The sequence below is a fragment of the Rhinoraja longicauda genome, chromosome 2, assembly GCF_053455715.1.
Source record: "Rhinoraja longicauda isolate Sanriku21f chromosome 2, sRhiLon1.1, whole genome shotgun sequence".
NCBI lineage: Eukaryota > Metazoa > Chordata > Chondrichthyes > Rajiformes > Arhynchobatidae > Rhinoraja > Rhinoraja longicauda.
The window spans coordinates 33,767,733-33,882,289 of record NC_135954.1 but is presented as its reverse complement, the minus strand read 5'-3'; the positions used below and the strand labels follow the sequence as shown (position 1 = coordinate 33,882,289).

Genomic DNA, 114,557 nt, shown 5'->3' with positions numbered 1-114,557 from the left:
TATTTTCTGATTTTCAGTTTTCTACCTTATGTAAACGTAGATCTTGTAACACCGAGTCGTCACATTATTAAGTGACATTTTACTTTCCACAGTTTGGAATCCCTATAAACAATTGTCTGGTTCAGGCTAAACGCACTGCAAGATGAGATTCTGGTTCTGCATGTTCCCTTAACACATATCTATTGTATTTGAGACAACAGTGCACAGAAAGCCAAGAAGAAAATTATGATTACGTTTATAATTAGGACTGTGATTAGAATTATGATATGATAAAGGTTAAAGCTACCCTCCAATTGAGAAGCACAAAGTATGCGAGGCATTTTGAGTGTGGTGGTGGTGGGGGGGGGGAGGGGGGGGGATAGAAGTGTTGGCTGAGGCAACTTTGGTCCCGCCGAATGTTTACTTTATGGGTGGTGGGGGGGGGGGGGTGTAATTGCTCATTTATTACGGATTTCCACAACAGTAGCTATAGTTTTGAATTGACAGCCGATGACGGAACTGAGTTTTTAAAAGGTTACAACTAGTTTTTACATCAACAAAGAACAAACAAATATTAAATAACACCTCACGGTTAAATCTCATGCACTTACATTTGTGAGATCATTCGCTGCCAATCTCCAAGGGTTGAGAATAATTGGGATTCGATGTCTCGCCTTTGATTGCTATCTGAGGGTGTTTAGTCTTGTCCGTGTATCATCCCTCCAGAGGAGGTCTGCTTTGTGAGACAGTGTCAACGCTGGGGTAGATATCCAGTATCAACGCTGGTGTAAGTGTCCAGCAGTGTAGTTTCTGCTACTTTCCGAAGGTCTCATTATCTGTCTGTGGGTTGTAATATCATTTTGAATGATCGGCACAGCGGCAGCACACACCAAAAGTAGCTCGTTCGTTTCCATGTGTTGCTTTCCAATGTTTGATATAACGAGATGCCAGTTACTAAACCAACCACTTTCTTTTCCGTTGTCAGTCCCTGTAGAGTATGCAGCGTGTGGGTGGCAGCTTGTGTTTGATGCTGGTGTGGATCGGTGCCACGGTGGTTATGGGTCAGAACAGGAACACAGACCCGATGAATCTGGGCGAGATCGACCCCCAGTGCTGGGAGAGCTCGTCCCTGGCCCTGGTCGAGCTCAGGAAGCTGCGAGTCGCCGAAACAGTCAGCGACCTCTGGGACTTCATGATCTTTCTGAAAGTCTCGGAGAAACCTAAGCACGCTGCCCTGTTCATCGATCTGGCTCAGCTCTTCTGGGATATCTACGTGGATTGTGTGTTGTCGCGATCTCATGGGCTGGGCAGGAGGCAGATCGTAGCCGGATATACCTTGCGGTATCCGCAGTACTCGGCAGGTAAAGGCGCTGCTGTGAAACATTTAAGAGTCAGTCTAATGTTATCAGTCTGAAGAAGGGTGCTGATGCAAAATGTCATCTATCCATGTCCTCCGCGGATGCTGCCAGACCGACTGAATTACTCCAGCACTTTGTGTGTGTTTTTTTTAAATAAACCAGCATCTTGCAGTCCCTCGTGTCTAATGTTATCAGTGTTGGTTACCTTTCCTTTCAAATAGTCGTGTCCGACCTGTCATTTTGACAGTGGAGTCCAGAAATGACTATCCACGGTAAAGCTATCATGTTAATCGGGGTTAGTTTAAAAAAAGCATGTATTGGTTATCGAATTGTGCTGAGCCTGAGTTGCATGTCAAGGCTAACAGGAATCATTACGAGTAAGAATTTGGATGCAATTATATTGAGAGTCGTCTCCCAGTCTATTCATTATTGCCCGCTCATTCTGTTGCTTTATTTATTGCAGGCTTGGCGCGTTCAAGCGATAAGGATTTGAAGTTTTAAACATCGCGGAAGAACTCTAGTCCCGAACTATCAGCGAAAAGCAAGGCTGTCCGTTCCCCCCACCGTGACAATGAGCGAAGAGAAAAGAAAATATTTCAAATTACAACTGAAACAGCCTCTCTTTAAAAATAACCTATAATCTTATATTCAAAAGAAAATTAACGGAGAAGGTTTGTTTCTTTATTGGATCCGTGTACAGAAAATAGCCGAAAGCTCCAGGGATAGTAAAACATAAAATTGCTTACTTCAAACTTCACAATGTCACTGTTCCCAAAGCATAAATATAATTCCCAACCAAAGTATCTATTGCACATGGGTTATTCGACATTTGTTGATTATTTCTCTTTGGTGGGATCTGGTTTTCACAGCTCTTTTGGGTTTTCTCATGTCTGCGGAAGGATGTTATCCAGTCATAATAAAAATCTCTCAGACAAATTTCTATAAAGTTAAATATTAAACCTATGTTTACTTAATCTCCAACGCCAGGACAACATAGTTACCGTTTGAAAAGGTATAAAAGTGTTTGCAGGTTCATCTCACACAGTGGACCCTGCAGTCTCAAGGAGAATATATGAGATAAATGGGATGTTAAGTATCCTTATGGAAATCTAATAAAAAAATGATGAAGTTGAGCGTACACTATCTGATCCACCGAGTTCCTCCAGCACTTTGTGTTTGATGAAACCACAAAGAGCCTTGACGATATCTTACGTGTGTGTTAATTACAAGTACACTCTCCATGTTCTTTGCTAATCTTTAACCTGTAAGCATTAGGAAGTAGCAGAAGTTGCCCTGGAGTGTTCCCTCCAGAAAAGAAGGAAAATTCCCATCCAGCCAATGTCCATCGCTTCAGGCTGCACGAATCATTAGCAATGTGATGAAAAGAATCATTAATGTTCCTATCAACGAGCTCTTATTCACCAATAACAACAAACGTGGTGATGCAGTTAGGCACTCTCCTGTTAGATGTCAGAGCCTTTAGACAGTCATAACCTTTTTCTCAGGAAGGAAAAATCAAATACTACAGAGCAACACTTTAAGGTAAGAGAGGCAAAGTTTAAAGAAAAAGTATACGGCAAGTATTTTACTCAGAGGGTGGTGAGTGCCTGAAATGTGGTACCAGGGTTGGTGATTAAGGCAGATATGATACTGGCATTTAAGAGACTTTTGGATAGGCATATGGATATGCAGGGAATGGAGGGATATGGGTTACGTGCAGGCAGATAAGAGGTGGTCTCGGCATCATGATCCACACAGATATTGTCGGCCGAAGGGCCTGCTGTTGTGCTGTACTTTTCTATGTTTAACTCAACTTTGCTCAGTTTTGTACCTACTAGAACCAATCATCTCCAGACCAAATTACAATCTTGGACACGTGACTAGTAAATATAGGGACAGAAGAGTTGAATTCTATGGTTGAGATGAAATTGAGCATAATCGAGCTCAAGAAAAAAAATTAACATGATAGAGTAGTACAACATAGAAACAAGCCATTCGACAAATGAGGCACAAAGGAACTTAATAATTTGAAGATGATCAGTGGGAAAACATTACACCAAGGAAGTTAGTTATTGTAGTTAGAAGCTAGTCATCTCAGTCTCAATTTATTGACCATCAATGGCCTTTGCTCTATCATAGGGTCAGAAGTAAGGCTGTTGCTGATGACTACAGTGATCAGTCCCATCAGCAATTCCATCCATTAACAAAGCTTTCCATAGCCGATGGCTTGAACGATGAGTGACAGGTAAGAATTACAACAGACATTTTGAGCAGTAGAGTGCCTAACTACATCCAAACAGCATTTGTCGAGTTTTGCAAGATTAATAGACAATAGCAGGAGTAGGCCATTCGGCCCTTTGAGCCAGCACCGCCATTCAATGTGATCATGGCTAAACATTCACAATCAGTGCCCCGATCCTGCCCTCTCCCCATACCCCCTGACTCCGCTATCATTAAGAGCTCTATCTAACTCTCTCTTGAAAGCATCCAGAGAAATGGCCTCCACTGCCTTCTGAGGCAGAGAATTCCACAGATTTACAACTCTGAGTGAAAATGTTTTTCCTCATCTCCGTTCTAAATAGCCTGCCCCTTATTCTTAAACCGTGGCCCCTGGTTCTAGACTCCCCCAACACTGGAGACCAAAACTGCACACAGTACTCCAGGTGTGGTCTCACTAGGGCCCTGTCCAACTGCAGACGGACCTCTTTGCTCTTATACTCAACTCCTCTTGTCATGAAGGACAACATGCCATTAGCTTCCTTCACTGCCTGCTGTACCTGCATGCTTTCTTTCAGGGATTGATGAACAATGACACCCAGATTTCTTTGTACTTCCCCTTTTCCTAACTTGACACCATTCAGATAATAATCTGCCTTCCTGTTCTTACCACCAAAGTGGACAACCTCACATTTATCCACATTAAACAGCATCTGCCATGCATCTGCCCACTCACACAGCCTGGCCAAGTCACCCTGTATCCTCATAGCCTCCTCCTCACAGTTCACACTGCCACCCAGCTTTGTATCATCTGCAAATTTGCTAATATTACTTTTAATCCCTTCATCTAAGTCATTAATGTATATTGTAAATAACTGTAGTCCCAGCACAGAGCCTTGCGGTACCTTACAAGTCACTACCTGCCATTCTGAAAGGGACCCGTTAATCCCTACTCTTTGTTTCCTGTCTGCCAACCAATTTTCTATCCATGTCAGTACCCTACCCCCAATACCATGTGCTCTAATTTTGCCCACTAATCTCCTATGTGGGACCTTATCAAAGGCTTTCTGAAAGTCCAGGTACACTACATCCACTGGCTCTCCCTTGTCCATTTTCCTAGTTACATTCTCAAAAATTCCAGAAGATTAGTCAAGCATGATTTCCCCTTCGTTAATCCATGCTGACTCGGAACGATCCTGTTACTGCTATCCAAATGTTCTGCAATTTCTTCCTTTATAATTGACTCCAGCATCTTCCTCACCACTGATGTCAGGCTAACTGGTCTATAATTTCCCGTTTTCTCTCTCCCTCCTTTCCTAAAAAGTGGGATAACATTAGCTACCCTGCAATCCACGGGACCTGATCCCGAATCTATAGAACATTGGAAAATGATCACCAATGCGTCCACGATTTCTCGAGCCACTTCCTTAAGTACCCTGGGATGCAGACCATCAGGCCCTGGGGATTTATTAGCCTTCAATCCCATCAGTCTACCCAACACAATTTCCTGCCTAATGTGAATTTCCTTCAGTTCCTCCGTCACCTTAGGACCTCTGTCCACTAGTACATCTGGGAGATTGTTTGTGTCTTCCTTAGTGAAGACAGATCCAAAGTAACTGTTCAACTCATCTGCCATTTCCTTGTTCTCCGTATTAAATTCATCTGCTTCTGTCTTCAAGGGACCCACATTTGTCTTAACTATTTCTTTCCTCTTCACATACCTAAAGAAGCTTTTACTGTCCTCCTTTATATTCATGGGTAGCTTACCTTTGTACCTCATCTTTTCTCCCCGTATTGCCTTTTTAGTTATCTTCTGTTGCTCTTTAAAAGAGTCTCAATCCTCTGACTTCCCGCTCATCTTTGTTATGTTATACTCTTCTCTTTTATTTTAAACTGTCCTTGACTTCCCTTGTCAGCCACAGTCGCCTCTTACTCCCCTTAGAATCTTTCTTCCTCTTTGGAATGAACTGATCCTGCACCTTCTGTATTATTCCCAGAAATACCTGCCATTGTTGTTCCACCGTCTTCCCTGCTAGTGTTTCTTTCCAATCAACTCTGGCCAGCTCCTCCCTCATGCCTCTATAGTCCCCCTTGCTCAACTGCAATAATGACACTTCCGATTTTCCCTTCTCCCTCTCAAATTGTAGATTAAAACTTATCATATTATGATCGATCACTACCTCCTAATGGCTCTTTTACCTTGAGTTCCCTTATCAAATCCAGTTCATCACACAACACTTAATCCAGAATTGCCTTCTCCCTGGTAGGCTCCAGTACAAGCTGCTCTAAGAATCCATCTCAGAGGCACTCCACAAACTCCCTCTTGGGGTCCATTACCAAGCTGATTTTGCCAGTCTACCTGCATGTTGAAATCTCCCCAAACCACCTTTGCGACATACCAATTTTAACTCTTGATTCAACTTACACCCTATATCCAGGCTACTGTATGGGGGCATGTAGATAACTCCCATTAGGATCTTTTTACCCGTACAATTCCTCAGTTCTATCCATACTGACTCTACATCTCCTGATTCTATGTCACCCCTTGCAAGGGACTGAATATCATTCCTTACCAACAGAACGACTCCACCCCCTCTGCCCACCTGTCTGTCTTTTCGATAGGTCATATACCCCTGAATATTCAGCCCCAGTCCTGGTCCTCTTGCAGCCATGTCTCTGCAATTCCCACAACATCATACTTGCCAATATCTAACTGAGTCTCAAGCTCATCCACTTTATTTTTTATACTTCGCGCATTCAAATACAATATTTTAACTTCGGTATTCACCTCCCTTCTCACATTATTGGCCCTGTCCTTACTCTCTTATCCCTTCTCGAACTTTCCATCCCATTAATTCAGTAGTCTTTTGCAATTTTTCCTATATTCGCTTCCCCTTTAACTCCATCTTTATACTCCCAATTTGTCAACCCCTCCCCCCCTCTAAGTTTAAACCCACACGTGAAGCACTAGCAAACCTGCCTGCCAGAACGTTGGTCCCCCTCCAGTTAAGGTGTAACCCGTCCCTTTTGTACAGGTCACCCCTACCCCAGAAGAGGTCCCAGTCTATAAATCTAAATATCTGCTCCCTGCACCAGCACCACAGCCATACATTCACATCCCCTATCTCCCTGTTCCTACCCTCACTAACACGAGGTACAGGAAGCAAGCCAGAGATAACCACCCGAGAATTCCTGCTTTTCAGTCTTCTTCCTAACTCTCTAAACTCACTTTGCAGAACCTCCTTACTCTTCTTCCTGACGTCGTTCGTGCCCACATGCACAACTACTTCTGGCTGCTCACCTTCCCTCTCGAGGATGTTCTGAAGTCGGTCCGTGACATCTTGAACCCTGGCACCAGGGAGGCAACAGACCATCCTCAAGTCTCGCCTGCCACCACAGAATCTCCTGTCCACACCTCGGACAATGGAGTCACCCACTACTATGGCTCTGCCTGACGTCAGTCTCCCCAGTCTAGTCTCATTGCCAGGGTTGGAGCCACCGACCTGTCCGCTGCTTGGACTGGAAGTGTCTTCTGCCCCAACAGCTCACAAAAGGGCGTACCTGTTTTCAATAGGCACAGCCACCGGGGTCTCCTGCTCTGCACATTTGCTCCCTTTTCTCCCAGTCACCCACCTTCTCTCTTCCTGCGTCCTTGGCGTGACAACCTCACTGTAGGTCCTGTCCAGGAAGCTCTTGTTTTCCCGGATGGCCCTGAGGACATCCAGCTGCTTCTCCAGTTCCCCAACACGTTCACTCAGGAGCTGCACCTGGACACAATTCCTGCAGGTTGTGTCTCCAGAAGCTCCATCGGTGTCCCCAACCGCCCACATCCTGCAGGAAACACACTGCACCAACCTGCCCGCCATTTCTTTAGTGGACAAAAAAATCACAAGTTTCAAATCAGGTGTAGCCTCCTCGCCGAAGACTCTTGAGCCAAGGTCTCGCACTTTACTCACAAGGCACTCGGCCGCTCCCCTTGAGCAAGCCTTGCTTATATTAACTGTTAAATTTTCTAATCGGCCAATTTACTAATCTTCTAATTTAATTGCTCAGCAACTATAATTTGAGATTAATGTGGATGAGGGACTTAGTTTGACAGCTGCTTAATTATTGTGAATTCCAGGCAGGTCAAAGGCAAGCTGGAATGACTGGCTCATCCATTGGCTTCCCACAACAAACTTAAAGCCCTTGGAGTGGACAATGGTGGAATATCTCCAGTTGTCTATTTGTGGCTTGGACAACACTTAGAAAGTTGTTCACTATCTTGGGCAAGTCAGGTGGCTTATCTACTGGTTATACTAGTCAGCATAATCTTATTGCAAAATCCACTCTCAATAGGGTACACTGCGAGAGGTATCTTTGGTTCTACTTACCGTGCAATCTTGCTTTTCGCTGATAACAAGCTTTCAAGTTCAAATGCTTTGCAATGTAATCACCTGCAAAATCACCTTCAGACCATTCACCAATGCACTCGAATATGCACTGTTGTTCCTTCATCGGCAATGGAACAAAATCCTGGAACAACCCACACAGGAACATACAGGGATACCTTAAATCCAACGGAGTTCATTTTTTTAAAGAAAAAAAGTCTACCAGCACCTTCTTGAGATCAATTAGCTAAGTGCAATGAGATGCTTTCCTATTTAGTGATATCCATATCCAAAAGAATAAGTATTTATTAAAAAATCTGATTCCAGAGGATAAAGGCACAACCTTCTGCAGGAGAACATCTCACATCACTCTTCAGCTCCTGCTTCACTCCTTCCACTCACCTCTTTATAGGCTATCTTCTCATGCTCTGAATCCTGACCCAAAATGTTGACTCTCGCTTTGTCTTCACAGATGCTACGTGGCCCACTGCATTCCTCCAGCAGATAATTTTCTGCTCCAGATTCATGGCATTTGCAGTCCCATGTCCGACAGCCATACATTGTTAGGCTTTGACACAAGGAAGTATTTTCTTTTGAAAAAGTGCGTAATTCAGGGATTCAAATGTAAGGTAGAGTAATGGGGAGAACATCCTTCGAATCATTTAAGAAAGTGCTTGATCTGATGAGTCTTATTAAATGGATAATCTAATAATAGGCCATGTAGTCTTTATCGTTTGTATTTGTCACGTGTTCTTGTGACACCATTCCAGTGTCGTGTCAACTTTGGTTTTAAAAGGTTGGATTTTTAAAACTCTTTAGTTCATGCTACATTTAGACATTTGCACTGGTAAAGCAGCTAAGCTCTGTTTATCCTTATAATATACAGTCAGCATCAGGTAATAGAAGTAAGGCATTGTCTACATGGAATCTGTAATCTTTCAATATAAACTCATCCATAACTGATATTAAAAAGCAACCTTATAGAATTGGTCCTAGAGAAGTGTTTTACGGACAGCCTTACTTTAAAACAAAATAAGTTAATAACATAAGTTAATAAGTCAATAATTCAAATGCATATCAAATGGTAATGTTATTTTTATAGACACTGGAAAGACTACAAGTATATTTTGTTATTGTGTTTGTTCACTGGACTGAGCTGGAATTTCCTCATCTACATTTAAGCGCCTGTCATTTTTGGGGTTGTGTTAAAGATTCTTCAGTGAGTCATTTAATTGTTACTTGAACGTAGAACAGTGAAAATAATGTGTTTATTTCTGTAAAAATGAGACTGAATGTCCAAAATTGTCCTTTATTGTGAATAAATTGTATTCATCATTGAACATACATGACTTATTGCTTTTTATTCTTAATTTTTTTATAGCTTGTTATTGAAATTACACTAGATCTACACACTTCAAGCATTCGGTCTGCTAAAGCAATAAATTATTCCATAATTTCTGTAAATTAATGTACAAAAATGTCTAAGATAGAAAGGTTAATTATATCAAAAACATAATTAAAAAAATTGAAACAAACTATTATATATAATAAATGATATTCTGAGTTTTACAGTTTACTTTCTTAGTTGACAGCAAAAGCATTTCATTTTTATCATCATGCAAATAAATAAGTGGTACACACTTTTCTTTTAATGATATCAACTCAAAGACAGCGACTCGGAAATTATAATCAACTTTCCACATACTGAACTACAAGTTCTTATTTGTCACAGAAATTAAAAGGCTAAATAGATAATAACAACTTTATTAGAAAGATAACAATTTTAGATAGTTCCTCTGTCCCTCTCTTCCCCTCCCCCTTCCCAGATCTCCCACTGTCTTCCTGTCTCCACCTATATCCTTCCTTTGTCCTGCCCCCCTGACATCAGTCTGAAGAAGGGTCTCGACCCGAAACGTCACCCATTCCTTCTCTCCTGAGATGCTGGCTGACCTGCTGAGTTACTTCAGCATTTTGAGAATAAATAGATAATAAAAATAAATCTGCGTTCACCCTATTTGGCACAAAAAGTTACAACTTCCTTTAATCTATTTTCAATAAAATTGATAGAAAACAAACGTAACAGATGGATTTGCATATTTAAACAAATACCTTTTCACTTATAGAATGCAATTATATATGTATAATAATCCTGTTATTTTGATAAAAATCTATCAAATACTTTCAGTGAGATAGTTTGGATGCCATTGGTTGAAAAACCTCATGAATAATGCACAGAAATTATTCCATATTAATTAGATTTTAAATTTTTTTTTTTTTTTTAAGAGGCATGGATTAATTTTCAGCTTCAATTCTCTAACAATTATAGCATATTCATATTATTTATGAACCATCAATATTGAAGTCATCAATACCAAGTTACAATGGAGCTCTTTTCACTGAGCAAATGTGCAGTACCATGTAATGTCTTTCCACATATTAATCTTTTAACTTCAATCTGTATGTTAGTTTTAAAATTTGATTTTGCACAATAGAAGTTGTATTGGAACTGGTGCCGAACCAAATCTATTAACCGTTTCTACTTGAAACTCTAGAATTGTGATTCTGTGATTCTATAGAATATCTGAATTGTTTCTAGTTCATTACTGGGAAACTGCACGTGTGCACTACAATATGTTACTCTTTAAAAAAAAAAATCTACGTCTATAGGGATTAGTAAATATGACACAAAATGCTGGAGTAACTCAGCGGGACAGGAGGCATCTCTGGAGAGAAGGAATGGATGAAGTTTATGGGTCGAGACCCTTCTTTAGACTCGACCCAAAACGTCACCCATTCCTTCTCTCCCGAGATGCTGCCTGTCTCGCTGAGTTACTCCAGCATTTTGTGTTTACCTTCGATTTAAACCAGCATCTGCAGTTCTTACTTACACAGTAAATATGACATCATGGAGGTCAGCCCATACAATATTTTTTTATAAAGAAATGTGCGAACAATTTTTATAATTTCAGTTAGTTTTTTCACAGGGCCAAAAAAGTGCACCATATTTTTGCAGTTTAATGTCCAAATAAGAGTAAAGAACATTACATAATCAGGGACAGTGGGTAATGATGGAGTGTGAGTAAAGTATTGGAATAAAAGTTTAAAAAAATGCTGTAAACACTCAACAGGTCAGGCAGCAACCAAGGAAAGAGAAACAAAGTTAATATTTCAGGTTGCTAACTTTAAATCACAACTCAAGTCTTACATAGCTAGAGGTATGAAGGTTTTGTGAAGATTTTTCTTAAATGGTTTCAGTTTGTTGATTTAAGCTAAGTGGTATTGTTGGTTCATTCATGACTTGTAGTTTGTGCGAAAGAACTGTCGTATAATGTTATATATCATACATAAAAACGAAATGTACTAAGAAACAGTATTGTTGGGGCGGTGGGGGTGGGGGTTGATACAGGTAGATGGCAAATAAGAGGGCGGTGGGAAATGGAAACCTATCGGATTATCAGAAGTTTTTGAAGAGATTGGGGAAAGAATTTTGATTTTGACAGCAATTTTGATTTTGAATGAAATAATCTTGAAATGGTATGTCAGTTTAGAGACAAACGATAAATTGACAGAGGTATCTCAAACCTTCTTTGTGTTGAAATGTCATTATGCAACCCTCCCTTGACTTCTGTTAAGGTTATGTTGAGGGCAAGGTTATGACAGTCAGTGTGTTCTGCTCTTTTAAGGATGTTATAATGGAGGATATCTCTCCTGAACAGATATCCTACGAAACGTCTACGAAAAGAAATAATGCCCCTTTCCTCATTCTACAATTTTATATAAAATTTGTATCAGCAGTGTAAGCCCAAAATGTGTAATATATTTGCACAGTAGTCAGTTCCAAGTGATGAAAATGTTTATCTCTGCCCTGCACATAATGCATGCAAACTACTGTTCACAAAGGACTTAATTAGCAACTCCTACTAATTATCATAAAAAATTGCCATATGAAATATTGAATTTCTTGTATCGTTGATGAACGTCATATCGATGATTGTGTTATCGTTTTTGATTTGATAAAATCAATGTTTTATAAGTTTTATCTTTGTTATCAAGATGAAAAGAATTTAGTGAATTAAGTATTAAGATTGTTTATATAACCTATAATTTTGTTAATTAGTTATCTAAAATTTGCAAACATTTAGAGTTTGACATTTGAAAGATTTTATCATTTTAATCAACTTAAAGAGGGATGACAAATCAGATGCGTTTGTGACTACGGAGTTTGATTACGTTATTCTAAGCTAATCAAAATTACAGGCTATAAAAATAAATCTGCCATTCCCTACCTTCAAGAACTAAAATTAAATGACTCAAACTGATTTGAATAATATTTTATATATGTTTTCTTTGTCCTCTACTAGTCTTCATTTTCAGATTTGGTGGAACAGCACTCTATGATTTTATTATTATCAATCCAGTCATGGTCAAATAACCAACAGTAATGGCTTTACCTCCATCACCGACAATGTTATCTCTGGCATTCTCCAAGGATCCATTCTTATTTTCATCTCTTCTTCTTTTCATCTATTAGCTGCTTCCTAAAATTACAACCAAAAACACCTGCATTTTCTCCAGGTACAATGATAACACCTCGGCCATTTCTAAATTACCAGGTTGTTTTGTTTATTTAACATACATTACTGTCAATAAACACTAGGCAGACAGAAACCTATGCATGTCCTCCAATGACATTGCCAATAGACAATAGGTGCAGGAATAGGCCATTCGACCCTTCGCGCCAGCACTACCATTCAATGTGATTATGGCTGATCATTCTCAATCAGTACCCCGTTCCTGCCTTCTCCCCATACCCCCTGACTCCGCTATCCTTAAGAGCTCTATCTAGTTCTCTCTTGAATGCATTAAAGACATTGCCTGACCTGCTGAGTTACTCCAGCACTTTGTGTTCTAGGAAGACAGAAGCCATTGTTTCATTCCACATCATAAATCTTTTGGTAGCCGATGTCCACCCATCTCAATAGACAATAGACAATAGGTGCAGGAGTAGGCCATTCAGCCCTTCGAGCGAGCACCGCCATTCAATGCGATCATGGCTGATCACTCTCAATCAGTACCCCGTTCCTGCCTTTTCCCCATACCCCCTCACTCCGCTATCCTTAAGAGCTCTATCCAGCTCTCTCTTGAAAGCATCCAACGAACTGGCCTCCACTGCCTTCTGAGGCAGAGAATTCCACACCTTCACCACTCTCTGACTGAAAAAGTTCTTCCTCATCTCCGTTCTAAATGGCCTACCCCTTATTCTTAAACTGTGGCCCCTTGTTCTGGACTCCCCCAACATTGGGAACATGTTTCCTGCCTCTAATGTGTCTAATCTTATATGTTTCAATAAGATCCCCCCTCATCCTTCTAAATTCCAGTGTATATAAGCCTAATTGCTCCAGCCTTTCAACATCTCCTTGGAAACTTTTGAAAATAAAACAAATTGTTCATAAACGTGCTACTATATTAGACCACATTGAAATGGACCTCAGATTTGTGTCCTGAATGAGACCACTTCTGTATAATTGCCTCCCTTCACCCCATCCACAGCTTGCTCCAGAAGCCCTCAATCATGACCTTCTTACCCCCAGGTAGACACAAAATGCTGGAGTAACTCAGCGGGACAGGCAGCATCTTTGGAGCGAGGGAATGGGTGATGTTTCAGATTGAGATCCTTCAGACTTCTTAACCTTAGATTTGTCTATATCAATACACTCTTAGCTGAGCATTTTTGATACAACTCTCCATAAATTTGAGGTAATCTAAATCCCTGCTAATTCCCCCATCACACCTGTGCTTTCTGAGCAACACCCACACCTGGTTAAATGAGATCTCCATTTAAAAAATCATCCTTTTTTAAATTTCTCCACAGATTAACCCTTCCCTACCTTTGAAATCTTCGTGCGTGCCTCAACATCATTTTCTGTTTAATAGTACTCACATGAAACACCTTTTCTTAAATTTACACTGAAGACGCTAGACAGATGGTCACTGTTATTGTGATTGTAAACTAAAATATATTTACTGATGATGGTTATCATCTTGTCCTAGATCCATTTGAAACTTTAATTGTACATTGTACCACCTTTACAATGGAAATGTGGAGTGAATATTAAAAAAATAACACATTTTACGTCATTGTGAATGGAAAGTTTGTCACTATCATTCATCGAGTTATTAGTACCTTATGTGGGAATTACTTGCCACACTTTAATTCACTATTTCATCCCCTCCCTAACCTTCTGTCAGTGGCCTCCTGCACTGTTACAACAAAGCCCAACCCAAGATCAAGGAAGTGTCTCATTTTCCATCTGAGCAGCTTGCAGCTTGCAGGAATCAATATTGAATTCTTCAACACTGTACTCTTGATTTTGGATCACCTAATTTCACCCTATTCACAGATGCTGTCAAACCTGCTGAGTATTCCCAATATTTTTTGTTGTTATTTCAAACTTCCAATATCTGCAGTTCTTTTTGTTGATTTTCAGACCTAGTCGATTGATACCTAACAGATCCAGATATAATGGATGAAAATCTCTAACTTAATGATCTTTGGGCTACACCTGTTAAATATAAAGATAGGCACCCTAATTGCTGTTATTCTGTTTAATGCTAATACTTTTCATATGTAGTGTATCACCAGTGCTGTTTGGAGTGGTAAATTGTGTGGTGAAAGTATGGTGCTCAGGAATATCTTCTGTTGTTACCTTACTTAGTGTTTGGAAACATTTGTGTTCATAAAACTATAGAATAGATTTTGAACCTCTAGATTTGCAGACTGACAGCCATCACATAACTACTTGCTTTTCATTTCTATTAATACCAAAGAAAATTTTAAAAAACAAGCACTGTCAGTTCCGGGTACTTTGTACCATAGGTACAATTCCAGGATAGGACCTTGCAAATCCATCTCTGTGTATTCAACATATTTCCCAGTGGAGGAAACCTCCAATCTAAATTTATGTTGCTTCAAAATATTTCCTTAGCACAGAGAACAGTGCAGCCTTTTGACCCACCATGTCTGCATCAACCATGATGCCAATTAAAATAATCGCATCTGACTGCACATGGTCTGTATCACTCTATTCCCTATTTGTTCATGTGTTCTCTAATGCTTCTTAAATGTTGCTACCATATCTCCTACCACCTCCTATGGCAGTGAGTTCCAGGCACCTATCGCTCTCTGTTAAAAACTTGCCTTGCATAGGTAGGAGCAGAATTAGGCCATTCAGCCCATTAAGTACTCCGCCATTGAATCATGGCTGATCTATCTGATTGCACATTTTCTTTAAACTTTTGCTCTCTCATTTTAAACCTATGTCCCCTAGTATTTGACATTTCCATCCATAAAAAGGCTAAATATTTACCTTATCTATACCTCTCACAATTTTACATACTTTTATCAGGTTGCCCCTCAGTCTCTGATACTCCAGCGAACACAATCCAAATTAGTCCAATCTCTCCTCATAGTTAATTCCCTCCAATTCAAGCAAAAAATAAACAACAAAAAAGGAATTAGAAAAATGCAAGGACACAGAAAATAATGTGGTGTAAAAGGTGAAGATGTTGTTAGGAGTTGTTATGATGTCTTGTTTGTGGGCCTTAAGTTATTATTTTACCTTGGGTGCCACTCAATCACCGTCATGCTTTTTACATTTTACAATTTATATTAATTACCTCAAGGAAATGAAAGTATAGATGTTAACCTTTCTGATGAAACAAGATATTAAATAAAAAGGAAACTGTGAAAAGGAGGCCACAAAGGAGGTTGAGTGATTGAGAAATGACATGCGAAATGGAGTATAATGTGAGATGACATGCCATTGTCCATATTTCCAGAGAACTAAAGAAAACATATCAAAATAGTGCGACAGTGGAGAACTCTGAGGTGCATTGCTTATAGCGCAGGTGAATGAGGAAAATCTTGGAGAGGTGTACAACATCATGAATGAAATAGATCGGGTAAATGCGCAGAGTCTTTTCCCCAGAGTAGGGCACTTGCGAACCAGATGACATAGATTTAAGGTGAGGTGGGGGAAAGATTTAATAGGATCCTGAGGGGTAACTTTTTCACACAAAGGGTTGTGGGTGTATGGAACAAGCTGCTAGAGGAGGGAGTTAAGGCAGAAACTATTGCAACATTTAAGAAACATTTAGACAGGTATATGAATAGGATAGGTTTAGATGGATATGGGGCAAACATAGGCAGGTGGGGCTAGTTTAGATGGAACATAGACACAAAATGCTGGAGTAACTCAGCGGGTCAGGCAGCATCTCGGGAGAGAAGGAATGGGTGATGTTTCGGATAGAGACCCTTTTTGGATGGAACATGTTGGTCAGTGTGAACAAGTTGAGCCGAAGGGCCTGTTTCCATGGTGTATGGCGTTATGTATCTGGGTATCCATGCTGGTAAAGTGAGTGATTGGAAAGCTCAGAATGCTATTATATATTGAGGATTTAGTTGAGATCCAGATATAGAAGAGCAGGTATTATGTTGTACAGAAGTCATGGCTTTGTTTCCTGGCAATACTTCCTTAATGATTAACAACTTTTGATGTGTGTCTGACATGGAAATCATATCAGATATGAAAACAGAACTCAAACTGGGAAATGATCGATATTGCCCTTTGCTACTGGAATAGTTGTTTTCAATAGTGTATTGCTGAAATATACAGCACATTGCCATAGAATTTTAGGGTTGACATTTTTCCACATTGTTCTCGTGAAAATTATTGCTGATACGTGTTGACTCTCCACTAACACCCTTGTTTTACAAACAAAATAGAATTACAAATGTCACGGAAGAAGCCAAATTATCTTTCCAATTCAACTTGTATTCTTTATGGTACAGTGGATCATGAATTTATGCCTCTACCGCCTTGTCAGGCAGTGAGTTCCATACCCCACAATAAAAAAGCATGGTTTAAAAATAAAGTTACATTGAACAATTATGGTGTATCACTAGATCTGGATGAATCTTTTGATCACAAAGTGCTGGAGTAACTCAGGGGTCAGGCAGCATATCTGGAAGACATGGATAGTAACATTTTGGTTGGGGACCCTGCATTAAAGAAGAGTCCCAAATTGAAACATCACCTATCCATGTCCTCCAGAGTTGCTGCATGACTCCCGAGTTAATCCAGATCTTAGTGGTTCTTTTTTGGAAACCAGCATCTGCAGTTCCTTGTGTCTTCATCTGATTTAAAGCATCCTTAAAAAAACCCTGGCATTAAATGGAATTCAAATTAATTTGTTCTCAGTAATGAATTAAAACAAAACATACTTGAATCACTGAACTCTTCAACCAAGTTCTTGCATATAGACTTTTCAACAGAACCAGAATATTAAATTGACCTGTTCTTACTACAGATGTTGTATGGCCTACTTAGTTCTTCATTTCCTTTCTGTTTCTTTCACTTTGCTGCATTATGGTCTTTCACTGTTTTATAAATCACTTATACTCTAAGCAAATGCACTTAAATGACTGGTTAACCATATGTTGTTCAGAATTTGTTTTAACCTAAAAGTCAAATGCAATGAAATCACCAAGCTATACCCTGAATTGATTTATTGTAATTGATATTGTGCACTTATTTTACAGAAACAGGACATGTCTTAACTCTCCCATTCTTTGCAGCATCTGCATTTTTCTGTGATTCATCTCCTTGGGAAGCTTCAAGATTTTCAGAGGATAATGATTCTTCTAAAAACTGCGGTGGTGTACTTTCCATTGAGATCAAACGGCCCCAGAAACCCTGATGCAAAAGTAAAACACAAATATTAATCACTGAGCTTTCAGTGTACTCTGATAATGATAAAACCCAATTATCGAATGAAACTAAACTTTGGTTTAACTACTTAGTTGTGCCCATGTTGGAGAGACATACAGCGATAGAACAGAGTAAATTGTATGATTACATTTCTTGAATAAAATTAACCAAAGTATCATGGTGATTTTTTAATTATTCATGGTAAATTCACCCATTGGGTTTGATCCTATATATTTTTCAAAGTAGTAGTGTTAATTTAAAAAAAAATTGCTATCTTATATAAATCAAAAATACAGGACAATCTGAAAACATGCAGTAGGTTTGATGGTATTCATGGAAAGAAGACCGATTAGCTATTCTTTTATGGGCACTTTTTCTGAACTTTAATAGCTAACGAATCAATAAAGGGTTCTTCTATTGCACTTGAAAGAGAAACAAAATACATTTAGTCTGAGATTTACTGTGGAATTGGACTAACTGATGCCAATTAATGCGGAAAAATATAGTTCATCCACATTTAAAAGGTGTTGGCTGCTTTTTGCTGAGTTGTTTAGCAACTGCCATAATTTAGTATTCAATGCATTCCCAGGGGGCAACCATTCACATGGCCTGATTTGACCTTCCAAAATACACCACCTCCTACTAATCTAAATTAAACACCATTAGCCATTCCTTGGTCCAGCAATTCCCATTATAATCATACTCAGCCAATTCCTACTATAATTCTTAACTATCTTACCCCTCTCTTCTCAACACAATTTACGATACCACCTATTTTAGTGCCATCTGTGAACTCATTAAGCATTGTTCAGGAAAGCTTTCTCAGGCAATATGTAGAGGGCTCTATAAGGATAAGAGCAAAGCTAGATCTATTCTTAGAAAATTAGGAAGGGCAAGTGACTGAAGTGTCCCTGGTGGGATATGAGCCAAACATGGGACTAGTGTAGATGGGGCATGTTGGCCAGTGTGGGCAAGTTGGGCTGAATAGCCTGTTTCCACGCTGCAAGACACGATGACTCTATAACAGTTGCAAGTCAAGAGCCTGTAAAAGTTCAAACCGTACCAAGGTGCTCTTTAAATATCATTTCATAAAATACACTTTTGGAAATTGCGGAACCATTTTAGCTGGCGGGATAAAAGTGAATCTCTATTTTGACATAAACACTAGGATTTTGTATTAATTTGAAACAGTCAATGAATGGATGATTTTAATATTCTTATCTACAAACAGGTGGGCATTCGGAACAAAACATGATTAAGGGACGAGATAGATGGAAATGTAATATGAAGACATTATTTCTAATAATTAGTCAATGGTATTATTTAAGCATATCTCACGAGAAGATATCTTTACTACCCCACCGTCGCCAGTAGAATTACTGAATAGCAAGAGATAATGTATTACTATATTGGTACTTAAACTTAAGTTGATAACTGATAATAGTTTGTCGCATATGAAATAGAGAATGTTGAAAATACTTAGCACATTGGCAACATCTATGTAGAGAGAAACAGAATTAATGTTTCAGATAAATTAGTGTTCTCATGTGATAATTACTTACAGTTGTGCGTACACCTGTAATTTCAGGCTGGTGGAAAATGTAGCCATGTTGTTTTTCCTTGGACCGCGAAGATTGGATAGACTGTTGTTGATTTTTTTTAGCTTTCTAAAACCAGAAAGATAATCTGAAAGTTATCTGATAGAAGTTGTAAGAAAAGGCAGAATTATCTTCTTAAATGTAACCAATTGTTGTATCAATAAATAATTGGTCACACAAGATTTCTTTAAATTTGAAGATAAATCTACAATAGAAATTTGCAAACTAATATATTAAAAGGCTTTAAATGATAGATTCACGGTGACACAGACTTGAATTCCAAGTTAAGATGCTAAAAAAGGGTTAATGTAGCCAAATACATATTTGAGACTAACTTTGACATAATTCAGTACATAAAATAATAAGCAGGCAATCCAAATGAGAGATCGATTCTTAAATATATTATGATTTAATTTACCAAATCAAACGATACTTGCCTTCAAAATGTCATAGTTTGATGTCCTAGCAACAAGCTCATCCCATGATTTCGCGAATAATTCTTTTTGTTTGAAGTTATGTTGTATCTTTGAAAAACAAAAGTTAAACACCACCACAAAAATAGGGACTGAAGAGATGAGAAATTATATTTGTTCATATGGTCCTATTAATATAATAAACTAGTGTGCTGGTAGGTTAATTGACTACAGTAATGACAAAAGGAATCAAAGGGAAATAATGGATATGTTGAGAGACAATGTTGCAAGAATACTTGGAAAGAAAGAAACTACTGAAATTGGTCTCCTACAAGCTGGCATGAACCGAATCTGTCACGTGGCCTTCTTCTGTTTTGTATTCAGGATAACCATAAGAATTAAGAGTAGATTACAGGCTAAATATTTTTTGCAATTTTTTAATTTTCTGATCCCTTTGGCCCACAATGTCGATGCTGAACATGATGCCATGATAAACTAATCTTATCTGCCTGCACATGTTCCATATCACTCCATTCCCTGCATATCCAAGTGCCTATCTAAAAGCCTCTTAAACAGCACCATAATATCTGCCATCCCTAGCAGCTCATTCCAGGCACTGACCACCCTCTGTGCAAAAAACATGCCCCACACATCTCCTTTAAACTTTGCTTCTTTCACCTTAAAACTATGTACTTTAGTCTGACATTTCCACCCTCGGAAAAAGGTTCTGACTGTTAATCCTATTTATACTTCTTATAATTTTATATACTTCCATAAGGTCTCTCCGGGTTTCCAGAGAAAATAATCCAAGTCTGTCTGACCTCTCCTTATAGCTAATATCCTCTCATCCAGGACAAGGGGCCACAGTTTAAGAATAAGGGGTAGGCCATTTAGAACTGAGATGAGGAAAAACATTTTCAGTCAGAGAGTTGTGAATCTCTGGAATTCTCTGCCTCAGAAGGCAGTGGAGGCCAATTCTCTGAATGCATTCAAGAAAGAGCTGGATAGAGCTCTTAAGGATAGCGGAGTCAGGGGGTATGGGGAGAAGGCAGGAACGGGGTACTGATTGAGAATGATCAGCCATGATCACATTGAATGGCGGTGCTGGCTCTAAGGGTCGAATGGCCTCCTCCTGCACCTATTGTCTATTGTATTCTGGTAAACTGCTTCAGCACCCTCTCCAAAGCCTCCACATACTTCTTGTAAAACCCTGACCCCGAACTCCAAATATGCCTAACCAAAGCCCTAAAAAGCTGCATCATGACCTCTTGACTCCTGCAGTTAAAGCCCTGACCAACAAAGGCAAGCATACTGCATGCCTTCAGCAACCGAACAACAACTATGCTCTGGGTATTCACGATGCACTGTGATTCATCAGTAGCAGCATTAATGTGCACTACCACAATCTAACATTATGACTCAGCATATCCATCACTCTATCATTATTATTAAACCAGAGGTTTAAAGAGTTCAGGAGGCCATGTCAAAGGCTCAACCAGGCACACCTAAAAAAGAGTTGTCAGTTGTCGAAGAAATCTCAGAATCAACAATTCAGAGCTCTACAGATTTGCCACATTAGTGGTGGGGTATAATTGAACCACCTATAGAAGAACAATGCTCACTGTAGAGGTGGCTTCAAGAACATCCCATTCAGGATAGCAAGCACAGCATGTGAGTACTACAGATAAGATTTGAGCACACACAACCATATCTAGCTGTAATTCCAACTGGATAATGCATGGCCTTTCTACCATCTACATTGCCCTCCATAATGTTTGGGACAAAGACCCATCATTTATTTATTTACCTCTGTACTCCACAATTTGAGATTTGTAATAGAAAAACAAAATCACGTGGTTAAAGTGCACATTGTCAGATTTTAATAAAGGGTATTTTTATACATTTTGGTTTCACCATGTAGAAATTACAGCAGTATTTATACATAGTCCCCCCTATTTCAGGGCATCATAATGTTTGGGACACATGGCTTCACAGATGTTTGTAATTGCTCAGGGGTGTTTAAATGCCTCCTTAATGCAGGTATAAGAGAGCTCTCAGCACTTAGTCTTTCCTCCAGTCTTTCCATCACCTTTGGAAACTTTTATTGCTGTTTATCAACATGAGGACCAAAGTTGTCCCAATGAAAGTCAAAGAAGCCATTATGAGACTGAGGAACAAGAATAAAACTGTTAGAGACATCAGCCAAGCTTTAGGCTTTCCAAAATGAACTGTTTGGAACATCATTAAGAAGAAAGAGAGCAATGATGAGCTTACTAATCGCAAAGGGACTGGCAGGCCAAGAAGACCTCCACAGCTGACGACAGAAGAATTCTCTCTATAATAAAGAAAAATCTCCAAACACCTGTGCGACAGGTCAGAAACACTCTTCAGGAGTCAGGTATGGAATTGTCAATGACCACTGTCCACAGAAGACTTCATGAACAGAAATAGAGGCTACATTGCAAGATGCAAACCACTGGTTAGCTGCAAAAATAGGATGGCCAGGTTACATTTTACCAAGAAGTACTTAAAAGAGCAACCACAGTTCTGGAAAAAGGTCTTGTGGACAGATGAGACAAAGATGACCTTATATCAGAGTAATGGCAAGAGCAAAGTATGGAGGAGAGAAGGAACTGCCCAAGATCCAAAGCATACCACCTCATTCGTGAAACACGGTGGTGGGGGTGTTATGGCCTGGGCATGTATGGCTGCTGAAGGTACTGGCTCACTTATCTTCATTGATGATACAACTGCTGATGGTAGTAGCATAATGAATTCTGAAGTGTATAGACACATCCTATCTGCTCAAGTTCAAACAAATGCCTCAAAACTCATTGGCCGGCGGTTCATTCTACAGCAACACAGTGATCCCAAACATACTGCTAAAGCAACAAACTAGTTTTTCAAAGCTAAAAAAAATGGTCAATTCCTGATCTGAACCCATTTGAGCATGCCTTTTATATGCTGAAGAGAAAAGTGAAGGGGACTAGCCCCCAAAACTAGCATGCTAAAGATGGCTGTAACACAGGCCTGGCAGAGCATCACCAGAGAGGACACCCAACAACTGGTGATGTCCATGAATTGCAGACTTCAAGCAGTCATTACATGCAAAGGATATGCAACAAAATACTAAACATGAGTTCTTTCATTTGCATGACATTGCTGTGTCCCAAACGTTACGGTGCTCTGAAATGGGGGGACTATGTATAAACACTGCTGTAATTTCTACATGGTAAAACCAAAATGTATAAAAATGGCCTTTATTAAAATCATACAATGTGCACTTTAACCACGTGTTTTTTCTTATTACAAATCTCAAATTGTGGAGTACAGAGGCAAATAAATAAATGATGGACCTTTGTCCCAAACATTATGGAGGGCACTGTACAATGCACCACGGGAGTGTGATGGAATATCCACCACATGCCTGGATTAATGCTGCTGCAACAGCACCCTGGGATATCACACCAGCAAGGATAAAGCAGTCCATTTGATTATGTGCATCACATAAAATGCATTGCAATAACTTGCTTATGCTTCCAAACAGCACCTCCCTAATACACAAATTCTACTATCAGGGAGGACAAGGGATTCAGATGCAGGGAAACACAAGGATTCCCAATGGAGGTGAGCACCATCCTGATTTGGAAAAATATAACATTGGAGATAGAACAGTATAGCACAGGAATGGCCCTTCAGCCCTCACTGTTTGTGCCAAAGATGATGTCTAGCTGAACTGAACTCATCTGCCTCTACATTATCCATTTTCCTCTATTCCTTGCACTTCCATGTTCAATGGTTCAATGATTCCTTTATTATCATTGGTACCAAGGTATAGTGAGATACCTTTTTTGCATACAGATCAGTAAGATTATTGCCACACATAAGTGCAATCCCCGGTTAAGTACATAATGCACTGGAACAGCCCACTGTGTCTATATGCAAGAGTGACCAGGTTTTGGCACCAATTCACAGTCCCAACTGCAGCTGGCAATAAAGGCCTGATGCAGCAGTTGCCTCTGTCTGGATGTCCCATGGACTGTCGTCTCTCTCCTTGCACAGCCACCTTCAACCTTCATACCCCGGGAGCTCCTCCTGCAGCCGACCTTGAGGTCACAGAAGGTATACCCCTTGGTTCTTCTTATCAGCCCTTGTCCAGCGTCCGCCGCTGCCACCGACCCCCTCCACCGCCCAGTCTTTGGGGGCGAGCAAGGGCCAGGCTATGCATCTTCCCCCTCTTGGTTCCATAGCAGACCTGCTGTTGGGGTATGGCAGCGTTTCGCCGGGACCTTCTGCCGCGCATGGCTCACCAGAACATTCATGTGCCTAACTAAAACACCACTATGATAACTACCTCTACTACCACCCTCTGTGTAAAACATCTGCCCTACCTATCTCAATTAAACTATCCCCCTCTCACCTTGCAACTGGGGAAAAGGTTCTGAATGTCCACCCTATTTATATCCCTCATAACTTCATATGCTTCTATCAAGTCTCCTCACAGCCTCTAACATTCCAGAGAAAACAATCCAATTCATCCAACCTCTGGGCACCTCTGGTGGTGCAGTGGTAGAGTTGCTGCCTTACAGCGCCAGAGACATGGGATCGATCTTGACCAGGGGTGCTGTCTGTGCGGAGTTTGTAAGTTTTCCCCGTGACCTGCATGGATTTTCTCCAGAATCTCCGGTTTCTTCCCATACTCCAAAGACGTACAGGTTTGTAGGCTAATTGGCTTGGTAAAATAGTAAATGGTCCCATGTATGTGTGTAGGATAGTGTTAGTGTACAGGGATCGCTGGTCCCGGTGGGTCGAAGGACCTGTTTCCACACTGTTTCACTAAACTAAACTCTCTCTCTAGCTAAAGCCCTCTAATCCAGGCAACCATTCCTTTGCCATCACTGAATCTAAGTCCTCGGACTCCCTTCCAAACCTAATTCTTAGAGTATTTTATCTGATAGGACTGCACCATCACCTTCTGAAGAACAATTAAGGGTAGGCAATAGGAGACAAAGTGCTGGAGTAATTAAGCAGTCAGGCGTTATCGCTGGAAAACATGGATAGGTGACGTTTTGGGTTTCGGGTTGAGACCTTCCTTCAGACTTCTATGCTAAGGGTGGGCAATAATGGCTGTCAGCAATACCCAGATTCAAAAAAAAAAATATATATATAGAATGTCATTTAACACAACTTTATATGGACTAGTTAACTATATTTCAGGATCATGGGATAGAGCATTGTAAGTGCACTTACAAGAATTCATCCTTCTCCATGCAAAATAATATTTATCTGATCAAATTTCCAAGGAAATTGAAACAAATATTTATAAAAATGATTTAAAATAACCAATGTGTTTATATAACCCCCATATAACCATGGGGCGGCACGGTGGCGCAACGGTAGAGTTGCTGCTTTACAGCGAATGCAGCGCCGGAGACTCAGGTTCAATCCTGACTACGGGTGCTGTACTGTAAGGAGTTTGTACGTTCTCCCCGTGACCTGCGTGGGTTTTCTCCGAGATCTTCGGTTTCCTCCCACACTCCAAAGACGTACAGGTATGTAGGTTAATTGACTGGGTAAAATGTAAAAATTGTCCCTAGTGTGTGTAAGATAGTGTTAGTGTGCGGGGATCGCTGGGCGGCGCGGACTTGGTGGGCCGAAAAGACCTGTTTCCGCGCTGTATCTGAAATATGAAATATGAAATATAATAATAGGTACATGCACTTTATTCTAAAACCCATACAAAATCAGCTTACCACGTTATACATTTCCTGTTCATCCAGTAGATCATGTTTTTTCTGCTCTTCAAGAGTGTTGGTTTGTTGCAGTGCCACTTGTCTGCTAACATTCTCATAATGCTTTGTTATCGTGTGCAAGCCATCCATATCTCTAGTGACAGGATGGATCGCTTCCAGCTTAAGTTCCATTTCAATTTCATTCCATATACCTCCCACCTGTTATTAAAAAATGTTATGCATTTCTTCAACAAAATAAAATGTTTCATAATCTCCTGCTAGCCAGGTTACATTCCTATTACATTCTGGTCAATCAAACCATCAATTGCTTACACAAAAGCAAAATACCACAGACAATGGAAATCTGAAAAAAAAAAAATTGAAAATACTAAGCAGGCCACGATGTAGGCATAGCTGTCAGGTGAGAGGGACAAAGTTTAACGGAGATGTGCGGGGCAACTATTTTTACACTGAAAGCTGGTGAGTGCCCAGAACGTGGTGGTTGAGGCAGATATGATAATGGCATTTAAGAGACTTTTGTATAGATAAATGGATGTGCAGAGAATGGAGGTGTATGGATTATGTGCAGGTAAATAAATAAATGGACTTGGCATCATGTTCGACACAGACATTGTGGAACGTGGGGCCTGTTCTTGTGCTGGACTGTTCTATGTTCTGTGTTCATGTATCTAAGCAGGTTGACATTTCAGATTTATTTCTTCCTTTAGAATTGTAAATAAAAAATGAAAAAAGTTACCTCTGTAAAGCCAGGGTACAAGTAAGAGATAATAGGGGCAAGATGGTCCGTGGGTGCGGGGGGAGGAGAAGGGAAGTTTTGTTGCCTCCATCACAGTGAGGGGGTGTTTGGAGTCACTGTGATGGATGTTTGTGTTGGGGTCGTGTGTCCTGTGTTCTTTTCTTTTTTTGCTGTGACTGCTGAAATTTCGTTCGGTGTTGTGCCGAGTGACAATAAAGTGTTGTTATGTTATGTTATGTTATGTTATGATATAAAAGATGATGGTGTAAGTTAAAAAATCTGATTAATTGGAAAAGGTAAGAAAGAAAAGACATATGGCAGAAGATAATTTTACAGGACTTGCAGTCTGAGAAACAAGAGGAGCAATTGTGATATGAATGAATGAGTGAATGAATGAATGAATATGTTTATTGGCCAAGTATGCAGGTACAAGGAATGTGCCTTGGTGCTCCGCTCACAAATGACAACACAAACATACAGTTAACAATTAAGAATAAAGCATAAACACATCAAAACAATAAGGATACACCATTACGGTCTAAACATGTGGGTGAAAATAAACCAGAGCAAAAAAGAGACTCCAGACTTTGGTTATTGAGTAGAACTATCACTCGTGGAAAAAAAGCTGTTTTTATGTCTGGCTGTGGCTGCTTTGACAGACCGGAGTCGCCTTCCAGAGAGAAGTGCTTCAAAGAGTTTGTGGCCAGGGTGAGAGGGGTCAGAGATGATCTTGCCCGCTCGCTTCCTAGTCCTTGCAGTGTACAGTTCGTCAATGGGGGGAAGGTTGCAGCCAACATCCTTAGCGAACGATCCGTTGCAGCCTCCGGATGTCGTGCTTGGTGGCTGAGCTAAACCAGACCATGATGGAGAAGGTGAGGACGGACTCAATGATAGCAGTATAGAATTGGACCATCGTTGCCTGTGGCAGATTGTGTTTCTTCAGTTGCCGCAGGAAGTACGTCCTCTGTTGGGCCTTTTTGACTGTGGAGTCGATGGTGGCCCCCCATTTAAGGTCCCTGGAGATGATGGTTCCAAGGGACTTAAATGACTCCACAGATGTGACTATGGTGTTGTTGATGGTGAGTGGGGGGAGGGGAGGGGGATCTCTTCGAAAGTCTACAATTAGTTCCACTGTCTTAAGAGCATTGAGCTCCAAGTAGTAGAGATGGCACCAGGACGCCAGCTGTGTCACTTCCCATCTGTAGGCAGATTTCTCCCCATCCTGGATCAGTCCAATCAGGGTAGTGTCATCTGCAAACTTGAGGAGCTTGACAGAGGAGTCTGTGGAGGTGCAGTCATTGGTGTAGAGAGAGTAAAGGAAAGGGGAGAGTACGCAGCCTTGCAGTGCTCCTATGCTGAGGGTCTGCGGGTCCGAGATGTGCTTTCCCAGCCTCACATGCTGCTTCCGGTCCGTCAGGAAGTTGATGATCCACTGACAGAGGGGTTCAGGCACAGTCAGCTGGGAGAGTTTGTAGTGTAGTAGCTCTGGTACAATGGTGTTAAAAGCAGAGCTAAAGTCCACAAACAGAATCCTGGCAAAGGTCCCCTTGTGGTCTAGGTGCTGGAGGATGAAGTGCAGGCCTAGATTGACTGTGTCGTCCACCAATCTACTGGCCCTATATGCAAACTGCAGGGGGTCCAGCAGGGGGGTTGTGATGTTTTTCAGCTGGGCCAGCACAAATCTTTCAAAGGTCTTCATGACTACAGAGGTAAGTGCGACTGTAGTCATTAAGACCAGTGATCCTTGTCTTTTTGGGTACAGGGACAATAGTGGAGACCTTGAAGCAGACAGGGACAGTGCAGGTTTGCAGGGACTGGTTGAAAATGTCTGTGTAGATCAGTGCCAGTTGTTCGGCACAGAGCTTGAGGGTAGAGGGGGAAACATTGTCCGGTCCTGGAGATTTCCGGCTTTTCTGTTTTCTGAATAGCCTCTCCACCTCTGCAATTATATAGTTAAACTGGAGTCATTCTGTGAGGATGTGCACATTGGTGATTGCAGAGGGGTGGGCAGCCTTTGCAAACTCCAGCCAGTGCTGTTGGGGAGGAGTGGGTGGGGACGGATCCAGTCTTTGCAAACTGGAGTCAGTCTTTGAGTACGTGTGAAGTGGTGATTGGGGGTGGGGGGAGGGGGTCCCAGGGTTATGTAAGAAAATAACTGCAGATGCTGGTACAAATCGAAGGTATTTATTCACAAAATGCTGGAGTAACTCAGCAGGTCAGGTAGCATCTCAGGAGAGAAGGAATGGGCGACATTTCGGGTCGAGATCCTTCGGGTCCCAGGGTTATGTTTCTCGAACCTGCAGTAGAACTGCATATGAAACAGCTAAACTCAGGATTTACATCACAAGGGTTGCAGTGCCCATTCAAACAGATGTCATTAAACTGGAAAGGGTGCAGAAAAGATTCACCAGGTTTTACCTGGACTTAAGTGGTTGAATTATAAGGAGAGGCTGTATAGACTGGAACATTTTTAGGAGGAGTGTAGGCGTGTAGGAGAGAGGCTGGATAGACTGGGATTTTTGGGATACCAAGATGTGACCTAATAGAGGTATGCAAAATTATGAAAGGTGTAGAATGGCCATATTATTTTTCCCCAGGGTAGAGGAGTCCAGAACAAATGGGCATAGCTTTAAGGTGAGATGGGAAAGATTTAAAAGGGACCTGAATGGCAATTTCTTCACGCTTATATGGTGCTTATATGGAATGAGCTGTCAGAGGAAGCTGTTGAGGCCTGTACTATGGTGATGTTTAAAAGACATTTAAGCAGGTAGATGGACAGAAAAGGTTTAGATGGCTATGTGTCAAATGCAGGCAAATGGGATGAGTTTAGATATAAAAACTGGTCAGCACTGGTGAATTAAGCCAAAGGGCCTGTCCAAGATATAATCACTTTATGACAAAAGAGATATTGCTCCCAGAGATGGCATTCAGCTTTTCGAGATTGCATCGGAAAACAAAGTCAGTGTGGTAATTAAGGTGATGAGAAGCTCAGCTCATAGAATGAGCCGAGGAGATTAACAAAGCAATCTAATCTGCTTTTGGCCTCCCGACTGTAAAGAAAACGACATCACAAACATTGAAGACAGAATATCAAGTTTGAAGAAGTATAAGCAAAACATTATTTTACCTGGAAAGGGTGCTTAATGGTCTGGAGTATGGGATGGGGAGAAAATGAATATGACCTGGGAAAATGAATGTAACTAGTCATCTTATCTGTCCCTCTTGGTATTTAGTATACCTCTATTAAGTCACACTCGGCCTCCTACATTCCAGGGAAAAAGGACCCAGTCTATCCAGCCTCTCATTATTCAATCCCTCAAGTCCAGTTGACTTCCTGGTAATAGTGAATCTTTTCTGCACCATTTTGAGCATAATGATATCCATTTGTTTGGGCACTTCACAGTCTTGGCACATAAACCCTGAGTTTAGCAGTTTCAAATCCTGTGGTTACATTTGTAGGTTATAGTGGACAAGAAGCAGGTGTTGAATGAGATTAAGTGCAAAACAGGATGCTGCAGATTTAATATACTCCCTCAACATTCTATCCCTGCAACAATATAGAGATATTACTATTTGTAATCGCCACCAAGGCTCGTAAAACTGAAAGTATGGCTCGTTAATGTATTCTTATCTATTCAACATCTATTCTTAATGTTGACCTTTCTATAGGACCCATTTTCATTTTATCCTATTCCAATCCATTACTTATGGCTCGATGAAGTCTTGTGCACTGACAACATTTTCACGCCTTTTTTGGTTTAATTTACATGGGGTTTGAAAAAGCAGTGAAATATTGTATTCATAAAGACTGCTTCCTGGGATGTTGGGTCTGCCAAATGAGGAATAGAATATTTGACAAAATTCTTCATGCCCATTTCCCCTCAATACCACTTCTCCCCCTCCCCACCATCATCAGTAATTCAGTAATTTCCTAAACAAGTAATTCCTTAATATTGTGTTCAGCAATGTGATGTTGAATATGTGAAGTTGCAGAGATCCCCCCCTTTATGGGAACTGCACAAAGATCCCATGCCCAAGAGGACATTTCATTTCCAATGGGGAGTGAAACTGTCATGAGAATTTTATCAGATATTTGATTGTTTAAATGTTTTAAGTTTAAAAAAATGTTTTTTGCCTATTTGCATTGCATATAAAAGGTACAATAATGTTTTTGTTATTGTTTTTGAATGTATTTCAATGTCAGAAATAATCAGACCTTGATAGTCCTAGACAGGTGTGGCGACATAGGTTAGTTAGCTATCCATGTTTCTGATCGGGGTTTTATTTCAGCCCGTCCACAAAAACCTTTTCATTGCATGAGGCCACATCATGAGGAAACAAGTTGCCTTGCTCTCACAATTGAGACCAATCTTCAAAATAATGCAAATATTACAGGGCATTAATGACCTGTGAATGGAGTAACTCAGAAAGCATATTGAAAAATTATTAATCAGTAGCAGAAAGTGTGATCCAGGAATTCAATATCAAGATAGAAATAGAAAGCAAAATAAAAAGAGGGATAGGAAACAGTTGAGAAATTGATTTAAAAAAAACGATTTCAAACACTGACTTAGAAACATAGAAAATAGGTGCAGTAGTAAGCCATTTGGTCCAATGCGCCAACACCGCCGTTCAATATGATCATGGCTGTTCATCCAGAATCAGTGCCCGGTTCCTACTATCTCCCATATCCCTTGATTCTGTTAGCCCTCAGAGCTATATCCAACTCTCTCTCGAATACAGTGCCCACAATAATGTTTGGGCCAAAGACCCATCATTTATTTATTTGCCTCTGGTAGTAGCATAATGAATTCTGAAGTGTATAGACAAATCCTATCTGCTCAAGTTCAAACAAATGCCTCAAAATTCATTGGCCAGCAGTTCATTCTACAGCAAGACAATGATCCCAAACATACTGCTAAAGCAACAAAGGAGTTTTTCAAAGCTAAAAAATGGTCAATTCTTGAGTGAACAAAGTCAATCTCCTGATTTGAACCCAATTGAGCATGCCTTTTATATGCTGAAGAGAAAACTGAAGAGGACAAGCCCCCAAAACAAGCATAAGCTAAAGATGGCTGCAATACAGGCCTGGCAGAGCATCACCCAGCAACTAGTGATGGCTATGAATCGCAGACTTCAAGCAGTCATTGCATGCGAAGGATATGCAACAAAATACTAAACATGACTACTTTCATTTACATGACATTGCTGTGTCCCAAATATTATGGTGCCCTGAAATGGGGGGGGGGGGGGGGGGGGGGGGACTATGTATAAACACTGCTGTAATTTGGACATGGTGAAACAAAATGTATAAAAATACCCTTTATTAAAATCTGACAATGTGCACTTTAACCACATGTGATTTTTTTTCTATTACAAATCTCAAATTGTGAAGTACAGAGGCAAATAAATAAATATTGGGTCTTTGTCCCTAACATTATGGAGGGCACTGTATTTGGCCTCCACTGCCTTCTGTGGCAGAGAATTCCACAAATTCACAACTCTTTGGGTGAAAAGGTTTTTCACCCTAATTCTTAAATTGTGACCCCTGGTTCTGGACTCCCCCAACATCGGGAACATTTTTCCTGCATCTAGCTTGTCCAATCCCTTAATAATTTTATATGTTTCTATAAGATCCCCATTTCATCCTTCTAAATTCCAGTGAATATAAATAAGCCCAGTCGATCCATTCTTTCACCATGGATCATGGACTTCTGGCATGACAGAATTTCATGCATTGCAATACATTAGAATGGAAAACCTGACACTGAGAGACTATTTTTATGAAGGTTCTGGAGGAATAGTGCATCACAAACAGCAACTTTATATATTTAACCTAAGAACATATGGAAATTGCTGTCCAATTTACATATAAATAATGGTGAATGCATTTAGCCTCACCATTACAAGACAAGTCAAGTTAACTGTCATATGCGCAGACACGGTGAGCTACAGCTGCAATGAACATTTTGCTTAGAGCAGCATCGCAGGCACATAGACTCAGACAACAAACTGAAACAAATATTAAACATGAATTACACATAAATTCTATGACAGTGAAAAGAAAACAAGATATTAGTGCAAAACACAGTTTGAAAACATGTCTGTGGTAGTCAAAAGGTGGTCCTTAGTGCTACGTTGCAAGGTAGGGGTAATGTTGTGTGGGCACAGAATTCTTCTACTGCCATAGGAAAATCCTTCCAAAAATGTCAATTGATATCAATGAGTCTAACTCAAGAAGGGTCTCGACCCAAAATGTCATCCATTCCTTCTCTCCTGAGATGCTGCCTGACCCGCTGAGTTACACCAGCATTTTGTGATACCTTTGATTTGTACCAGCATCTGCAGTTATTTTATTACACAGTCTAATGGGTAATATTGCAAGATATATTTCTGACATGGAGCAGGCCCCATTACCAACTGGAAACTTAATTAAGTACTGGCCACAGTTTTTGTTTCTATTTTAATTAATATGGCTAACAAATGAAACAAAAAAATAATTTTATTTTCTAACACCAATGAAATGCAGAAAACCTATGGAATACCATTACTTTAAGAATCCAGTTCCTGTCTAATATAATTTCCAAGCCATTTGTTATTTGTATCAATCATATTTTTTGTGGTTGTGTATTCCTCTTCAGTAAATTTTCAGTAACTGAAAATTACTTACCTTCAAATCTAAATAATGCTGTACAATGGCAAGTGTGACATGATCATGTGCGGATAATCCAGGAAGATCTTCAAAACCTTGTGAAATATATTTGCAAAAAATCATAAATGATGAATTGAAAAAAGAACTAAGATAGACTTTACATGATGTTATTGGAAAGATGTGGTCAAGCTGGGAAGGGTGCAAGGATGGTGCCAGGACTAGAGGGTCTGAGCTATAGGTAGAGGTTAAGTCGGCTGCGACTCTATTCATTGGAGCGCAGGAGGATGAAGGGTGATCTTATAGAGGTGTATAAAATCATGAGAGGAATAGATCGGGTAGATGCACAGTCTCTTGCCAGGAGTAGGTGAACCGAGGACCAGAAGATAAAGGTTTAAGGTGAAGAGGAAAAGATTTAATAGGAATCTGAGGGGTAACTTTTTCACACAAAGGGTGGTTGGTGTATGGAGTTTGGAAGGATATGGACCAAACATGGGGAGGTGAGACTAGTGTAGCTGGGACATGTTGACCAGTGTGGGCAAGTTGGGCCGAAGGGCCTGTTACCACGCTGTATCACTCTATGACTCTGAGGCAAATTTCATAAACTAATGTGTTAATGAAAAGACGACAGTTACATATTTATGATTTGCAGTTTAGAATGTTTTAAAAAATCAATTTACTTTCATTTATATTGAACACACTTAATGAACCTGTAATAGGCTGACTGCCTTCTTACCTAATTTACAGAAAATTGAATAAATCTTCACCCTTGGATTTTCATAAATGTCTATCACTGCAGGACTTTGGTAATTGGCTGGCAAAGTGTTTTTTTCGTGTTGTTCCTGGAAAATCATAGATAGAGGTTTCTTGGCATCTAAATGAGTTAAAAAATATAGGCTGAAACATGTAATGTATTTTCCCCCCAAAATATTATATATATTTTACATTAAATAAACAATAGAGTAATGGCATGAATGCTGAATTAGAGTCAGAGTCATAAAGTATGAAAACAGGCCCTTCAATAGACAATAGACGATAGGTGCAGAAGTAGGCCACTCGGCCCTTCGAGCCAGCACCGCCATTCAATGTGATTATGGCTGATCATTCTGAATCAGAATGATTGGGCCTTTGGCCCAACTTGCCCCATCTACATGAGTCCCACCTATCCGTGTTAGTCCCATATCCTTCTAAACCTTTCCTATCCACATACCTGTCCAAATGTCTTTTAAATCTTGTTTATAAACCAGCCTCAACTACCTCTTCTGGCAGCTCATTCCATATGTCCACCACACTGTGTGAAAAAGTTACCCCTTAGGTTTCTATTAAATCTTTCCCTCTCACCTTCGAGTCAAGAGTTAAGAGTGTTTTATTGTCATGTGCCCCAAAACAGAACAATTAAATTCTTACTTGTAACAGCATAAGAGATATGTAAACATAGTACACTGTGAAACCCATAATAAACACAAAAAAGTTCAGTATTTATATAAAAAACAGATACAAAAGCTGGAGCAACTCAACGGGTCAGGCAGCATCTCTGGAGAAAAGGAATAGGCGATGTTTCGGGTCGAGACCTTTCTTCAGACTGAGTCAGGTGAAAGGGGAGTGAGAGATATAGAATGAGAGGTATCAGTATTTATATGACAAACAAACAATAACAGTGCAAAGACAAAAACAGTGCCCCCAGGTCTATGAAGTTCAGAGCTTATTTGGAGGTTGTAGTGTTTAATAGCCTGATGGTAGTGGGGAAGAAGCTGCTCCCAAACATTACAGTTTTAAGGCTCCCATATCTTCTTCCCGATGGGAGGAGTGAAATGAAAGTGTGGCCAAGGTGCTGTTGCATCTGGTGATGCTGGATGCCTTTTGAGACAGTGACTCTTGCAGATTCCTTTGATGGTGGAGGTCAGTACCTGTGATGGATTGGGTAGTGTTCACCACTTTGGCAATCTTCTTCATTACTGGGCATTAAAGTTGTTGAACCAGGCCATGATGCAACAAGTCAATATGCTCTCTACTGTACACCTATGTCCTCTGGTTTTTGACTCCCCTACTCTGGGTTAAGGTCTCTGTGCATTTACCCTGTCTATTCCCCCCATGATCAAATATACCTCTATTAAATCACCCCTCATCCTCCTGTGATCCAAGGAATAAAGTTCTTGCCTGCCCAACACCTTGCCATAGATCAGGACTTTGAGTCCAGGCAACATCCTAGTAAATCTTCTCGGCACTCTTCCCAGCTTAACAATATAAGTCCTACAGAAGAGTAACCAAAACTGAACACAATACTCCAAATGCAGACTCGTCAATGTCTTGTACAACTGTTATATAATGTCCCAACTTCGATACTCAATACCCTTACCGAAGAAGGCCAATGTACTGAAAGTCTTCTTGACCACCCTATCTACCTGTGACACCTCTTTCAAGGAACTACGTACTTGCACTCCTAGATCCCTCAGGTGCATGGTATATATGATCTGTTTGGAATAGCGTGCAAAACAGAGCATTTCACTCTATCTCAGTACACATGACAACAATAAACCTAAAACTAAACGTAAATCTGGATGTTCTTGTAAATACATTGTCATGTCCAGGTTTGATTCTTTTCTCATCAAAATAGCATGCCAATATACCTTGAAAGATCAGCAATTTGAGAGTTTACTATAAAAGGGAAGGTCAGTAAATTTCAATTGGGATTAGGGCAGAAAGTCAGGGAGTTTGCAGTTTGAAGTTTACAAAATAGTTAAAAAAAGATCAGAATCTATTTCTTGTGATAGTGGAATCAAAAACAAGAGGGCATGAGGTGAGAAGTATGAGTTTTACAGGGAGTTTAAAGGGACCTTTTTTACACAGACAGTGATGAATAAATAGAACTCTTCACAAGAGAAAAATGTGGTCAGATACATTTATGTGACATTTAGCAGGTACTTAAATAGGAAAGGCATAGAATGATACGGACAATACCAGACATAAATATTGACATGGACATAGTGGGCTGAAGGGCCCGTTTCTATTCTGTAAGACTCTAATTAAGGTCTAATATTTTGATACAAAATACTTAAATTATAAGAAGCTTTGGATTAGATAGCTTGGAGAAGACAATCACTGTCACCTGTCACTTGTAGAGTTCCTCCAAGATGGATTCTTAGAGCAGCTTGTACTCGAGGGAAGGCAATTCTGGATTTAGTGTTGTCCAATGAACCAGATTTAATAAGGGAACTCAAGGTAAAGGAGGAAGCTTGGAGGTAGTGACCATAACATGATTAGTTTTAATCTGCAATTTGAGAGGGAGAAGGTTAAGCCAGGAATGTCAGTGTTGCAGTTGAACAAAGGGGACTATGAAGGCATGAGAGAGGAGCTGACCAAGGTCGAATAGAAAAGGATCCAAGCAGGAATGACGGTGGAGCATATTGACTTGTTGCATCATGGCCTGGTTCAACAACTTTAATGCAGGTATTTCTGGGCATAATCCAGAAGGTGCAGGATAATTTCATTCCAAAGAGAAAGAAAGATTCTAAGGGGAGTAACAGGCAACCGTGGCTAACAAGGGAAGTTTGAGATGGAATAAAACCAAAAGAAAAGATGTTTAATATAGCAAAGAGTAGCAGGAAACCAGAGGATTGGGCAACTTTCAAAGGACAACAGAAGGTAGCAAAAAGGGCAATACGGGCTGAAAAGATGTGGTACGAAGCGAAGCTCGCCAAGAATATAAAGAAGCTTCTTTAGGTATGTTAAGAGAGGTAGTGACCATAACATGATTAGTTTTAATTCAAGTACTTTCCCTCGATTATTTTTGACAAAGTAAATTATTGGTTTGGAAAGTCCTGAGGACATAATAATGTGACACAGAATAGAAATACTTCTTTGTGCTTCAAGGATATCTGAAATAAAATTGAATTCCTAAAATGCTATGAACAAAAACAAGCTTATTTAAATGGTTATTAGTCTAAAATTGACACGAGACCACATCTGAGGTGTTATAAGCAAGCTACATATCGTGGAGAACAATAGCAAATCTATGATTGAAAATTTGAAATAAAGTACATTTTATAGAAACATAGAAAATAGGTGCAGGAGGAGGCCATTTGCACCACCATTCCTTGTGATCATGGCTGATCGTCCACAATCAATAACCCGTGCTTGCCTTCTCCCCATATCCCTCGATTCCACTAGCCCCTAGAGCTCTATCTAACTCATAATATAACATATAATGGGATAAATGAGATAAGACAATCTAAAGGCAAATTAATTGAATTAATCTAATTGAAAATAATCAGATTTTTGCAAATTAGATAACGTAACAGATGGAGCAGTTTAAAGAAGTTCTGGCCCAAAACTTTCAATTTGACATAAATATATCACATCTAAATTACGAGCAAGATATAGTTGAGTTGCACTCTGCTGCTAAAAGACAGTTCCATTGACTTTTGGACTGAATTTTGGAAGGATTGTGCAATGCACAGCTGCTACCTTATGGTGTTTATTTCCAATCAGAGATGAATTTCAAAGCAATAGAGTTAATACTTCTTTACAAGGTGAATGTACTAAACATTTAGATCTGGCAGCACACTAAACAATGAGTCTATTTTATAATTTGTTTGCTTTCAAAATTGATGGTTTTAAAATATTTGAGTATTCTATTCCCATTAAATTCCTGTGCTAATTCTTGTTCAGTCATTTAATCTTTGTGGTATTTATTTCAATAGAACAGCTTGTATTTATTACATTAACAAAATTAAAAAGAAAAAAGTGTAAGAATTCAGAAAAGAGAGGTATTTGGAGTTCAGGGCCAGAATATTTGAGTAAGTATCAAAGGCAAAGATGGCAAGATTTGGGAATCATGGATGACAAAGGATATTGAAAATTTGATCGTAAAAAAGTATTGATGAAGGAGTCAGAAGGTTCTTATCCCAGTGGTGTGTTGCATGGATTGGTGCTGGGCCCACTGTTGTTTGCCATGTACATTAGTGATTTGGATGACAATGAGGTCAACATAGTTTGTAAATTTGCAGATGACACCGATAATGGGGGTATGGTGGATAGTGAGGGAGGCTATCTAAGTTTACAAAATGATTTTGATAAACTATGGAAGAGGATCAAAGAATGACAGATGGAATTTAATGCTGACAAGTGCATGGTGATACATTTTGGTAAGTCAAACCATTGTAGGACTTACATAGTAAGTAGAGTCCAGGACAATGTTGCAGAACAGAGAGAACAATGGGTAAAGGTCCACAGTTCCCTGAAAGTGGCAATTCAAGTAGATGGGGTAATGAAGAAATTGTTAGGCACACTTTCTTTCATCGGTCAGGGTATCAAATGTAGGAGTTGGGATGTCATGCTACAGCTATAAAAGATATTGGTGAGACATTGCATGCAATTCTGGTCACTCTGCTGTAGAAAAAATTTCATTCAACTGGAAAGGGTGCAGAAAAGAATCACCAGAATGTCACCAAGACTCCAGGACTTGAGTTATAAGGAGAGGTTGGATAGTATGGGACTTCTTTCCTTAAATAAGGTGGATGGTTACTCTTTCCCCAGAGTATGGGAATCTGACACTAGAGAACATAGATTTAAAGTAAAGGAGGGAAAATTAAAAAGGGCCCAAGAAACATTTTTCACACTGAGTTATGGCTTTCTGAAATGAGCTAACAGTGGAGGCTACAATTACAATACTTTAGATTACTTTAGAGAATGAGCATGAAAGCAGGCCCTTTGGCCCACCAAGTCCATGCCGACCAGCAATCACCCATTCACACTAGTTCTATCCTACACATTAGGGACAATTTACAATTTGCAGAAGCCAATTAGCCTATAAACCTGCACGTCTTGTGAGTGTGGGAGGAAATCAGAGTACCCAGGGGAAACCCATGCGGTCATAGGGAGAACGTACAAATTCCATACAAACAGCACCCAAGTCACTACCGCTGAAACATTGTGCATAAAATAAATTTGGATATGTGCATAAATTTAAAAAGAGATTCATAGGGATATAGGCCAAATGCATGAAATGGGACCAGCTTGGATAGACATTTTGGATAGCATGAAAAGTTGGGCGTAAAGGCTTATTTCCATGCAGAATATTCAATAACTTGAAAGACAGTAAAATCATCAAAATAACAATATAATCCCTCAAACTTTTAAAACCAAAAATAAGTAATGTTAATGGTGATGTTTAAAACTCTAGACACATACATGCATCAGAGTTTTAGAGGGATATGGGCCAAATGCTGGCAAATGATACTACCTCATTTAGAAAACCTGGCCGGCACAGATGAGCTTGGTTGAAGAACTATTTTCTGTGCTATGTGACTCAATGACTCTATATATTCAGGCCAAGGTTAGCCAGGGGATGAGTGTGTCTACTTAGGGACCAAACAAGTAATCTGTGTGTGAACCCAGGTGATATGGGTGATGTCTGAAATGAATACTTCTCATTTGCATTTACCAATTAGAAGGAAATGGAAGATAGGGAGTTCAGGGAGGGGTATACAGATAATCTGGAGTAGGTCAATAATAATAAGAGGAGGCATTAAATGTTATGGGATGCATAAAGGTTGATAAATCCACAGGGCCAGATGTGATTACCCTATGGGAGGCAATGGAGAAGATAGCTGGGGCCCTGATGGAAAATTTTGCATTTTTATTAACCACAAGTGAAGACTAAAAGATAACTAACATTGTTCTTTTACTGAAGTATGGCAGAAGGGATAAGTCAGGTGATTGCAGGCTGGTGAGCACTACATTAATTGTAAGGAAATTATTGCAGAAAGCTTACAGCATTGGATTTATGTACATTTAGAAAGGCTGGGGAAGATCAGGGGGAGTCAGCATAGTTTTGTGCAGAATGAATCATGTTCTGCCTTTACTAATTTGATTGGGATTTTTGAGAAGATAGTTAATAAAGCTGATCAAGGTAGAGTGGTTGAAATTGTGTTTATAACTTTATTAAGGCATTTGACAAGATCTCAGGTGGTAGGCTGGTCCAGAAGGTATAAGCACATGAAAGTCAAGGTGAGTTGTCGAAGTGGATCCAAAATTGGCTTGCTGATAGGAGTTAAAGGTTAGTTGTGACTTGATGTTTTACCGATTGGAAGCATGTGATCAGTGGTTGTACCACAGGGATCAGTTCTGAGGCTTTTGTTGTTTGGGATCAATATTGACGACTTGGATGAAAATATATGAAGTATCATAAATAAGTTTGTGGATGACACAAAGTTTGGTGTTGTTATTGACAGCAATAAAGGCTGTTCCCAAAGTTCTCCATCATTTTTGTTCTGTCATTTCTGAGCCAACTGTAATTTTTTGACAGAGGTAGGTTAGTATGAGTATTAGTATTGGAGAGAACAACTCTGTTTTCATTGTTACAAGACTATTAAAGTGGCAGAATGTGAATAAGCTCAAGCATGATTTTTTTCCCCCTGATAAATCATATTCTCAGATAAATATTGAAAAACAATGTTAAAATAACTATATGAAAGACTGGTTCAAGATATCAATTTAATGTCCTGTTTTCATGGTTATTATTTATATCACTGCTGAAAAATGTTAGAAAACTATAATAAAATTTTCTATGACAATACAGATTATTTTTCAAACACATTTACCTAGAATCCTTCCAAAATCATCCCGTTTGACTCGCATTTCTTGCTCGATGTGCCTCCAGAGATACAGTAGAAGGGAGGGTGCTGTCAGGTCATTTTTCCCACGCCACACTCTAACGTGATAGACTGTTTTGGTATTGTCACATATCTCAAGCAGTGTCCCGAGTATCAAATTGTGCATGCACCCTGAGCCTGACTTTACAGGAAAATATAAAAATTCCACTTGAAACAGTTCAAAGAGAAATATTTAACAACAAATTAGCATTCTCCCCAAATACTAAGCATATTATTTTACGAACAGTTTTAATTGTCTGATCATATTGAATTTATAAAAAAACACCTATATAATCTACTTTCTTCATAAAGCAAAACTTTTCTAGTTTATGGTCAATATTGTTGTCTATGTGGACTTTGATAAACCCTTTGACAAAGTCTTACTTAGAAATCTGCCATGTGCTATTAATTCACCTCATTTGGTTATTTCTTTAGTTCTTTCTACATGAAATAGAATCTTCAGTATTCTTTTTGCATTACTTTGCAGAGCTCCTGAGATCCAAGGCAAATTGCCTAATCGGATCCAACATTAGCTCCAACATGTTTTATACATTTGATTGCTTTATTTATTTCACTAAATTTAAATTACTATATCTTAATTTACCAACTCCATTTATATACAGATTCCTTTAAATAGTATCTGCAACACAGATAATGAGAGAGCCAAGCATATTATTAACAACAAAGTATATATTAGCAGATACAACAAACACAAATTAAATATTTTAAAAAACAGAAGAGGCACAAGAGGGCGCTGAGTTACAGCAGTTTGTGTAAAGGTTGGCCTGTATCAATGCTGTTAAAAGACGTGAAATGCTGTAAACATTATGCAGGTCAGGCAGCATGTGTGGAATGATCTTCAACTTGAAATGTTAACTCTGCTCCTCTTTCCATCTGTGCTGTCTGGCCTACATATTCTGTTTTTATTTCAGATTTCCAGCATCAGCAGTTGATTTGGAAAAAAACCTCAAACTGTGATGGACCTTTATGAAAGATCCTCTCAACTGTGTCTCCTTTGTGTCTCATAGTTCTGTCTCGCTCCCCCTTCCCCCAGATGGGACAAGGCATCATCATTTCCATTACTTCCAAAGTGGTCCAACCAACATTCACATCTTCCCATCCCTACCCCTTTCCACCTTTTGCACAGACCACTTCCTCCGCAATTTCTTGGTTCACTCATACTATCCCACCTCCTCTAATATCATCAACTGCAACCCGATGTGGCCTCCTGTCCATCAGTGACACCAAATGTAGACTCAGCGATCGTATCGCTGGACACATGCTCAGTCCGCCAAGACTGTAGTGTCTCCTGTTGCTATCCATTTAAACACTTCTTCCCATTGCCACACCGACCTCTCTGCCATGGGCAACCTCTATTGCCAGAGTGAGGCCACATGCAAACTGGAGGAACAACACCTTATATTCAGCTTGAGTAGCTTACAACAAACGGTATGAACAGTGAATTATCCAATAACTACATAACCTTCCTCCTCTCCCTTCTTCCCCTATATAACCCCCTCCCCTTCTTTTCCCCTCTCTTCTCTCCCCCGTACCTCACCTGGACTCGTACTTATTTCTCCCATCACCTTCCCCTTCCACCCACATTCCTTCCACTAGCTTTTACAACACCAATCTGTTTGTCTCACATTTTCTGTATTTTCATCTCTGGCCTTTATCCAACCATAGGCTTAACATATAAGCCTCCTCATCTGTGTTGGACTATTGCCTGCCAGGCATTGTCCTACCCCTCCTCTCTTCCAGCTTTCTCTCCCCCCGCCCCAACCTCACAATCAGTCTGAAGAAAGGTCCCAACCCGAAACATCACCAGCCCACGTTCTCCTGAGATGTTGCCTGTCCCGCTCAGCTACTCCTGCATTCTGTGCCTTCCTTTATGAAAGTCGGTTTGGTCACGACTGGAATATTAGTGTTTTTCTGATCACTGCACTTTTAAAGTGAAGGTCTTTACGGAGAAGCAAAAAATATTTTAGAATATTCTGGGAATGAGAGGATTTGGTACATGCAAAAGCAGGAAGAGCAGTACATTTTCTTTTTAGAGCGGAGGGTTAAAAGCTCTTCCTGAATCTGGTCTGATTTGATTATTTTGGCTACTTTCTCGAGGCAGTGTGAAGTTTAGATGGAGCCAATGATGGGGAGTCTGGTCTGTAGGCAATTTTAAGGCGACTGCCGGCGACTAGGCTGTCGCCGACAGGTCGCCGGGGTGTCGCGGGCATGATTGTGAGGAGTCTTCAAAGAATCGTAGTGCATCTCGACGCGTCGCTGAGAAATCTTCCGGATAGAAATTTCTCGGCGACAGCTGGCTTGTCACCAGGTCATAGAGTCAGAGTCATAGAGTCCTACAGCACAGAAAGAGGCCCTTCGGCCCATCGTGTCCGCGCCGCCCGTTACCAAACACAGTCTAATTTTAATCCCATTTTCCGCATTTGGCCCGTAGCCCTGAATGTTGTAGCATTTCAAGTGCCCATCCAAATGCCTCTTAAACGTTGTGAGTGTTCCCGCCTCCACCACCACCCCAGGCAGTGAGTTCCAGACTCCAACCACCCTCTGGGTGAAAAAGTTCTTTCTCACATCCCCCCGAAACCTCCCTCCCCTTACCCTGTATCTATGTCCCCTCGTTGTTGAACCTTCCACCAGTGGAAGAAGTTCCCCGCCATCTACCTTATCTATGCCCCTCATGATCTTGTACACCTCGATCATGTCCCCTCTCAGCCTTCTCTGCTCCAGGGAAAACAACCCCAGTCTGCTCAGTCTCTCCTCATAGCCGAGGCCCCTCATCCCTGGCAGCATCCTGGTGAATCTCCTCTGCACCCTCTCCAAAGCTATCACATCCTTTCTATAATGTGGTGACCAGAACTGTACACAATACTCCAGCTGCAGCCTCACCAGTGTTCTGTACAATTCCATCATTACCCCCCTACTTTTATATTCGATACCCCGGCTAATGAAGGCCAGTAACCCATATGCCTTTTTGACCGCCCTGTCCACCTTTCCTGCTGCCTTCAAGGACTTGTGTACCTCTACTCCAAGGTCCCTCTGTACCCCTGTCTTCCCTAGGGTCCTTCCATTCATGGTGTACTCCCTCTCCAAGTTATTTCTGCCAAAGTGCATCACCTCGCACTTTTCAGGATTAAATTCCATCTGCCACTGCTCCGCCCATCTGACCATCTCATCTATATCTTCCTACAGCTAGCAGATCCCTTCCTCGCTATTCACCACCCCCCCTAACTTTGTGTCATCTGCAAACTTGCTGATCATGCCCTGTACGTTGACATCCAGATCATTAATGTAGATTACAAACAGTAAGGGACCCAACACCGATCCCTGCGGCACCCCACTGGACACCGGCCTCCAGTCACAGAAGCAACCTTCTACCATCACCCTCTGCCTTCTGTCACTAAGCCAGTTTTTTATCCATTTTGCCAAGGTGCCCTGGATCCCATGGGCTCTTACCTTCTTGACTAGTCTCCTGTGTGGGACCTTGTCAAAAGCCTTACTGAAATCTATGTATACCACATCCACTGCACTACCCCCATCTACCTCCTTGGTCACCCCTTCAAAAAATTCAATCAAGTTAGTCAGACACGACCTTCCATTAACAAAGCCATGTTGACTATCCTTAATTAACCCTCGATCCTCCAAGTGAAGACTGATTCTGTCCCTCAGAATCTTTTCTAGCAGCTTCCCCACCACCGATGTCAGACTCACCGGTCTGTAGTTCCCAGGTTTATCCCTACTGCCCTTTTTAAATAATGGCACCACATTAGCTATCCTCCAGTCCTCCGGAACATCCCCTGTTGCAAGAGAGGCTCTGAAAATTTGTGCCAGAGCCCCCGCAATCTCCTCCCTTGCCTCTCTCAGCATCCTGGGATACATCTCGTCAGGGCCCGGAGACGTATCCACTTTTAAGCCTGCCAGAGCCTCTAGCACCGCCTCCCTGTCAATAGCAATATGCTCAAGAACATCACAACCCTCCTGCTCCATTTCTAAGTCCGCATCACCCCCTCCTCCCTCGTAAAAACAGATGCAAAAAAATCATTTAAAACATCTCCTACATCCTCTGGCTCCACACACAGCTTTCCACTATGGTCCCTGATGGGCCCCACTCTTTCCCTCTTACCCTTGATATGCTTATAGAACACTTTGGGATTTTCTTTTATTTTGCCCGCTAGTGCTATCTCATGGCCCCTTTTTGCTCTCCTAATTTCTTTTTTAAGAACCGCCCTACACCTTCTGTATTCCTCTAATGATGCCTGTGCCTTAAGTTCTTTATGCCTTCCAAAAGCCCCCCTTTTTTTTCGAATCAATCCTACTATATCGTTCGACATTGGACAGGTAGATTGGAGGCGACAGTTTGACGGTCAGGTAAGCGTGGGATGACAAACATGGGTTTCATCATGCCTTCAAAGGTGACTTGACAGGCAAAACAGATAAAGATCACACTTCACGATCCGTTCCTGCCTTTCAACTTAAGAATATAAATTGGCTTACAGGGCCAGATTTCCTCTACAAGCCATCCACATATCACCTTACCACACAAGCCTCCTTCGAACTGGTAAGTCCAGAGATCGACTGAGATTCGCCCTCAGCCCCAAGTCACCACATCTTCCACCAGTGTGAAAGACAGACAACTTGGTTCAGAACGCTTTGAGCGTTTCTCCACATGGGACAGTTTGCTGAAGGGAATCGCTTCACTTATCCATGTAGCCCGCTCTTTCAAGTCCTTCGCTGTCAATCGATCACACAGATGCACTGGTTGGCACCAGTGTGAACAACCGCATCCTCAAGAGGAGCTAGTTCAAGCCAAGACTGTAGCCATCCTCTCTGTTCAAAGGTCAGTTTTCCCCGAGGAATACAACATTCCCATGGAAAAGAGAAACATTCCCAAGAATAGTGCTCTGGCTATGTTGAATCCTGTCCTCGATGAGAATGGACTAATAAGAGTTGGCGGTCGTCTGGCACATGCACAACTGAACAGTGAAGAAAGGAATCCTGTTGTCTTACCAGGCCGCCACCACATCTCCACCTTATTGATACGTCACTATCATAACCGAGTCCAGCACCAGGGCCGCCTGTTCACTGAGGGAGCTGTGCGCACCGCGGGATTCTGGCTGATCGGTGGTAAGACATGTGTCAGCAGTGTTCTTCACAAATGCCTCGTATGCAGGAAGCTCCGTGGGAAAAACCAACACCAGGTGATGGCCAACCTACCAGAGGAACGAGTAAGCACATCTCCTCCATTCTCATATGTCGGCCTGGATGTGTTTGGTCCTTTCACAGTCATCGCACGCAGAACTAGAGGAGGGCATGCTCATGGCAAGCGCTGGGCTGTGCTTTTCTCTTGTATGAGCACCAGAGCAGTCCATATTGAAGTTATCGAGTTATTGAGTTATCTCAGGATATTGGGAAATAGACTATCTAGAGAAAACACTGGCAGTGAATGTCATCCATAAAATGAAAGGCCAGTTCGCAAGATATGGAATACCAGATCAGCTCATCACAGATAATGGGCCACAGTTCACAGCTGAGGAGTTCAACAGTTTTACCAAGAAGTGGCAGTTTGAACATACGAGCACATCACCCTATTATCCACAGAGTAATGGAAAGGCGGAGAGCAGTGTGAAAGTTGCGAAGTCATTGCTGAGGAAGGCTAAGGCTGCCGGAGCTGACCCTTAGCTGAGCCTACTAGCTTTTCGCAACACACCAACACCTGGCATGAGTAGCAGTCCAGTTCAAAGATTGATGAACAGACGTACCAGGACCATTCTACCGACTACTCAGAGGCTGCTCAAACCTGAAATTCCGAAAAAAGTAAGAGATGAGTTGAGAGCAGCTAGAGACAGACAAGCAGACTACTACAACAGAGGATCTCAAGATCCGATTCCCCTGAAAGCTGGCGATCCAGTTCTAGTGAAGCCGACCGATAATCGACATCAGTCCTGGAGGAAGGCTGTGGTTGTAGGCCGTGTTGCGCAACCCAGATCTTATGAAGTCAGAACCGAGGACGGCGTCATCTATCGTCGGAATCGGCGCCATCTGAGGAAGACCAACGAGCCATTTCATCGCGTTGATGTTGACCTAGATGACCTGGTGACGTTGCCTGAACCGGAGCGAGAAAATCGACCTATGAGCCGACCACCGGTCCCCAGGGAGCATCAAACCCTGACAACAAGATCTGGTAGATGCGTTCGAAAACCACGCTATCTGCAGGATTATGTGCCCACATAAGGATAGGGCCTGTACATGTAGTTGAATATAGATGTAAAGGATATTAGGTTATGTTTAAAAAGTTAATGTTATATTTTTGGTTATAGTTTGATATGCATTGTTTTATGTAGAAGTAGTGGTAATGGCTAATAAAATTGAATAAATAAAAAGGGAAAGGGAATGAGGAACCAGACATGTGTTGTTCAAAGTTTAGATAATTCCGAGCACTGAACTAAGATGCCATGGAAGAATTTAATTTATGGCTATACATGTAAAGTTCCTGTACATATCTGTTTTGTAAATAAAGGGGGATGTTATGGGAATAGCACACCCGGTGGTGCAGTACCGGGGATATATTACCCACGAGGCTGTAGCGAGAGTGATCCTGGATTAAAATGGCTGAACCCAAGACTCGAGTGTAAAGCCTCTGTTAATTAGTTGTGTAGCTGTACTGTAGCAGGTTACAGAAAGGAAACACACTAACAAAACACTTTTCTCTTGTATGAGCACCAGAGCAGTCCATATTGAAGTTATCGAGACGATGGAGACTTCAAGCTGCATTAATGCTCTCCGAAGGTTCTTTGCTATTCGAGGACCTGCAAGACAGTTGCGCTCTGACTGTGGGACAAACTTCGTAGGAGCAAGCAAAGAACTGGGATTCCACAAGATGGCGAAGGAACCAGTGGTTCAGGAATACCTGAGGGACCACACTTGCACATGGGAATTCAATCCGCCCCATGCCTCCCACATGGGAGGGGCCTGGGAGCGAATGATAGGGATTGTCCGAAGGATACTGGACTCTATGTTGATGCAGGTCAAGTCACAACCTCTCTCTCATGAGGTTCTCTGCACATTCATGGCAGAAATCTCTGCGATAATCAATGCAAGACCATTGACTCCTGTGCCTACCGACCCAGATTCACCCTTGATACTTACCCCAGCCATGCTACTTACCCAAAAGGTTGGATTACCTCCTCCAATGGGAGTGTTCTCAGAAGGCAACCACTTCAGACAGAAATGGAAATGGGTGCAGAGTCTTGCTGACCAGTTCTGGTATTGCTGGAGACGTGAATATCTTCCCACTCTGCAGACCCTCCGCAAATGGAAGTCAACACAACCGGATATTCAGAAGGGAGACCTTGTTCTAATGAGAGACGCTCAAGTAGCACGCAATGAGTGGCCGATGGCACTTGTCTCCGATGTCTTTAAAAGTCCAGATGAGATGGTACGCAAGATACAAATCAAGATTTCCAAGGAAGGATCGTGCAAGACATACCTCAGACCGGTCACGGAAGTCACGGAAGTCGTACTTCTGTTGTCAAGGAAAGACCAAGATAGCTAAGTAGTTATGACATCTTATAGATGCCAGGCCAGGCGGGGAGTGTTCTGTCCCAGGCTTTTGAGTTCTTTTGGCACTGTTTTAGCGCCCCTAGTGGTGATTTGTTTGATCAGGAAGTGGGTCTCTTGTGACCTCTTGTGACCTCAAAGCGTGACCTCAAAGCAGCCATTTTCTCCTCAGGCAGTCCAAGAAGCAAACTTGTATATCTGCAGCCATCCTTTCCTTTAAGCTTGTGAAAGCATCATCTGTAAGTTTCTGTGTTATGTAACCCTATATTCTAATTGTATTTGGTGATATTTGTGAGGAGAACGCTTTTGGCAACTTTGTAAGATTTATGCTGTAATTGCTGAAATGTTACATGTGCCTGGATGGTGTGGAGCCGAAATGGGTTGAAACAGAAAGTAGGCCGTTCTGAAAATTACGTTGTATTTAAAGTGCATTCTTGTAATTTAATATACATTTATAGTAATAATTCAGACATTTTTGGATTATTTAAAATTCATGTAGTATGTAGCAGCAAGCCATAGCTACCTTGGCATTACACTTGTTCTAACACTATTGAATCGCTTATGTATTTTGTTGTGTTATTCTACAGTTTCACTCTTGATTCATGAATGCACCTACAACGGCATCTTAATAAAAGGCACAACTAAGATGATCCCTGACTCTTATGCATTTATTGTACGGAGTTTGGCTGGCTGTTAAATTGTGTCGCCACATAATGAGAACAGTACAGAAACACTTTTGTATAATAATGTTTAAAAATCAAATGAAATGAGTTATTTAATGAAAATGGACTGGCTCGCTAAATTGGCCAATTAATGGGTTCATAACAAATAAAATGACGAAGATACAATCAAAATGAAGGTGGGGGAGTGAAGGGAGAAGGAGTTGCAAACTTGATTATGTGCAGGAAGAGATGCAAGGTGGCCCATTTATTTGATCTAATGGAGTAAAAGAGTGCAGCTTATTGCTGTTCTACAATCCATTTAATTGCACATGGCTGAACCATTGACAAGATTAGTTTGAGAAGAATTCTTGACTGTTTAAGGATAGGTGGTCCAGAGATACTTCTCTGTGCATTGTCACCTTGCCGTGGTGGAGAAGCTTGTGTGGGGCTGAGATCCTGAGAGCAATGCCATCTGGAGCCATGCTCCTGGTGGGGTCACCCATGGTGGTAAGGTCAAGGAGGAGGTCCCTGACAAAGAGCAATCCAACCAAGACCTCAACGGTGAAGCAGGCGGTGGATGATGGCTGACTTTAGTGGAGTGTCACAATGGCTGGGAAGGTGGATGAAAGCTGCAGTGGGCAGGTGCTATAGACGGGAAGGTGGACGCTCCCACTCCCACGACTATCAGGCAGATGAGGCTCGTCAGCCTGGGAAGGTAGTCCATCTAGGAGAGGGAAAACTCTAATCTAAAACCTCCACTGCCTAGTGGCCATATCCAGTCATGGAAAAGGCTCCAGAAGTAAACCAAGATCCTGAAAATGACAATTGGAAACCAAAAGACCCAGCCCTGAAGCAGGGACTCGACCCAAAGCTTTGATTATCCCTCTGCCCCACCAGATGGTGCTTGACACACTAAAAACTATCAGCAGTTTGTTTATGTTTTGCTCCAGATTCCAGTACCTGTAGACCCTTGTGTGTTCAGTGAATCATGGCACCAGGCATCAAATGCTCCCCTCGTACTTTGCTATCTGATGATGGTGATGGACTTCTCTCAACCTTCTCAAGCTCATGTTACCAATGTTAGGCTAACTAGGCTGCAGATTTTCTATCTAGCTTCTTCTCTTTTAAACAACTTGTTGATAATTTATGACATTTAACACCTTCATTGTCACACTGACAAAACCACGTTTAATTTCACAGATACATTTACACTATTTAAAAATTTTAATTCTTAAATTGTAATGGAGTTATTGGAACTCATTGGATTACTATTACAGAATCAGAAATACAAAAGTAACATTAAAGTTGAATTCTTACTTCAAGCAAATCCAGGAGAAGAAAAATGCCTCCCATTTCAAGAAAAGCGTCCTCAGCAATATAGCATCCAACAACGCAGCACCTGCAACAAATATAAAAAGTGAATTTCTTAACTTTATTATTATTGATTAGTTTGCTTTTATCCACTGCAAAGTGAGCATTTGAAATTGCCATGTGCAAATATAATTATCCCACTGTTTGCTGTCATTTTGGGGAAAAAAATCCTTGATAATTTCTTTTAAATTAGTGGCTAAATTTTAATGTATTATGTAGAACCTTAGATAAATTTGTGAAGGTTATTATATAAATCTTTCTCAATGTTTCCCTCTTTCTGAGTCTGTCTCTCTCTCTGTCTCTCACTCAATAAATAAAAAAAACTCGGATCTTGTATATATATAAGGTCCTCCTTGACCTTACCACCATATATATATATATATATATATATAAATATATCCGTATGTATCTATCTATGTATTTCTGTGATTTCGCCTATAACGGTATACCATAGCGCCACAATGGTGGGAGGAAGAGAGAGTGGGGTGGGGGGGAAGGGGACAGAGGCGATGGGGAAGAGGGGTGAGGGGGTGGGGCAGGTGGGGGTGGGGGGGTGGGGGGAAAGGGGGGTGGGGGGAAAGGGAGAGTGGGGGTGAGAGAAGGGCTGGGGAGGAGGGCAGGGTGGGATGGGGAGGAGGGAAGAGTGGGGGTGGGGAGAAAGGCAGGGTGGGGAGGAGGAAAGAGTGGGGGTGGGGTAGAGTGAGGGTGGGGAGGAGGGTAGATTGGGGTGGGGGTAGATTGGGGTGGGGAGAGAGTGGGGTGCGGGCCGGGAGAATGGGGGTGGGGAGGGAGGTGGGGGTAAGGGGAAGGGGAGGGGGGAATTAGGTGTGGGGAGGGGGGAAGTGGGGTGGAGGCAAGGCTGCAGGGAGTGGGGTTGGAGGCAGGGGAGGTGCAAGTGGAGGTGAGGTAGGGGGGGGATGGAGTGGGTCAGTGGGGGGAGGAGGGGGAGGATAAGGGGGATTGAGTGGGGGCTTCAGGGTGCTACACCAATGCAGGAGAGGTTTTGGTTGCAGGGCTCAATCACTGACACCCTCCCCCCTTGCCTCTTCCCCCTCTACGCGGAATGGGCCCAACTTGGTCTAGTATATTACTATAACTCTGTCCGTGTGTATGTGTGTTTGTGCACACCATAACTTTGGTGCTTCGCACAGCCAAAACGGTACAGCATAGCACCACAATTTTTGCACCACGTTATTCACCATTATCCTGGGCATAATCTCTAATTGAAATTGAAATCTCTCATTCAAATTGAAGCTACATTTTTAAATCTACAGACATTAAAGTTTCAAAAATTCACTTTCTAACCCATTTCCTGAAACTCCACAGCGTATGTCACAATGCTCCACGTTCGACTTCATTTGCTCCTCACTCGCCAAAACAAGATGGCCGCCGCTAGCGCCACCGCCCGCCCGGCTTCAGTCGCTCCCTCGTCCCTCGCACCCCCTCGCCTCTCACACCGCCCTCCTCTCCCCTCTCCCCTCGCCTCTTGCCCGGCCCCGCCCCGGCAGAGACTCGCACGTCGGAAGTCAGCGTTGAACGCACGGGCACTGGTAAGTGCCTTTCGCAGCCAACGACTCCACGGAGGGGAGTGGGCATGGCGGCCGAGTGGGTGGAGGGGAGGGAGGGTGGGGGGAGTGGGGGTGGGGGAGGAGAGAATGGGGGTGGGGGGAGCAGAGAGAGTGGGGGTGGGGGGAGGAGGGGGAGAGTGGAGGTGGGGGGAGGAGGGGGAGAGTGGGGGTCGGGGAGAGTGGAGGTGGGAGGAGGGGGTCGGGGAGAGTGGGGGTGTGGGGAGGGGGCAGTGGGGGTGGGGGGAACAGTGGGGAAGGGGGACAGTGGGGGTGGGGGGAACAGTGGGGGTGGGGGGAAGGGGGACAGTGGGGGGCAGGAGAGAGTGGGGGTCAGGAGAGGGGGAGGGGGGAATCGGGGTGGGGAGGGGGGAATAACGGTGGAGGCAGGGCTGGGGGAGTGGGGATGCGGACGGGATGGACAAGTGGGGTAGGGAGAATGGAGTGGGTCAGTGAGGGGAGGAGGGGGGGATAAGGGGGATTGAGTGGGGGGGGGGGGTTGAGGGTGCTACACCAATGCAGGAGAGGCTTTGAGACCAGGGCTCACTCAGTGACGACACCCTCTCCCCTTCCCTGTTCCCCCCTCTACGAGGAATGGACCCAAATAGCGCCACAATTTTCACACCACGTTACTCACCATTATCCTGGGCATAATCTCTAGCAACTCTCATTCAAATTGAAGCTACATTTTTAAAGCTAGAGAGATTTTAAAATGAAAAAAAATCCTTTCTAACCCATTTCTTGAAGGTTGTCAGCGTGTGACGTCACAATGGGACCCGTGCGACTGAGATGAGCTTGCGCTCCCGCCCCCCCTTCCCCCACCGCCGGTATTCAGCGAGTGAGGTCACAATGCGATCCGCACGTCTTCAAGAGATCAGCTCGCTCTCGCCCCTCCCCCCCCCTATAACCTTTAAATAAATGCGCTCCCCCGAGAGTGGGGGTGGGGGGGAAGGGGGACAGTGCGGGGCAGAGTGGGGGTGGGGAAGAGGGGAGAATGGGGGACGGGGTGGGGGGAGGAGAGAGTGGGGGTGGGGGGGGAGAGTGGGGGCAGGGAGGAGGGCAGGATGGGGGTGGGGAGAACGGGAAGACTGGGGGTGGGGAGGAGGGAAGTTTGGGGTGGGGGGAGAGTGGGGTGCGGGCAGAGAGAATGGGGGTGGGGAGGAGGGCAGGGTGGGGGTGGGGAGAAGGGAAGAGTCGGGGTGGGGGAGAGTGGGGATGGGGAGGAGGGAAGATTGGGGTGGGGAGAGGGGTATGGGCAGGGAGAGTGGGGGTAGGGGAGGGAGATGGGGATGAGGGGAGGGGGAATAGGGCTGGGGATGGGGAAATGGGGGTGGAGGCAGGGCTGGGGGAGTGGGGGTAGGGGAGGGGCAAGTGGGGGTGGGTAGGGGGGGTGGAGTGGGTCAGTGGGGGGGAGGAGGGGGGGATAAAGGGGATTGAGTGGGGGGGTTGAGGGTGCTACAATACAGGAGAGGCTTTGCCAGGGCTCACTCACTCACACCCTTTCCCCTTCCCTGTCCGCCCTCTACGAGGAATGGGCCCAACGGGTCCACTTGGTCTAGTAATTTCTAAAGCCATTAAAAATACCAGTGCCTGAGATTTGAGTCCTAATAATTTATTTCACCAAGTTAAATCACATCATTTCAATTTCTTCAACCGTAATGACCATTAATTCAAACCACAGTGTCATTACAAGCCATTGGCCCTTTGAGCCTATTGCTGTTCTTGCAAGAAAAATCAAGTCTGTCTCATTCCTCGACTTCTATTCCATAGCTTATTTTTAAATATCAACCCAGCTCAATTTCAAAAGTTTCCATTTCTAATTCAAACACACTTTGGACATGAATTGTTTTAATTGCTTTAGGGTAGAGTGTTATTAAAGTCTCGGTCAATGGAAAGCAATAGAAACAATAATAAAATTGGTATTCTTCCTATGTGACTGGACTCTCCCATGCTGATCCTCCAGACTGAGATTCCATGAATTCTTCCCTCACACATGGATCATCCCTCACCTTCAATCTTTCCCCGCCCCTCAATCTTCTCACACCTCCTATTCTACCTGAAAATCTTCCCAAGCCCCATTCTGGTCCACAACACACTTCCACTGAGATTGCCACAATCTGATTGATTAGTAGGATTAGATGTTACACTCCCTAAGGTTTGCACTACAATTGACTGGTGTTGTTCTTGGGGGTGACCACTAGGCGATGTTGCTACCATTCAGACACATCTTCAGTTGTGTATCTCAATGTCACTGGGTGTTTTGGCCTTTTATCACAAGACACCCTCAGTTGAGTCAGGCCCACCGCAGGGTCATCAGTCCTGGGTGTGTGTCTCATGGTTAGCATCTAGATGGTCACGTGGCAGCCCAGACAGCATCTCCTCTTTTTAGCCGCAGCCAGTGACTGTTCCGTTCGGCGGCATTGGCAAAATTTTTTGATTGCCCTCCTTTGGGCTTGCCCTCTGACTCCTACTTCCCTCAGGAGCAGTAATAAGATCGTTCCGAGTCAGCACGGATTTACGAAGGGGAAATCATGCTTGACTAATCTTCTGGAATTTTTTGAGGATGTAACCAGGAAAATGGACAGGAGAGAGCCGGTGGATGTAGTGTACCTTGACTTTCAGAAAGCCTTCGACAAGGTCCCACATAGATTAGTGTGCAAAATTAGAGCACATGGTATTGGGGGTAGGGTACTGACATGGATAGAAAATTGGTTGGCAGACAGAAAGCAAAGAGTGGGGATAAATGGGTCCCTTTCAGAATGGCAGGCAGTGACTAGTAGGGTACCGCAAGGCTCGGTGCTGGGACTGCAGCTATTTACAACATACATTAATGACTTGGATGAAGGGATTAAAAGTAACATTAGCAAATTTGCAGATGACACAAAGCTGGGTGGCTGTGTGAACTGTGAGGAAGATGCTATGAGGTTGCAGGGTGACTTGGACAGGCTGTGTGAGTGGACGGATGCATGGCAGATGCAGTTTAATGTGGATAAGTGTGAGGTTATCCACTTTGGTGGTAAGAATAGGAAGGAAGATTATTATCTGAATAGTGTCAAGTTAGGAAAAGGGGATGTACAATGAGATCTGGGTGTCCTAGTGCATCAGTCACTGAAAGGAAGCCTGCAGGTACAGCAGGCAGTGAAGAAAGCCAATGGAATGTTGGCCTTCATAACAAGAGGAGTTGAGTATAGGAGCAAAGAGGCCCTTCTACAGTTGTACAGGGCCCTAGTGAGACCGCACCTGGAGAACTGTGTGCAGTTTTGGTCTCCAAATTTGAGGAAGGATATTCTTGCTATTGAGGATGATGCTTGGTTTGCTCTTGATCCATTTACTTCCTGGACTGACGGAATAGGATTTACTTCAAACTGTGCAGCCTTGGTTTACTAGGTTAATTCCCGGAATGGCGGGACTGTCGTATGTTGACAGACTGGAGCGACTAGGCTTGTATACACTGGAATTTAGAAGGATGAGAGGGGATCTTACTCAAACATATAAGATTATTAAGGGGTTGGACACGTTAGAGGCAGGAAACATGTTCCCAATGTTGGGGGAGTCTAGAACCAGGGGCCACAGTTTAAGAATAAGGGGTAGGCCATTTAGAACAGAGATGAGGAAAAACTTTTTCAGTCAGTGAGTTGTAAATCTGTGGAATTCTCTGCCTCAGAAGGCAGTGGAGGCCAGTTCTCTGAATGCTTTCAAGAGAGAGCTAGATAGAGCTCTTAAGGTTAGCGGAGTCAGGAGGTATGGGGAGAAGGCAGGAACAGGGTACTGATTGAGAATGATCAGCCATGATCACATTGAATGATGGTGCTGGCTTGAAGGGCCGATTGGCCTACTCCTGCACCTATTGTCTATTGAGCCTTGCGGTGGAACTTGCTACAAAGCCCCTGCACCCCTCCTCCACTGGACGCACCCTTACACTCCAACCTCACTCCTCTGCCTCTACTGCAAGGTTGGAATATCTCAGCCTTTTCCTGTCATTTGCCTCGTCCACAACCTCCTCCCAGGGGACCGTCAGCTCATTGATGAAAACACGCCAACAGGAGTTGGACCGATTGCTTAGGGAAGGGTATTTAAATGAATAAAGTCCAGTTTACTTTGCAAGATGACTGAAAGTTCCTCTTATTAAATAACAATCTACAGCAAATGCCATTGTTTGCAACTACCTTCTAAAAAAAATCTAAGATACTTAAAATTTCTGTTTATCCTAGATTATTATTTGGTGAAACATTTTCGTGCAAGTATGGACAGAATGATTATCTAGTACCAATTATTAATAAATATGAAGGGACAAGTGGTAAATTCATAAATATTTTAAATTCTGTTTTCATTTGCCACTTTATTTATATTTAATGAAGTGACTTGCGAATAACTATATTTTGTGGATGATCTAGGGAGGGATTTAAGGTGCTTCTATGTGGATTTAATCTTGTTAAAAAACGAAGGAATGGCTTTCAACTGCCTCCACTTTGTGTAACAAAGTTAGCTAACATGCTGGCAATTAGACATTTTGACAAACGGTATTCATTTTTAGTCCATGGTGGTGCATATGCAAATAAATGATTTACTAACAGCTCACCATTGAATAAATACTAAACCTCTTGACTTGTGTGCTTCTGCTCTCCTGATATTACTCTCAAATTTTGCTGATTCTTTTCCAATTTTGTATGCAAGTATACAGTGGAATTCAATATGTTTTATTAATATTTTTGAAGTATTAAATAGTTTATTTAAAGCTTGTTGCAACAGTGAGTTGTTATGTCACAGTCATGTAAATAAAAGGGTATTTTGCCATTAATGGAGAGAGTTGTTTTGCTCCAGAATAGAAGTGGTTAAGGATCAAGATGGAGAAGATGTGTCTTCACTTACTGTAATCAAATCTGTGGGACAACAGCAGAAATGTGAGGATGATGCTTGGTTTGCTCTTGATCCATTTACTTCCTGGACTGACGGAATAGGATTTACTTCAAACTGTAGTAGTAACTGAGTGATGTCAATGACTGTTGAATAATTGTACACTTGCTGTTGCCAGCAATAAACCAGCGGTATAAATATTGATTTCTCTAATTTGAATTAACCTCTGCATTCCCTCTCTTTCCGCCCCTCTCCCATCCTAGTCATCCTGTCTGTTCCACTGTTTGTATCCATATATCCCTTCACTATCACCTCTTCCACAGCCAACTATCGACCATTGTGGGCTCCACCTTTTCTTGGTCATCGGTGCCGGCTCTTATTTGTTCAGAATATTTTCATACCTCTAGTTTCCCTCTCCCCTGACTCTCAGTCTGAAGAAGGGTTTCGACCTGAGACGTCACCAATTTCTTTTCTGCCTGACCTGCTCCAGCATCTTGTGTCTTCTCTTCAGTGTAAACCAGCACCAGGAGTGCCTTCCCTCACAATAACACAATGAGACTGGAGACGTTTTACCTATTTACTATGTGTAGGAGAGAACTGTAGCTGCTGGTTTAAATCTAAGGTAGACACAAAATGCTGGAGTAACTCAGCGGGACAGGCAGCATCTCTGGAGAGAAGGAATGGGTGACGTTTGGGGTTGAGATCCTTCTTCAGACTGACAATTTACTCTTGTTGTTAATTGTGTAATAAAGCAATTTTCTTGAAAACATTGATTAAATCAGAACCATATTGTAATGACCCAGAATTTTGCAGCAGCCACTATCCTCACGAGGATCAATCTATTCAGGATAAGGAATGGAGGAAAATAGAAGGGATAAGTTGGAAGAAAATTGTCATCAATTAACGGATAAAATAACTCAAAGCAGAACACTTTTGCTGGTTTTGGGTTAGTGGGAAATGGCAGACAAGTAAATAGATCACTTGAGAGCCATTCATGAAATCAATGCCCTAAACAAACTGATGATCCTTGTTGCAGTTCTGACTACTCCGTATTGCATTTCTCTTGGAATCTAATTTTTGAGGCCTAGTTTCCTACACTTCCCTATGGAAATTCTACCACTGAATCTGAGGTGAGATGAGGTCTGCTATGGCTCAGCACCTTGCTTCAGGTTGATGGGGAGAGAAAGAAGTTTTAAATAATTCTTATTTCGTAATAAATTTAAATGAATGTAATTGTTAAATGTATCATTTGGTTTAAGTATTTAAATTTTCAAATGTTGTAAGACTTTGAGCTATTTAAATCATTTTTAGTAGTTTTTGAATTATTTAACATCAAAGATCCATAAATATTCAAATCGTTGATAATTAGTAAGCATGGAGCCATGGTTTAGTAAAAGTACTTGTAATGGTCCAGTTCTGGGTCAAAGGGATCTGTGATCCCTTGTTATCATATTAATTTGAATAAGAGTGTAGGTGGTATGATTAGTAAGTTTACAGATTACACCAAATTTAGTAGTACAGTTGACAGTGAAGAAGGTTGTACAAGGTGACAACAGGATCTAGATGATCTGGGGAAAATGAGCATTGAAGAAAGGTCCCAGGCCGAAGCATCAGCTGTTGATTCCCTCCACAGATGCTGCCTGGCCCATAGAATTTCTACAGCACTTTGTGTTTTGATTTCTTGACAAGTCATATCTAATATATCAATTGCGTCAGGACTCTTCCAGCTCTCTCCCCTCTATTTCACCAGTCTGAAGAAGTGTCCCAATCCAGAATATTGTCAGTCTATTTTCCTCCACATTTGCTGTCTGACCTACTGAGTTTCTCCAGCACTTTGATTTTTTTGCAAAAACTTACCAGATGCAATCAACTGTGGCCAGCAAAAGTTTGTTGTGGCCTATGCCACTGTAGAATTTATTTGGATCAATCTTTAGAAGTGAAATGAGAACTTCCACTCCATAATCGCCAAACAGTTCCTAATAAATTATGAAATAAATAATTAGTATTACTTTGCATTGAATAGCAATCAAAATGCACATCCTTCAAGTCTTAAGTGATGAGAGAAAAACTGAAAATCTGGCAGCAATTGAGCTTTACAGATTTTATGATCCTTTGACAGTTCTGGAGGTGTGTACTGAGGGCACTTTTATGCTGCAATTTCAGCATAACATAGTTTACATAGAAAGCAGTGACAATTTTGGATAGAGTTCATCAACATTCCTCTATCGGGTTAGGTTTTGTTTCCAGATTTCATTGCATTTATAGTGTAAGGAGCTTTTATTTCACCAGCCTCTGCATCCTGCATGTCGTTCTTTGCCACTTCCACAAGCTCAACGTGACCCCACTATATCTTCCCCTGCCTTCCCCACTCCCTCACCTTTTCTACTTTTTGCACTCTCTCCATAACCCCATGATTCCTCTCAGTCCCCTGCAAATATAGGAAGTGCAAAATTAATCCCTTCACCTGCCTTGCTACCATCCAGGAAGCGAACAGAATTTCAGGTGAGGCAGAAAATCATGTGCACCTCCTGCAACCTGATCTACTAAATTTAGTGTTTGCAATGAGGCCTCCATTTTGGCAAGATCAAGCTTAGACTTGTGGACAGGTGTTTTGTAAAGTACCTGTCCACGTTGTCCATCTTGAGTTTCCATTTTGCACCAAACAGATCCTAATAAATTATTAAATAAATAATTAGTATTACTTTACATTGAATAGCAATCAAAATGCACATCCTTCAAGTCTTAAGTGATGAGAGAAAAACTGAAAATATGGCAGCAATTGAGCTTTACAGATTTTATGATCCTTTGACAGATCTGGAGGTGTGTATTGAGGGCACTTTTTATGTAATTTCAACTATCTTCCCATTACCACACCAATTTATCTAAGCATTACCTTCTCCACTGCCATGTCAAGGCCAAACACAAACTAGAGGAACAGCACCTCGTATTCCACTTTGGTAGCCTAGAGCCTATGGTATGAATATTGCATTTTCCATAATTATATTTTCCATAATTCCATTGCATTAACATAATTAAGGATAATTTTTTTAACTACCCCGGTCCAGAAATGCAAAATCTTGAGATTCAGGAACAGCTTCTTCCCTGCTTATCAGATTTCTGAACAGTCCGCTCATATGTTAGGGTATGGTCGTGGCCTTCCAACCTACCTCATTGTAGATCTAGCACTTATTGTATATCTGCACTTTCTTTGTTACTGGAAAGCTCAAATGCTGCAACACTACATTCTGTAGTCTGGTATTTTCCGCATTGCCTGTTTACTTATGTATGGCTTGATTGTACTTGTGTATCATCTGATTTGAAAGTATAGCACACAAAAATAAACTTTTCATTGTGTCTCGATACACATCACTACATAAACCAATACAAACACCAACTCTAAGAATGGGTTGGTGAGATTTGAAGGTGAGCAAATGATGGAATTTAACATAAATAGAAAGCAACCTCTTCAAAGGGGAAAAAAAAACTAATAGTAAATAATACTCAATTGACTTTTACTAAAAATTTTAACGAATGAAAATATTATGCATAAGAAGGAACTGCAGATGCTGGTTTAAACCGAAGATAGGCACAAAAAGCTGGAGTAACTCAGAGGGACTGGCAGCATCTCTGGAGAGAAGGAATGGATGACGTTCAGATGAGATATGCAGTTCCAATAACTATCATCAAGCACTAGAATATTCAGGGATCGGATCAATATGCTGTTTGGACTGATGTTAGTTTGGCCTGGATCTGTTTCTTCGCGAGTGGGGTCTGTTAGCTTCAAATTTGCTGAATCCTTAAATTGGGGGAGGAGGGTGTGCACACTTTTAAAAGGCAGTCTGGTGACTGAATGCTCAGAAAGCCTTGGAGACCCAAGAGACTATGGACACTGGAGACAGACACAGTAAAAAGAGTGCATTCCTCCAGAGCCATCCCCATCGCTGTCTGGTGAATTCTATTTGGCATGAAGTGTGTTGTATTTGGCAAGTAGTGATATATCAAAAGTTAGTGCATGACCAGAACCAAGATCAAGATCAGGTTTTGATCAGAATCGATAGAACAGTCTGAAGAAGGGTGATCTGTCCGTTTTCCTCCGCAGATGCGGCCAGACTTACTGAGTTCTTCTGGCAGTTTTGTTTTGCTAATAAACCCCAGCTGGTTATCAAAATGAAGCTGTGCTCTCGCTAGGACTATCTGCCAGGCAGCTTCACTGCTTGGAATCTGCTCAAAAATCTACCAAATCATGTCAAGCTGTAAATTATATTAGATCATGTAGCAATATATTGTTACTGAATTATCACAAAAGCAATGCCTATATCCTATAAGACAGCTGTTCATTTCAGTGCCTTCATTCCATTGTCTCTATGCTTACTACCATTGTCTCCATGTTACTCAATAGAATCCAACAGCCTACTTTTGTCTCAATTCCAATACAACAACAAAAGAACAGAAACCATAATTTGTCAACACAACATTGTACATTTCCCCGGTGTGGGACGAATAAGGGAATATATTAACAACAGACATTATTTATGTTTACCCATTATAATTCCATTGCACAGTACACCAAGTTCCCAATATTCACAAGAGATATAAGCACAGACATCCCAATGCCAACAGAAACATGTGGATATAATTTCAGGCTGTTGGCAATGACACCAAGGCAGCAATGACATCCAGGATTAACCTCTCTAACATTATAACATCTATGTATGTTTCAACTTGTTATAACTTTACTAACATTCCTAAAATCCAATGTTCCCATTCCTGACCTCGGTTCTGGCCACACAGTGACTATTGATATTTCACTACTTATCAACACACGATGTCAAATACAACCCTTCTCATGGCAACCAAAATTCAGCAGACACAAGAGCAGGTGGCTCTGGAGGAATGCACTACATTTACTGACCCTCCTATTAATACTATGGTAAGTATGCTGATCTCCAGACAGTAGATCAGTGAATAATGAGAACGGTGTAAACTGGGATGACACATAATATACTAAGTAAAAAATAAAAATGTAGAAACTTCTCTTACACAAACATATGATTTTGGGTACACTGTATACATGGTGACAGTTTTTGAAGATTCTGGGAATAATAGGCTGCTAAAAACATTATAACTGAATAAAATTATTCAATAGTTACTTACCCTTCTATGAATATCATTTTCACAGATGCAGGATAAGATGATGAGGATGTCAATTTGCATGTGCAAATTAATTTCACTGTCTTCCTCCGAGCTGTCTATCATGCCTATCAGAATGTCTGTGAAAAATTATATCAGTCACAAAAATATATTACGTTCTTTGAAAACCATATATATGGCGTTTCCTGAGATTTACTTCAGCAAAAATATACATAATTGTTCTCCTCCAATGAACTAAATAATAAAATTAACATTATGCCATCTTTCCATCCTTAATACTTGCAGATTTTAATCTCAACTTGATGAATTCAACTTGATGAATTGCTCAAATTTTAATCTCAACTTGATGAATTGCTCAAATTTTAATCTCAACTTGATGAATTGCTCAAATTATCTCTCCTCATTATTTCAGGAATAAATTAACTTTATTCGGTAACTGTGCTTCACCCAAATGTCATAAATCACTCTGACACGCCTATTATCTCATCACCTTTTTAACCTATTTAAAATCAATCATTTTGAAACAACATCATAGGTATCCTCCCAATTTTCAGTTCAGTATCCTTTTACAAATCATTTCAAAGCATTTTAGATTTTTTTTGTATTAAAAGGCACTAAACAAATGCAAAAGTATTTAAAACATAATTTGTGTACTAATACGTGTCTCATCCTTTCATTTTTTCATACAGACACAAATGCAGTTCCCATTAGTTCCTGTCTGTCAGGACCATCCATTCTATCTTTAATATCCCTTGGGTCTCAAAAAGACCACTTTTAATTTCATTTTCAATAGAATCCTGGGAGGCCTTGACAGGGTGCAGGTGGAATGTTGTTTCCTCTCATGGGAGAATTTAAAACTAGGGATTACTGTCTAAAAATAAAGGATCACCCATTTCAGATATTTTTATATTTTTATATTTTTTCTCTCTTGGTGGGTCTTTAGAATTCTCATCTTCAAAGGGAAATGGAAGCAGACTTTTCAATATATTTAAGGCAGAGAAATAATTGAAAGTTATTCTTCATATTATAGATCTACAAATGTCTTAAATTAACCGATTTGACATCTAGCATGCAGAAAGGAGCGTAGCAACTTCAACAGACCAGAGACCACAAACAAATGTGACCTTTGCGACAGACTGTCACTCCCGCATTGGTCTCTTCAGCTACAAGCGACGCTGCTCTAGCCGAGGTGTGGAGCAAGCAGCCAACTAGGATGCATCACCCATGGTCAGCCATGACCGAGGGGGCCTAAGAAAAGAAGTGACATCTAGTGCTCCTCTAACAGATTTCTCCTTTGCTTTACTTACCAACTTTGGTTTTCTTCCACTTCTACCTCTGTCTGAGGTAGGCTGGAACAGGCTCCTATGCCTATCTTTGAGATATCTCACCACCTTTGAAATGTATTTAAAATCAATCACTTTGAAAAAGCTTCGTAGGCATCCTCCTAATTTTCGGTTCGGTATCCTTTTACAAATCATTTCAAAGCTATGTTAGTAAATGAATTATATTAAATTGATACTTTTGATTGCTGTGGAATTAAAGAATGAGAGATAATTCACATTCTTTATCACAGTTCATAGGCCTTTTTGCAAAATATGCTTCTTGGAAGCAGTTTCCTCGTTTATTTCATTTTTAGAATGTGGGTTGTTTCATAGCACTAATTTTTCCATGAGAAGATGGTGGTGAGTTATCTAATTGAACCACTTCAGTTCCTCTGGTATTGATGCTTCTCTCAATGTTGTTGGACAGAAAATTCTGTGACTTAGACTCATCAATAAAGGAATGATGATATATTTGTCAGTCGGATATTGAGTGAAAGCAGCATTAGTTTTGAATGCAAAGCTACTAATGACAACTTGCCAAATAACATTTATTAAACAAACATTTGGGAGCACTTTTAGATACCATCATCTATATACTAAAACTCTCGTTTGTTTGTTTGTTCCCGAACTACAGTCAAAATGGTACACGATAGCATGATAATTTTAGGCCCACCTTACTCACCGTCGTCCCTTTGGTGCTAATGGAAGAAGTTTCATTGAAATCGGTATTGTATTTTTAAAGTTATTCACATTTTGAAGTTTAAATCTATCTTCGGTGGGGGGGGGGGGGTAGAGGGAGGGGGGAGAGGGAGGGAGAGAGGGGGGATAAGGGGGGGGTTGAGGGGGATGCAGTGGGGGGGAGGGAAGGGGAGTGGAGAGTGGGGTACAGGAGGGGGGGGGGAGGGGGGGAGGGAGGGGGGGGGAGGGAGGGGGGGGGGGGAGGTGCTGCACCAATGCAGGAGAGGTTTGGGCTCAAAGTGTCCACTTGGTCTATTCTAACTAAAGTCCATGCCATGTCTGGAAAAAACAGCCGATAGAAAATGTATACATACAATGTATTTTTTTTATCCTCAATATTTTATAATATGTGTAATCATAGTTTACAGAAAAATACAGTAGCCAGTTTACAATCATATTGTGCTGAGTATGCTAAATGAGATGTTTATCAGTTAGAAAGTTTAGTGTTATTATTTGAATGTTGAATACTGGTTTGGATACTTAAGAATCATCTCCCATTTTAACTGTGTAATTAGGCTTCATATGTTGATGGGGTTAAGATTATAAATATATCTTACCTACAAGTTGATGAATGGCTCCTTGCTCAAACAAACTTTGGTTTACAATGTCTTCACCAAGAGATGCCATAGATCTCAGGAGTTTTAGGCAGTAGAACATTTGAGCTTTCTTATTGCCATGGCTGCCAGTAGCATGGAAAGCATTGCCTTTACCAAAGTATGGATCTGAGAGAAAACAAGTAGAACTTGGATGACTGATGTATTGATCTTTGATTCTAAACAAGATATTATAGGAGGATGAATTTTAAGGAAAGGAAAAACTATAAACTACAGTGACTTTAAGTAATAAACTGGAGAACGCTAGAAATGTTCTGCAGGAAGAAACAGAAACGGTTAACATTTCAGGTTGATGTTTTTCTCTCCACATGTTCTGCCTGATTTGCTGAGTATTCAAGCATTTTGTTTTACTTCAGATTTTAAACATTTATATATATTTTTTTAAATCTTTTATTATTGTGCATTTAACTATTTATCATATGGACCTACTTAATGAAACAGCCCTCATGAAGTAATACTTATCATTCAAGTGATTTCAGAAATAATGTTTTATTTCATTTCCTTTCAAATTAAACAACATTTACCTTGGCTCATACACCAATCCAACAGAAGAATCAGTTGGGTATTTCCCTGATACGTCATGTAATCTTCCACCATGAGGGGAGCAATTGACATCAAAGCAGCTAAGGCATGAAGCTGAAGCTCTTCAAACTGGGCAGCAGACCATCCTCGAATTCCACTTTTCTTATTTTCCCCAACATAATGAAATAATGCTGGCAGTACTTTCCCTTTGCTCAGTATCTACAGACAAGTCATAGAAAGGAAGATAAATTTGTGAGTTTGGATTATCCTTACTACAAATTGTGTGTGTATATATATATATATATATATATATATCTATGTGTGTGTGTGTGTGTGTGCGTATGTATATATATATATATATATATATATATATATGTATATATGTATGTATCTATATGTATATATATCTTTCCATATCTATCAAATGTCTTTTGAAAGTCTATATGCGCAATATCAATTTTATACCCATTAACCTTCTCTGTTACTTCAATGATTTATATCAAGTTTGGTAAATATCATTTAGATGCCTTCAATTAATAAACCATAATTTTCCAGTTTAATATATTGCAACCCAAATTGAAGTCTTCAAAAAGTTTACTTATCAGAAATATCACCAAAGGTTTCCACACTTCTGATTCTAAACTGATTAGACTGTACTTTTAGCTTTTTCCCTTTTAAAATTTTTGAACAGGGCTGATAAATGGTAAAATAAAAGATACAGAAACAACAGGATATGATACAAAAGTATCTTTGGTGGAAAAGCAAATTGAGAAAGCTGCTTGTAAAAGATAGAAAAGCAAAGATAAAACTGCAGCTACTTGTAAAAGCTTTAAAGTGATTGTCAAATCAAACACCAAGATGACGTGGGAGACTTTGTTTTGTCAGCATGATGCTGGGGGTAGGGTGTGGAGTTGCTTTATCCAGGTTCCAATGACTGCTTTGTTATTAAAAAGAGGAAGAGATAGATTTTCAACATGTCAAAGAACTAGACCAAACCAAAAATCACTGGTCAAATTTTTAATTCCTCTTTATTGTTATCTCAAAACTGGAATTGACAAAAAATGTGTTTTGGATTGTTACATCCATGTACTTTGTAAATAAAATAATAAAATCACAATTAAAATCATTTACTGATTTTAACAGTGGCTTGAAAGTTCAACGTAGTTCATCAGTATCTATATTTTCTATTCTAGAAATTTCTTTCTGGTTGGAAGAACTAAACAGATTATATACACATGATAACATTTTGTACCCTTTTGAAATTCATCCTATTGATGTCAATGATTTTTCAGGCAAGAATCTTTTACCTGTATGGAAGCAAGATCATTAGTCAAAGCAACAAGCAACTGGAAAAATAGCTTTTTCATTTCAAAGTCTTCAGTCTTGGAGGTGATTTTCAGGCCATGAGTCAGTGGGTTATTATTAATTACTGAAAGAAGAGGAAATGCAATTACTGGAAGAAATTACATTTCTTTTACATTGAATTGTTCTGTAGAATTTCCATTTGGTATTTCAGACAATAAATAATTGTTCTATAATTGTTATGTATGCATTCAGTTGCAAAACAACAAGGTATACCTAACCAGGTAAGTGATGGGTTTATCTTCTCTTTGGTGGTATTGGCCAGGGGAATAATAATGTCACAAGACCAAGTAAAAGGTCATGTATTCAGTGGACAGTGACTTGACTCTTTCTCCATTTGGCCTTTCTTCCACAGGAAGGCACAATTCAAGAGTATGATTTAATAATGTGCAGCTCGAACAGAATGGAGTAAATCAAACACCATTCAAGACAAAAGAGGTGGTCTAATTGGAACCCTTTCCATTATCTCCACTGATGATAGAATAAGGTCCCAATATACTTGGTGTAATGTAGCTACTCTTTAAGCTTTTTAAGAATAAGGGGTAGGCCATTTAGAACGGAGATGAGGAAAAACTTTTTCAGTCAGAGAGTTGTGAATCTGTGGAATTCTTAGCCTCGGAAGGCAGTGGAGGCCAATTCTCTGAATGCATTCAAGAGAGAGCTAGATAGAGCTCTTAAGGATAGCGGAGTCAGGGGGTATGGGGAGAAGGCAGGAATGGGGTACTGATTGAGAATGATTAGCCATGATCACATTGAATGGCGGTGCTGGCTCGAAGGGCCGAATGGCCTACTCCTGCACCTATTGTCTATTGCAATTCAGGAGTAAACCATCTCCAACTTCAAGAAGATTTGCAATTATCATCTTCAACTTCTTCAAGTTCACCACCATCGTCTCAAAGCAAAGGATGTTCAGCAACAAATACAATACATTATTAGCCATGTGCATGATGGCTATGTTCCATGAACTACTAAAACTTTTTTTTTGAAAAGGACAACTCATTTTATTAGGTAGCTTCAATGGTGTTGCATTTTGGAATTTCTATAAAATGTATGAAAACAGAAAAATTATGTCATTAAAAAAACAATTATGGAAAATTCTCAAAATGTCAGAGGTTAAATGAGAAAGGATCATTGATTTAAAATTATTTCTGAAGAGCTGAGAAAATACTATATTTAACGTTTCATTGCCCAGTAATGTACAAGGTAAATAAACCTTTTTCAACAGACTATTTTATTGACTTCCCCAATTTCTGTGTAACATTACAGATTTTCTTTAGAAAGGTTTTTAATCTCCATACCAATGTGCATCCTTCGGTTCACTTAGAAATGCTATCCAATAAGAGTGCAGCAATATCAAATATTACTCATAACTCATTTTTTGTTGGTTTATTTATTAGCCTTGATTTTAAGGTCAGCGTACTTTAAAAACTGCTTTGCTTCCTATGTGGCCCATGAAAATTTCCAATTTCCAAATTCAGAAATCTTCAGAACCTGGAGTTCTGAAGATGTTTGAAGCATCCAGTTTTGGGATTTATCAAGTGTAGGAAGGAACTGCAGATGTTGGTTTAAACCGAAGATAGACACAAAAAGATGGAGTAACCCAGCGGACCAGGCAGTATCTCTGGAGAAAAAGAATAGGTGACATTTCAGGTCTTTTTCAGACTGAGAGTCAGAGGAAAGGGAAATGAGAGATATAGATGGTGATATAGAGATATAGAACAAATGAATGAAAGATATGCAAAAAGTAACGATGATCAAGGAAAGGTGGAGCCCACAATGCTCCATTGTTGGTTGTGGGCTAGGTGATTATGAATTAAACACAGTGAAACTCAACAGGACGGCAGTTAAACTAGAAGGGTTTAGAGATACAGAGTAGAAATGGGCCCTTCAGCCCTCAAGTCTGTGCCGACCAGTGATCCCTGTACTCTAGCACTATGCTACACACTAGGGACAATTTACAATTTTTACCGAAGCAAATTAATTTACAAATTTGTACATCTTTGGAGTGTGGGAAGAAACTAGAGCACCCGGAGAAAACACACGCAATCACAGAGAGAATGTACAAACTTCGTACGAACAGCACCCATAGTCAGGATCGAACCCCGGTCTCTAGCGCTGTACGGTAGCAACTCTACCACTGTCACATCTTTCATTTATATATTTTTTAATAGGTCTCATTAACCTCAAGGTGCACGTTTTGGCCCTTTGTTATCGTTGGTTCTATAATTGGGAACATTAGGAAACGAAGGCTAAAAAAGTTCTCAGGAAAAACAGGATTTATTCTTTTGTATTTCACGCATGGAAAGCATCAGGAAAAAGTTGGAAATTATGAAGTAATACAGTAATAATTCAAGTAAAAACACAAACAGAAATGGAGTGAATGGGGTTCTTGTGAGAAGCACAAGGAATCATATTGTGCATCATCTACTTTGAAATAACAAATTAACAAATTAAACTATTGGAACATTTCATAAATTTTTTGAAACTAAATGAAATTCAAATGAACTAAAATGAAATTACAATGGAAGTTGGGATGATTGGCTTTTTAATGACATTATTGAAATTCGGACATATGGACAGCGTGCATTGTCTTGCTGCTGACTGGATAGCACGCAACAAAAGCTTTTCACTGTACTTCACGTGGCAATAAACAAAACTGTCATGTGAATGAAGCATAGCTCAATGGAAACTACATACAGATCTTCAGATAATTTTCAGTAATAGAAAAGTCTTACCTTCAGGGTAAACAGCAAACGTGACTAGATCTTTAGTAAAGCCAGTTTCCTGTCATGTAAACATGGTAGAATGAAAATAATATTAGCAAGATTCAACCAAACTGTTTTTCTATATTATTTCAGTGAAAAGAGGTGATTGCAATGAACAAAATAAATTAACCAACTATTTTATAACAGAAGAACTTGCAATAGCAAATTACAAAAAATGTATTTTAAGTATATTAAAAAAATGCTTGATTGCTCCATTTTACAAAAAAAGTGTGTTATAAATCTATAGTCGCATTTGCTAATAAAACTTACAACCATTGGAATCAATGGATTCGCTGCCAGAATTAAGGTTATTACTAGTAAGTCATTACGCAGTTGACGGTCAGAATGGCGATAACCATTTATCATTTTATTCGAAAAAGCTTCTTTCAATGCACTGAAAAGAAAAATGAAATAAATTAATGTTAGAAATTCATGAAATAGAAAATCTAACAGAAAAAAACCCAGAAAATTATGCCAACACTGAAGATCATGCTGGAAAAATCCAGTTCTGACGAAGAATTTCTGACATTAAAAGCTAACTCTAATTCGCTTTTCACAGATATGCATGACCTACTGAGTGTTTCCAGCATTTTCTGTATGTTGATATCAGAGCAGATATTCTGCTGACCCAGGGTCTGTCATTCCCTTGCCAGTTCTAAGCACAATCAATCACCCAGTGCAATACAGAGCTCAGCATAAATAGGTGAGCATATTATCACAGATTGGCATTGATAGCCAGTGAGACCAGTATGCAGGCTCATGAGCTGTCAAAGTTGTCACCAAGATTGGATAAATGAAATGCTTATGACACTAAAACACATCCAAATCATTTTTAAAATTTAAAACTCCAAAATCAATTGCACACACTAAAGAACAAATAAATATATTTTAAAGCTGGATAAAAGCAAATAAAACAATTACCTACCATTTCATCAGCAGTCATTTTCATCATTAATTTAAAAAGAGCCCATTGTACAAACATCAATTGAAAGTTAGTGCAGGTTTGGTTTAGTTTAGTTTAGTTTAAAGGCACAGGAAGGAAACAAGCCCATTGACCCATAAAGTCCACACTGACCACTAACCATCCATCACACAAGTTCTGTTATCCCACTTTCTCATCTCTGTATGCTCGGGACAAGTTACAGAGGCCAATTATAAACCCACACGTATTTGGGATTTGAGCGGGAAAAGGAGAACCTGGAGGAAACAGACGGAGTCACAGGAAGAACGTTAAACTGCACACAAACAGCACCCAATGTCAGGATTGAACCCGCGCCTCTTGCACTGTGAGACAGCAGCTCGAGCAGCTGTGCCACATTGGACGTTCAGCAAGGAAATTCCAGTCTGAAAGCACAGACTTCATCAGCGCTTTTGACACATCCACAGTGTCCAGGACTGTGTATCAAAGCAGACTATACTTGGATTCCCCAACAGGGATGAACTGCAAGGCCCACTCCTAGGTGTAGCCCAAGTCTGCAACATTCATCAAATGGTCCCGAGTGTTATACAAAATCTATCTAAGACCTCTGCAGAGCCTTTAAGGATGTCAAGAAGGAATTCCAGACCAGGCAATAATTCAGAACGCTGTAGATTGTGGAACGTCCTGCATGCTGCAAAGCAAAGATTGACAGCATCGCTGTCAACAATGGGTCCCTCCGCAATGAACTCAATGCATTGTAAACCAACTTTGAACAGAAGTTCGGAGGGGCAACATCATCCATCCCAGTCTTAGGTGTGTCTGTGTCAACATTTACTGTGGCAGATATAAGATCGACCTTCCTGAGAGTGAATCCGCGGAAGGCAACTGACCCAAATGGAATTCAGAAGTCTGAAGAAAGTTCTCAACCCGAAACATCACCCATTTCTTCTATCCAGGGATGCTGCTTGTCCCACTGAGTTGCTCCAGTATTTTGTGTCTATCTTCATGGGCCAAAGGGCTTGTTCCTGTGCTGTACTGATCTATGTTCTATGTTCTCCAATATTTCATGATAATATATAAAATATTACAAAACTAACCTTATAATATTCCTGGTCAGATTCATGGTGCATATACAAGGATTCGAGTAGATATCTATCTACTAGAGTATATATTTGCATGGTCAGCATAGATGTGGTGAGGGGCCTATTTCTGTGCCATGCAATTATGATCCTAACGCATAGTCTTTAGATCAAAAATTGATATCATTTTTACTTTACTGTATCCTGTTAAATGCTTCCTATAAAGCAAAATAAATGATTGCCTTACATTTTTATGTTCCTTAACTTTCAAATTTGCTGGTGTTTCTGTAGTTTGAAATTATGGCTGCTATAGATATGTCCAGATTACCTTTTTATATTAGATTCTGGATCATGTCGACCAAATACATAGAAATAAGACAATTTCAAATAAACAAAATTTCAGCCATCACCAGAACGGAGAATATAAATTATTATTTACATTTGTGGTAAATACTCACTGCATACACTCAAAATCTCTCAGCTGATTAACAAGTTCTGGCTTGGAAGCCTTTTCCAGTAAGGTCCATAAGATATCAGATGACAGAAACAAAAGTTGTCCAGATGGATCTGGATCATTCATATGGCGGCAGATTTTGTTGGCTGCTTGCGCGTTTAACATCAAATTACAGTTCATCACTGCAATCAGGAAGTCGGATTCATTGTTATTATAAATTAATCATAACAACACATTGGCAAATAATGAACAGAGGTTCCATTATTTTATCTCTTGAGCATGTGATGCATTACATCTGATCCTGGAAAATTAACCCACCCCCCCCCCCCCTCCCCTCCCTTCCCCTCTCCTCCCCCACCTGCCTAGAGCACGGGTACAGGCCCTTTGGTCTTTTACATGACTTTCCATCTTCCTTTCTTATCCGATTCCATCAAATTCACATGACATCTTAGTGATCAACTAGCATCAGCACAGTATGTAATGACCTCTTTCAGAAATGACTGAATTAACACACTTGATTCTGGAACCACATTCTAATTACTAGGTGAAAATCAAGTGCACTACTTTATATAGTTCAGTATATACCTACCAGATGAGGAAGAAAGACATTGCAAGGTCTGGATTATTCTTAACTTTACTATCATTTGGTTTTCAACTAGGGTGATACCCATGACCAAGGTTTCTGCCACACCACTCTCTTCAATCATTTCGATATTGTAGCTCCTACTCGTTGGAAAGAACCCTTGAAAACCAATAAAGATCTTTTGATTAGAATTATTTTTGCATCCAATTAAGACTACACAAATTCAAGGAAGGTGGACATTGAAACAAGGTATGCAATAACAAGGATACACCAGATTTACATTACTTAAACAAACTGAAAATACCTTTAACTTCTTTTCTGGGAGATTCTTTGCAAAATAGATTCATGATGGAATCACAAATTTGCAACCGGATCTCTGTGTTAGGTATCCTCAGAAGGTATCCTGTGAGAAAGTTAGTGAAAATTACTATTTAGAAATTAATCTTTTATTAAAATTATAAATTATTATCTGACCTCAAATAACTGTACTTACAGTAGTTTCTATGTATGGTGGATATTTTTTGGTGTACTCTACTTTGGTGGACATTTTTTGGTGTACTCAATTTCCATATTTATCTTAGAAAAAAATTCAAATCTAAGTTTGCCTTTTGATGTTAGATATACCAAAGAATAATGCACATAATGAGACCAGATGGATCAAAGGTCTATCAAAAGCCCTACTTTGTTAGTAAACTTAGTTATCTTCCGAGGCAAAAATGAGCAATATCAGCAACAAACATCAACTCTGTCCACCAAAGTAACTATATATAAGATTCCTGCATTAGTCTAAATAGATGGAGCACAAAATGTTAGCATGCAGATATAGCATTTAATTAGGAAGACATATCAAATGTTTGCCTTACCGCAAGGGACTTTACAACTTTACAAAGGGCCTATGAGACAGAACCTGGAGTACTGCAAGGATTTTGGTCTCCATTTGCAGCGATGATATACTTGTTTTGGGGACATTGCAGAGTAGTTCACAGATTGATTCCTGGGACGAAGTAGTTTATATAGGATGAACAATTGATTTGGGGTGGAATTATACTCATTAAAGTGCAGCAGAATGAGAGGAAACAAATAGGATTCTGAGATTGACAGGGTAGATATTGAATGGACGTTTACCTGAGAAGGAACATCAAGAAGCAGGGAGCATTGGTTCAGAAGAGAGGATTGGCTATTGGATTTGTAGATGAGAAAAGATTTATTTTCTTTGAGAGTTGTGACTCTTTGAACTCCACTGAGATTGGAAGGGTGTCATTGAATATAAATGAGGGGGAGACTGATTGGTACTTGAACAAGAGTTGAAGGGTATGGGACAGAGCTCAAAGGTAGTGTTGAGCCCATAGTTGGATGAGTCATGAATGGCAGAGCTGGTTCGAGGGATTTATTATGCTGCTCTTGTGCCATTTATTATGTTCTAATGTTTTCAAATGTTTCTCTTCAACTTTCAAATCATTAGATTAGACGTGTTTATTTCTTAAACACATGTTGGTGTAAAAATGTCCCTTTGTTAGCTATTGACCACCTCCTGGCAGAATATAGAAATAAAATTCTGTGAGTGAAGATCAAACAACTATAGCACAATATTAAATGTATTATAATCTGGGAGCAGTTAATCAAATAGTATAGAAGCTAGAGAAGAATGTTATGAGAAAGAAAATGAATGGTACATTGATGGCATTAAATGCAGCAGAGTGACAAAGGCTTCAGTGGTGCACAAGCAGCTGAATTACATATTTCGGTTCTGCAAATAATTAGAGTGTATAGCACTGAAAATAGCAGTATCACATAATTGAAAACAGATAGTGTATATTTTGTTGTGAAATACAATAACTACCTTTACCAGGAGCTCAATACTCTTAATAATAATAATAATAATAATTCATTTATTTTATATAGCGCCCTATCGCATGCTCAAAGCGCTTTACAAAAACAATTAACATAGAAACAAACAGACAAACTATCCTGACGGAAAAGCGGCGAATACACAACGCCAGCGTCCTCTCACGTCAGGGTCCGGCAGTAGACATTAAAAAGCACAAGATACACAGATATAATTTTTTACACAAACAGCCATCACAGTGATTGCTCTAGGCATATTCTCACTGTGATGGAAGGCAAAGTCTTATCTCCTCCTCATTCTTCTCCCGTGGTGCCACGAGGTGATCGAGGCTCCCAACTTTTTGAAGCCCCCACCGGGCGATGGAAAGTCCCAGGGCCGAGCCGAGCAGGCCGATGAAAGTCCTGAGCCCCCACCGGGCGATGGAAGGTGCCGCGGCCAGGCCACGCAGGGCGATGAAGGGCCTGCGGGCGGGTCGATCGTACCTCGCACTCCGGGGCAGTCGAAGCTGCTACGGCTGGAGCTCCCGAAAGCCGGTCACCAGCCAGGGACCTGCGAATTCCCGATGTTGCGGTCTGCAGGGCCCACGGCCGAAGCCTCCGAGATGGTAAGTCCAGGCCCTGCGACCGGAGTCTTTGAGGTCAGTGAACCTAAATGTACTAAATGTACAGTGGAACTAAATGTAGACTTTCGAAGATTTCCCGTTCCCCTCCCCCACCCACCATCAACAACACCATAGTCACATCTGTGGAGTCATTTAAGTTCCTTGGAACCATCATCTCCAGAGACCTTAAATGGGGGGCCACCATCGACTCCACAGTCAAAAAGGCCCAACAGAGGACGTATCTCCTGCAGCAACTGAGGAAACACAATCTGCCACAGGCAATGATGGTCCAATTCTATACTGCTATCATCGAGTCCGTCCTCACCTTCTCCATCATGGTCTGGTTTGGCACAGCCACCAAACACGACATCCGGAGGCTGCAACGGATCGTTTGCACAGCTGAGAAGGTTGTTGGCTGCAACCTTCCTCCCATTGACGAAGTGTACACTGCAAGGGCCAGGAAGTGAGTGGGCAAGATCATCTCTGACCCTCCTCACCCTGGCCATAAACTCTTCGAAGCACTTCCCTCTGGAAGACGACTCTGGACTGTCAAAGCAGCCATAGCCAGACATAAAAATAGCTTTTCTACACGAGTAGTAGTTCTACTCTATAACCAAAGTCTGTAGTTTCTATTTTGCTCTGGTTTATTTTCACCCACATGTTTAAACCGTAATGTTGTATTGCAGTGAGTCCAAAACGAGCGTTATTATCAAAAGACTTTATTCTTGGTAAAAACCGTGACAAGGCGCAATGCACTCACTTCGGACACACACTACTTAACTAGCTAATATAATCTAATCTCATCTCTCCAGTTTGGCGCCAGACACAACTATACCTCGCGCTCCCGCACCACGTGTCCCGTTAGCCCAACCGAGGGTTCGAGACACCCCGCCAATCTGTATGTCCCTACATGACCCCCCCCAGAACCCTCGAAACCATACCTCACGGACGCCTGGACCTCCCTCCCGGAACGCGTACGGAGGGGGGAACCCGATACCGCCAATGTGACGGGAGGCGGGGAGGGCGCCGCCGCCGGAGGCGATGTAGGGGCCACGGAAGCGGAGGGCATAGGCGACGGAGAGCGCTTGATCGGGAATGGCGGCCCGGGCCCAACCATAGGCGGCGGGGGACCGAGAGGTGGCAAACAAGGCGCCGCTGGTGGGACCAGTGGAGCGGCCACAGGCCGGCCCCTGCGCGGCGGCTGGGCCACCGACACAGGGAGGTCCTTGTCCAAATGGGCCGGTTTGAGCCGGGATACCGAAACGAGCTCCTGGCGGTGAAAGGTGCAAGGTGAAAGTGACAGCCCCTCTTTTAAGCCCCTCTTTTAAGCACCTGGAACGGGCCTTGACAAACCGGCCGAAGAGGGGGGCGGTGGGAATCTTTCCGAAGGAACACGAAATCGCAGTCCCGCAAGTCCGACGGGACGTGGACTGCCGTGCTTCCGTGCCTGGAGGTCGGGACAGGAGCCAGAGAACCCACCCGTGCCCGGAGGGAACCCAACACCGACGTAACGGGCGGCGGCAAGGCGGGGGCGGAAGGGAGAAGGGAGAAGGGAGAATGTCACCCGGCACCCGCAGGGGCGAACCGTAGATGAGCTCGGCCGAGGATGTGCCTAGCTCGGCCTTTGGGGCCGTACGAAAGCCGAGGAGGACCCAAGGCAGCTGGTCAGCCCAATCGTGGCCGGTCAGTCGGGCACAGAGGGACGCCTTCAGATGCCGATGGAAACGCTCCACCATCCCGTTGGATTGGGGATGGTAGGCGGTGGTCTGCTGTAAACGAGACCCATACAACTGTGCCAGCGCGGCCCAGAGGGAGGAGTGGGCTCCCCGATCTGTGGTGATGATAGCCAGTACGCCGAAACGGGCCACCCAATGCAACGCCAGGGCCCGTGCACAGGAGGCCGCCGAGGTGTCCGACAATAGGAGCGCCTCCGGCCAACGTATAAACCGATCCACCACCGTCAGCAGATGAGTATAACCCCTGGAATAGGGCAATGGACCCACCAAATCCACGTGGATGTGGAAAAAACGGACTGGGGGAACCTCGAATCTCTGGTATGGGGGCTGGACATGGCGATGAAATTTGGAGGTCTGGCACGGAATACAGGCCCGTGCCCAGGCCGCCACCTGCTTCCGCAGGCCGTGCCAGACAAACCGGGCGGCCACCATGGCCGAAGTCGCCCTGATGGACGGATGTGCCAGGCCATGAATGGCCTCAAAAACCTTACGCCGCAGGGCGGCAGGCACCACCGGGCGAGGGCGTGGAAGGGAAACGTCACACCACAACTTGGTACCTGTGGGGCCACACGCCACCTGCTCCAAACGCAGTCCCGAGGCTGTGGAGGCGTACACCCCGGCCGTTTTTTCCAGGCGCTGAGCCTCCGCTAGCTCCTGGAAATCCACCTGTCCGCCTACCACGGCCACGGAGGGAATGGCCGGCCGGGACAGGGCATCAGCAACAGCATTAAGCCTACCCGCAATATGACGGACATCGGTGGTAAACTCCGAAATTAGGGTGAGATGCCGCTGCTGGCGAGCCGACCACGGATCAGAAACCTTAGCAAAAGCGAATGTCAGAGGTTTGTGATCCGTGTAGGCCACAAAAGAACGGAAGTGGCGGACTGCTAAATAGAGGGCCAGGAGCTCCCTATCAAACGCACTATATTTGAGCTCGGCTCGCGAGAGCTGCCGGCTGAAAAACGCCAGGGGCTGCCATTGACCTTCGACCTGCTGCTCCAAAACCGCACCCACCGCCACGTCTGAGGCGTCCACCGTCAGCGCCATGGGGGCGGAGGTGGCGTTGGCGAGGGCCTGTTTGACCGCGACAAAAGCCGTCTCTGCAGCTGCGGACCACACCAACTCAGCGGGGTTAGCCGCGAGGCATTGAAAAAGGGGGCGCATGACCCGAGCTGCTGCAGGCACGAACCGGTGATAAAAGTTCACCATGCCCACGAATTCCTGCAAACCCTTGGAAAAGAGCGGACCGCTTCCACCTTAGCTGGCAAAGGGGTGGCACCGGCCGATGTAACCCGGTGACCCAAAAAATCTACCACCGACAGGCTGAATTGGCATTTGGCCGGGTGCAGAATCAGGCCGTGGTCCTGCAGCCTCTGGAATATAGTGCGGAGATGGACTAAGTGCTCCTGGACCGAACGGCTGGCAATCAAAATGTAATCGAGGTAAATAAACACGAACAGCAAACCTCGACCCACACAGTCCATGAGACGCTGGAATGCCTTAGCTGCGTTTTTAAGGCCGAAAGGCATGCGCAACCATTCAAACAACCCGAACGGAGTAATGGTAGCCGTCTTTGGGATGTCCGGCGGGTGGACCGGGATCTGATGATATCCCCGCACTAAATCGATCTTTGAAAAAATTGTAGCCCCCTCCAGGCTAGCTGAGAAGTCCTGTATGTGCGGAATCGGGTAGCGGTCCGGCCGTGTTGCCGCGTTAAGTCGTCGGAAATCCCCACATGGTCTCCACCCCCCAGATGCTTTGGAAACCATATGCAAGGGGGAAGCCCACGGACTACTTGAAGGCCGCACAATTCCCAGCCTCTCCAAGTTCAAGATCTCCTCTCGAGCCATGGCCAGCTTTTCGGGTGGGAGGCGCCGTGCCTGGGCAAAAACCGGCGGCCCCTCGGTCGGAATGAAATGCACCACCCCATGCTTCTCGGAAGGTGCATCGAACCGCTGAACGAGGAGCTGCGGGAAATCCGCTAGGACCGCATCGAACTGACCGGGGGCCGTGGTGATGGCCTGGATTGCTGAACTGGGTGGGGCGGCGCTTGGAGGGGCCGAGGGCTGCAGGCCGCTACCGCGGACGTCTACGACCAACGAAAACGCCCATAGAAAATCCACACCCAAAATGGCCTGGCCCACATCAGCCACGATGAAATCCCAACGGTAGGTCCTGGACTCGAAGGACAGGGACATAGCCCTTTTACCGTAAGTGCGGATGGGGCTACCGTTCACCGCAATGAGGGGCGGCCCCTTCCCCCCCGCTTGAACTTCACAGTCGTAGGGGGGCACAATACTCACAACCGCTCCCGTATCCACTAGAAAAACGATCCCGGTACTTTGGTCCGTCGCGTAGAGGCGGCAATTACGGCCAATCGAGACTGCCTCTACATTCGATCGGCCCAGGCATTTCCCGGAAACGCACACGGGGCTCTACAGCTTCGGGCCTCACTGCCCCACCGCCGATGGAAGAAACACCAGCCGCGCCTATTCGGCCCTGTTGCTTGAGCCCGCGACCAATAAACATGTTCCGCAGCCCCTTCTTGGCGGGCTGACTGCAAAATAGCGGCCGATGCGTCGCTCTCTGGGCCGCTCCACCGACTGCCACTGGGCCTCGAGACCCGATTAACCGAGTCGTCTCGGGTGTGCCGCTCCCTGACGAGTGCGTCGGCTTTCTCGGCGAACACTACCGGATCTTCAAACGAGACGTCGGCCAACACTAACCGTGTGTGCTCTCTGGGCCGCTCCACCGACTGCCACTGGGCCTCGAGACCCGATTAACCGAGTCGTCTCGGGTGTGCCGCTCCCTGACGAGCGCGTCGGCTTTCTCGGCGAACACTACCGGATCTTCAAACGAGACGTCGGCCAACACTAACCTGACGTCCCGGGGTAGTTTCTCCCGAAATGCCGCTTCAAAAACCATGCACGGCTGATGGTCGCCCACCAAGGTCAGCATCTCAGTCATCAACTCCGACGGTAGCGGCTGCCCCAGCTCTGGTAAATGGAGGAGCTTCAGAGCCCGCTGGTTCTGGCTCCAGCCGAAAGTCCTCAGTAGGAGCCTCTTGAGCCCCACGTACTGCTCCGTTTGGGGCGGACTGGTCAGGTATTGACTGACCCGCGCAGCCACCTCCGCCTGCAGACAGCTCACCAGGTGGTGGAACTTCTCCTGGTCGCTCTCCACCCTCTTAATATGGAACTGGGATTCCGCCTGCACAAACCACAGGTGCGGCTGATGGGCCCAGAACGGCGGTAGGTGAACCTCGACCGCGCTCGCTCCCACCTGTGACATTCTGCGTGTTCGCTTCAGATCTTACGTTCGGGGTCACCAATGTAGTGAGTCCAAAACGAGCGTTATTATCAAAAGACTTTATTCTTGGTAAAAACCGTGACAAGGCGCAATGCACTCACTTCGGACACACACTACTTAACTAGCTAATATAATCTAATCTCATCTCTCCAGTTTGGCGCCAGACACAACTATACCTCGCGCTCCCGCACCACGTGACCCGTTAGCCCAACCGAGGGTTCGAGACCCCCCAGCCAATCTGTATGTCCCTACAGTATCCTTATTGTTTTGATGTATTTATGCTTTATTCTTAATTGTTAACTGTATGTTTGTGTTGTCATTTGTGAGCGGAGCACCAAGGCACATTCCTTGTATAAGCTCATACTTGGCCAAATAAACGTATTCATTTATTCATTCATTCACCAGATCAGAGTGCATCACACCTTAAGTTCCGGTGACTACGTTCCTGCATTGCAACTTGCTGCATTAGACATGCATTCTTGCAAGTCTAATGTGGCATATTACTTTATTCGTCACGCAAATGCTTCTTTATCAACATTGCGGTGGAAATTAGACTAAATTGTCCCAGGAGCAAATAGTCAATAGTCGTTTATTTGTCACATACACATAAATGTGTAGTGAAATGAAACATTACCCGCAGTTGAACAATAAGACCAATAAGATTAATCAATAAAAATGCAATAACACATACAATCACAAACTAACACCAAACAAAAAGAAACATCCATCACAGTGAGTCTCCTCCAGTCCCTCCTCACTGTGATGGAAGGCCACATTGTCTTTTTCTCTTCCCCTGCCGTCTTGTCCCACGGTCAGGCTGTTGTCGTTGCCACGTCGGGGCGATCGGGGCTCCCGACATTGAAGCCCCCGCCGGGCGGTGAAAAATCCCGCGGCCTATTCCAGGCCGCGCCGGACGGTGAAAGGTCCACAACGGGCCGACCCAAGCCCCGCGATTCGGGGCGGGTGAACACGCTGCCTCTGCCGCTGCCGGAGGTCCCGATGTCGGCCCCCACCCAGGGGCCTGCGGGCTTCCGACGTCCACGCGGCCCGCGCCGGAGACTCTGGAGACGAGTCGCAGCCGCTCCCGCAGCATCCGAAGGCAGCCAGCGCCGCAGTTGGTGAGTCCGGGCCGCGGGCTCTGCGAACCAGAGCCCAGGTGGTCCCAGGTGCATGGCCGATGGTAGGCCGCAGCGGGAACGGAGACACGACACAGAAACAAAGGTCGCGTCTCCGTTCGGGAGAGAGAATTTTACAGTTCCCGTTCCCTCCCACCCCCCCCCCCAAACATAACATACAAACCCTACACCATATTAAAACTACAATTCAGACAAAAACAACAAAAAACACAAAAGACAGACGGACTGCAGGCAAGCCGCAGCTGCGACGGCAGCGCTAGCTCCTCATTGTTGCAAGGCTCTCCCAAGACTGCTAGGTTTTAACGGAGCCATGCTCCAACTCCATATTTTTTTATTGGTGTCCTCCAAGACTGCCCAGTAGTTCCATCACCTCACCATTTTCATCCTCAATCTCTGTTCCCCAAAGTCCAATCGACTAATCTCCCCAGAGGACCTAAATATCCTTCGCCTGCACTCGATTTAGACCTGCGACCTTTTAATCACCTGAAACGTCTGATAGATGGCACAATCTTACCAATTTCCTACCACCTGACTGTTGGCACTGCCCCAGTACACACCAGATCATCTAACTTTTATGACCACTGAATAGTCTCATTTTAATGACCACTGAAATTAACAGATTGAAAATCTTGATTGTGTTTTTTTAAGGCAAAGCGCTAATATCTGTCACACTGGAGATTTCAAATGATTGACTGGTCTACACTCTTGAGATGGGAAGGTTACATGATAAGGAATGATTTAATAGTGCAAAAGGTGTTTAATAATGTTTTTTTGGTTGGCATTGATATTTATTCAGAGGAGCTATATGTTCCCATGAAAAAATGCTTATACATGTATAAGGATAGGACGTAGCTTTAAGATGATAATGAGAAAGTTGAAATCAGATGTCCTGGGCCCATTTTTGTACCTACACAGGTTGGTGTCTGGAATGTGGTGTTTCTTTCTATGTTCTATGTACATTTTTCGGCAATCAGGTTTTGTTTCACTTGACAACATATGATCGTATTAACTTACCCATTTGTGAAATAGATTCAGACACAACTTGGGCAAAGTTTGGTTCGTCAGTTGATTTCTCCTTGAGAAAAGGTAAGCTGATGAAATCAAGCGGAGAAATTCCAGATAACAAATGTTTTAAACATAAAATTAAGATCATGTAGGCATTAATTATTCAACTTAATTCAATATTTTTTACCCTTTAAATCAATGACAAAGCTTATGTTTTTTTCTTACATCAAGGCACATGCTAACATCACAGAATCTATTACACATACCATACTCATTTATTTTACTAATGCTTACATTTCAATATCAACATTTCCCATTCCACATTTATTTAAACTTATTTTAAAGTAAGATTAATGTAGGATTAATGTGACAGATGTTGATCATCAATGGGCTGAAGGGCCCATTTTTGTGATGTCTATCAGTCTATGATTAGGAAAATAACTGCAGATGCCGGTACAAATGGAAGGTATCACAAAATGCTGGAGTAACTCAGCGGGTTCAGTCTGAAGAAGGGTCTCGACCCAAAATGTCAGAGATGCTGCCTGACCCGCTGAGTTACGCCAGCATTTTGTGATACTGTCTATCAGTCTATGATTGGTACTTATGTAGATTATTGTGCTGTAATTAGATTATTTGGCCACCATGTGGCAATATGCTCTTGAAAATATGAAAATCAACATGTTGCAAATACTGGAAATACAAAATAAAAACAAAAAAGAGGTTGGAATCTGTGGGAAGAGAAATAAAATTATAATTTCAGGTCAAAGGACTATCAACGGGACTGGAATGTGAGAAAACTTTAGTTTTAAATTGCAAAAAGAGTGACGGCTGGATAGAGAGGAGCAAGAGAATATCCTGGATAATGTGAGGACAGGGTTGTCCAAGTTCACTGATTGGTCTGCTTAATAGATTAGTGAGAGCAGTTTGGGGGAGAGAAAACAAACAGGGATGCATTGGTACTATGAAATGCAAATCAGAGCTGCTGCTAAAGTTGGGCTTCATTGGAACAATGCTGAAGGTCATAGACAGATAGATCAGAATGGGTGTGGGAAGGAGGCATCTAGTTGCCCTTAATTAGTGATCGGAGGTGTTCTGCAAAGCAGTCATTCATCTACATTTGGTTTATACAATGGAAAGGAGACCACATTGTCAGTGCATAATGCAATAGATTAAATTGGAAGTAGTGCAAGTGAATCACTGCTTCATCTGGAAGGACTGTTGGGTCACTGAATATGTTGCATCTCTTATAGCTGCATTGGAAAGTGCCATGAGAAGTGGTTGGTGAAGATGAAAGACCAATGTTAAGGTGGAAAATTAAGGGAGGGAAAAATGTGTTAGGTGGTGGAATCTCATTGAAGATATTGGACGATAACCTGTTGAATCCGAAGACTCGTAGGAAGGAGTGAGAACCAGGAAACCATATTGTGGGTTTTGGCTGGAAGGAAAGAGGCGTGAGAAAGATTATATTCAGTCAAGGATATTTGATGACTATAGTAGAAGATAAGCTATGATTAAGGAAAAAAGAAGACATGCTAGAGTAACCGCCGTGGAGTATTTGATCATTAGAGCAGCTATGACAGAAACAGTGGCATAGTGGGAATTTAATGGAGACATGGGTGGAAGGGGGAAGAAAATATGATTGAGATCGTTATGGGAGCCTGTGGGCTTATAAGTTATATTAATCACTAACCTATCCCCTAAGATAGGGAAATCCAAGAGGAAAAAAACGAAGAAATAGACCATGTGCTAATGAGAGCATGCTGGAAACTGACAGCAAAAGTATCATTTTTGAATTCTGTACTTAATGTAGGTCGTAGCACCTGTACAGTCATTGAAGAACATGAGGAAGTGGGCTTGAAAAGGATTGAAACAAGGATCATTCCACCTATCCTGCAAAGAAATTGGCATAGCTTGGGCACATGCAATCCTGCTTTTGAAAAATGTTGTCTATTTCTCATCTTGGTTTTGTGTTTAATCAGTTGATTATGTATATTTTAGTTTTATTATCTTTATTACAGTATAATATATCATTTATATTTTTCCTACTGCCCTCCAGTAGAACATCGCTTTCCAGGCAATGCAAATTAATTATCTAAAAGACAACTTTGAACTGTCCAAACTCCTTGAGAGACTAACATTTTTTTAAACTGCCCAACTTTGGTCTATCACCGTTGTTGCTCTACTCTTCTAGCATGCACGGCCAGCTTCATTGTATAGAATTGAACTAAATTACCTATTTCTGAATACACAATCATAGCAAATTCAAATAAATAATTTTTGTTGCCAAATGATTTATTTCCTGTAAAATTAAAAATTTCAATATCTTCACATCCAATAATCTAATTATTGGTGCACTCATGTAGCACTTTAGGTCAAAATTATGAGCATGTTTTAATTCACAGACTTTGGATCAAATATCTGGAATCTGATTTTAGTTCATTTTATATTGCAGAAATTTTCATTTACATGGGAAGAATCCATGCACATATTCTAAGATGCACAATCAGTGTTCTAGGAACACCTTTTTTACAATTCTATTCTAAATTTAAACATCTAGGCACCATATCTATTTGAATTTTTCATTGACCTGAAAAAAACAAATGAAATGTAAATTCACTTACCCACACAATTCGAGGATTTTACAAATTGGCTCTACATAAGCATTCTCGTCTTTTACTTTTTCTGCACAAAGATTAAGAATTTTAAAGACTTGAACCAAGTCTTTAATTGGCTTTTTATAAAAATGATATTAAGGCATCAAACTTCAATTTTGTTTTGGTAACAATTGGTGAAAATCACCAAGGTCCACCGAGTTCATCTCAATGTGAAAATTTGTCACGAGGAACATTGTCTAGCCTGTTTGAAATACTTAAATTAGCAATCATGGCATTTCCCCAACCTATTTAAAAAAATTATATCCAGAATTTATAGTGAAGCACAAAGTGCTGGAGTAACTCAGCAGGTCAGGCAACATCTCTGAAGAACATAGATTGGCAAAGTTTTGGGTCGGAAGTTTCTTCAAACTGGAGTAGGGCCCCAACCCGAAACACTGTCTATCTATATCCTGCAGAGATAGTACCTAACCTGCTGAGCCCAATACTGTACCCAATAACCAAGAGATCAATACTGTACATAATTCCTTAAATGTAGCATCCCTAATGGCCCATATAACTCAAGCATACATTGGGGTTAGGGCTATTCTTGGATCAATTCCTCTAGCAATAAATTATAACATTTTGTTGCTTTCCTAATTACTTGCTGAAGATCCATCTTCATTTCTGATCTCTAAAAAATGTCACCAATTAGATTTGCTATTTTTATCTTTTTCAGCCAAAGTAGACAATTTCACATTTCCCCTTTATACTTTGTATTCTACTCTTATAGTCAATTTGCTAAATCTGTTTCGACTTATTAACTCATGTAAATGGGTTTTGAAAATTTTACATATTTGTTGTACAATATTCATCTTGTGCTGTGAAAACGGAACTTTCAAAAGCAAAGTCTTAGGAGAGATTTATGTGGTAGCAGGATTACCACATTATTTTGCTTCAAAGATGACATCTTAATACAACAGGCCGCGGGGCCTTCCATCGCCCGGCTCGGCCGCGGGATGTTTCAGCGCCCGGTGCGGCTCGGCCGCGGGGACTTGGGCGTGGGGAAGAGAGCGGAAGTTTTGTTGCCTCCATCACAGTGAGGGGGTGTTTGGAGTCACTGTGATGGATGTTTGTGTTGGGGTTATGTGTCTTGTGTTTCTTTTTTTTGTGTGACTGCTGGTAACGTAATTTCGTTCGGTACCTCGGTACCGAATGACAAATAAAGGCTCTGTATTCTGTATTCTCTGTAATTTGCCACAGGGCATTGTTTCAAATGCTTTCATTTATTGTCATTCAGAAGCTGCTAGATCGTCCTTATTTTCCAGACACTATTTTTTTCCCCATTTCAGTAATTACATTTTTTGAATTCTGCATAATTTACTATATTTTGTTTCATCCACCAAGTGTGTGCCAAAATTCTAATTTAAATTCGGATTCTCTGGAGCTTATATTGTTCAACTTTGCTATAACCTTTACGAGTGTTGTTTAATTCACAAATTTAGCCAATTTATTTGTAATTCCTAGCTCCTAGAAAAGGATTTATATAATACATACATTCCTGTGGCAGTCTACTAGCAACATTCTCTCAGCAAGATAATGACCAATGTAACACTATTCTCTGGTTAACCAATTGCATATCTGCAGGAAAATGTTTCTATGATTCCTTTATTTTTTTAGCACCAGCCTAAGTGATAAGCTTAAATAAATACAGGAATATCATATCTACTTCCCCCCATGAAGGTCTTTTGTATCTTTTTGACTTTATTACTATATTTATATTAAAAAGGAAAACTGCTGTTCTAAACAATAATTTTAAGAATTGAACATGTGAATTGAAGGCACATTAACTTTATATGCCATAAGAATCATTTTAATATTGAATTATCTTTTATTTAAAAATACCATGTTCTATTATAAAGTATTCCAGTTTCAATTATTGTAAATATTCAAATGCTAAAGATATTCAGTGTTTGGATAGGTGGGCGGCACAGTGGTGCAACGGCAGAGCTGCTGCCTTACAGCGCCGGAGACCCGAGTTCAATCCTGACTACAGGTGCTGCCAGTGCGAAGTTTGTACGTTCTCCCTATGACCATATAGGTTTTCTCCAGGTGCTCTGTCGTCCTCACACATTCCGAAGATGTGCAGGTTTGTAGGTTAATTGACTTCTGAAAATTGCCCCTAATGTGTAGGATGCGAAAGTGGGATAACATAGAACTGGTCGATGGTCGGCGTTGACTTGCTGGGCTGAAGGGCTTGTTTCCACACTGTATCTCGATTGTATTACTTTCCATTGATAGTAAGAATAAATTGTGAATGTTTATTTAATCAGTCTAGAGTAGTGTAAAGAATTACCGTAAATGTGGTCAGCAAGACATCGGTCATAAGGACATAATTAAAAGGAGCAGAATTAGGCATTTGGCCCATCAAGTCTACTCCGCCATTCAATCATGGCTGATCTATCTATCCCTCCTAGCCCCATTCTCCTGCCTTCTCCTCTTAACCCCTGACACCCATACTAATCAAGAATCTATCTATCTTTGCCTTAAAAATATCCACTGTCTTGGCCTCCACAGCCTTCTGTGGGAAAGAATTCCACAGATTCACCTTCCTCTGACTAAAGAAATTCCATCTCATCTCCTTCCTATTGGAAGGTCCTTTAATAATGAGGCTATGATTTCTAGTCTTAGACTCTCCCACCAGCGGAAACATCCTTTCCACATCCACTCTATCCAAGCCTTTCTCTATTCAGTACGTTTCAATGAGGTCCCTGCTCATATTAGAAGCAAACATTTATTATCAATATGCTAACCACTGATCTCATAACAAGGTCCTTATTTCTGCCTTGGCATTTGTTAATTTGCAGCATAAGAGAATATTTACAAAATTGAAAGTATAAGGAATTGGAGCTAACCTTATGACATCACATGTATACTAGCAGAGAATCAAGGATAAAAATAAGTTCTGACTGGCAAGATGTAATATATATATGTGTAGGAAGGAACTTCAGATGCTGGTTTTAAACAAAGATAAGACACAAAAAGCTGGAGTAACTCAGCGGGTCTGTCCCCTTTCTTGATCTCAGTCTCCATCATAGGAAATAGACTATCGACTGACATCTAGTACAAATCCACTGATTCCCACATCTATTTTGACTACACTTCTTCCCACACTGCTTCCTGCAAAGACTCTATCACCTACTCCCAATTCCTCCTTCTGCGCCCAAGATGAGGTGTTCCATATCAGGACATCCGGGGTATCCTCATTCTTTAGGGAACAGGGATCCGCTCTCCCATCATCGATGAGGCCCTCACTCGTGTCTCCTAGGTACCCCGCAGATCTGCCCTTGCTCTCTCTCCCCCTAGTCGCAACAGAGACAGAGTCCCCCTAGTCCTTACCTTTCACCCCATCAGCAGTCGCATACAACACATGATCCTCCAAAATCTTTGCCACCTCCAACGGAATCCCCACACTAATCGCATCATCCCATCTCCATCCCTTTCCGCCTTCTGCAAAGACCGTTCACTCCTCAACTCCCTGGTTAACTCATCCCTTACCATCCAAAGTGCTCCCTCCCCAGGTACTTTCCCCTGCAACTGTTAATAATGGCCTGTTTCCTTTATTATCATCACTTTTTTGCATATTTTTCATTCATTGTTCTTTATCTCTCTACTTCATCATCTATATCTCTTGTTTCTCTTATCCCTAACCAGTCTGAAGAAGGGTCTCAACCCGAAACGTCACCCATTCCTTCTCTCCAGAGATACTGCCAGTCCCGCTGAGTTACTCCAGCTCTTCGTATATAAGATGTAATATGTCATTTGAACAAGGAACTGCTTTTTGCTATAAACTTTTGATGATCAAATCGAACATTTTCATTCACTAACTCTTTGGAGATAAATTAAATTATGGAGGGGCCCAAGAAAAGAGTGCATATTAGAGAAAGTGAGCCTTATCAGATTTCTCTTTGGAATAGCATTCAAGTTTTGAAGGACATATTAGACTTTGATGGGGTGTAGCATAGTTTCATAAAATATATACTAGGCCAGTACTTATTAAATTAAGACATGTAATTTAGACTTGAATAACATTATTGTTGGTTTATATTGATCTAATTGACAGGTTTAAAATGATAATCAATCTGTAAGAGTTTTCCATATCTACAAACATCATAGAACAAAGCCATCTAATCTTTGCTGGCTCATTGAGCAATTACATTCCTATGCTAATTCTACCACTCATCAGCAGACTGGTAGCAATTTAGAGTACCAATTAACTTAACAACCAGCATGTTGAAAGGCTGGAGCGATTGGGCTTGTATACACTGGAATTTAGAAGGATGAGGGGGGATCTTATTGAAACATATAAGATAATTAGGGGATTGGACACATTAGAGGCAGATAACATGTTCCCAATGTTGGGGGAGTCCAGAACAAGGGGCCACAGTTTAAGAATAAGGGGTAGGCCATTTAGAACGGAGATGAGGAAGAACTTTTTCAGTCAGAGGGTGGTGAAGGTGTGGAATTCTCTGCCTCAGAAGGCAGTGGAGGCCAGTTCGTTGGATGCTTTCAAGAGAGAGCTGGATAGAGCTCTTAAGGATAGAGGAGTGAGGGGGTATGGGGAGAAGGCAGGAACGGGGTACTGATTGAGAGTGATCAGCCATGATCGCATTGAATGGCGGTGCTGGCTCGAAGGGCTGAATGGCCTACTCCTGCGTCTATTGTCTATTGTCTATTGTAAAGATATGAAGGAAATTGGAAAACCTTCATAAAACACATGTCGTGACAGGGAAAACAAGCAAACTCCACACAGACAGCACCGGGAGTTAGGAATGAACCTGTATGTTGGTGCTCCGAAGCAACAGCTTTACCAGTTTGGCCTTGTAGAATAGAAATTATTTCCTCTGATGGGGGAATCCAGAACAAAAGCATAAATCTTAAATTAGAACTAGACCATTTAAGAATTATTCAAGAAATATTTTTTTCAGATGGAAGGCATTGGAAATTGAGATATTTCTCCAATAAACCTTAATTGACTGATGGATCATCTGAAAATATACAGAACTTAAATTGATAGCTTTTCTCGAGGTAAATGCTAGATAAAAGTTATCATTCGTGATCTAAAAGATTAAGAAAAAAACACACAAATAGGTTGAATGGGCTATTATGTCATTAGTGATAGAAGCAGAATTAGTTCATTCGGCCCATCAAGTCTACTCTGCCATTCAATCATGGCTGATCTATCTCTTTTTCCTAATCCCATTCTCCTGCCTTCTCCCTATAACACTAATCAATTTTTGGCTTGGGCAACAAAACATTTTGATTAATACTTATTGCATGAAACATAACATTGGTGAAAATAGGTGAACTATCACCAGCAAAAAGGATACAAAACCAAATTGATAATGTTTCACCAGTTTCTTCAAAGCATGCAGATGTCTTTCAATAAGGTTGCACTGCAGAAAATGCAAAAATTATACACACGGCTTCATATGTGCAACACTTAACACTGTGATTTTAAAAGGTGATTCTAAATTCCAATAAAATTCTTATGCATGATGCTCAGTGATTTAAATTGTTAAAATTAGAAATTAAACACCTCCTCCTGAAATGCTGCAGCTAGGCAATAAAAATAAATTAAGATTCCAGCATAATATCATTACATATCTCTTTTTAGCAATTAATCTTATTGTAGGTTTCAAATCAAAATATAATGTTACAATGATTACAATAGATTCTGACAAATATCACAGACAAAATGAAAATGAAATCATAGATACATCAGTTAATCATAGATAATCATAGATAATCATTGATAATCATAGATAATCATAGATACATATATTATCAAATTGCATTATCACTTTTATTTATGAGGATTTGTACTGAACATTTTTAGGATGAAACATGATGTGGAAGAGATTCAGGAAAATCTTCAGCAAGACAATTTGATATTATTTTATATGAAATATTAAAGTAAAAATATTGCATTGTAGCATTCCCAGAAATAATCAGATTTCTACCAGTTAGTAATCAGAGTTCCATACTTTTGATGACGCGGAAGTTCATGCTATTCACTGTATGTTATAACTGATGGAATTCAATGCAAAAGTCATTTTGACAGTTTTTCAGATATCATTAATTACAACAGTCTGCTAATATTTTCAGGAAACCTTGCAAAGAGTCGAGAGATGGAACCAAAACAAAATTTTGTATTCAATGAAACATTAGAATCACATAGAATTCTGCAGATAAATAGAATATACTAGACCAAGTGGACCCGTTTGGCCCAAACCTGCATTGGTGCAGCACCCTCTCCTTCCCCTCCCCCACTCCCCCTCCCTCCACCCCCTCACTCTACCCCCCTCCCCTTCCCCTCCCCCCTCCATCCCCCTCAACCCCCCTTATTCTCCCTCCAAACCCTCTCCCTCCCTCCCTAGGAGATAGATTTAAACTTTAAAATGTGAATAACTTAAAAAATATAACACCGATTTCAATGAAACTTCTTCCATTAGCACCAAAAGGGACGATGGTGAGTACCATTTTGGCTGTCGTTCAGGAACAAACAAACAAACATACAAGAGTTTTAGTATATAGATGATGGTATCTAAAAATGCTCCAAAATGTTAGTTTAATAAATGATATTTGGCAAGTTGTCATTAGTAGCTTTGCATCCAAAACTAATGCTGCTTTCACTCAATATCCGACTGAGAAATATATCATCATTCCTTTATTAATGAGTCTAACTCACAGAATTCTCTGTCCAACAACATTGAGAGAAGCATCAATACCAGAGGAACTGAAGTGGTTCAATTAGATAACTCACCACCATCTTCTCATGGAAAAATTAGTGCTATGAAACAACCCACATTCCAAAAATGAAATAAACGAGGAAACAGCTTCCAAGAAGCATAGTTTACAAAAAGGACTATGAACTGTGATAAAGAATGTGAATGATCTCTCATTCATTAATTCCACAGCAATCAAAAGTATCAATTTAATATAATTCATGTACTAACATAGCTTTGAAATGATTTGTAAAAGGATACCGAACCGAAAATTGGGAGGATGCCGACGAAGCATTTTCAAAGTGATTGATTTTAAATAGATTTCAAAGGTGGTGAGATAATATCTCCGACAGGCATAGGCATAGGAGCCTGTTCCAGCCTACCTCAGACAGAGGTAGAAGTGGAAGAAAACCAAAGTTGGTAAGTAAAGCAAAGGAGAAATCTGCTAGAGGAGCACTAGATGTCAAATCGGTTAATTTAAGACATTTGTAGATATATAATTTGAAGATTAACTTTCAATTATTTCTCTGCCTTAAATATATTGAAAAACTCTGCTTCCATTAACCTTTGAAGATGAGAATTCTAAAGACCCACCAAGAGAGAAAAAATATCTTATCTCTCTCTGAAATGGGTGATCCTTTATTTTTAGGCAGTAATCCCTAGTTTTAAATTCTCCCAATTTGTACGTTCTCCCAGTGTCCCCGTGGGTTTTCTCCAGGTGCGTTCCAGTGCACCCTGTCAAGACCTCCCAGGATTCTATTGAAAATGAAATTAAAATTGCTCTATCCTCTCTCCAAACCCCCTCCCTCTCTGCCACCTCCCTCCCTAGGAGATAGATTTAAACTTTAAAATGTGAATAACTTTAAAAATATAACACCGATTTCATTGAAACTTCTTCCATTAGCACCAAAGGGACGAAGGTGAGCCTAAATTGTCTCCATTCTTGTACTCAAAACCTTTTGCCATAAACGCCAATATATCATTTGTCTTTCTAATTGCTTACTTCACGTGCATGTTAAGTTCCAATAATTTGCGTCAGATATACTAGGTCCCTTTGAACATTTTTCAACTTCTCATCATTTGAAAAGACTCTGTTGATTTTGCTGTTGAGGAGTGGCACGGTGGCGCAGCGGTAGAGTTGCTACCTGACAGAGCCAGAGACCCGGGTTCGATCCCAACTACTGGTGCTGTCTGTATGGAATTTGTACGTTCTCCCAGTGACCCCGTGGGTTTTCTCCAGGTGCTTCAGTTTCCTCCCACACGCTGGAACATACAGGTTTGTAGGTGAATGGGCTTCTGTAAAATTGTAAATTGTCCCTAGTGTGTAGGATAGTGCTAGTGTACGTGGGTGATCGCTGGCCGGCGCGGACTCGGATGGGCTGTAGGGCGTGTTTCTGTGTGGTATCACTAAAGTCTACAGTCCAAAGTACTTCACATTTGTTCACAATATATGCATCTACTATGCCCTCATCCATTCTTTTAGCTGATATATGTATCCCCTTCAATGCATCCTCATCACGGTCCACACTGCCACTTAGCTTTGTATTATCACTTGGATATGTTATATGATCTACTCATCCAATTGATGATATATATTACAAATAGTTGGGATTCCTGCACCACTTCCTATGGCATCCCACCAGTTAAGTGAAATTGAAAATGACCTCTTAATTCCTGTTCTCTTGTTTCTGTCTGATAACTGACGATGTCCAATTTCTTCAAACCCTTGCACGTTGATTTTAATAATCTCTTGTCAGGCACTATCACAAATGCCATCTAGAAACTTAAATACTTCATATCAACTGGTTTCCCCATATCTATTCTGTGACAACATTGAAAAAATCAATGGATTTGTCAAACATTTTGCAAGTGCTCTATTGTTATTTCGTGAAGGAAAGAGATCAGGGAGTACAAGTATATAGTTCCCTGAACAGGTAGATAGGGTGAGGACGAAGAATTTTGGAGTATTGGCCTTCATTAGTCAGGGGACTGAGTAAAAAAGTTTAATATGTTATAGTTGTACATTAGTGTTCATTGTACATTGTGTTCAATTCTGGTCACCCTGCTACAGGAAAGATATAATTAAGCTGAAAATAGTGCAGAGAAGATGTAAAAATATGTTTCCAGTATGTTGAGGACCTGAGTTAAAGCGCAAGGTTATAACAATATAACAATATAACAACTACAGCATGGAAACAGGCCTGTCTGGCCCTACCAGTCCACGCCGACCATTCTCCCTGACCTAGTCTCATCTACCTGCACTCAGACCATAACCCTCCAATCCCCTCCTATCCATATACCTATCCAATTTACTCTTAAATAATAAAATCGAGCCAGCCTCCACCACTTCCACCGGAAGCCCATTCCATACAGCCACAACCCTCTGAGTAAAGAAGTTCCCCCTCATGTTACCGCTAAACCTTTGTCCCTCAATTCTGAAGCTATGTCCCCTTGTTGGAATCTTCCCCACTCTCAAAGGGAAAAGCCTACCCACGTCAACTCTGTCCGTCCCTCTCAAAATTTTAAAAACCTCTATCAAGTCCCCCCTCAACCTTCTATGCTCCAAAGAATAAAGACCCAACCTGTTCAACCTCTCTCTGTAGTCTAAGTGCTGAAACCCAGGCAACATTCTAGTAAATCTCCTCTGTACCCTCTCCATTTTGTCGACATCCTTCCTATAATTTGGCGACCAGAACTGCACACCATACTCCAGATTCGGCCTCACCAATGCCCTGTACAATTTCAACATTACATCCCAACTTCTATATTCGATGCTCTGATTTATAAAGGCAAGCATACCAAACGCCTTCTTCACCACCCTATCCACATGAGATTCCACCTTCAGGGAACAATGCACAGTTATTCCCAGATCCCTCTGTTCCACTGCATTCCTCAATTCCCTACCATTTACCCTGTACGTCCTATTTTGATTTGTCCTACCAAAATGCAGCACCTCACACTTATCAGCATTAAACTCCATCTGCCATCTTTCAGCCCACCCTTCCAAAAGGCCCAAGTCTCTCTGTAGACTTTGAAAATCTACCTCACTATCAACTACTCCACCTATCTTAGTATCATCTGCATATTTACTAATCCAATTTGCCACACCATCATCCAGATCATTAATGTAAATGACAAACAACAGTGGACCCAACACAGATCCTTGGGGCACTCCACTAGACACTGGCCTCCAACCTGACATACAATTGTCAACCGTTACCCTCTGGTATCTCCCATTCAGCCATTGTTGAATCCATCTTGCAACCTCACTATTAATACCCAACGATTTAACCTTCTTAATCAACCTTCCATGTGGAACCTTGTCAAATGCCTTACTGAAGTCCATATAGACAACATCCACAGCCTTGCCCTTATCAATTTCCCTGGTAACCTCTTCAAAAAATTCAAGAAGATTAGTCAAACATGACCTTCCAGGCACAAATCCATGTTGACTGTTTCTAATCAGGCCTTGATTATCCAAATAATTATATATATTGTCCCTAAGTATCTTTTCCATTAATTTTCCCACCACAGACGTCAAACTAATAGGTCTATAATTGCTAGGTTTACTTTTAGAACCTTTTTTAAACAAAGGCACAACATGCGCAATGCGCCAATCTTCCGGCACCATCCCTGTTTCTAATGACGTTTGAAATATTTCCGTCATAGCCCCTGCTATTTCTGCACTAACTTCCCTCAATGTCCTAGGGAATATCCTATCAGGACCTGGAGACTTATCCACTTTTATATTCTTCAAAAGTGTCCGTACCTCCTCTTCTTTAATCCTCCTAATTTCCATCACTACTCTACTTGTTTCGCTTACCTCACATAATTCAATATCCTTCTCCTCGGTAAATACCGAAGAAAAGAAATTGTTTAATATCTCCCCCATTTCTTCCGGCTCAGCACATAGCTGTCCACTCTGACTCTCTAATGGACCAATTTTATCCCTCACTATCCTTTTGCTATTGACATATCTGTAGAACCCCTTGGGGTTTACTTTTACATTACTTGCCAAAGCAGCCTCATATCTTTTTTTCGCTTTTCTGATTTCCTTTTTAAGATTCCTTTTACATTCTTTATATTCCTCAAGAACCTCATTTACTCCCTGCCGCTTATATTTATTGTATATCTCCCTCTTTTTCCGAACCAAGTGTCCAATTTCCCTGGAAAACCACGGCTCTTTCAAATTATTATTCTTTCCTGTCCACCGAACAGGGACATAAAGACTCTGTACTCTCAAAATTTCACCTTTAAATATCCTCCATTTCTCTATTATATCCTTTTCATAAAACAACAATTTCCATTTCACTCCTTTTAAATCCTTTCTCATCTCCTCAAAATTAGCCTTTCTCCAATCCAAAATCTCAACCCTTGGTCCAGATTTGACCTTCTCCATAATGATATTGAAACTAATGGCATTATGATCACTAGACCCAAAGTGCTCCTCAACACATACCTCCGTCACCTGACCCATCTCATTTCCTAACAGGAGGTCCAACACTGCCCCTTCTCTGGTAGGCACCTCTACGTATTGCTGCAAAAAACTATCCTGCACACATTTTACAAACTCCAAACCATCCAGCCCTTTAACAGAATGTGATTCCCAGTCTATATACGGAAAATTGAAATCACCCACAATCACCACTCTGTGCTTACTACTAATATCTGCTATCTCCTTACATATTTGCTCTTCCAATTCTCGTTCCCTATTTGGCGGTCTATAATACACCCCTATAAGTGTTGCTAAACCTTTCTCATTTCTGAGTTCCACCCAAACAGCCTCCTTAATCGAGCCTTCTAGTCTGTCCTGCCAAAGCACTGCTGTGATATCCTCCCTGACAAGCAATGCAACACCCCCACCTCTTGCCCCTCCGATTCTATCACATCTGAAACAATGAAATCCTGGAATATTTAATTGCCAATCGCAACCCTCCTGCAACCATGTTTCACTGATCGCCACAACATCATACTTCCAGATGTCAATCCAGGCTCTAAGCTCATCCACCTTTCTTACAATGCTCCTAGCATTAAAATATACACATTTAAGGGACCCATCATTTCTTATTCTCAGTTTATTTCTTTTCCCTTCTTTCTCTCCTACATGCGTGGGTTTTCTCCGAGATCTTCGGTTTCCTCCCACACTCCAAAGACGTACAGGTATGTAGGTTAATTGGCTGGGTAAATGTAAAAATTGTCCCTAGTGGGTGTAGGATAGTGTTAATGTACGGGGATCGCTGGGCGGCACGGACTTGGTGGGCCGAAAAGGCCTGTTTCCGGCTGTATATATATGATATGATGATGATGATATTGGGTCTGAGTGTTTCCCTTTTCTGCCTCCTGCCTCACACACTGCCTATTAGCTATCTGTGTTTGAGACCCTCCCCCCAACCGTACTAGTTTAAAGTCTCCGCAGTTATTTTAGCAAATCTCCCCGCCAGGATATTGGTTCCCCTCGGGTTCAGATGCAACCCGTCCTTTTTGTACAGGTCATACTTCCCCCAGAAGAGGTCCCAATGATCCAGAAACTTGAAACCCTGCTCCCTGCACCAGTTCCTCAGCCACGTATTTATCCTCCACCTCACTCCATTCCTATTCTCACTATCGCGTGGCACAGGCAGTAAGCCTGAGATTATTACTTTGGAAGTCCTTTTTTTTAACTCTCTTCCTAGCCCCCTGAATTCTCCTTTCAGGACCTCTTCCCTTATCCTACCTATATTGTTGGTACCTATATGTACCACGACCTCTGGCTCCTCTCCCTCCCCTTTCAGGATATCCTGGACACGCTCAGACACATCCCGGACACCGGCACCAGGGAGGCAAACCACCATCCGGGTCTCCCGACTGCGTCCACAGAAACGCCTATCTGACCCCCTCACTATAGAGTCCCCTATTACTACTGCTCTCCTCTTCCTTTCCCTACCCTTCTGAGCAACAGGGCCGGACTCCTTGCCAGAGGCCCGGGCACCGTCGTTGCCCCCAGGTAGGCTGTCCCCCCCAACAGTACTTAAACAGGAGTACTTATTTCCAAGGGGTACAGCCACCGGGGTACTCCCTAGTCCCTGCCTCTGTTCCTTGCCCCCCCTAACAGTGACCCACTTGTCTACCTCCCGTGGTCTAGGAGTGACCACCTCCCTGTAACTCCTATCTATAACCTCCTCACTCTCCCTGATCAGACGGAGGTCATCAATCTGCCGCTCCAGGTTCCTAATACGGTCCCTTAGGAGCCCCATCTCGGCAGGCTAGGACTTTATCCTTTAAGGGTGATCTTATAGAGGGGCATAAAATCAAGAGGGGAATGGATAGGGTGAATGCACACTGTTTTTCCAAGGTATGGGAAGCAAAAACTAAAGGGCATAGGTTTAAAGAAACAACATTTCAAAGGTACTTAGATGGGCACATGAATAGGCAGGTAATTGAAGGAAAAATATCACGTGCAGGCAATTGTGCAGTTTAAAGTGGGCTCATGGTAGGCGCAGACACCATGGGTTCGAAGAGCCTGTGCAATGTTGTACTGTTCAATGTTCTCAAGATACAGTTCTAATGCAGAAAAATAGGATTAGTGCAGATGGGCAAAACATTTTGGCTCTGTGGGCAAAAGAGCCCTCGTATGACTCGAAGACTCTAACAGCTCAGTGCAAAATGGTCACTAAAAGGTAGACATAGAAACATAGAAAATAGGTGCAGGAGTAGGCCATTCGGCCCTTCGAGCCTGCACCGCCATTCAATATGAACATAGCTGATGATCCAACTCAGTATCCCGTACCTGCCTTCTCTCCATACCCCCTGATCCCTTTAGCCACAAGGGCCACATCTAACTCCCTCTTAAATATAGCCAATGAACTGGCCTCAACTACCTTCTGTGGCAGAGAATTCCACAGATTCACCACTCTGTGTGAAAAAAAACTTTCTCATCTCGAAGGTAATTGAATTCTTAGCTTCATCACATTGGAGCCACAATGCAAAAACTGTTTGATTATGATAAACCTATAGGTAGCCTTAGGGCAGTATAAACAAGACAATAATATTAAGGTAGAGGTACAATCAAATTTTTCCAAGAAACTACTCACTGAGTATTTATCTTCTATTAGATCAGCAATACGATTTATGTCCACAGGTCTTGGGCATACATCCTTATAAACAGGGAAAAAAAAGATTAGGTTTAATTGAATAGTTAAAAATAAATTGTGTTGATGGGTCACAGCTAGAGAGTTTCAGACTTGGCCAAGTAACAATGCAATGGGACTATAACAGAACCATTGTCAGCGAAGACTGGTGTCAAACATAATCGCAATATTGCTCCACTATTTTTCTCAATTTCTCTTGCTACAATATTGCATGCCACTTTCAACAAAATACCCGAGTGAGTGGAGTTAATCGACAGAAGTAATCGGAATCTGTTCAACCTATGATGACTACGCTCAGTTATCACACCCCTTCTGAATGCATCGCCCTCCACTCACTTGGCGTCAATCCCAACATTGGTATTAAAACGGCTGACCAGGGAGGTGTTGGTGTAGTCTGGTGGGCTGACCTCTCCCATGCTGAGACAAGGTACCAGCTCTCGGACATCTCCTCATACCTACCCCTTGATGATGACCCCACAGACGAACACCAGACCATCCTCTCCCAAACCGTTTCTGATCTCATTGCCTCGGGCGATCTCCCTTTCACAGCCTCCAACCTTATCATTTCCCAACCCCGCACTGCCTGCTTCTATCTCCTTCCCAAGATCCAGAAACAGGACTGCCCTGGCAGACCCATTGTCTCTGCCTGCTCTTGTCTCACTGAACTCATCGCCACAAAACTCAATTCCATCCTATTCCCCCTTGCTTCTTCCTCAATGAGACCAAATTAATTTCCCTCTATTAACACTCTCCACCTTCTGACGGAACTTGTCTTCACCCTTACCAATTTCTCTTTTGCCTCCTCTCAAATTCTCCAAGTTAAAGGTGTAACCGTGGGCACCTGCATTGGCCACAGCTATGCCTGGGTTTTTGCCCGTTACGTTCAACAGCCCTTATTTCAGGCACAAGCTGGCACTATTAACTTCACCACTAACTTCCACCCTGCCTGCAAATTCACCTGGACCATCACCAAAATCTCTCTCCCCTTTCTTGATCTCTGTCTCCTTCACAGGGCAGACTATTGACAAATCTACTATAAACCTACTGACTCCTGCAATTATCTGGACTGCTCTTTCCTGCCTCTTGCAAATTTCCTACTCTCAATTCTTCCATCTTCCTGTTCCCAAGATGAGACTTTCCATTTTAAGGCATCAGGAACGTCGTCTTTCTTTAGTAAACGTAGTGTACCACCTTCTGTCACAGATGGATCCCTCGTCCCTGCCTCGTCTGTGTCCCATAGTTCTGCTCTTGCCCCCCTCCGCCCAGACGGAACAAGAATCGGGTTCCCCTGGTCCTCACCTTTCACCCCACCCACCGCTGTATCCTCCAACATTTCCATACCTCCAACGTGATCACACCACCAGTCACATCTTCCCATCTCCACCCCTTTCCACCTTCCGCAGAAATTGCCCCCTCTGCAACTCCTTGGTTCGCTCGTCCCTCCCCAACCAAACTACCCCCTCTCTAGGTACTTTCCTCTGAAACCACAGGAGATGTAACACCTATCCCTATGCCTTCTTGGACCTGAGCAATCCTTCCAGACAGAGGGTCATATGCATTTCCTTTAACCATATCTACTGCATCGGTGTTTCCAACGTGGCCTCCTGTACATTGGCAAGACCAAGTGTAGACTCAGCAATCATTTGCAGAATACTTGAGCTCAGTCTGCCTAGGTCTACTGGATCTTCCAGTTGCTAATCATTTTAACTCCCCTTCCCATTGCCATTCTGACTTTCCTATCCTGGGCCTTCTCCTTTGCCAGAGTAGGGCCACATGCAAACTGGATGAACAGCACCTCATAATGGGCAGCTTACAATCCAACGGTATGAACATTGAATTCACCCATTTCAGGTAGCCTCTAACTAACGCCGCACAACCCCATCCCCTCCCCCATCCCCTCCCCATCCCAAACACCCCTCCCCTTTCTTAACCTACCATGCATGCTTGGTCCTGCTTCTCCCCTCTTCCAGCTTCCTTTACCCCCTATAAACAGTCTGAAGAAGCGTCTCAACCCAAAATATCACCTATCCAAGTTTTCCAGAGATACTGGTTGACTTGCTGAGTTACTCCAGCACGTTGTGTCCTTCCAAGTTTGTCCAAACTCTCCTTATAACCAATACCCTCAAATCCGGGCAGCATTCTGGTAAACTGCGCCCTCTCCAAAAGCCTCCACCTCCTCTCTGCAAAGAGGGGTGACCAGAACCCAGGAGGGGACTGCACACACACACACAGCAGGAGAGGTACAAAAGCTGGTGTGTCACCTGACTTGCCTGCTTCTGTCCCAGGTCTCTGTCTCTGATGATGTGCCTCACCACGGGGATGCTTTTATGGACATCCATTGCGTTTTCAGCATTTGTTGCAGCCTCGTCCGTCCTTCAGCGCTCCCACTTGCCAGCGGCCAGACCGGGCGCCTGCCCTGGCCCTCGCATCGTGTGTTAGTGAGGCTACTGAGCGGAGCTGGGGGGCCGGGGTTTCCACCGCCGCCGCCTAATTCCCTCCCTCCCTCTGTCTGTCTGTCCTCCGCACTTTGTTGCCAGGTGGTTGCCATGCTGCCACCGGTCGCCATGGCGTCGCAGCTCGTTGCCATGGAGAGAACGCCATCTTGTGGAAAACGCGCGATGGCGGCCGAGGAGGTCGATGCAATGCGGTCCTCTCCCCGCCTGGCGCTGCAGTCACCCTTGCTGTGAACGGGCTACCGGAGCAGAGCAACAGTGTCCCCCTCCCTGACTCTCAGTCTGATGAAAGGTCTCGACCCCATCCCTTCTCACCAGAGATGCTGCCTGACCCGCTGAGTTACTCCAGCATTTTGTAAACCAGCATCTGCAGTTACTTCCTTACCATGACCAGGTCATGACATTCTTATAGCGTTTTCTATGCACCAAGGCCTCGCCAGGTTGCTCGGAGGAGCGCATTCAAGTAAAATTGAACGCTTAAGTCTGGTTCAGGTCTGGTCTTCAAACAAGACTTTGGACAAACAGTATGGGAACAGTCCCTTCGGCCCACCGAGTCCTTTCCGACCAATAATCACCCGTACACTAACCTCCACGTAGTTGAGTCAATTTTACCAAAGCCAATTAACCTCCAAACCTGCACGTCTTTGGAGTGTGGGAGGAAACTGGAACATCCGGAGAAAACCCACACGGTCATAGGTAGAACGTACTAACTCCGTACAGACAGCCACTGTAGTCAGGATCGAAGCCGGGTCTCTGGCACTATAAGGCAGCAACTCTACCACTGTGTTGCCAATGGGGAAATATCAAAGGCAGACAAGGACAAATAAGAGTTAGAGATGTTTAGGTTGTGAATTCCAGAACTTTGTCCTTGGCTGTTGAAGATTTGGCTCCCAGTGGCGGAGCAACTAAATGCAGAGATGAACAGAAGGCCAGTGGAGCAGGATTGGAAGGCTAGTATTGGGGAATGCAGATATTTAGTTAGAATGCTGAATAAACTCAATACCGTTCACCACTCTTAATATTAGGGTCACATATTCTCACTATGTTGATTGGCATGGGCAAGTTAGACTGAAGGGACTGTGTCCACACTGTATGACACTATGACTCTTCCCAGTGCCCTACTATGGTGCACACCTATTTCTTCAACTATTCCACCCCCAATGTCAGACATTAAGGGGAGACCTGATAGAAGTGTTGAAAATTATGGCATAGATAGGGTGGACAGACAGAACCTTTTTCTAAGGGTGGAAGTGTCAAAGGCGGAAGGATATAGATTCAAGGTGAGACGGAGTAATGGGTTCCTGGAATGCACTGGGATGGCACTGGAATCAGATATGATATTGAGTTGTGTGGGGCATTATCAGGCAGAGGAGATTACCCTGACATCAAGTTCAGCACAGACATTATGAGTCAAAAGGCCTGTTTCTGTATTGTTTTATGTTCTGTGTATTTGCCTCCATTATTAATTCATTCCAGGCATTCATTACACTCTGCCTGAATAACTTACCTCTAAGATTTTGTTTAAATTTCTATGTTTGTGTATATCCAAAACATAACTGTTCATTCACAAATGTGATGGACCTATTGTATACATCAATATTTTCTTTTTTAAATAAGAGAATGGGTTGTTTCCCTGGAAAACTTTTTAAGGGTCAGTACCAAAGACTGAATACATCAGTATAAAAAATACCAGTTTGTCAACACAAAAACGTTCAAACAATCAGATCATCTCCTTAATGAATGAAAGGTCATCATGATCTTCGGCATTTTCTTCTGTTCACCCACAGCCAATATGAATGAATTACGATGCAGATGATATTATTTTCCAACTGTGGTCTAATGAATTAGTCATTAGCTGCTAGGTTAATGTTATTAATGTTACGTTGTTGTGCTCAAGGTCCTAGGTCCTCTCCTTGCTGATATTGACACAAAATTAATAAAATAACAAGGGTTGCAAAGTTATGTTGATTTCCATTTTAAGCTTCATTTCGTTGTAAATCACACAATCTATTCCGTCATCCAGTGTGTTAGTCATTCAATCACATGGTATTTGATTTTAACTGAACTGGGTCTACTGATTAAATTAAATGCCATTATTTATGTGTTTCACGTGTTTTCTGGTAATAGTCATCCTGTATAAAATCCGGCTCATGCATTTATATTGGCAATCTCCCATGAAATTCAACTCTACTAGCAGATTCAAACTGGCATTTAAAAGAATGTGGCTACGATTGAAATAAGTAAAATACTGCACGCACTAGATATCTGAAATAGAACATAGCGCAGCACAAGAATAGACCCTTCAGCCTACAAGGCCTGTTCTGAACATGATGTCAAGACCAACTCATCTGCTTGCACATAATCCATATCCCTCCATTCCCTGCACTTCCATATGCCTATCAAGAAGTCTCTTAAATGCCACTATTGTATATGCCTCAACCACCACCCCCAGCAGTGTGTTCCAGGCACTCTCCTCCCTCTGTAAAAAAAAAACTTGCTCACCTTAAAGCTATACCTTCTAGTGTCCAATTTTTCCATCGTAAGAAAAAGATTCTGAATGTCTACCCCACCTATGCCTCTCATAATGTTATTATATACTTCAATCCAAGACAATCCAAGTCTTACCAACCTCTTCGTGTAGCTAATATCCCCAAATCCAGGCATCATTCTGGCATATCTTTCTCCACAAGTAAACCTCCTCTGTCCACTTTCCAAAGCCTCCACATCCTTCCTGCAATGGGACGACCAATATTTGACTTCCCATAATTTTCCAAATGCGGCGTAATAAAATCCGATAAAGCTGCATCATGATTTCCAGACTCATACTCAATACCCTAACCAAGGAATACTCACCAAGTCAGGAAGCAGGTTGTAACCTCATCCTTATATCTTTCTCCAGAAGTAATTTCCAGCATATCCCCCTTTACTTTAAACCATCCAAAATCATGGTTTTGGTCAGCACTTCCAACAGCTGTAAAATGGAGACACGATAAACTGCAGATATTGGAATTTCAGTTGGTCTGGTGAAGACCCAACCATTAACTGTTTATTTCATGCCCTTGTTTAACTTCTAAAAACGCATCACCTTGCACATTAGTTAAATTCCTTCTGCCATTCCCTTGCACACTTTCCTTGTTGAGCTACGCTTCACTGTCCGCTATACCACCAATTTTGGTGCCATCTGCAAACTTACTAAACATTCCCCTGTATTCTCATTCAAATTGTTAATGGTTATGACAAACAACAGGGGACTCAGCACCAACCCCTGCGAATTGTGCATTGTTTCCTGGTTTTCATTCTTTTATACACTGAATAATGGTGCCAAAAATGGTGGCACCTGCATGTATACTATATGCAAAAAGAATTTCACTGTGCTTTTGCATATGTGACAAATAAAGCACCATTGAACCAGTGAACTGTTCATAAGTTTCCACTAGAAGCATTGGTCAGAAGCATTCGTCACTCCAAAGGTCAAGCCACATTTCCCACTGCCTCCAGGACAGGAGCACCGGCACAATCCTCACCAGAGAAATGTGAGGTGCTGCATTTTGGGAAGTCTAACATGAGCAGGACCTACACAATGAATGGTAGGGCTCTGTGGAGTGTTGTGGAGCAGAAGGATCTAGAAATGCAGGTGTACAGTTCCTTGAAGGTGCCGTCACAGGTACATATAGTGGTCATAAAGATATTTGGCACATTGGCCTTCATCAGTCAGAGTATTGAGTAGAGGAGGTCATGTTGCAGTTATATAAGACATTGGAGAGGCCGCATTTGGAACATTGTGTACAGTTCTGGACACCATGTTACGGAATAGATGGAAAGGGTACAGAGAAGATTTACGAGGGTGTTGCCAGGACTCGAGGGTCTGAACTATAGGGAGAGGTTGAATATTCTGGGACTCTATTCCTTGGAGCACAGGAGGATCAGAGGTGAACTAAAAGAGGTGCATAAAATCATGAGAGAAATAGATCAGGTAGATGCGCAGAGTCTCTTGCCCTGAGTGGGGCAATTGAGAACTGGAGACCATAGGTTTATGTTGAAGTGGGAAAGATTTAATAAGAATCTGAGGGGTAGCTTATTTTCACACAAAGGGTTATGGATGTATAGAACGAGCTGCCAGAGGAGGTAATTGAGGCAGGGACTATTTCAATGGTTAAGAAACAATTAGAGAGGTACATGGATAGGACAAGTTTGGAGGAATATGGGCCAAATGCAGGCAGGTGGGATTAGTGTAGATGGAACATGTTGGTTCAATGTGAGCAAATTGGGCTGAACAGTGCCGGATTAACATTGTAGCAAAAGTAGCATTTGCTACATTTTCGAAGGCCCTGCGCTAAATGCTTGAAAGCGGCATCAACACTGAGGGGCGCTATGTTGCGCACGCTGCTCCCCAACTGCCACGGTTTGAATGTGTTAGCGGACCAATGGGCAGCTGGCGTCACCGCCCAACCGCCAATAGGGAAGCCCACTGCCGCGTATTAGCTGGGATATCCTGTATTTTGGGCATGCAGCCAACGCCAAGGCTCTGTGGGGGAGGACCACAGTCTAGGGTCCTTCCACTGCTGGACATGGGGGGCAGGGTGTGGTGGAGATGCCCCTCCAAATAAGGGATTCTGTGTAAGTTTGGCAATAAATATCTGCATTGAATGTATAACCTCCGGGAATGTCGGATGGAGTTTCTGAAAAGAAAATGTTTTTGTAAATATTTATTACTGGAATAAAGTATTTTTTGATATTTTAAAAATCCTGTATTTTGGGCAAAATTGGCTTGTCCTGTATAGGAGCGCCCTTGTCCCGTATTAGGCCCGGGGGGAGGCTGGGGGGAGGGGCGCTGAAAACCGGACACCACCAAACGGAGTTTGCGTAGCAACCCGCCTCCTGGCCCGGGCGGCCGCCTGTGGTGGAGCGAGGGGGAGAGTCCTGTCCTTTTCCATTCCATCCCGTCCCATCTCGGTGCGGGGATGTTCAGTGCGGTGGGTAGATGGCGGTGGCTCTCCCACTGACGGCCCTCGGGTTGATGCCGCTGGACTCTTTCGGCTGGCGTTGGGCCTCCAAAGCTGAATGAAAATCCATGGACAATTCCAAACTTACTCTGTATGGTAAGGATTGGCTTGACACCATACTTGGGTTACCTAATAGTAGAAGAAGAATTCAACCTAGCCCTTGGTCTTTTTACCTTGGTGGGCATTACTGATCTGCCCAGGTCCAGGCTGGGGCAGCTGACACCCACCAGTCTTTACATCCGGGGTCACTAATTTGCCGGGTCCCAAAATGTTTCTTTAATATAGGAAAAGAATTTCCAAATGGCATGCTCCAAAAAAATCAAACCAAAAAGGTCATTTTAATGATATTGGAATCTAGAAACACTGGTGTCTTTAATTTCTGCAGAAATCATCGGATGCCAACTTTCAAGCAAAACTTCCTGATTCATGACACACAGCGACTGTTTTCTCATTTCAATCCATTTGATGGAAAATTTCAACAAAACAGCCAGCCAAGGTAAATTATAAGAACAGAAAAGTATTCAGAAGGGAAGCAGATTTGACCATTTTCTTTCGTGCCACAGATTTTCATTACTCTGTGACTCATCTGTTTAATGTGTGATTCAAGTTTAGTTGAGTTGTATTAATGCAAGATCATAAATGGCAATCGAGTGTGAAAATGTCTTCCAAAGAGGAACACTTCATTTGGAGTATAAATCAATTACCTATAATATATGCATAAACCTGTTCTTTGTTGTTAGTTCAACATCAAAATGTCAACAAACCTTTATTTCCTCATTTTAACTGGAGATTAACTAGTTTAATTTTATTTTATTCACTCACAGGATGTGAATACCTCAGGCAAGGCCAGATTTATAGCCTATACTTAATTGCCAGCATGAGGGTGGTAGCAAACAGTCTTAACATACATCTGTCAGGTTGTTTTCTCGTGAAGCTTTGATATTGTTCCATTTATGAGGATGTTGCCAGGACTTTTACTAGGATGTTGACAAGATTTTTATGAGGATGTTGCCAGGATTCGTGTGTCTGAGCTATTGAGAGAGGTTGAGCAGGCGAGGACTATACCTTGGAGTGGAGGAGGAAGAGAGGTGACCTTATAAAGATGTACAAGATCATCAGAGGAATAGAGAGAGTAAATGGACAGTCTTTTACCCAGAGTAGAGGAATCAAGAATCAGAATACATACGTTTAAGGTGAGAGGGGAAAGACTTAATGGGAATCTGAAGGGCAACTTTTTCACGCAGAGGGTGGTGGGTATATGGAATGAGAGCCGGAGGAGGTAGTTGAAGCAGAAACTAAAACATTTAAAAGACATTTGGACAGGCAAATGAATAGGAAAGATTTAGAGGGATATGGGCCAAACGCAGGCAGGTGGGACTAGTGTATCTGGGGAACCTTGGTTGGCATGGGCAAGTGGAACGAAGGGTTGTTTCCATACTGCATGACTCTATGACTTTATGATTTTCCAACTTCCTTTAAGTAATATAGATTAAAGATTTATAAAATACGTTTGAAATAAAATTTGCTGCGTGCAATGTTTCTTGCAGATGATATGCACTGCAGCTACATTGCACTGGTATATGAAGTATTTGCTTACAGTGAAGAATGGGGTGACCACCTTGTGCATTGTTTTGACAGGATTGTGAAAAATGCTTTATATAGTTGCAGCTGCATTTCCCGAGGCAAATGGAGAATGTTCCATCACACTGCTGACTTACTTCTTACAGATGATGAACCAACTTTGGGAAATCAGGTAGGTCATTTACTGTGGAATACTCAGGTGTGGAATTCTCTGCCTCTGAAGGCAGTGGAGGCCAGTTCGTTGGATGCTTTCAAGAGAGAGCTGGATAGAGCTCTTAAGGATAGCGGAGTGAGGGGGTATGGGGAGAAGGCAGGAACGGGGTACTGATTGAGAGTGATCAGCCATGATCACATTGAATGGTGGTGCTGGCTTGAAGGGCTGAATGGCCTACTCCTGCACCTATTGTCTATTGTCTATTGTCTAGCTTGTTCTTCCTGTGCCATTATTTATGAATCAGGCCCAGTTACAACGCCAGAGACCCGGGTTCGATCCTGACTATGGGTGTCTGTATGGAGTTTGCACATTCTCCCTGTGACTGTGTAGGGTTTCTCTGGGTGCTCTAGTTTCCTCCGACACTCCAAATATGTACAGGTTTGTAGGTTAATTAGCTTTGGTAGGAATTGTCCCTAGTGTTTAGGATAGTGCTAATGTAGGGGGATAGCTGGTCGGTGCGGATTCCGTGGGCCAAAGGGCCTGTTTCCATGCTGTATCTCTAAAACTAAAACAATTGGGAACCTCTCTTCTACTTCTTCTATAGACTAATATGATACTTGACAATGATAATACCATTAGGCATCACGGGGAAATGACTAGATTCTTTTTTTGTTGGAGACATCTATTATTAGAGATACAGTGCTTTCAGAAAGTATTCAGACCCTTTCACTTTTTCCACATTTTGCTACATTACACCTTATTTTAAAATGGATTAAATTCTTTTTTTTAATCATCAATCCACACACAATACCCCATAACAAAAAAGTGAAAACAGGTGTTTAGAAATTTTTGCAAAGTAATTAAAAAGAAATAACTGAAATATCACATTTACATAACTATTCATACCCTTTGATTTGACACTCAAAATTGAGCTTATGTTCAACCTTTTTCCTTTGATTATCCTTGAGATGTTTCTGCAACTTTATTGAAGTCCACGAGTGGTAAACTTAATTGATTGGACATGATTTGGAAAGGCACACACCTGTCTATATAAGGTCCCACAGTTGACAGTGCATGTCAATAGACAATAGACAATAGAAAATAGGTGCAGGAGAAGGCCATTCGGCCCTTCGAGCCAGCACCGCCATTCAATGTGATCATGGCTGATCATTCTCAATCAGTACCCCGATCCTGCCTTCTCCCCATACCCCCTGACTCCGCTATCCTTAAGAGCTCTATCTAGCTCTCTCTTGAATGTATTCAGAGAATTGGCCTCCACTGCCCTCTGAGGCAGAGAATTCCACAGATTCACAACTCTCTGACTAAAAAAGTTTTTCCTCATCTCTGTTCTAAATGGCCTACCCCTTATTCTTAAACTGTGGCCCCTGGTTCTGGACTCCCCCAACATTGGGAACATGTTTCCTGCCTCTAACGTGTCCAACCCCTTAATAATTTTATACGTTTCGATAAGATCCCCTCTCATCCTTCTAAATTACAGTGTATACAAACCTAGTCGCTCCAGTCTTTCAACATATGACAGTCCCGCCATTCCGGGAATTAACCTAGTCAACCTACGCTGCACACCCTCATTAGCAAGAATATCCTTCCTCAAATTTGGAGACCAAAACTGCACACAGTACTCCAGGTGCGGTCTCACTAGGCAAAGGAAGTGCGGTCTCACTATGAAGACGAAGGAATTGTCCGTAGACCTCCGAGACAGGATTGTGTCGAGACACAGATCTGGGGAAGGGTATTAAAACAATTTCTGCAGCATTGCAGGTCCTGAAGAGCACAGTGGCCTCCGTCATTCCTAAATGGAAGAACTTTGGAACCACCAGGACTCTTCATAGAGCTGGCCGCCTGGCCAATGAGCAATCGGGAGAGAACGGCCTTGGTCAGGGAGGTGACCAAGAACCCAATGGTCACTCTGACAGAGCTCCAGAGTTCCTCTGTGAAGATGGGTGAACCTTCCAGAAGGACAACTATATGTGCAACACTCCACCAATCAGGCCTTTATGGTAGAGTGGCCAGACAGAAGCCAGTCCTCAGTAAAAGGCACATGACAGCCCGCTTGAGTTTGCCAAAAGGCACTTAAAAGACTCTCAGACCATGAGAAACAAGATTCTCTGGTCTGATGAAACCAAGATTGAACTCTTTGGCCTGAATGCCAAGCGGCACCACTCATCACCTGGCCAATCCCATATCTACGGTGAAGCATGGTGGTGGCAGCATCATGCTGCAGGGATGTTTTTCAGCGGCAGGAACTGGGAGACTAGTTAGGATCGAGGGAAAGATGAACGGAGCAAAGTACAGAGATCCTTGATGACAACCTGCTCCAGACCATTCTGGACAATAGACAATAGCCAAGAGACAATGAGTGCAGGAGAAGGCCATTCGGCCCTTCGAGCCAGCACCACCATTTAATGTGATCACGGCTGATCATTCACAATCATACCCCGTTCCTGCCTTCTCCCCATACCCCCTGACTCTGCTATCTTTAAGAGTTCTACCCAGCTCTCTCTTGAAAGCATCCAGAGAATTGGCCTCCACTGCCTTCTGAGGCAGACAATTCCACAGATTTCCAACTCTGACTGAAAAGGTTTTTCCTCATCTCCGTTCTAAATGGCCTAACCTTTATTCTTAAACTGTGGTTCTGGACTCCCCCAACATTGAGAACATTTTCCTGCCTCCAACTTGTCCAATCCCTTAATAATCTTATACGTTTCAATAAAATCCCCTCTCATCCTTCTAAATTCCAGTGTATACAAGCCCAGTCGCTCCAGTCTCTTAACATACGACCGCCAATCCGGGAATTAACCTCGTGAACCTAGGCTGCATTCACTCAACAGCAAGAATGTCCTTCCTCAAATTTGGAAACCAAAACTGCACACAGTATTCCAGGTGTGGTCTCACTAGGTCCCTGTACAACTGAGGAAGGATCTCTTTGGTTCTATACTCAACCCCTCTTGTCATAAAGGATAACATGCCATTAGCTTTTTTCACTGCCTGTTGTACCTGCATGCTAAATTTAAGTGACTGATGAACAAGGACACCCTGATCTCTTTGTACTTCCCCATTTTCTAACTTGACACCATTCAGATAATAATCTGCCTTCCTGTTCTTACCACCAAAATGGATAACCTCACATTTATCCACATTAAGCTGCATCTGTTATGCATCTGCCCACTCACACAACCTGTCCAAGTCACTCTGCATCCTCATAGCATCTTCCTCACAGTTTGCACTGCCACCCAGCTTTGTGTCATCAGCAAATTTGCTAATGTTACTCTTAATCCCTTCATCTAAGTCATTAGTGTATATTGTAAATAGCTGCGGTCCCACCACCGTGTCTTGCTGTACCCCACTAGTCACTGCCTGCCATTCTGAAAGGGACCCGTTATTCCCTCTCTTTGTTTCCTGTCTGCCAATCAATTTCCTATCCATGTCAGTACCCTACCCCCAATATCATGTGCTCTAATCTTGCCCACTAATCTCCTGTGTAGGACCTTATCAAAGGCTTTCTGAAAGTCTAGGTACACTACATCCACTGGCTCTCCCTTGTCCATTTTCCTAGTCACATCCTCAAAAAATTCCAGAAGATTAGACAAGCATGATTTCCCCTTCGTAAATCCATGCTGACTCATATCCATCCATGATCATATTGAATGACGGTGCAGGCTCGAAGGGCCGAATGGCCTACTCCTGCACCTATTTTCTATGTTTCTATGTTTCTATGATCCTGTTACTGCTATCCAAATGTTCCGCAATTTCTTCTTTTATAATTGACTCCAGCATCTTCCCCCCCCACTGATATCAGGCTAACTGGTCTATAATTTCCCATTTTCTCTCTCCCTCCTTTCTTAAAAAGTGGGATAACATTAGCTGCCGTCCAGTCCACAGGAACTGATCCTGAATCTATAGAACATTGGAAAATGATCACCAGACTGGACCTCAGACTGGGGCGGAGGTTCACCTTCCAACAGGACACTGACCCTAAGCAACCAGCCAATACAACGCAGGAGTGACTTCGTGACAAGTCTGTGAATGTCCTTGAGTGGCCCAGCCAGAGCCCGGACTTTGGATCGATCGAACATCTCTGGAGGGACCTGAAAATAGCTGTGCATCGACGCTCCCCATCCAAGCTGACAGAGCTTGAGAGGATCTGCAGAGAAGAATGGGAGAAATTACCCAAGCTTGTAGCGTCATACCCAAGAAGACTTGAGGCTGTAATCACTGCCAAAGGTGCCTCAACAAAGTACTAATGTAAATGTGACATTTCAGTTTTTTTTAAAAATTACTTTGCAAAAAATTCTAAACACCTTTTTTTGCTTTTTGATTATGAGGTATTGTGTGTAGATTGATGATTAAAAAAAAGAATTTAATCCATTTTAAAATAAGGCTGTAACGTTGCAAAATGTGGAAAAAGTGAAGGGGTCTGAATACTTTCTGAATGCACTGTATGTGGTGCAATTATCCCTAGCATTGTCAGCCCATGCTTTAGATAGATAGACACAAAATGCTGGAGTAAATCAGTGGGCAGGCAGCATCCCTGGATAAAATGGATGGTTGACATTTCGGGTCAGGAACCTTCTTCAGTCTAATTGTAGAAGGGGGGGTGAGCAGGGAGAATCTGGAAGCAGGAAAAGACCAGGACAAATTAGGGCCAGCAACAGATGATCTCTGATGTGCTAATTTGGCTAGACACAGTGTGACCCCAAGTCTATTAGCCCATTGTGTGACCACCACGAGATATTCCAGACAATGACTTATCTTATTGGAGATGTATGCTGCCTGGCACTTTTGCGGCATGAATGTTTCTGGCTTCTATGCTTCCAGTACCAAAGATGCATGCAGGCACATTTGTTCAATGAGTTGGTTGCAAGCATTTAAACTATCTAACCATCAACATCATCATCTTATGATGTAAGGAAGTTGATGATGGGATGATAAAGATAGTTGGGCCCAGAACATTGCAAATGGAACCACTTACCGCAGTCAGTGGGGGATGAGATGATCAGCCTCTGAGAAAGAAAAATTATCTTCCTTTCGTGTTCTGTATGACTTAAGCTTCTGGGGTATCAACAACAATTGTGTTAGAGCTCCTCTATGCCAATTGTGCAAAAAGATATCCTAATGTCCCACAGCAAGTTCTCTCACTTTGCCTTTGGAATTCAATTTGTTTTTCATGTTTGGACTCAGGAATGAAACAGGGTATGAAAGTGAGAGTGCGTAAAGATATTAGTGAGGGCATTTAAGAGGTCTTTAGAAAGGAACATGGTTGTGCAGGATACACATGAGGGAATGGAGGGATATGGATTGCTTACAGGCAGAGAAGATTTGTTTAATTTGGCTTGGACATTGTAGGCCAAAGGGCCTGTTCCAGTGTTGCACTGTCCTATGTATATGTTCTAGGGTAAATTGTACTTGACAGCATAGTTAACAACCATTTTATTCACTTTGCTGATGATTGAAAATGGGATGACAGTGCAGTTATTGATTGGATTGCAGTCAATCCAGATTGATGACAGATACTTAGACAATGTTCTCCCGATCATTGGGTGAATATCAATGTTGATGCTGAGCTGAAATATTTGTTGAAAATGCTGCATAATTTTACTTATTTTCTGCAATACTCTTCAAAGCAATTTTCATTTAGCAAGGCACAACTTTGTTGTATTAACTGAAATAAAAGCTAGACATGCCAGAAACACTCGCCAGGCAAGGTAGCATTTGTGAAAAGAAAAACAGTTTACATTTCACATCAAAAGATCTTCTCCAAAAGTGGGAGACCCTCGGACTATCTCTCATTGGACTATACTGTCTTTATCATGCACTAAATATTATTCACATTATTTCCTTTATCATGTATCTGTACGGCTCGAATGCAATCTGTATTGTCTTTCCGCTGACTGATTAGAATGTCACAGTACACATGACAATAAATTAAACTCAAACTCAGAGGGAGAGAATAAATTAATTTTATATTGCAGAGAGAGTAAAGAAGGAATTGATAAGACAAAAGGAATATTTTTGATAGCTCGCGGTCATCTTGGTTTTCTCACTCTTCTAACAGCCCTAATTAATCTCCTAACAGATAGCTTCATATAGGTTGGAATCATCTGCTACAGCTCTGGCTTTATCTATCCAAAATATTCCCTTTGTCCTATCTATTCCTCCCATACTCTCTCTGCAATATAAAATTAATTTGTTTACTCCCTCTCCCACTCAGGGGAATAGGGTTAGGAGAGAGAGATAGATCATAACCTCATGACTTATAACATATAACTCAGTCAATGTGCATTGACTAGGAAGCCTTCATAAGTTAGTAGGGTCATAGATTCATGCAGCACTAAAACAGGCACTTTGCTTTACAAAGACGAGGCTGATCATTTATTCATTCATTTATTTATTTATATCCATCCATCCATCCATCCATCCATCCATCCATCCATCCATCCATCCATCCATCCATCCATCCATCCATCCATCCATCCATCCATCCATCCATCCATCCATCCATCCATCCATCCATCCATCCATCCATCCATCCATCCATCCATCCATCCATCCATCCATCCATCCATCCATCCATCCATCCATCCATCCATCCATCCATCCATCCATCCATCCATCCATCCATCCATCCATCCATCCATCCATCCATCCATCCATCCATCCATCCATCCATCCATCCATCCATCCATCCATCCATCCATCCATCCATCCATCCATCCATCCATCCATCCATCCATCCATCCATCCATCCATCCATCCATCCATCCATCCATCCATCCATCCATCCATCCATCCATCCATCCATCCATCCATCCATCCATCCATCTTGTTTGTTCCGTACGTTTGTGTCATAGTTGTTTCTTTATGCGGTTCTCATCCAGCAAGTACACAATGGTACATGATAGCATGACAATTTTAGGCCCACCATACTCACCATTCCCCTGCACTCCACCCTCCCCCCCCAGGGAGGACCAGCAGGAGGACCGGCGCCCGTCCCAGTGTACCCCGTGCGTTCCTCCCTTTGTGCAGCTTGGTGGCAGAGGGTCCAACAAGATGGCTGTCGCTGCCGTTCGCTCCAGACCGCTGCAAGAGAGCTTTCGAGTCCACGGCTTCCTCTGCTGGATGCAATGGATCCCCAGGGCCGACGTGAGTGTCTCCCTCTACCCTTCCCTGTCCTCCCACGCCTG

General features: G+C 42.0%; 2 protein-coding genes across 2 annotated transcripts; one reads left to right on the top strand and one right to left on the bottom strand.

The window, feature by feature from the left end:
- The first annotated feature begins 1,063 nt into the window (after nt 1–1,063).
- LOC144606297 (protein FAM237A-like) lies at nt 1,064–1,923 on the top strand. Its single transcript, XM_078422260.1, has 2 exons — nt 1,064–1,340; nt 1,801–1,923. The coding sequence occupies exons 1-2, from the start codon at nt 1,064–1,066 to the stop codon at nt 1,836–1,838; spliced, it is 315 nt and encodes a 104-aa protein (XP_078278386.1). The 3' UTR covers nt 1,839–1,923.
- A 13,820-nt stretch (nt 1,924–15,743) lies between these two features.
- cfap69 (cilia and flagella associated protein 69) lies at nt 15,744–100,655 on the bottom strand. Its single transcript, XM_078427779.1, has 23 exons — nt 100,426–100,655; nt 98,108–98,170; nt 89,640–89,705; nt 84,280–84,389; nt 81,668–81,744; nt 72,330–72,428; nt 72,032–72,184; nt 71,447–71,624; nt 69,261–69,384; nt 68,961–69,009; nt 66,171–66,292; nt 64,866–65,082; nt 64,285–64,449; nt 61,671–61,786; nt 58,374–58,492; nt 50,044–50,125; nt 40,445–40,637; nt 33,580–33,717; nt 32,865–32,941; nt 25,459–25,656; nt 19,730–19,816; nt 19,257–19,361; nt 15,744–17,679 (listed from the first exon to the last, which is right to left on the bottom strand). The coding sequence occupies exons 1-23, from the start codon at nt 100,501–100,503 to the stop codon at nt 17,515–17,517; spliced, it is 2,781 nt and encodes a 926-aa protein (XP_078283905.1). The 5' UTR covers nt 100,504–100,655; the 3' UTR covers nt 15,744–17,514.
- Nucleotides 100,656–114,557: the final 13,902 nt, after the last annotated feature.

What these genes read in the sequence shown, in the direction of transcription:
- LOC144606297 (XM_078422260.1), top strand. Translation starts at nt 1,064, where the DNA reads ATGAATCTGGGCGAGATCGACCCCCAGTGCTGGGAGAGCTCGTCCCTG. An exon ending in GTATCCGCAGTACTCGGCAG is followed by an intron (nt 1,341 to 1,800) that starts GTAAAGGCGCTG and finishes TATTTATTGCAG; the next exon opens with GCTTGGCGCGTTCAAGCGAT.
- cfap69 (XM_078427779.1), bottom strand. Translation starts at nt 100,503, where the DNA reads ATGGATGTCCATAAAAGCATCCCCGTGGTGAGGCACATCATCAGAGAC. An exon ending in AGAGATTTTGAGTGTATGCA is followed by an intron (nt 69,385 to 71,446) that starts GTGAGTATTTAC and finishes TTTTCTTTTCAG; the next exon opens with TGCATTGAAAGAAGCTTTTT. An exon ending in ATGATCTTGCTTCCATACAG is followed by an intron (nt 65,083 to 66,170) that starts GTAAAAGATTCT and finishes ACTTGTCTGTAG; the next exon opens with ATACTGAGCAAAGGGAAAGT.